The sequence below is a fragment of the Hakea prostrata genome, chromosome 1, assembly GCF_041222555.1.
Source record: "Hakea prostrata isolate BN-2017 chromosome 1, UWA_Hpros_2, whole genome shotgun sequence".
In the NCBI taxonomy this organism is placed as follows: domain Eukaryota; kingdom Viridiplantae; phylum Streptophyta; class Magnoliopsida; order Proteales; family Proteaceae; genus Hakea; species Hakea prostrata.
Genome location: NC_142600.1, coordinates 66,001,401 through 66,145,579, shown reverse-complemented (window position 1 = coordinate 66,145,579; position 144,179 = coordinate 66,001,401). Strand labels below are relative to the sequence as shown.

The following is a 144,179-nucleotide window of genomic DNA, read 5'->3' as shown; positions in this document are numbered from 1 at the left end:
ATCACCTCTACCAGTCCTGCTATCTTAGCTTTGTTACCAATCTGGATAGGAAATCTAAATATGTTTGTCGTGCCAATTGCAAGGGGAAATTTGCAGCAATTGTAATATGTAATGGATAAGGTGCTCTCATGATGTTGGGTTAGGCTATATTGGATGCTGACCCCTTACTTTCCTATTTCTCAGGGAGTCATCAGTTAATGAATGCCTATTTGACCACTCATCTTGAAGCTTCCCCATTTTAATTAAGTTGCATCGGGTGGTCTACAGAAACAAGAAATAACTAGAAGCTTTTCTTTTTCGTCAAGGTGCTCTCTCTCTCTCTCCTATTAGTTTAGCTTCCAGAGAATTCAGAGAAGTCAAGTTGGCTTTGCTGTCTATACTCTATAGGCGGTTTTATCCATATTGATCATTGAATTGTCTATATTGATTTCGTTAATTGAGTATAGATCTAATTAGACTACTAATCATTTGTTTACTTCTTGGTTTGTATGCAATACTAATGGATTCACTTGCTCTTTAATCAGATGCCTTGTGTATAATCAGTCAAGGATTACTTTGTTAGAAGAAATGCTTACACCTTAACTAGTGCACATCATTCATACTTCTTCAAAGAAATATAAATACAAGGAAAGCTTCTTAAGTTAATCAGGTTAACCAAGTTTGGCCAATGATTTAAATTTTCTACTAATGACTTCTGAACCATGCTTTGGTCAATTGGCTTATGGAAACTATAATAACCCGGTTCAAGAGCTTGAATCATTTAGCAAAACACTTTAGGAGAATTAAGAATTTTTTCTTAGTATGTATTTTTATGCAAATATAAGATGTATTCTTATACAAATGAATTTTATATTTGCAGATATTAACAATGGAAGAAAATACCAACTCAAGTGCAGCAAATAAGCTAAGTGGTTCTACCCATGAAAATGTTGCTTCAATTAAGGTATCTTCTGGAACTAAAATTGTAGGACCAAGTAGTGTTTGGAATCATTTTACCAAAATTGTACCTCCTAGTGGTTCAAAAATCACAAAATGCAAATGCAACTATTGCAATGGAGAACTTTCATGTCTTAGTTCAAGTGAGACTAGTGGATTAAAAAGACATTTAGAAAGATGTTACAAATATCCTGCTAGTCAAAAAGATAAGAAGCAAAAGTTGTTATATTTTTCAATGGAGGAGAGTGATGGTAAGAACGTTGCTAATTTGTCAAGTTGGAAATTTGACCAAGAAATTTGTAGAAAGGACCTTGCCACTATGGTCATTATGGATGAGCTACCTTTTACATTTGTTGAACGGGAAGGTTTTAGAAGATTCCTTAGGGCATTACAACCTAGGTTTAATCTTTTGTCACGTACCACTGTGACAAAAGATTGTTTTGCATTATACTTGGAAGAAAAAAAGAAATTGAAGGATGTGTTCAAGAAAAATGGTTATCGGGTGTGTGTTATTATAGATATGTGGACTTCAATCCAAAACCTTAGTTACATGTGTGTAACAGCACATTATATTGATTTGGATTGGAATTTACAAAAAAGGATTATTAATTTTTCCATTGTCCCATCACCACACACCGGTGAAATGATTAGTAATGTTCTTGAGTCATGCTTATTGGATTGGGGTATAGAGAAATTGTGTACCATTACTGTAGATAATGCATCTAACAATGATGTGGCTGTTCGAAATTTGAAGAGGAGGTTGATAAAAAAAAAATGGATTGTTGTTGAATGATGAATATTTTCATGTCAGATGTTGTGCTCATATTTTGAATTTGATTGTTAAAAGTGGTCTTGAAGTTTGTGGGAACTCAATTGCAAAAATTAGTGCCGTGGTGAGATATGTAAGAAGCTCACCTGCAAGGTCCCAACAATTCAAGCTATGTTGTGAACAAGAAAAAATTCAATGTAAAAAGACTTTGTGTCTTGATGTTGCCACGCGTTGGAATTCTACATATCTCATGTTAAGAACAGTTTTAGAATTCCAAAAAGCTTTTGAATGCTTAGAAGATAGGGACTTGAGCTTTGCAATGGATTGTAAGGATATGGTCCCGAATGAACAGGATTGGGAAAAGGCAAAAATATTATGTAATTTTTTGGAAGTGTTTTACAATGCCACAACAAGATTATCAGGATCACTTTACATCACTTCAAATTCTTATTTTTCTGAAGTATATGGAATTAAATCACTTTTGATAGAATGGTCAAGAAGTGAAGATCCTATATGTCATGATATGGCATTAGTAATGATGGACAAATTTAAGAGGTATTGGGATAGTGCAGAAAAAGTTAATATGTTTTTGATTCTTGCTATGGTTCTTGATCCCCGCTTCAAATTAGCATATGTGAAGGCTAGCTATTTGGAAAGGTATTCTCAATGTGATGTAGAAATCAAGATTGGAGAAATTAAGAATGTCATGAATCAGCTTTATAATTTCTACCAATCACTTGAATTACCTCCTAATGCAATTGAAGCTGCTTCAACTTCTAAATCTAGTGGTCTTCCAAAGAATTCTGCAATGGATATTCAACACAGGATTCTTCAGAAAATGAAAAATAAAGTGAATTTGCAAGTGGGAAATGAGTTGGATCATTATTTATTGGAGACTATTGTAGATACTGGGGATAATGGAGATAATTTTGACATCTTGAACTGGTGGAAGATTAATAGTTCAAGATTTCCCATTCTTAGTAAAATGGTTCGAGACATTTTACCAATTCCTATTAACACTGTAGCTTCAGAATCAGCTTTTAGCACTGGCGGTCGAATTCTAGACCAATTCCGAAGCTCATTAACACCACGGCTTATAGAAGCTTTGGTGTGCACACAAGATTGGTTACGACAAACACCATTATCTTGCAATATTGAAGAAAACTTAGATGATCTTGAGAAGATTATACCAGGTAATGAATTTTTAATTTATTGAATTACTCTACTTATATGTACTATGCATTTTAAATTGAATTACTTACTTATTAACATTTTTACATTGTTAATATCTTTAGACTTCAATGAAGACAATGTAGCTGCAAGTTTGAATTGAAGCATGATATTACATAGTTTGCTATTTTTCATTGAAGGTAAGGATTATAGTAAGGATGCAATAAATTTTTTCTTCATTTTAATAGTAACACAAATATTTTTTAATGATTTCTTTTATTTGTCATTGACTGAAAATTTCAAACTTTGTGTAGGATTTTCAATTTCCATCATTAAACAATGGGGGCACTGGGCAGGTTTTCAATTTTCATCACCAAAGCAATTGGAAACTTTCAGAGCTCAACATAGACTTTCAATTGGAGACTTTCAATGCAATTGGAGACTTTCAACTTTCAAGTTTACTTGTGATACTTTTATGTATTTTGTTTTGTTTTTGTTTTTGTTTTTGTTTTTGTTTTTGTTTTTTTATTTATTTTTTATATGAATTTACAATCTTGGATCAGAACGGGGGGGAGGGGAGGCCGGAGGAAAGACGGACCAATGAAGAAGAGAGGCAAAGAATACAGTAATGCCCAAGCGATTGAACGCACGCGACGCCAGCATGCCGTCCGAGAAGGGTGGGTACCCCGGAATCTTTTTACATCATGGAACTTCGCATGGGACCAAAGCAGCCAAACCAGCACAAGAGAAACAGTATCAGCAGCGGAAAAAAGTGTAGATTCCTCCACGCAAAGGTCATGCATGTTCGATGATTGGCTATTCCATGCGTGTCAAATCAGGATATCATTGTCCATGTCGAAGGAAAATTCAAAGATGTGTATATTGTATTGTGTATATGAGCTTGGATACTGATCTTCATCAAATAATAAGGTCAACCAGCCATTGACTGATGATCACTGCCAGGTGAGTGAGATTGAAATTTCAAAATATAATTGCATCTTGACCTGAACCTTGTATAAGTTCAAGCTTTTCAGTAGGCTATGGATAATGAAGCCTGCAAGGTTTTGAATGATAAGACCTATATCTAGAGTATGCCTTTAGAACTTATCCAGTAGGATTAAATACATATTTAACAAATTCCATGTCAGGGTCTAAGAAGGCCGTGCCAATATCACTTGGGTCTGATTTTCTTTGTCTACAGTGTTTTCTTCCTTCTTTTTTATGTATGATTTCTGCATTTTTAATTTTTAGTGTAGTGGTTAACTACATCTCAAGTAATTCAGTAATACCTCAGGCAAGCTTGAGGAGTTATATATCCATTTACGTTGTTTATTTTATTATTACTTTTGTGAGTCAACAGGAAAGTTAGGTTAGTTGGATTTCTATTTTGTACTTTTTTTTTTTTCTGTTTTATAAACAAATGTATAACATCATAATTCATGCATTATTTAGAATTATAGAATGGTGTTGTTTTAGTTTCTGAAAAGTGATTTGTCTGCTCTCTCTCTCTCTCTCTTTCACACTTCCCCCCACCCCCTTCCCATGTTTTTCCCCATGATTTCTTGATCATTGTATTGCTACTTGTCTTACATTTGATATTTACGACCAAAGATATGGCCAATTAAAGCTAGGGACAAGGCCAATTAGGGCTAATCAGGGCCAATAAGGGCTAATCAGGGCCAATCAAGGCCAATTAAGGCCAATTAGGGCCAATCAGGGCCAATCAGGGCCAACCCGGCCCAATTAGGGCCAATTAGGGCCAATTAGGGCGGGAATGGGCTTGGCTTGGCCTTGTAGGGCTTAGGGCCAGGGACAATAATCATTGGCCCTGAACTAGGGCCAGGGCGGGAATGGGCTCAAATTGTACCATATAGGGCTAGGCTTGGGATTGCAAAAGCCCGGCCCAGCCCGGCCCAATTGCAGCCCTACCTCCTATGTCAAAGGGGTGGACATTAGTCTCACCATCCCCTCATTTTATTCCATCTATATGATCTCTACTGAGGGCAATCTTCGCTTCCGGACTTACAAGCAAGGAGACGGCGGACGCGGAGGGATTAGAGACGCACCGACGAGTATGTATCGCGACAAGTATAGGACAAGGAGAGACGTCGAAAGATCGATCGGTTGGGCAATATGGATCGCGACAGTTCGTTGGTATCGTGGGATACTTTAAACCTTGCTTACAAGGATACCCCACCTGAGGATATTCAGATTGATGATGTTTATCAGAGTCTCCTTCCACCTGGACCCCATCCTAGCTACTACAAGGACATTAAAGAAACAATGTTTACTGAACAAGCTAAAGCCGTCAGCAAAATCACTCAACGGAACCTAGTTCCTAAAAAGGGGCATCGGTCTAATATTACATCCTTTCAGACCTATGTCACCTACTGCATTCTTCATCATCAGCCCCTCTATCTTCTGTATGTCATTCTCTCATACATGATTCAGTCTACTGTGATTGGGAACAAATGTCTACCCTATAGCAGTCTCCTCACAAAGTCTTCATACACTTTAAAGTTAGCTTGAAAAATGAAGACTCTACAAAACCCCCCACCAAAAGTGGACGCCAAAGGCATTGTTTCCTCCCGCAAGCGAACAGCAGCCCAAGCCCACCAAAAGAGTGCACCTCAGGCCATGGACACAGAATGTACATTAGCTGGGCCACAGCCATCTTCCTACTCCTCTTCTACTGCCTCAAGATTTCAAGCTCTTGATTCTCGCCTCAACAACATGCAACAACATTTTGATGCCCGTTTTGACTCAATGGGTAATCGCATGGATACTGTTGAAGGCATGATCGCTCATCAAACAATTATGTTGCACCATATGATGACTCATCTTAAGATCCCTCCTATGCCAGCTCCAGAAGTTGGAGAAGCGGAAGGCGATGAAGAAGAAGATGAGGATGCGGTCGGAGATGAAGAAGATGTTGAGGCCAGTGGCGGTGGCAGTGGTAGTGAGGATGGCAGTGGAGATGAAGAAGGTGGCAGTGGCCTTTTCTCCCTCTTTATCTTTATTTTCACAAATACGGGTAGCTTTCCCCTTTTATTCAAATCAACCACACCCCCTTATTTATAGTTGAGGATAAGAAATATTATATTATTTTATCATTAGTATATCTATATTTTTCTCCTCTTGTTTTTTATTCCTCTTTCTCTCTCTCTCCTCTCCACGCAATCTTTCAATTCTCTTATTCTCTCTCCTTTATCTTTCTTCTCTTCTCTCTCTCTCTCTTCTTTTCTTTTCACTTTGAAGCCACGTGATGTTTTGCCAAATATCCCCCACCCTTTTTTTTAGAGTAACAAAAATTACATTATTAAATATTTAATTAATTTTACTAACTAAAATAAAGACACCTCATCCATTACTTTCCTTGTTCCACACTACTCATATAGGTGCCACCCCTTATATAGTATCTTTAATTAAATAATATATCAATGGGTATGGGCTTGTGGGTCCACTTTAATTTTTTACATGGGTCTCAGTGTCTCACTTAGGGATCCAATTATTAATACCTCCGGATTTAGAAAATTGCACTAATTCTTTCCTTGTCATCGGTTCAGTCTAATTTTGCCATATGAGGGAGAATAATAGACGAAAATGCATATCGACCCAGCTATGGATCAAGAGTTGTTACTAATTATCTAAGTCTAGTAGATCGGGAGCATATCAATACAACATTAAAATAATAATATAAGGAGATGTGGGGCATCACATTAAGCCTATTCCCTTAGATATAGTTTGAATAACCTTAGTAATTCGTGGCTTTTGTAAACATCTGCCACATTCTCCTCTGGCTTAGCATTGTCAAGAGCAATGATACCATTTTTTTATATCTCATAGTACTAGGTTATGCCTCTTTTGAGCAATTGGATCTCCGTCATTCTTTCGTAGAAAACTACTCAACATTAATGGAGTTGTTAGGAACTTTTCATTAATACCAATATACCTTTTTAGTAAGTTCTCTACATAATGGGCTTGAGACGGAAGTGTTTCATCTTCTCTTCACAATTACGATGAAACTTGCTATATACATACCTATCAGCAATGACACCATGAAACCCATTTGATAACAAAACACAATCAAATATTTGATGCCATTGTTTAGGGGTTTGTCTTAGTTTATACAAACATGATCAATTTATAAATTTTATGATTTTGCCCTTGAACAATGCAGCCTTCCGCCTTCCGGTTGTTTGATATGTATATTTCTTCTTAAGTAATTTTTCTCACTTGGTTCCTCTTCACTAGATCTTGAGGGGTCTTTCTTAGTCTTTTGTGAATAATTAATATTATATTCTTCATCAAAGGAAAGGAAATACATGCTCAAAGAATATAACATCTCTAAATTCAGCAATGGTATTAGCATAAAAAATCACCATTAGATTTTAAAACTAAAAATAAGCTGCACTATTTTGAGCATAATCACTTATGGTCATGGGAACTTACTTGAAGATTCCCCAAAATTCATCATATATATCTTTCTGGTGGCTTTAGATCTGACATTCTTATAGAGCCATAATAATAATTCATAGGATTCACTCTATCAACACATTTTTCCACATATTACCATTTCAAGTGATGTGACTATGATACAAAACATTTTAACAAAACATGTAAATTTTACTCATAATAAAACCCCCCACAATTTGAGTTTACTAAACAACAACATATTGCTATTTTGTCCATCAAGAACAACCCATAGCAACCATGTAGTCATATATCTCTAATTGCCAATTGGAATGGCTACCCATGGACTTAAAACTTTCAATTAAACCTTCCAAATTTCCATTTATGCATAGAACAGTCACCCTCCTGTGGATGAAATTTGGAACTAAATATGTAATTTAAGTCAAATATGCATTGACATCTTTAAACATGGCTACTTATAAACATATATAAGAACCTTGATACATATGAACCATGCAATATTTGACTTAATACATAAGTATTAAAATTCGTGTCAATATAATGAGAATGTGATACTTAAGTCATTTCCTAATAACAAACGTCCCAAGCAAATTAGGGAAAATTGACCAGTACGGATTGTTTAATGACCATATGTCAATTACTTGGAAAAATATAAATAGCTATGTTAAAATTTCACAACAATACATATTCTTGCATGACTTTATATGTAAACCATGTTCACCAAATTGTAGATATAATTAGGGGAATAAATAACTAATAGAAAATTGGAAAGACATGTAAATGGAACCTGAATCGATAGGAGAAGAATAAAGGAAAATTGTTGAGGCGCGTCAGATGCTTTCTTTACAACAAATTCGTCCATTTCGGAGTGTGCTTAAGGATTCAAGGATGTCTGTTTCCCAAGATACAATGACAAACAACTGTTTACCAACACAATGTAAACCGCTACAGGAACTTGATTGTGTCTTCCTTCTATCACTGGAATACCAAAGATAGCAAGACTCTCAAAGTATTAACCTGATTCTCAAAAGAACTTTAACATGACTCTTAAACTGAAAGCGAGAATAGTCCAAAACACTTCTACTAGTCAAGGGGGGAAACTCCAATTTATAGTGGAGATCTTTGGTAGATACAATAAACGTACCAAATAACCATGAATAACTCATTAAAGAGCTTGGAAAAATGAAAAGCTTTGGCCATTTATGGAACAAGCTAGGCAAATGAGAGGCTCCTAGGGATATGAAAAGTTCCACAACATGCATTTGTGAACCTTACTTGGGAAATGTAAAACCCAAATGTTTATGAACATTTTGTGCATGAATTTGGGGGACATCTGAATTTTTTCATCGGCCGTCGGTGTTTGGTATTCTTGAACTTTTGTGACATATGGATCTGCAACAAATTCTAAAGCAACAAATTCCCCGAAGGGTGAGTTCAAAAGAACTCAGCGAGTAGTTCACAAACAAATAACCAATGTCACCGTCCAAATCAATACATCACATGGTGCAATATGACATGAGGCAAAATGCAAGTATGCAACCATATTCTAACAGATGCTGGTCTCTAATGGTGGACACACATTAAGATAGAACACCAGCCTCCTCTGGGTATGTGTTGTCACTTTGATCTCTCACAGGTTGGTTACCAGACTTGAGATCCTGGGTAAGGGGTCAAAGCATCATTCTCGGACTCTCTCTATGTTGGGTTTAGGTCACCGCTCTCTCACACACGAATTATATGAGTACTGGCACGTGTCAGGTTTATACCCAGGCCAGTGCAAGTCAACTACTCAGTCATATCAACTTAGGTTAAGATACCCAAGGTTTAAAGTATCCCACGATATGGTGCGATACTAGTTGATATATACCAATAATGGATACAATCGATATGATACATATCGACACGTATCTCCATTGAAATGCACTAAAATACATTGACCAATACGTTATAATGCTTAATACGGGACGATACGTCTCTTAAAATCACCAAACCGATATGATACTCATTACCGATACTTTAAACTTTGAAGATACCTTCCCTCATACATATCACACTCTTGGTTCAATATCCTCCCCTTCTAGAGTCAACGTATCCTATGGCACCGATCAACTCGCACTATGCCATCTTTTAACTTTATTGGTCATCCACATATAATGGACGGGAAGCTCTTATGTCCTTTAACGGGTTGGCTACTGGTCTTGAGTGCCCGTGTGTCACACCCCACTCGCCGGTCTCGGTTACCAGCCCGACAACCCGTGGGTGTGATCCGTCACAAGATCCACGGTCTTGCCTACTAATAATAATAAATGTGAGTAATAGAAAATCAAGAACAAGAGCAAGTTCATATAATTAATCAAAGGGATTACAAGAGTCCAAATACTCCAATAAAATAATCAAAGAAAGAATCAATGTTCAAAAGTAATATTAGGTTCAGCGGAAGCAATCAAAATAAACTAAATAATCTTCTTTCCAGTTTCTTTCTCTAAAGCTATATAGTGCTCTTCATGAATAGCAAGAAAGGGGGTTCTCTAGTTCTTCTCCATACGATCCTCAAAATGTTTGTCAATCTACCTCCTTCGGCCATCAATGGGTGATATAAGCGAATTCTAAGCTTCCGCAAGAGGCTTCATGGAAGCTATCTCCATCTCCCACTGACGATGCCACATCTTCTTCATACGAATTTTCTCCAATTTTCGAGGTCATGTAACCATCTGTACAATTAGTATAACATACAAAGAAAGGAATGAGTTCTTACAAACTCAGTAAGGATAACACAATTCTCATCCATATGTCAACACAATCAGCAATGCATATATGATATGAATGATATGCAATAGTATGAATGCTACTAAGATCTAACTATGCAAGTCTCTAGATAGTTGATATGCTTTAAGATATAACACCTGCCCTCCTCTGGGTAGGTCTAGTACCTCTAATCCCTCACGGACTATTTACCTCTATTGGAATCTCAGGCAAAGGGGTCAAGTCCTCATCAGGCATCCATGGTTGGGGATTATGTCGGGGTTTCTAATCCAATGCAAGGTCACATTGGTAACATACTATATGAAGTCCAGATACTTCCCCTATGGCACCAACCAACTCGGTTCTGTATCCTTCGCAACCTAGGAATGAGAACCCTCACGGACTGGATACCATTGTTGGACTCCACTCCCTAACCCTATGGTCATCCACATATTATTGGGGCGGAAAACTCTCATGACTCCTCATGACACACGGCCTGCTCCTTGGATGTCCATGAGCCCAACCCTAACATATGCAACCCTACCATTGCATGAACAACAGTGGACCATTAAGTCTACGCACGGACTGGTTACCGCTGTAGGATGAAATAGAGTCACGTCACCATATTCACGGGTCATTTGGCTTCAATTCCCCTACCAAAAGGGTAATAGCATGTAGGTTACCTAGCCATGCAATTCTAGACTCCCTAGGTATGTCATCCAACAGTCATGATAGTGCTGGAGGCATCAACGAGCATGTGTCCCATACCACAACCCTCTGATATCTCAAGCAAAGATACCCAATTGGATACCCTTTCCATCACAACTACACTACATCAATCAAGATCATATCATAATCATTCATTCAATATCATGAAGTAATTCAATATATAAATATAACACAAACATCAAGTATATAATAGTATTAGAGCGAATTAAACAACTACTGCAATGTACATGATTAATGAATAATATAGGAAACAACTGATTCATCATAAACATGTCATTGCATATAAACAAGATAGTGTGTCCTTACCTGTGATTAGGTAAAAGCTCAACAGGATGCAATCAAACCACAATTACAAAACCTTCAGTAGACTCAGAAGACACCTAAACATAGGGTTATAAGAATATAAAAGAGTCATGAGTCAAAGCAAAGCAAAAACCAAACTCACATAGCTACTATGACCCAGCCAGTTGCTTGGGTCAAGTGACCGCCTTAAGCAACATCCCCTGTTACATAAAGTTTCTAGCTCCAAAATTTAGACTTTTGATCATCCAATTTCAATCCAGTTTTGGGATGATCTTAATCCGATTTTCAATCTTAACAAGTCTATAACAAATGAGCAAATCAAAAACCTAAATTTAGCAGAGATCTAACACCCAATTCATCACCCTTGATTAGATCCATCTTTTATTCGAATGCAGGGATTTGTTTTGGGACAGGATCCTCTTAAACACATTGATTAGGGTATACAACCAATCACAATTAGGTCACCTCAACATGAAGGATATGGATCTACACCATTCCAAAGTTGAAAGAAGAGAATTGAGTGAAGGGGATTCAGTTATCTCAACCAGATTTGCAAACAGACGAGGGAAATAGATCTAGATTACAAACCACGCTTTCCTCACCTTCCAGCACGTGTCTTCTACCTCCTAACCGTCCAAAATACCAATCCCAAATATAATAATGCGTTAATAGGGCGGGGTTTGCTATTTATAGAGGACAGGGGGCAAATTAGGGCAAAATCCCACAAGCATAATCAACCGCCCTAAGCGATCGCCCCCTAGTACTTTGCTCAAGGGGTTGACTCCCAACCTCAACCTAACCCTAAACAACACATGGGGGAGGTCTTACCTTCAATCTGGACACCTTCAACCATCACATTGACTCTTACTTGGGATCCAACTTCCCAGCAAGGCAAGTTCTTCATCAAGAGAATCCAGATCCATGGGTTCTGGGGATGGATCATGGACTTCTATTCGGATACTCCACAACTTAATTCGACTTGACTTTCGGGTTATCAGACCTGCAATATGGATTTCGGGTTAGAAATATGGGGGTTGTTACACCATGAGCCCAAGTTTATTATATGCAACCCTACCAATGAATGGCCCCCTATAATGTGGTTGTGTCCTCTCACGGATTGGTTACTGGTCTTAAGCGCCCACTACCCCACATTGTTACCTCGGGTCACTAGGCAATACACACGTCGATAGAGTGTGATATGACGGAGTTTCTAACCAAACTCCACTAGATTTCCTAGTCATGGCATCCAATAATCGTGGAAAATGCCGAGGGGCATCATAGGATTGTGTCCCACCACCTCCACTAATGTCCCAAGATAGAAACATCCAAATAGGTATTCCCCAATTCACAATCACGACTTACATTCACATAACAAGAGGATTCAATCACATTCTTAATTCACAAGTCACTCTAAGTCTATACAGTCACATGTTGATCCATATATCAAAAGCATTAGTAATCACTTATATACTGAAATTTCAAAGTTATAATAATCATTCCTAAACCCTAAAACAATAACATGTAAACATATAAACAAGTTTCAAAACAATCAAGAATGTAACAATGGTTATGAGCAAGTGAATTTCCTCACCTTGCTATTGATTTGTAACCTTATAAAATAGGTCAAAGAGTATGTTCACACTTTCCAAAAAGTTCTATTAATATGTTGGTTCAAAGTTAGAAATAACTCTAGAGGTATGAAATTGAAAAGAGAAACAAACAACCAACACAGTAGGGTGTGGTTGGTTGCCTAGTGCAACCAGGGCAATCAAGTTGGACATGCAATCAGCTAGAGCATGGGTTGGTCGCTTGGGTGGGTCATACGGGGCAACCAGACCATTCAACCAGCCTTTGTGTACAGATAGATTTGGCTCAGATCAACATAATGATTCCTGTTTGGGTTCTAAACTACCTTGAAAATACTTAGAAAATTATGAAATCATACTAGAACATGATCTATCATAGTTTAGAGATAAAACAAAGTAAAAAGAATGAAAATCTAGCGAATCTTATATTAGGTCTTCTCTGAATCTATTCGTAAGATTCACGGATGAGCTAGAGTGAATGGGGATTCATTTTAGAGTAAAGAAGAATTGGGTTGATACAACAACTTGAAGTCTTCAACTAGGTCTTCGTCGTAGGAGGAACCAATCATAGAAGAGAACTAGAATGAAGAAAATGAATACTAACCTTTAAGAAAGTAAATTGCTCATCAAAAACCTTGATGGATGCTCTTCACACTTTCTTTCACCTTGGGGGAGTGTTCTTTGAGAAGCTTTGACATTTTTTAATGGCTTTAGAACATAACGACACATTTTATAATGAAAGCACATTAAATAGGGCTTTAAAAATCACTTTTTCCAAAATTGCAATTTTTCCCGAAACAGGGGTGGGTCGTGTTGCTACTTGGCGACATTATCAGAGACATTTTGAACCATTATTAGACCGTAGGTTTGGTTGGGTCAACAATATGAAACGGTTATCGAATTGGTAATTTAACCCGGAGAACCTTTAGTTTTACTTTTTGTCGTTAACAAGCTGATCCTACCCGGAAACCCGAACGGGATAAATGCGAGCAAAAGAAGAGACTTCGTCCCGAGCCCGACTATAACGTCGACGTCCCAACTCCCAAGGTCATTTCGTTGTGTTTCTCCTGGTTGGTTTGACTAGGCGCCAAGCATTTCTGCAAGGGGAAGGCCGAGGTTAGGTTCTTTCATCTCGATGGATTACTTTCGTTCCGCTGTCAGTCTCGTTAGTTTTGGTTCTCTAAACATCTGGTAGTATCTGTTGTGCATGGTCATAATTGTTTGAAAGAAGAAATTATAGGTTTTGATTTGTTTAATTGGACTTTTGGTCGTTGGTTTTAGTTTTTTTCTCAAAATGAATTTCCCAATTTGTAGTGTTAAGAATTTTGTATGAATCTCTGTCTCTATTAGCTATCCAAAATTGTGCTTCTTGGTTATGAGTTAATCCAACGTGTGGATCGATACCCTAGTTATTTGTTGATTTTGATATTGGTTTTCACCAGACCTTATATATGAAGGTAGAATATTGTTTGGTTTCGTGTGGTTTCTCAAGTTATTTGTCTATTGTAGTTCTCTCATGGCAATGCTTGAGATAAATATCCGGGTTCTTACTTTATTGATTGAAAGAGCTAAGGGTGTTTGTAGTCCAGATTTTGACCAAAAGAATCTGAAGCACCGACTTGAAAAATTTTTGTAGCTCTGATTAGAGAATGACGATGGAGGTCGATCTTAACTGATATACTAAAGTTGTCGAACATGGGAATTAGTTGAAGGTCCATCCATTTGGAAACTGAGATTTCTGTCTCACAATTCCCTATTGGATTTGCATGGAAAATGTGTCTTTTTTCTTTTTTCCTCTTTTTTTTGCCAGTTAATTTTTTGGTTTCTTTCTTTTGGTATTATTTTATGTATTCAAGAGTTATTTTGAGTATTATACGTTATTTTTGTGGTTTCTTTCTTTTAGTATTATATTCTGTATCTAAAAGTTACTTTTGAGTACTCAATGGGAATCCTACCTTGTTCAAGAGGTTGTAGTTTGCATGAGTTCTTGTCTTCCTATGCAGTGATATTGATTTCTTATTGTGATTCAGTTCTCGTCTTCATTCTAGTTGATTCCTCACTTTCCTTTTCTAGTATCACTTGACTGATCTGTCACTTGATCCTTAAGTAAGGTCCTCAGTTTTGATTGATGGTAATTGCTTGCATATCTAGATTGATATTTGTCATCATGTATTATCATGTTTTTGAGTTTAAGTTTGCAGCTAAATCATCATATTCTACATATTGTTGGATAGTAAGCAGGCTTCTCCCTCCCTAATGTAGAAGAAATTCAGCTAAGAAGTATTTTACTGTAGGATTGATGATATGTTGTAGCATAATGTTGAACTAGAAAAAAAATTTCAGAGTTGGTAATTTAGGTGGTGTAGCCTCAATTGAATGAGGGCTAGTCTTCCAAGATGTTTAAGAGAACCAACTCATATGGGACCAAGAAAAGTTTCTTGATCTTAGAGATATGGGGGTGAATATTTTAAAGATGGGGAACTGGAGCCTATAAATGGCCGAGTGGGGTTAAAACTAGGATCTATGATCACTGGAGCTGGGGGAATAATATACTTGAAGTGTGGGGTACATCTGATGGCTAGATTGGTATAGATCTAACCTTGAATTGTGGGTGTCTTTGGAAATCAGAAAATTCTAGAAAATTCAAGAAAAATAGAAAAAGAAGGTGATAGGAGAAGGGGGATGGGTTAGGCTGCCAATATCTAGATGGGGGGCCTTGTAGATTCTTGGAATGGAATGGCTTCTTGGAGGCTGTCTATTCAACTATAGCAAGGATTTAGCTTGACTTCACCAAGAACCTTGACACAATACTCCTGCTCTTGAGCTTCTCTGATGAAGGTGGACACAAACCAATAGTTGCAAACTTGCAATAGCAACACACACACGAAAGCACTCAAGGCTTGAAGGGAAAATGATCTATTAATCAATTATCTATTCTAATTGATAGGGGGCTATTTTAGCCTTACATAAGAAGTCTTGGTAAGATTAGGACATAGAAACTATTGTAAACTAAAAATATAGAAATTAAGTGATGTAGACTCTTAAAACTGAAATATATATAACATTAGAAAAGACTATTCTGCTCTTGTAACCTGAGTTGAGCAGAATTTACATAATTAGACCAATTAAACTAATTAACTAATATTTTTTCGTACTTGGCCTAGACACTAAATTTTTGGGCTCATCTAATAGACCCATGACCAGATAAACAAATTAAACCGCTCGATAATCCATATCCATCAACCTAGGATGATTTCAAAGGAAAATAAGATAATTTTGGGCTGGATCTGCATCATTAGGAAATAAGAACCAAACCAAACCAAACCAAACCAGCGGGCAGGATGGCTCCCAAACCTGATTAAGTGTAGCTTGTATGGTGGAAAAGATACGTTGAAAGTTTCTCCTAATTCTTATGGTTCAATTGAGAGATATGACAATGGCTTTCAAGTTAGAATCTATGGGGTTGTAGGCCAAACTAACCAATGGAACGCAACCAAAATTGGATTTAATGGATGATTGGTGGTGGTGGTGAGGTGATGCTTAAAGTCTGATATGAACATGGAATGAAATATGGAAGGTTTAGGCTTATACAAGAAATGAACTAATGGTTGGTGGAATGATGTGTTCAAAGTCAAGCCAGGTTTGTGTGTAGAGGACGGAGATGGGAGGATCTGATGTGAGGACAGAGATGGGAGGATATGATGTTGCAGCAAGCAGCCAAATTGCAGATTGGCAGCAGGCCTCTTCAAATGACAGTGGCTGTGCCAGCAACACAATAGTTTTGATGTAAGAGATGGTAAGACTGTAAGAGCAGTCTATGATTGCTCCTCTCAGTGATCGTGGCAGTCACAGACTCACAATACCTCAGCATAAGTAGGACACGATTGGAAGGTGAAGAAATAGAGAATACAAAAATGGAATGTAAAAGGGGTAGGTGGATCAGGCTTTCTCAGCCAGACTCCTCCAGCCCTGGGGATTTTGCTCTCTCCAGGCTGGGTTTCTCAACCCTTCATTGTTGCTCAACTTTGACAAAGAAAATAACAGCACTCAAAGGAATTTTATTCAACTCAATAAATTGTGGGGAGCCTCTATTACAAATATATTGAGGGCTATACTTGCTTGTCAAGTTACATTAAAAATAAAACTAACCTTGCAATGTTTTTGTGTGTGTGGTGGGTATGAAACCATGCAATGTCTTACAGATAGAAAGTTAGAAACTAACTATTAGAAAGTTCCTTATAAGGCTGAGACTTGGATTACAGGTAATGAAACTAAAGTAGAAACTATAGAATAAAAGTTAAGTCTAATTAAAAATAGAAACTTAGGTCAACTTTCTAAATCTGAAACCAGAAAATAAAATAGATAATTTCATTTGTACCCCTGAGGTTTTACCCAAGTGATTTTTATCCTTGAAAAGTCACATTTTGCATTTGCCTCCCTTGTGGTATCTAAAAATACCAACTAAAGGACACTCCGTTAATGACCAGACAACTTTTGTTAGTTTAGTCATTTTTATGACCAAGATGCCCTTATGCCCTTTAGATTTCCTTTCTTCAACTTACCAAAGTAAATATTTCCAAATCTGTTGCATAGACAAATTTGACCTTCTGAAGAGTCTCATTCTATTTGATCTTGGGCCCCACATGATCTTCTAATAGTATTCCACCGATGCAAAAACGAGGGGCTGTTACATGTGACCAGTGTTTTGGCCTCTTTTTCTCCATGTGTTGTCCTATATCATTCTCCCTTCTCTTATAAGAAAGAGAATACTGTCTTGAAGTCTGGTGCATACTGCATGTTTTTTTATTGTTTTTATTTGCTAGTCCTAACAATTTCTTTGGCTGGTCATTCAGTCCTAGCTTATGGTAGTATACTACTGTATTGTGTTTAAAACTTTAGTAGTTCATTGTCATACATCACAGTAGGAATCAGAGAACACAGCATTAAAGGTTCACTGTTTTGTGAAATGATTGATGTTTAATATAGATGTTTCTTATGCAAGCCTGCCTTTTGAAGTTTGGGTCGGGAGTAGATGGATGGTTCCCAAGAACCTGTTCTGCCTGATATGACTGGGAATATGAAAGAAAGGAGTGTTTTGCTTCAAATGGTTCTTTGTGGTTGAGACTTTTGGACCAGATGCTCTGTTGTGGTGGGCTTTACTGCATCCTACATATTTTTTCAATGGAAATGAATTTATCTTGATTTCTATCTTATGTAAATATACCATTTTTTTTCCTTCTGAAAATCAGGCTGCTTTTAGGGTTCCATATTTCAGTGAACTCCAGTGATGTTGGTCTTAGTAATAGATAACCCTTACTTTTTATTACTGGGACTTTGATGGGCAGTTTTTCAACTATCTGTGGCTTTTTCTAGCTCTGGCACCATGTCGCATATTTTCTCTATACTTCTATTAGGCATCATGTTGTTATTTTGAATCTTAACTGTTTTCTTCATGCAGTGTTGATTTTCAGGTTTTATGTCTAAGTTCCAACTTGCTGATTTCCAACAAGAAAGCTAAATGCTTTTTTGCATGAGGGTTTATGTATAGATAGAGTTCTTCTGGATTTTGATACCTTTGAGCATGGATGATGTCCTGTTGAATACCAACTGGGAAGATGTGAATTGCCCTATATGCTTAGACTATCCCCATAATGCTGTCCTTCTTCAATGCTCATCTTATGAGAAAGGATGTCGTCCATTCATGTGCGACACAGACCACATACACTCAAATTGTCTTGATCGTTTCAAAAGTGCAAATGAGATCTTAGGAACTATGAAAGACCCTTCAACATCTAATCTAGTTTGCACAGAAAACAATCCACCAGTTACATTGCATGGTGACTGCCTTCCAGCTTGTCCACTGTGTAGAGGCGAAGTAAAAGGATGGGCTATCCTGGAAGAAGCACGTTTGCAGTTGAACGAGAAGAAACGATGCTGTGAAGAGGAACGCTGTTCATTTGTTGGCAATTACTCAGAGCTTCAGAAGCATGCAGAGCTTAGCCATCCACATGCTCGTCCATCAAAGATAGATCCTGCTCGGCAACTTGATTGGGAAAATTTCCAGCAGTCCTCTGAGATAATAGATGTTTTGAGCACTATCCATTCAGAAGTACCTCGTGGGGTGGTGTTGGGGGACTATGTGATCGAGTATGGTGAAGAAACAGGAGATGAGTTTGAGGACTTCCCTGGGGATGAAGGCAACTGGTGGACCTCATGTATCTTGTATCAGGTCTTTGATAACTTCAGAAGTTCAAGAAACAGAAGACGGTCAAGAATTGGTGATGCAAGGAGTGGACGAAATAGGTCAGGTTATGATGCTTCAACTTCTGATGAGGGTTCAGTGACATCTGTAGATTTTGCAGACTATAGGGTTGATGAGACCGATGAGGACAATGTCACTGCAAGTGGATCCTCTACCTCTAGGCAGAGCTCTAGCCAACGCAGGTTAGTGTGTACTACCCATTCAACACTCAAAATAATACACTTCGGTCCATTCTTTATCCAGTTTGATAGCCTGCTTTAATATTTCCGTCCTTGTTCTGTAGAACATCATCAGACCCTTTATAGTCTTATAGTTTTACTGCCTCTCTCTCATTTTTTCTTAACCTGGCTATGGGTAATCTTCACATGGTGGCTTGTTATCATCATTCATCAAACTAAAATTTGGAAGGGTTCTGCACCTTTTGGATTAGCCACATGTTCAATTTGGACTCCTATCTCTACCATTTGGTCCATTGGTATATTGAACCTTAATCGTTGCATTTCCAACAGTTAAATTTGGAACTGCTAAACCCCATTGCTATAGTTTCATATTTTTATTTGGCAGAGTTGAATTACATTGAAACTAACCACATCGATAAATGATGCTGTCACCAAAAAGCTACAGCACCATGCCACCAACATAGCTGCTACCTGATAATTATTGGGTCCGTCCAAACATGCCTCTCTTGGTAGGAAACCCTAGATCTGGTTGTCATTGGATTTTTTGGGTTAAGCTGACAACTACCAATGCTATTAGGTTCCTGGATATACTTTCTAAGTTAAATTGGTTGAGATTGTGACTGAAAATTCTTTGTAAGGACATTTTTATATCCAGAAATGTGCTGTGACAGACGCCCAATTTTGTCTTTCAGATACTATTCTGTTCTTGTGAGTCAACATAAAATTTCACAGCAGTTGCATCCGGTACACTGATCTTTGTTGAAGCTGATATTTATTTTCATGTCCTTCTCTGCCTATCTAAAATTTAACAATTTTCTTTTCTTCTGTTGTCTGTAAACTGTTATCAGAAGTCCTTTTCTTCTATACACTTATTGGACATGATACATATAGTGTAGTGATAATATGATGCATGAGTAGCAAAATGCCCCTGCCTGCACCGGGGAAGGAGGCGGGGCATGATTGATGCAGTAAATTCTCATGGTTGGATGTGACCAGAACAAGGAGAACCCAAAACACGAAGCTTCTGGTCTAGTAAGGGTTGATAGGAGTTTATGTAGTTATGGGTAAGAGAATGCTGTCTGGACCTTAGAGCCTGCATAGGCATGTTAGCATGGTAACTTAGATATGGACCTCTGTCAAATCTTTTTTTGTAAAATTAGTCCATGCATTTTGGACAAAGCCTCTATATGTTATTTAACCTTCTAAACTTAATGCATGAACTATTTTTGCGGAAAAGAAAACAGTCAGAATGGTACTTGTGGTTTTGACTGAAGTTTGATGGTGTATATTGTTCTTGGACATTGGCTGGATTCTAAGACATACACTTATTTATGCCTAATTTCAAGCAAACGAAGACATTTCTTTATGATATTATTCATTGTAATTACTAAGCAAATACCCTTGTATTTGGATCCAATAGAAATAGTTAAAAAGAAAATCAAATATCAAAAGGAGTCAGCCCCCCAGTAATGCAGGACCCAGGCCCCACCCTAAATGGAAAGTTCAGGCTAGGAAAATCCCCTAGGTTTGCTGCCAGCCGCACAATTATAAATGGATAGCATTCTGCACTTGGTTTTTTTTTTAACAGCTTTGTACTTTTCGGTTGGGCAGGGGCAGTTCAGTGAGCCCAAGCATAAGGGCAGTATAGTTCTTGTTAGATTAGGTTACATTGAAGTAAGTCTTTTGGTTCAATAAGCAGCCCTGGATTTGGGTTTTGTCCGTATGGAGGTCAGGCTATTAGATGTAGGTAGTTGCTGTTTCTAATCCTAATTTAAGTCTGTTTTAAAGTCCTAATCCAACTAGGACTCCTTCCATATTATTATAAATTGACACCAATTGATGGAATCCTTTACAGTTCAGGTTATAAATTAATTTTCTCAGGTTTTGATTGCTTCTTATGTGTGTTTGCTGCTGCAACTATTGGTTTTCTTCAATTTGGTTTGAGAAGGTCCAAGATGAAGGAACTCTTAGGTTTTAAGGTGAGATCAAGCCATGAGCCTTGCTCTGGCTGAATTCGCAGCCTTCACGCTCCAATTTCATTCGAATCCAAAATTCTACGGGGCTTCCCATCCAGGTATCTGGCAGCCCACCCTTCTTCGAATCCCCGTTAATTTCTCTGTTATTCCCCAGTCCCCTCATTTGATCCCCTGATGTGACCAAGGTTGACCCCCCAACATAATTGGGCCCAACACCTGGGCCCGAATAGGCCCAATCCAGAGCTGGCTGAATCATTTTTCCAACCCTTGAGGTTGAATGTGGATCTAGTTGGAATCCCCTCAATCCAAGGTCTATGGATCTGCTTTTATTTTTTATTTTTATTATTTGGGTTGGTAACTTGTGAGTTATAGTCCATTTTAAAGTCCTATTTGAGTTGTGAATAAGATAAAATTATTTCCTATCTTTTAGGAGGGTTCTTATCTTTTAAGAGTTTCTTTTGTTTAGACTTGGTCTTTGGGTTTTTGTCTTTTATTGGGATTCTAATCTGATTTGAGAGTCCCAATTTAAGTGTTTGGTGGTTTCTTATCTAGATAGAGTTAGTTAGATAAGGGACCTCAGTTGAAGTCAGTTAGGAGTAGAGTTTGATTTGGTTTCAAAGAATGCAAAGGCTAAAAATAGCCAGGTAGTCTATGTAAATATTTAATTTTGGATTGAACGAAAAGTTATTGAGTAAGGAGTGGGGTTCCTGTTTCCATCAACTACAACCACCAAATGACAGCGCAATCCCACGTTAGTCCACTCCCCTCCCAACCCCATTGCAGCTTCCTAACCCCCTCCCTATTCTTCTAGACCACCCGCAAGCTTCTCCTCACCGTACCATATATACTTTGTATTTTCCAGATATTTTCTGGAATTTTCGGACTTATTCTTGGACCTAAAATTGAAGGTCAGATCTACAGAAATTTAGCCATTAGATCTGAACCAAACTTTAGGAACATCATCCCCCTAACCCAGGAAAGAGAGGGGGGGAGCCCCAAAGGAAAGCGAGAAAGGAGGGGCCGGCCCGCACGGAGACCAAAAGCCCGCGGAGAAGAAACCAAGAAGGAACGAAGAGCAGGACCAGAACCGGAGAAGGGAGAAGGAGGCGGCCGACGCATGGCCCGGGAGGGCAGCCGGCGACCCCATAGTGGGACAGGCTTTGTTGTTGTTGTTGTTGTTGTATCCCCTAACCCTAGTGACCCTCTCTCCATCCTAATTTCAACCCAATCGGACCAAGCCCTAACCCTGAAGCCAAGTAAGAAACCTAGTTTGAACCATAGCCTTAAGGATTATTAATTCTAAAAAATTGTAAAACAACAAAAATCAGAGTTAGTTCTAGCCTAACCGAACCCTTGAATCATTCCATGCTCAACCCAACAAGCCTTAAAAGCCCCCAAAACCTAGTTTTTTGTTTTCTATTAAAATTTCACGTCTGAGTTCACATTACTGTAGGGTTTCGAAGTCCTAGAATACCCTATACACCCTAGGAAACCCATTCTCTTTGCTGGAATTCTTGGGCGGCCCTTAGATTTAGGGATATTAGCGTACTACCCTTGACACTAAATCTGGGTTTACATCATCCCCTCTTTTCATCCATAATAAAGAACCTCCATATCTTCCAAACCTGATGGCAAGATCCACTCAAATTAAGCCACAATACCACCATCACGGCTCCTACCTTTGATCCAATTTGCAACCTTTACTGCCCAGCCAATTTCCAGTTCATGGAAATTTTGATTTGTAACCCACTTTTCATTCTTGAAAATCAAGAAAACCCATAACTTCATGATGTGAACCAGGATCTAGGGTTTGGTTGATTGGAATAATACCCTAGATCGAGGCTCACACCAAGATCTTGTGTGTCATAGAAGAGGCACATCGCCTAGGTGGATGCCTTGATAACAATATCTGAAACTTTGTGAGAATTTTCTATCTATTACCCTCTAGGTTTGATCCAAGTTGCATGAAGATTTGATACCTAGAGGGTCTCCAATCTAAGCTCCTCTGAGATATTCCCCGTTTTACCTCATTTTAGGAAATCAGCTATTCTGCTTTGAAGGTGAGCCTAACAATCCCATTTGAGTTTGCCAAGCTTAATACATTAAGCATCCCCATCCTTAGAAGCAGAATCATCCCTCCACAGCCCAAACCTTGAGACTCTATCCATAACTAAGGCCATAATGGGACCTACCCTAGCCCTTAATTTTTTGGAACTTGGAGTCAATTCTTACCTAGATCTGATGCTGGCCCTTCAGCCCACATACATGAGATGGCCCAGAGTAAGAAGGTGATGTAACCCCCAAATTGGGGACCAGTCTTCAGGATCAATCCGAGTAAACCAGCAGTAAAATTAGGGTTTTATTACCTTGTGGTTGTAGTATTAGGGCTGAATATAGGGTTCTAGGGTTGGGAACTGAGTAGGACTAGATTCGGTGATGTCTAGGAACTAGGGTTGGTTAAAATTCGATCCTAAACTGTGCTGTAAGTTTAATTTCAGAATTGAATCTTCAAGTCTAGGGTTTAGGGAGTTTAGGGTTTAATAGAAATTAGGGTTTCTGGTGGTGGCTAGGGTTAGGGTAAAGGTTGAAGGTAGAGGAGGGGTTGGCGGTGATGATTCTAAAAGGAAATAGGTTTTGGAGGAAGGGTTTGAAAGATCTAAGTGAAAAGGAAGTTTAGGATTTCTAGAGTTTTGGAAATCTAGGGCTGCAAAGGAAATAGGGTTAGACTAGGGTTAGGGTTGGTCCGATTGGGCTGAATTTGGGAGGGAAGGTCACTAGGGTTAGAGGAATGATGCTTCTAAAGTTTTGGACAGACCTAACGGTTAGATTGCTGTAGATCTGACCTTGAAATTTGGTCCTTGAAAAGGCCAAAAATTCAAGAAAGTAAAAAAAATAAAAAGAAAAAAAAGGGGAAAAAAAGGAAGAAGAAGAAGATAAAAAAGAAGGGTTCGATGCAAAAGGGGAAGAATAGGGAAGGCTAGGGATTTTTGCTTACTAGCAATGGGAGAAGAAGAATGCAGAATTTGCTGATGAATAAGACACCAATCCAATGCTACCGCAGGCTTTGAAAGAGGGAGAATCTAGTGAATTGCAGAAAACAGCAAATAGTAGCACAAAACAGCCACATGCCTCCCACCTTGGGAATCCACTACTCCTCTCAAGTCACATTCAAGTCGTCAAATTCTATTAATCATCAAGTCTGTCTCTTTACAAGCTTTGGGGCTGTACTTTATAGCCTTACATGAATAGACTCACTCTAGGACTCAACATTAGAATGTGATTCAAATTAGGACTTCTACTTGGACTCTATTTGGAAAACAAAACAGACAAGGACTTTTTTAAATAAAGTGCAAACTTATAAGGACTTCTAATTAAGAAGGAATCCTTTTATGATTGGACTCCAACTTAGAAACCAAAATAAAAAGGACTTTTACTTGACTTGGGACTCCCACTTTACTAAGGAATCTCACATAACTCATCCTAGGATGATTCATATTACAAAGCAAGAGTAGATCCGGACTCCTTGTAGAAAGTGGAGTGCAACCAAGGAGATCCCTCTTTAGTTGGGACTCCTAACTTGACTCGGACTCTTCCATAACTATTCAAAGACTACCTCAAATTCAAAAATAGAAGTAGATATGGGTTCTTAACAGTACTCTACTTTCAATAAGATTCATTAGGACCCCAAAAGAGAGGACAAAATGACCAATTTGCCCCTGCTCAGATTCGGCCTTCTTGGAGGGCTGCAGGAAAAAAGGGCAGGGTCCTTCCTGGTTACATCAGGCCAATAAATCCTCTCCTAGGTAGGCCCTATACTTTCTAAGCTGTATTAAGTTTCAGTGTGAACTATGGTTCACTTGGTTGAGTTTGGTCTAACTTAGATCCAATTTAAGTTATGGGTAGAATAGTATTTTAAGTTTCTTATTTCTGGTATACTTAGGTTGAGAGGAAGGCTTAATATATGGAAGCCTAATCCGGCTAATCTTCCCTCCCGTCCCACCTCTGCTTTTTTCTCGTCTTATCAGACCGTGGATATGATGTTTAGCAGAGACCTTAGATGACAGGTTGAAGGAAAACAGAAATATCCAGAAAATCTGTGAAGTAAATAACCAGAGTTCAGGAAAAAAATTATAGCATTCCAACAAAATTCTGTTCTTGACTAAAACTGGCTGAAGATCACCCACCCCAATGGGTAGAATTAACTCAAAATCTGACTCTGATCTGGAGTTATGGGATTCTATTCCATTGACAAGATTCTTGAATTCAGGGGGTCCAACACAGCAATAAAATCAGTTCAGAGATCTATGCCTTGAAACTGTACAAAGGATCAAACAGAAATCATATAGAAATAACTGGAGCAGAATATTAAGCTGAAACAGTAAACGAAATCTGATCTTCCCGTAGGCTGAAACTGATACTTAAACCTGAAATAGGAATTTAGATATCAGAAATCAAATAGAAATTTGAAACCAACTTAAAGCATATGAGGTATGGTTACTGTGTATGATCAGGTTTGATGGCTGTGAGTATTGATGGAGAAAATCTCAGATCTGGAATAAAATAGAATGGGAAGGACAGAACAGAAGAGAAAATTTTTTTTATTACTGATCTGATCAGTTTACAAGAGTCTAGTGCGGAATTTTAAATCTGGAGCTCACCCAATTGCCTGTTGAATCCAGCAAGGAGTTTGTCTGAATCCACCAATGTTACACTTCTGTTGAGTCTGCTTGAATTCCATAGTCCAAGTGAGTTCTTGGTTCAAATTCTTGCATAGGACTGTAGCTGGTTACAAACTTATATGAAAGACTTAAAAAAACAGACTGGGAACTCCATCCAGCAAACGCCTAAACCAATGCTGAACTGGTAACATAAACTAATTAGGAAAATGAAGTAACGAAGGAAACTTAGTCACATAAAGGTTCTAACTGAAATCGTAAAGTAATACTTATATTTCTACCTCATACCCATGTTTTAGCTCTATTAGAAAGGACTATAGTTCTTACCAAAGTGGAAAAGGACTATTGCAATGAATACCTGTTGGACCAATGGCCAACATCAGTCATGCCCATCCAAGGCCTATTTCATCTTCTTTGCCTTTATCTACATCAGCATTGGTGCAATTTTATTGGCTTCTCTCTTTTAATTTGCCTTCACATTGTGGTTTTGCATAATATCATTTTCTGGTTTTAGTCATTTTCAGTTATTTATTGTCTCCCTCTATTTTTTGATTGTCACAGATCTAGGAGGCGTCGTTCTCGCTTTAATGGCACTTAGGTATGTACTACCTATGTCTCATACAACTTTTTTCTTACTGCGATGAAAAGAAAATCCTGTCATCGTCATTCTGCAACTATAATATAGTTGTTTTAGAAGCTCATCCATTATATATGGAGATCATGTTACTAATTAAACAGTAGAACAAAATCACCTCCCCTTGGTAAAGTGGTAAAGTTTGTATCTCCCTTTTACCATTCTCTAGATGCAATGAATCTAAATTTTCTGCCTGAAAGTAAAAGTTCCAACAAATAATCATGCAAGTAGAAGATGATTTTTTTGAGCCAAATGCAATCATTGCGCCCAATGTGGTGTGAAACCTAAATTTTGTGCCTGAAAAATAAAATCTTCAACAAAATCATGTACGTTGAAGATGGCTTTCTTGAGCCCACAAAGTCATTGCCCAGTGTGTGGTGTTTGATTTTATAACTAGTATCAGCTCTCAATTTAACTGTTAAAGAAAGCGTGGAGTTAAATATAAACAAAAGGTTACCTTTCACTCTTGCGGAGTAAAAATTCCCTTCAGAAGCCTACCATGCAAGTGTCATTGAGCGTACACTTATGGCTAAAGCTCAGCTTCTTGTCTGAGACAGTATGGAATAAAAATGTAGATCTGTTTTGGCACAATACCCCTAAACATATTTGTGTATATTTATTTTATGGAGGCCTCATTTCCTTTTTGTTAGTAATGTTTTTCTGATTTGCTGTAATCAACATATACTTCTTAAATGGTCTTTTCTTAGGAAGTCAATTATTCTTCAATTCCTCCACCAAGCCTTAGAACCTTTTCACTTAAGGTTGTACACATGACCAGGAAGCACACTATTTACTCTTACCAGTTGTTGGTTTGTGACACTTGTTTCAATGTTCCAACTGTTTTCAGGTCCTAGACCAGGATTCAGATCTGGGTTGTATCCCTGTCCTTGATACCAATATGTTTGTCATGTATTTATTGTTTCTATAAGTGTCTAATTAAATTACTTAATGTCAGCAGTGTAATTTCACTTTTGTGTCACAATAGTATGTGCTTTTTTGCCACCTAGTAAACCAAGTGTTTTAGTTTCTAGGGTGTAGCAATCATATATTGATTTACATTCATCATGTGTCTTCATTGTTTTCTGTGAGCACCCAACCAGCAGAAATTATGAATCATTGCTCCCTCCCACAGGTTTAACTAATGACATGATCTGTTAGAGCACGCTGCATTTTTTTTTGGGTAAATATTAGAGCATGCTTGTTGAAAAATGTAGAATCTGCATTTGACTTCATTGTTTTCTGTGAGCACCCAACCAGAAGTATAAACCATTGCTCCGTCCCACTGGTTTAACTAATAACTTGATCTATTAGAGCACACTGCTTCTTCTTCTTCCTTCCTTTTTTTTTTTTTTTTTTTGGGGGGGGGGGGGGGGGGGGGTGTGTTAAATATTAGAGCATGGTTGTTTGAAAATGTAGAATCTGCATTTGTCTTCCCATATTGTTATTTCTTGGCTATGTGCAAATTCACTAGTCAGTTCTTTCTAGAGGGGGGGGGAAGCTCGTGAGCATTAGTTCTCTATAAGAAATGATTCATAGTCAATGGTTGTAAATCTGAGCAGGGGAATACAGATGAATTGACGTTGCACTCCCTTCGTGGGCATGATTTTGTAGTGAAGACATCCGGGTAGTTGGTGTCTTGTGAGCATCAACCTTCTCTTCAAAGAGGTGGCTGCTGTGTTGATCATGTCAAAGAAGCTTCTTCCAGGGTGACCTAGGCTGTGGGTTCTTTGCTCAAGTGCCCTGAACATGTTGAACATAAATCTTTTGAACTCACATTGACATTTCACAATTAGCATGTTAGAAATCATTACTTACTGAATAGCTTAGATTGATTTGGAACCAAATGGACAATTTGAAAAGGAAAAGAAAAAAAAATTAATCATTTCTTTTCTTATCTTTGATGACGTGTGATGGTGGTTGTTAACACCCAAGTCTATTAGCAGTTTGTTTTGTTTTTTTTTTCGTTTGTGTTTTGGGATGGGGTTATTAAATAATATAAGGTGGGGGCAAAGACAACTATAATTGGAGGTGGTGGTTTTTTACGAGTTGAGCTACTTCCTGGGGCCAGGAGATCTAATTTTTTTGATGAATGAGAATTTTATCCAAAGATATGCGTGATCACAAGAAGCGAATTCACTTTCGCAAAGTTGATGAACCATGCAATGGAATTAGGCCAAAAAGCTTGGAACTGCATGGACAAGCCTTTGCTGACTAGGGTGCCAGCTAGGCCAATAATAATCTATGTGTAGGCAGCACACGGTAGGAGAGCGGAAAGCGGAGAGCCTGTGAGTATCTTCTATCATGGGAGCAATGCCTGGGGGACCATTTTATGCTCTAAAATATAAATGCTAAACTGATCCTGATAAGATACTATCCAGGAAACTGAGTCGTCCTCATCAAGCAAATTCTATGGCAATGTACCCTTGCTGGAATTTGCAGCGGCGAAGGTATGCAACTTGGAATTTGGTGCTTGGACAATCTTCGGCAGTAGTTCATGTCGCCCATCTGTGATGGACCTTGATTGGCTCTAGCAAATATGCATGATTCCATTGTTGGGGGACAACCGTAGAATATTGCTCCCGGAAAGAATCCATATGCTTGTGGCAGACCTGGCACAGGAGAAGAATCCGGCACCGGCTGAACCAGGAAATTTTCATGTAATCCTGACGTCGTCTCAGGCGCCGACACCAGGTGTGCCCTAAGTGACACTTCACTGATGAATCAGATGCCAAGTATGTCCGATGAGAGCTCATCTCGTATTGCTGATGGTATAGATGATATGGGCCTTCATCTTAGCCCAGCCCACTCTTCTACTGGGCCAACTTTTGATTTTGGTCATGGACTGAATACGAACGGTGGATATGGATGATGTTATCCCCATGTAGTAAAGATGTTCTAAAGTCCATTCTTGAAACCCAACCCAAAACCTCCTCTCAAGCCCGTTCGACTTACAATTCTGAGGAAAATGGGAAGTGACCCAAACTCGGCTGTGGGCCAAGGGAGGGTTTTGTCGGGTAATGTTTAGATCTAAACGGACCGTAATCCAGTCCATTTCTGTTTCCTTGTAGATGTGTGATATGTGTCCTAACATTACATCAAAAGGTTGAGGTTTATTTATAAGTCACATCACTTTTTTTTTTTAAAATTTAATCTCAACTATTTGATGTGACTTATAAATGGATTTCAACCATTTGATGTGATGTTGTGATACATGTCACACCTACAAAGAAATGGATGGTCCATATCTGACAAGGAAATGGACTGGATAGAATTGATTTAGTTTCAAATTTTAAAGAAACTTCTGTCCCATCTCTATTAAAATGTTACCAGGAACGAATATAAACAGTTCCAACTTGGAGGATCTAGGTCCGCAAAATGTCCCAAAATCTGATCTAGAGATGGTTACTGTTAATGGACAGAATGATATTTTTTCACAAAACCTGAGTGCTGAGACCTCCATTGCTGTAGCTCACACGATAGTAATTCTTACTGTTGAGGAACCTACCCTTGCTATACCTGTATCTTCGGTTACCATAGAGGAAATACCACCATCTGACCAAATTGAAGGGGAAGGAAACTGCATAAACAATAAAATCTTGTTCTAACAATAAAATCGAAGAACACAATAGTAACCAGCTCTTGTTCTAACAATAAAAAGTTCATGGATAAGAAATCTTGTTCTAGCAATAAAATCATGAAATCCAAAATTTCAGAAAATCCTCAAAGCAATTACCCTAAGCTTCACCCATATGGAGTTGCTTATCCAAATAATCTTAGAATACAAGTACCTAGATTTGCTAAACTACTTACTTTATAGAGAAGGAAGATTGCCATCCCTACTGGGAATATGAAAATATATAAGCATGGGAATATGAAAGAATTGTTATACCTAGGTTAGCTTGTTGGCTGCCTCAACTAATTGGTGGTTGTGAAGATTGTCCTTGTTGCATGTTTGAGCTTGCCTTCCACTTCGCACGTTTTTTTCTTCCTTGCCATACGTTTGCTCTTTTGTATGATTTTATCTTGAACACTAAGTGGAGCAGTTGATGGATGTGCTTGGGACCTTGTCATGTGCTGCATACCCTGGCTCCCATTGTGTGGGCTCATTGTTCACCTTCATTCCCCCCCCCCCCCCCCCAAAAAAAAAAAAAAAAAAGGACAAAATTACATTATGAATTGAAATACAGTAAGGAGGTGGATGCAAGCAAATAAGAGTTGATTATAGATATGCCATTGAGCTGACAGGTGCTCTTGGCACATCCTCCTAGTGCGGCCTGATTGATTACAGATGCTACATGTTTTATACCTTCGTTGTTTCTCACCCTTGCTAGGAATTCTTCTTTCTTGGGTCTCCCAAGCACCCTATGAAATCGAGGTGGTTGTAATGCTTCTAATGGAGGAAGTGGAATTGTGGAGACATCAGGTAGAGGGTAGACTTGCATCATAGGTGTAAATGTACTTTTCCACCGTATAATAATCATCACAGAACATCTCTATGTTTTCCTCCCTTAACAAGATAATTGCTACCACATGCTTACAAGGTAGCCAGTTAGCAACCAAACTCTACAATCACAATATTTTCCCCCTAGCTTTACCACAAACCTTTTTGAAGTCATGTCAATTACCTCGTAGGCTCCTTGACTATAGGGATGGACAATACATTCTCTTTGACTGTAGGGATGGACAATACATTCTCTACTTGAATGTTGAATTATGTCTAAAGTGGTTCATATGTATGGTGTCACATGCCCAACAACACTATACTTTATGCGTTCTCTATACTTGCTGGCAATTTTGTCATTTAATCTTTCTTTAAAACCATCTATGAAGGAGAGGATGGGAGCATACTTAAGGTCACCCAACCAGTTGTTGAATGTCTCCACATTTTTGCTTGTGACGTGGCCACTCTTGGATGTCACATCAAATGCATGCTAGGCCCATAGATGTATGGTGTCTTCACCAACCGCTCATAAGCATCGTGGCTTATGCCTTTAATATGCCCCATCTCTATATCAAAGTAGGCTCTTGTATAAGACTTGTTGGCACCCCAGAAATGTAACCATAATAGAGAGGGCCTTTGAAATAACTTTTGAAAATTCTATGTGCATATGGGAAGATCATATGGACTACATCTGCTAGGCCCTACATCACAAATATGAATAATACCACAAAATCCTACATCACAAATATTAATAAGGTTTGTATTACATAAAGGAAATACCACAAAATAAGGAGAGGTTAATATAGAAATTCCAAGATGTAACAATACGATTGATACCTTTTGTCTATCAGAAATGAAGGTGAGGCTTGTGTGTTCCATCAGATCCAACTAAAGGCCACAACATAAGCCGTCAAGGAAGTAAAGCCAACTATCTTCATCCTTAGACTCTACCACCCGAATCGCTACTGGAAGTACACCGTTGTTCCCATCATTTGATATGGTTGAAGACAAATTCCCCTGTACTTGCCCTTTAAGTGGCAACCATCAATGAATCGAAGAGGGTGGCATCCTTTCTTAAACCCCTCCTTACATGCTCAAAAACAAACAAATACTCACTTAAACAAAGGTGGGATTACTCTTTTCTCATATTGCAGAAACATGTAACTTCCACTAACATGCTCATCTAGTAGCTTTGCATATCCAGGTAGTAGTTTGTATGACTTCTTTTGTGACCTTAACACCTAGTGCATCACCACCTCTTTTGCCCTTCATACCGTCATGTATTTTACATTGTATACCCCAATGCCCTTATGTATCGACATGAGGGTTTTGCACAGAGACATCTAGATTATCCTATACATATGGGACAATCTTATCTACAACCCATGTTGAACTAACAAATCTTTTTACCCCGGTCCTAATGCATGAATGACAATTGTTGTAATCCCTAATTGTGATACTCTTATCACTACTACTGATAGGTCTAGTTCTAGTTGCAATAATTCTCCACAAACAATTAGTTGAGTTGCAACCCGCAAAAATCCTATTGGATTTTTCCTCTCATATAGTCTCTCAAAACCTTGTTGGATCACATAATTTTGTATAGCTTCTCTAAGGGCCTGTTTGGTTACATGAATCTAGATATTTGAAATCTCTGGATTCACATATGGGAGATTTATACCCGTTTGGTTGTGTGAATCTCTGGATTCATGAAATCTAGGGATTCACCTTTTTACACTAAAAACGTGAATCTGTGGATTTATGGTTATGAAGTGAAATCTCTAGATTTCACCCCTACTATAAAAGCTTGGCGGGACAGGCGAAATTTCAAACAGAGATCAATCTATAGATTTAAATCTATGGAGTTATAATTTATAAAATTAGATGTTTGGTTGTGAAATGAAATGGAATCATCCTAAAAATATTTGATTGACGGATTTTTGTGAAGTGTAAATGTATAGCTTTGAAACTTGACCCCCCAACCGTTCACGTTTAGTGTAAAGGTGAATCTTTGATTCTGAATCTGGACTTTCAACCACGGTACGTTCATGAATCCAGAGATTTGAAATCTCTAGATTCATGTAACCAAACAGGACCTTAAACATTTGAACTATGACTCCAAAGATATTTTTTCATGATGAATCTATAGATTTCATTCCAAAGATTTAGGCTTACCAAACAATTAATTTTAGGAACCATGATTCCATAAATTTGAAATCTATAGATTTGAACTTTCTAAAATTTTTGAAATTTCCCGACTCAAGTAACCAAACAAGCCCTAAATGTAGTTGCATTATCTCCTTGTGTGAATTCGAATCTCCTCATATCTATTGGTGCATCATCCAGGCTATCATCTAAACTACCAACAAGATTATCCACATATGGATATGGGAGTACAACACCCTCATTTTCTTCCTCATCATCAATTGAAGTAGAATCATCTGAACAAGTTTCATGATGACCATGATCAGTATATTCATCATCTTCACCATTCTCCTCCTCAAAGTAAGAACTATGTACCAGCTCTAGCCTTTGATCAGTATCAACTTGTGAGGAGGATTCTCGATTGTGTTGTGGCTGTGGTGGCAGTGTTCTCAACATCCCAAAGCCAGTGGATATTGGTATGGTGTTGCTCCATTGTATACCATTACTCTATAGTCCATTTATGGTGTGATTTCGATGTCGAGATTGGCTACATTGAAGATCACTCACTTGTATCCTTACTATGTTCAACCCGGACAACAAGAGGATGTTGGTTAACGAAGCACCATCAGTCACCGTTATTGATTCCCCAAATGCAACTTCAGCTATTGTTGTAAATGACACTGTTTGTCCAACTTGAACATATTTGAGTATAAAATTCACATCCATTTCCATACAATTACAAAAACAACATTAATACAGCAGTAGCAACGACAAGTATAGATTGGTATACATTAATTATACTAACCCAAACAGTATTCATGAGCCATAGTAACAAGTACAATATCATCTATTATACAATATTCATAGTAACAATAACAACTACAACCCATTGTTCATTATACATGGTAACATCACCTGATTTCACTTTCCTCCAATGAGTATTCAGAGATTGGGCATTACAGCTGAATATTATTAATTGGTCAGATTGGTGAAAAAATTGTATGCTTAAATCACTAGTGGAAATGGTAATTCAAGTATAATAACCCCTGCAATTCTAATCCGGAATATGTATTGTAGGTCCAACTACCCGAAGTTCCAATCGGAAGAAGTTAGAGGGTTATCCGGATTGAAGCCCATGATCCATATTTTAAGCCCATGGATCTAGATTCTAGCCATACTAGGAACCTAAAGGAGATCTAGTGGTAACCTTGATGGACTGGGAAGGTGGACTTTTAGCTTGAGACAAGTCGAGTTTGAAGATGTCCAAGATCAAGGTAAGGACCCCCACGTGTTGGTTTAATTTAGATTGGTGTCGGGGATCAACCGATTGAGCAAAACACCCAAGTACTGAAAAGTACTAGGTGGCAATTGCTTAAGGCGGTTGATTAACCCAAGCAACCGCCCCAAGCAACCGGTCAATCTATTTGCGGTTTCAAACCCTATTTTTCCCTCGACCCTCCATAAATAGTCATCCATGACCTAATTTCATATTATTTTATTGGTGGAGGCTGCTATGGACGGTTGGGAGACAGAGTACACGTGTTTGGTGGTGAAGAACACTCGAATCACAGAGAAGGTTTGATTCTCGTTTGGTCTTTCGAATTTTTTGGAGGTTAGTTAATCACACACTCTTCCTACATGTTTTTTATTTTTTATTAGAGTGTTTCTCTTCCCTTTATGATTCTGTAGATAATGATTGGGGTGGTTAGAATCTTTCCCATTGATGATGGTGACTAGATCACGCCTGAAGATGGATTTCTATATTTTGATCAAGGGTTGGTTTAGTTGAATGAGATGATAGGGATTGTAAATCTTCCTCTTTTGTATTTCTAGAATGAGATGAACTCTCTGGAATATTAAGGACAAAATTTGGATTTGAATAATCCCAAAATCAGATCGAGGATGGGTGATCAAAATCTGAATTTTGGACTTGACATATGCCCTAGAAGGAGGCTTTTGATTAGGGCGGTCGATTGGCCCAACTAACTGCCCTAAGCGACCGGATGGGTCACAGTAACCATATCAGCTTGAGTTTTGCTCTATTTTGACTTCAGACTTTAATGAAACTTCTTAACCCTAATCTAGGTGATCTCCGAGGTTTACTAGACTTGTTGCTTATGAAGTTTAATTATACTTTTTAGTAGATCACTTTGACAGGTAAGGTTACATTTTCTTATATATGAATTGACATGTAATGTCATAAACTATTTATTGCTTTGAATGCATAAGTAGTCTTATAACTTGCCGTTATAGTAGTTTAAATGATTTCTTGATAATAATATATTGTGAATGATGATTAGATGTACTTGATTCATTATGTGACATTGATTGATGAGTTGTTGCAACTATGATTAAGGGTATCCTTAGCTTGGGATATTAGAGATTGTGGTATGGGACACTATTCTTTGATGCCCTTAGCACTATTATGGTTGTTGGATTACATACATAGGAGGTCTAGATTGCATGGTTAGATACCCATACATGCTACTACCCTTTCGATAAGGGGATTGAAGTCGAATGACTCATGATAACAATGACGTGACTCTGTTTCATCCTACAATGGTAGTCAGTCTATGCAAAGACTCATTAGTCCATTGTTGATCATGCATTAGTAGGGTTGCATATGTTAGGGTTGGGCTCATGGATGTCCAATAAGCAACTTGGGAGTCGTGAGGGGACATGAGAGAATCCACCCCCAACAATATTTGGATGACCATAGGGTTAGGGAATGGAGTCCAACAAAGGTAACCAATCCATGAGGATTCTTATTCCTAGGTGGAGAAGGATACTGAACCGAGTTGGTTGGTGCCATAGGGGAAGTATCTAGATTCTAGACCATATGTAGTATGTTACTGTAGGACCTTGCATTGGGTCAGAATCCATGACATGTGCCGTACTCATGCCAGTGATCATGGTGAGAGAGTGTGGACTTAAGCCCTAGCCATGGTTGATTGACGAGGACTGCACCCCTTGCTTGGGATCCCAACAGAGGTAATCAGTTAGTGAGGGATTAAAGTGATGAGACCTACCCAGAGGAGGGTTGGTGTTGTATCTTAAAGTATGTCTGCAATATTAAAGACTTGCATGGTCAGCTACTAGGTGCATCCATAGTAATGCATATCTTCTTTCCTTTATGTTATTTACCATGTTATGATGCTGACATGTATATGAGATGTGTTGCCTTACTGGATTCGTCAGAACTCACCTTTTTGTGGATTACTTTTATATTATTCAGATGGCTCTATTGAAGCGGGAGAAGTTAACCCCCATGAAAAGACTCTGGAGGTGTCAATGGGATGTAATGCTGTAAAACACAAAGCCACATGTGGGTACATGGAGTGCGCTTATAACACCTATTGATGGCAAAAGGATCTAGGTGGTTCACCATTTTTATAGGTCGATGAAGGAGCATTTCCTTTCATCAAGAAACTAGAAGAGAAGAGTGCCAACCTTGAGAAATAAGAAAATAACAATTAAACTTTGATTTCTTTTTGCTTCCGCTGAGATACCCTTTTTGGATATGTTTATTTTATTCATTCCTTATATTATAATCTTTCTTTATTGGACTTTGGACACTTGTATATCCTTTTATTTAATTATTAAATTGTTCTTTGCTCTTGATTTAATATTATGTGCATTTATTATCACTGATGGCTAAACCGTGGATTTTGTGATTGTGGATCACACCCATGTGTTGTATGGTGGGACCGATACTGGTGGGTGGGATGTGACAACTGGAACCCTTTATTAACCCTAAAACCATTTGTTTGGGTGGTAAAAAACCCTTATGGGTTAAGGAGTGTTAAAGTATATCACTTAGGAAACATGAAAACAACACACCATTAGCTCTACAATCAAATGTAACTTCATTAAGCTTTTGAACAACCAAATATAATACAATTACAATAATAGCAACAATAATATGTGTAGCATTTAAAATTGAAACCCTAAGTTACCATGAAAGTGGAAACATAGTAGAATGGGAAGTAGATGGATCTGTGAACTAAGGTTTGGGTTGGAGGGGGGGGGGCATGTTGGGGGTGTGTGTCTGTAGTGCGTGCATGGTGTGGTGTAGTGCACAAAGCTCTGTGTGTGTGAGTGTGTGAATCAATGAGTCATGAATGAACACGAAAATTCAATCGCATTTGTACTTCGACTGTTGAATCGATTTGGTTTAATCAGATATTACCAACCTTGTTTTGTTTGTAGAGGTTGCTAATTTATTCAAGTTCAATTGCTGTCCCACTTGCAGAAGTAGAGTTACTGCTTCAATGACGTTAGGTGAAGGTGAAGATTCCCAGCTGAGATTCACGTTTTAACTCCATGTCCCTATTAAACCTGTTGTAATGTGAGGAATTGCTCCTCTAAAAGTATATTATTCACAAGACCCCAATAGGGTATTTATAGTTACAACCTAGTTAAGTCATATACTAAGTAGGAAAAGGAAATATAGAAATAAAACTCTAGACTTATGAGGAAACATAATCCTATTCTAATTAGGAAACCTCAGTCCATGTTTTCAACACTCCCCCTCAAGTTTGAGCATAGATATTTATTATGCCTAACTTGCTCATAATGTAATTGAATATCTTCGTGCTCAAGCTCTTTGTGAGCACGTCAGCCCGTTGCTCGTTTGAAGTAACAAAGGTGATATGGATCAGCCCAGCCTCAAGCTTCTCTTTGATGAAATGTCTGTCAATCTCCACATGCTTAGTCCTATCATGTTGTACTGGGTTATGAGCTATGCTGATTGTTGACTTACTATCTGAGTATAACTATATAGGAACTTCCAAATCTGTCCCAACCTCTTGAAGCAACCCTTTAAGCCATAGTACCTCACAAATGCCTTGAGCAATCGCCCTAAACTCAGCCTTGGCACTGGACTGCGCAACTACAGCCTGTTTCTTGCTTCTCCAAGTCACAAGGATACCTCCCACATATACACAATACCCAGAGGTAGACCTCCTATCATCTGGACATCCTTCCCAATCTGCATTTGTATATGCCTCAATCTTCAAATGTCCATGAGCTGAAATTAAAATTCCTTTTCTTGGAGTAGTCTTCAAGTATCTCAAGATCCGATATACTAAATCCAAATGTAAGGAATAGGGATCATGCATATATTGGCTAACAAGACTAACTGCAAATGTGATATCAGGTCTAGTGTGAGATAAATAGATCAACTTTCCCACTAATTTTTGATACCTTATCTTGTCAACTGGTTATCCTTCCTTTGCCTTCAAGTGTAGGTTAGGCTCAATAGGAGTCTCAGCAGGCTTACATCCTAGCATTCCAGTTTCCTCAAGAAGATCCAATGTATACTTCCTCTGGGATAGAGATACACCACTAGTAGAATATGCCAACTCTAAACCTAGGAAATATCTTCTTTGATCTCAAATTCAGTTCCCAAAAAAGTCTTTAATGCTGAAATCTCAACCTCACTACTGCCTGTGATCACAATATGATCCACATATACTAAAAGTATAGTAGTGTGGCAACCATCTCTTTTAATAAACAAAGTGTGGTCTGCATTGCTCTGCTTATAGCCATTAAATATCATTGCCTTATGGAACCTTCCAAACCACACTCTTAGAGATTGCTTCAGCCCATATAAAGCCCTCTTTAACTTGCACACTTTCCTATAAGCCTCTGTAGTAGAATACCCGGGTGGTATATCCATATATACTTCTTCTTGGAGTTCTCCATGCAAAAATGCATTCTTCACATCTAATTGTTGTAAACTCCACCTTTTATTAATTGCACATGAAATAATAGTATGAACTGTGTTCATCTTGGCAATAGGGGCAAATGTCTCCTGGTAGTCAATGCCATAAGTCTGAGTGAAACCTTTAGCCACCAATCTTGCCTTGTACCTTTCAACAGTCCCATCTACCTTGTACTTGATCATAAACACCCATTTGCACTCAAGTCCTATGGGCAAAGTCACCAAGTCCCACGTTTTGTTTTTTTTTTCTTTCCAGAGCTTGCATTTCCTCATCCATAGCTTCTTTCCAGTTTGAGTGAGATAATGCCTCCTGCCAAGTGTTAGGAATAGAAGTAGAGGACAAAGAGGAAATAAAACTTTTGAAATTCTGGAGATAGAGACTGATATGAAACATAATTGGAAATAGGATGTTTGGTGCAAGTTCGAGGTTGATTTCTTAATGCAATTGGTAAGTCTAAAGTAGAATTAGAAGAATGGTCAAAGAGAGACTCACCTGGAGGAACGGATTGTTCAAGGCCAGGAACCAAAGCTTTTGACTGGCTTGGTTCAGAAGGGGTCACTTGTTGCTTTTTTTGATAGGTCATTCAGAGGTCTAGTCTCCCCCTGTATATCATCCACCAGCTGTTCCTGTCCGGTCATTCCATCTTCCATAGGAGGATCATCTGTAGGAATCTCAGGAGAAATATCGAAAGGAGGAATCAACTTTGGGACCTCTTCACTAAAACTCTCCCCCTGAAGAGGTGTAGGGGAGAAAAAGGGAATTTGTTCATGGAACACAACATCCATAGAGACGAAAAAACGATGAGAACTAGGATGATAGCACTTATACCCCTTCTGTGTAGGAGGATAACCCAAGAAAATGCACTTTAACCCATGAGGATCTAACTTTCCATGAACATGGTGGTTCCGGACAAAGGCAACACATCCAAAAACCTTAGGTGAGAATGTAAAGACTGTTGTACCTAAAAGAACCTCAAGGGGACAGCGTTGGTCTAAGACTCGGGAAGGCATTCGGTTAATTAGATATGCCACAGTAAGAATGGCTTCACCCCAAAACTGAAGAGGCACATGCATAGAAAACATGAGGGAACGTGCTACCTCAAGTAGATGTCTATTCTTGCGTTCGGCATCCCCATTTTTAGGTGGAGTGTTGACACAACTAGTTTGGTGTATGATGCCATGGTTTGCTAAGTAGGAAGGGAATGCGCCACCCAAGTACTCAGTTCCGTTATCCGTACAAAGGATTTTCACTGTCGCCCTAAACTGAGTCCTATTCATATTATGAAAATTTTGAAAGCATGAGAAAATGTCACTTTTTTGGTGAAGTAAGTAAACCCATGTGGTCCTAGTACAACAGTCGATAAAGGTAACAAACCATCTATGACCAGATACAGACATAGTTCGAGAAGGACCCCACACATTAGAGTGAATGACTGAAAAAGGAATTTTACTACGATTATCTGAAATAGGGTAAACATGCCTGGTTTGTTTGGCCAAAATACATGCCTCACAATAAAAATCATTTAAATGTTGACCAAAAAAAAAAATCCTTTAAACACTTTTAATTAGATCAAGAAATAATTTGGACAAAATAGGTAAAGGAACGTGGCCAAGACGACTATGCCACTGTAATAAGGTAAAAAGTGCAGGGGAGGTGGAACTAGAGACCGTAGAAAGAGCTAATGGAGACCCATCCATTAAGTAGAGCCCCCCTTTCTGTCTACCACTGCCAATCGTAAGCCCTGTTTCCAGGTCCTGAAACACATAATGAGAAGGAAAGAAAGTTATTTTGCAGTTCATATCACGAGTAAGGCTACTAATAGATAAAAGATTAGCCGAAAACTTAGGAACATGCATGACATTAGATAAGGTAAGAGAAGGCGAACAGATAATAGATCCTTTCCCAGAGATAGGGGAGAGAGACCCATCAGCCTGTTCGAACATCCTAAGCAATAGGGACAGATGAATAAGTATGAAACAAAGTAGATGAGCCTGTCATATGGTCGGTTGCCCTAGAGTCAATTACCCAGGAGGGATAAGTCAAATTGACATTGTGACAACCAAAAATACCTGTGGGGATTTGTGGATCAACAGAGGGATCAATGACAGAGGTTATACTCGTACTGGAAGTCTGTACTAGAGAAGATGAGTCAAGTCGGAACATCAATTGGCGAAGGTGTTGGAGCTCATCTGAGGAAAGAGGTGTTGGAGTACTCAGGGTTTCAGAACTGGCTTGATTTGCATAATGTTTGATTGCTCCCCTTGATTCCATTTCTACCTCCTCCACGGGAATTTGTTGGATGTCCATGCAACTTCCAACACTTGTCCTTTGTATGACGCTCTTTTCCACAATACTAGCACTTTACTGGAGGGCAAAAATTACCAGAACTAGATTTACTATTGCCATAACCAACCACCAATGCAGATCTATCAGATGTTTGAGTGTGTACCACAGCTGTCCTTCGACTGTCCTCGGTATCTACCATGGCATAGGCTTGAGCCAGAGAAGGGAAAGTCTCTCTCAAAAGGATCTGTGCGCAAATTTGATCAAATTCTATATTCAATCCTGCCAAAAAATCATAAACTCTCTGTTTATCTTCCCATTGTTGATAGACAATAGCATCTTCAGCATTCTTCGATGTAAACTTCCCATAGAAATCTAAATTCTAGTAATATCCTCGAAGAGTGTTATAGTACTGAGAAGAGGAAGGTCCTTCTACTGTAACTGATTGATTTTTCGTCTAATTTCAAAGCACTATGCATCATTGCCAACTCTGGAGTATGTATCTTTAGTAACTTTCCAAATAGTTGCCGCATCAGGAAGGAGGAGATAACTCTCTGCTATGCTAGATTCAATGGAGTTGATGAGAAAACCCATGACCAAGCATTCATTTGTATACCATTTGGAAAGTTGCAGACCAAGTGTGGAAGGTTTTGTAGAAGTCCCATCAAGATGGCCAGTAAGACCACGAGCACCAACAGCTAGGGAAACTGAACGAGACCATCTAAGATAATTTGTCCCATTAAGTTTCATAGTGGTTATCTGAAGGGGAGAAACTCACGATCCTTATGAATGGAAGACATGGGAGACTCTTCAGATGTACCAGATAAAGGAAACATGGGATCAGCCATAATTGCAAGGAGAAATTAAAAAAGTCCCTAAACTTTTTCAAAATTTACGAAAAAGTCCCCTAAAATTGTTGCAAATTGCAAAAAAAATCCCTAAACTTTTTCAAAATTACAAAAAAGTCCCTGAAATATTTCAAAATTACTCCCACTAATTCACGTGAAAAGTATCTCCTCAGGAAATTTCTAAGAAAGACTGGAGGGACACAATCGGTCCACTTAAATATCAGACTCCTTAGACAAAATTTTTCTAGACATGCACTTAATCACCCAATATACAATTCCAGGATACCCGAAAAGAAAACAAACACGTGAATAACTACTTCAAAAAAAAAAATTCTACAGCACCTCTGTAGGATGAAAACAAAACCTTACTCTAATACCATGTTGTAATGTGAGGAATTGCTCATCTAAAAGTATATCATTCAGAAGACCCCAATAGGGTATTTATAGTTACAACCTAGTTAAGTCATATACTAAGTAGGAAAAAGAAATATAGAAATAAAACTCTAGACTTATGAGGAAACATAATCCTATTCTAATTAGGAAACCTCAGTCCATGTTTTCAACAAAACCTAATGTACCTTTTTAACCAAATGTCTCTTTTAACGTAGGTGAAGTCTATTGCCCACTTTTTAACTCAACACAGATAATTTAAGTGGAATTTACAAGTATACCCTTACACATTACAAAGATACCCTTACGCATTCTATTGCATCTTCCTAACTAAACCATACTAGCAAGGTATTTGACAAAATTCCTGTGAGAACTATAGTAGATATAATGAAGCCTTTTGTGGGAGTAGCAGCCTTTAGGCTTATCATTGTTCATTCGAGCACATTTAGTTTTAGCATTTGATTTGAAAATGTTAATTTCAGCAGTTTCAACCTTTTGTGAATCATTGAGTCTTGAATAGTTTACTTTCAGCAGTTTCAGCCTTTTGTGAATCAGTGAGTGATTTGAACAGATCAATTTCAGCATTTTGTGATCAGTGAGTCTTATTGTGATTTGAACATATTAATTTGCCACATTTTCCCAACAATTTACAATATTATGCAGATTATGTATTTCTTTTTTGGTCTTGAAAACTCTCTTAGTCCCTATATCTATAATAATGTGTCAAAGCTCTTGGTTCTTTGTATCTCCAAGAATATGTGTCAAAGCCAATTTACATCATAAGCATCTTTTGAAAATGTAGTCACATATTATCATAAAGTTGTTATAATAGAAAGGCATTAATGAAGCTAATTTACCTCATGAGCATCTTCTAAAATATAGTTAGATATTATCATCAATGTCTATACAAGTCTTGGCTTATGTTGTTGTGTCTCAAAATTTGAATCTATATTAGCAATCTAAGTCTATGTTGCTGAATTGCTCACAAGTATCTGGTTAGTTCATGACAAGCCATCACATCATCTACCGTAGAAGTCATCTATCATATCTAAATTGCTTGTTGCATCAATCATTCTCTTCTTTGCCTCTTCTTTGTTGTCTTCCTTGCCTCTTTACCCTATTTTGTGCTCTCATCTTTGCTTGAACTCTTTCTTGAATAGACTGTGTGGCAGCCATCCTCCTCCTCTATAAGCCGCCCTACGATAATTGAAAATGATTCCCTTTAGCTTGTTAAATAATTTAAATGACTCACTTTAAACCTAAGAAGAATGCATTATACTTACAGAATTTTGATCTCCTTGCCTAACACAGGCATGCACTCTATTGTACGACATCACTCGCATTGTGTAGTCAGTCTTACTATTTCTATTGATTTGAATTAGATAAATCTTCCAAGTACAACCATTCACTTTGCAATTTGCAACCATCCTTGTTCTCTCATTATGCACCATCAACCTCTCAAATCCTTCTCGGTTGACATACTGTTCAAATGTGGTCCTAAATTGATACACATCATGAAATATGTCACCCACACTGAACTCAAGTCTACTTGGTTGTCTTTGTACAGGAAGCCTCTTCTTCTCTCGTGTCTTCCTAGATCTAACTTTCTTAATCAAATTTTCTCTTCCAAACCGCTTCTCATGCTCCTGGTCATCATCTGCTTACCTCCCACTTGAATTCCCTACATAAAAATACACATAGGTTGGGTGAGTTAACATTATTATATAAAGGAGTTTAATGTAACCAAACAAATGTAACAAATGTAACCTTTACATACCACAATTTGAACCCCCTTCCTACATCTATGGAGTGGGTAATATGTTTTCACTGCAAAGCTTTGACTTTTAGTGCTGCACCTCGATGCATACAGTCTCCAATTACAACAGAAGGCCTTACAAACAACAAGCACCTTCCCCTTGTCATCCTTCAGGAAGCGTCTTTTGAATCCTTCTTGCTGGACATACTTCGCTAGTGCATCTTGAAACCATATACTTCAAAAAAGTCACCAACCTTAAACTCATATCTACCAAATATGGGTGACTTGTTGATAGCTGAGGTGGGTAAGTTGAAGCATCCTCCTCTATATCTGTAGATGAATGGCTTGAGTTTCTAGGGGCATTTAACGGTGTCCGGCTAGTCCCAACTTTGGCCTGCACCTTTTCTATTGCTATTGACATGAAACCAAAGGAAACTATGTCCACAACGAATTACAACATTTGACACATTGCTTATCATACAAGTTGGGGTTGTTGAAGGGTCATGGTTTACATCACTTATATGTAATGTAATAATGCCCCCTTCATGCTTTCTTAACATCTTTAGTAGTGTGTCATCACCATCCAAATTATGAACTTCACCAGACTAAAACTCACCTCTAATTTTGAAGATGATGTTGTGACCGACAAGGATATCCTATAATACACTATTCCATGTGTCAGTGATCATATCTATGTGGCTATATTTATCAGGTTCAACAAATATTTTGAACACTTTCCCCACATAATTGAAACTCGATGGCAGTAGAATATCCATATCCAATTTCCCACTTCGAAAACACATTATATATAGTAGAAACTGAATTCATATCAGAAAATAGCAAAATAAATATGTTTATAAACTAAACAACAAAAAAATCATATATATATATATATATATATGCGCATTATGTTCTATTGTTAATGACAACACTAAACCTATTATGTACCATATCATATTATATACATCAATAATTCAGTATTTCATGATCTAACAAAAGCTATACAATATATGCCATTTCTTTCGACTACAAGATGCAAATCAGGTAAGCTGTCCAAACCATTTTGGATTGATTATTTTCAATGCAAAGAAAGAGGCTTGTAATTAAATTTATTTCTTTATTGATCATGCCATCAAATTCCTAATACTAAAATATAAACCTAAATCATGGTTTGAGATCACTTATATGATGTCAGTTACTTCATCCCCAATATATCTCATCTTAGATGAATGAAAACGATGCACAATTGTCATGTCTAGATAATATATTTTCTACGTGTATTAAGCCCTAATTGACAATATAAGGAGGGTGTGGAGGGGAGAATATGTCTATTTTTTTCTTTCTCTTGATAGCATTAACTCTAACATGAGTTGTTGTTTCATTCTTGTAAATTAGTTGATGGCCATTTATAAATTGTCTAAGGCTGCTATCAGTAATGTTTTTAATGTTGTAATAAGATTGTCCAAGGTTGTTATCAGTAATTTAGATTGTTACAATTCTCACTAATTGATAGGACCCCCACTTACATGATAAACAGTGTGTCAAATGCTGTAAGAAGAGAACACAGATCACTGAACATTCCCTATTATTTCTCTATAGCCTAATAGAAAGTTCAGACTAATTTAATTCATCATCTAATAAATCCAATTACCAGGACAACAATTCATCCATCAAACAAATACTACAGTAAGGGATTTGTCATTCCAAATAGAAAACTTAGTTAATAGTGAAGTATATATTTCAAATAGGAAACTCAATTAATAGAACACATCATTGAAGTAAGATGAGAGATATACATTCACAATGGTGTGGGGGTTGGGGTGGGGTTGAGGGTATGGGAGAGGGGTGGGGGTGAGGGTGAGGGTGGGGCTAAGGGTGTGGGAGTGGGGGTGAGGGTGGCGGTATGTGCGTTGGGTGGGTGCATCGCATGGTGCTCACAAAGACATTTCGTCGAGTACCATGCATGCAACAGGTGAGGGGCGCTAGGTTGCCTGATAATGGCCCAATGTGATCAACAATGGTGGTCGCAAAAGCTCACATCAGGAGATGGATATTGCGAATCATCTGTGTGTGTGATTTGGTGTAAGAAGAAAAAACCCTAATCTTTCCTTACACTTTGACAATGTAGTGATGGCGAGTGTTGCAGAGTTGAGATGAGGTGTAAGAAGAAAAAAATCTAATTGGGTGACGTGATTCCTTCATTGAGTTGCTTTAATAGAGTCGACAGAATCAAGGTCAAGGCGAGTTGCACAGGCTACATTAATGGAGTCAATAGAATCACTCCGACTTTGGTCAGTGTTGCAAGACTTGCAGTGCTCAGTGCTGTGGCCAGAGAATATGGGTTGCGTGGTGGTTGGAGAAGATGGGTTGCGGAGAGAAAGAGACATGTCACTATAAGGGCCCTGTTGAGTTACCTTGAGGTATTTTGGTAATTTCACTTACCGAAGGGCATATAGATAATTTGACTTCAGATTTTGAATCACTAAAATGACAGCAAGGGTATTAGTGTCATTTGCTTAATCAAAATCGAGGCATTATTGTAATTTCCCTACCTAGAGGGCATTTAGGTAATTTGAGATTCAAATTTTAAATGATTTAAATAAAAGTAGGGGCATTTGGGTAATTTTGTAACCTATTTTAATAGCAAATTTAACTGTGGGTAACTTGTAATTATGCATGTGGGTGCCATGTAATTTTTGAGACAATAGTGGATGGTCATTAGTTTTACCCCAAATATAGTGGGTGCTGTGTAATTTTCTCTTATGTTTATTATGCTCATCCTAGGTGGAGGATGTAGTTCATGCTCTCTTTCATTGTAACCATGCTAAGAGTTGTCGGAGAACCTCCCTGTTAAGGATTGATTCTTATGAATTCTCGGGTAACTCGTATCATGATTGGCTTGATTTTCTTGACAATTTGTTTACATGTTCAAATCAAAGGGATCTTAAATATACAACGAATAGTATATTGTGTTGTTTATTTGGTATGCACGAAATAATTTTCTGCTCAAAGGCATTGTTCCTTCTCTTACTTTATAATGTTTTTTGGCAGGTTTCTTTATGATATATTCATTTGCCATCAAGCTTCAATTCCCACTACTATTTCAGATCTAAATTCTGCTCAAATAGAGGATCTTACATCTCTTCCAATCAGTTAATGATCTTTCTTTTGACAAAAAAAATAAAAAATAAAATGCTAACATTAAGGATCTCTTTAGTATAGTGTAAATTTATGATTATTCGACATATAAACATAAATAGATGTGTTTTGTATGACTTATGGCTCCTATTTCTCATTAAATTAAATTGATTTAAACATAAACACATAAATAAATCAAGTGCTTGTTTATGATTTATTATCATTAACTGTTTATTTTTGTTTAGGCAAGTACCATTAATGAACATGTGTAGAAGTACTATATGAGCAGGGTTAAAATAGTAAAATTACAAAAATTAGAACAAAATATAATTTTTCTCTATTTCCATCCTCTGCATTGCTTACATCTCCCCGTAAGAACATTTCAGGGATATCAAAACTAATTTAAACTAATAAAAACAAACCAAAATCAAAATCAAAGTCAATATCATACTACTATTATAAAAAAGAGTACATAATATATTAATTGCAACCTCATTTTCAACACTATATATTACTTGATATTTGAATACTTAAAAAAAAAAAAAAAAAAAAAAAAAAACGAAGAAGATGAAGAAGAAGAATAAGAAATTACTTTTTATTCATTTTCTTTTTTTTTTCTATTTTTTTTTCATGTTGTTTAATTTAACTAATTAGTCATTCTCTCCCCTCCTCTCAATTATAGAAGACAAGATAAGTTATTTGCACACTATATCAAAGAGAAAAATAAATACCTAACTTTTTTCAACCAAAATTAAATATCAATAAACACTGAAAAATCCTCTTATCTACAAATACCACAATAATTTTGATACAATTTTACTTCACAATTGCAAAATTGTTAACTTTATTAAGTTAATTCTAATATACTAAATACTTATAGTTCATAATAAAAAGAACATATAAAAAACCATCTAATGTATATATTGAAATATATGAAATCTTGTAATTGAATGATTTGAATGATTATTTAACTCATTAAAATAAATAATCTAATTTAGTTCTTAATGTTATGAAATTAGAAATAAAAATTTACTTGAGATTTTCTTCTTATAGGTTAATAGTATTTCACTTGCCTCTAGTATACCAAACTTATTCTTCCAAAAAAATAAAAAAAAATGAAAATCATAGTGTAAAATATAATTAAATACATAAAATAACAAGATACTATAGCCACAAACATTCTGATTATCCATGCGGATTTTGTATGATTATTTATTGTCTAAAATCATGCATAATGTATTTCTCAATAAAAAAAGAAATTCTTTAAAGATATAAAAAAATAATTGGAAAAAAGTACAGACACTCCAAAAATATATCAAATTGGCATTGACACCCTAAAATGTCTCTTATATTTTTACAATGGTACATTCCGTTAGCAAATTCCGTTAACTCATGTTAGATAATTTCACAATTCATATATTATCCGTATTTTTTTGAATTTACAATATTGCCCCTAAAATATTAGATATTAAATTTCATCTTATTTCTTTTTCCACGAATTCCTTCTCTTTCCTTAATTCGCTATTTTATATTATAAGATATGGAATAATAAAACTAAAGGTATATTCGTAATTTTCTTTAACTAATTAATATTTCAAATGGAAAAGGGGTGATTGCCAATTTGGCATAGTTTTAGGGTATTTATGATTTTCACTAATTATATTAGGGTGTCCTTAAAAGTTTTCCAAAAAAAAACATGCATAGTGAATAAAGTAGTTCTACATCACCAGGAAAAAAATAAAAAAGAAATGAAGTACTCTTAAAATGTCTTATGCGATTAGCATTTTTAATAAGGGACCCCCTAATTTTACAATTAATTACATCTACTATCTGAAAAGAAATCAATTACAAGTATCCCCTTACTGTTAATATCACCATTAGCTTTACTACTTAATAGTAAGAGGGTATTTGTAATTGATTCATGGGTATTAGATGTAATTGATCGTAGATCCAGGGGGTCTATATATAATTTGCCCTTTTAATAAACATCACAATTTTAAACATTTCTTTGTTTTATTTTAAAACACATGTGTATTTTTTCCCCTTAATATCAATTCACTTGTACTCACTACTTCACATTATATAGATCGAAATATTATATGCTTTCATAATACATGCAAGTATGCAACAACCCCATAACTAATAGTCACTTATGAGTATTACTTGTCATCATTTTTTTTTGTAGAAACTAGTTACCATGCCATACATGTGAGATATATTACTCGCCTCTTCTATCTGATACTTTTTTTTCTTCTTATATATGGTTACTTGTGCATTTGCTTATTAGTTAAACTCATTTCTTGTCGTATAACATATTACAACTAGTAGTAGCCAAATGATTATTATTTATTATACATAACCTATTACCATAATTATTTATTCATAAATAACTCTGATGCGTCCAAAAATTGTTAAGCCTCTGGATTTCCTGGCGATGGCCTGCAAAACAAAGTTAGACGTGGCCTGACCGCTGGGGTCGAGAGGCCACCTCCGAAGCTTAAGTCAGTTGCTGAACTAATCACAAAAGGCTCTGGCTAATTGCAGAGCATAAACTCGAATGATAATAGTAGATTAGTAGGGAAACGATTCAGATATCTCTTGCGTGAACCAATCACCTGTTTATATAGGATTTACCCTTGATTCTCGATCGTCGGATGAATTTGTGACCTTTGCGGGGTACCGTTCGATTGTAGGGTTTTTTCCCTGAATATTTGGGGGTGATAGCAGTTACCGAACTTCTCACGATTCCCTCACCGTCCTGACGATAGTTGCTTTCTATTAGGAAGCTTCATCTACTGCAAGATTCAGGAGGGAGTTCATGGCTAGTAACTTATAAAGCGGCATCCTCTTGATTGTTTAGATTAGATTAGAATGGGCCTCGATTATGGTCTAATCAGGACGAAAGATGTGAACCCGGTCCAGATGGGTTCGGTGCAATTTTCCTCATATCATTTGCCCCGCAGATCGAGCGTTTTCGAGCAACGCTATGGAATGCTTGGTCTAGCTTTGCATTCTTCCCGAATATGAGTGAAGACAAGAAGTCTTTTCATATTAAGATATCCTCGCATTTAATGTTTCTGACATTTACTTCCAACAAGGTGCCGTCGAACAGTTCCAACGCCTTGCTCTCTGTGTATAGTGTGCCACGTGGCGATCGGGGAGGCGCGAACATTACGCCTTGTCGTTCGAACTGTCGTGTCTCAGGCTTTTATCATCATTGCTAATATTTTCGAACCGCCGATTTTTCATCTGAGTTGTTTGTACATTTTGCTTGATCCAAAGCACGATCCTGCCCGTCAGTCAAATTTGATCTCATGCGTCCATTTAAATTTTGAATTTATAAAAGGCTTTTCTTGCCCCATTTCCTCTTTTCACTTCTCTGCTCTCCTGCGTCAGAAAACACTCTTGCTTTCAAGTTCTCCAACTTGTGCTTTTGCAAGCCTTCGTTTTGGCCTTGTGCGATTCAAGCTCTGTTCCTCTAATTTTCTCAAGATCACAAGTAAGTCTACTTTCCTTACTTTTGTTATATCTTTATGTTTTCTTTTTTGCCTTCGTATAGTCTATTATGACTCTGCTATTCTGTCAAAAAATGGGTAGTGGTAAGACTTCAGAGGAGGGCGATTCTGTAGACCGCTTGATAGAGGGTGAGGAATCTGCCGAACAAGGAACTCCTACAGCTTCTGTTGAACTCTCTGGTGATCGGGACCATAGGGTGACCGAACATTGGTTGCAATTAGCCTTGACTAGCCCTAGAGACCCACCTGGGAATGCCCCTATCATTAAAAAGACTTCCTTAAAGAAGAGGAAAGCTCCTAAGAAAACGACGGCGAAAATTTCTCGCCCATCAAAAAGACCTTCCATCAGTCCCTCAGACATCATTTCTGAGGTTCGTCCTGCAGACCTCAAAAGTCTTTATTTCGATTATTCAATTCTTTGTTCCTACGTTCTTTGTGCCCCGAACTCGGATTAAAGGGTCAACTCCAATCCTCTAGGGGAATTCTCTCTTTACCTTGATTCTTTCAAGAGTGGGGTTCGACTTCCTTTCTTCTCTCCCGTAATTGCCGAAATTCTTGACCACTGGAATATTTGCCCTAGTATGCTCCTCCCGAACAGCTGGAGGCATATAATTGGTTACTTGGGGCTTTGCCATAAGCTCGGGTTAACCCCCTTTTTAAGTGTTTTTTGTCATTTTTATACCCTGAGTAAGTCGAATCCTTTCGGGTGGCTATTCCTTTCCAAGCGCCTGAAGACCGACTTAAACTGGCAAGGGGGAATCCTCGCCTAAGGTACCTGCCCCCCGAAGGTACCGCCCTTCCAATAATAAAGGATGATGGGAAAAGTTTGTTTTCTACAGGGTTCCGGAATCCACTCTAAAATTCCTGATGAGATGGAGCACCCCGAGCTCCTTCACTCAGATCAATCGTCCTTCTTTCCTTTTTGACCTAAAAAAAGAAGCGGTTTGGGTTATTAAAGCCATTTCTTGGCGATCGGAAATCCATGGGTATGCCATGGAGTATGAAGCGATTCTCCGCTACTGGGGCCTGAGCCATGGTGAGCACCCGAAGCTTTAACTTTCTTTATTGCGTATTTCCTTATTGTACTTGTGATAATTCTGGTCTTCTTATATCAAAACTGATCGAATATAGATCATTAAGAAAAATATTTCTTCCAATGCTTCACGTTCCACGATCGGTCGAGTTTGCTTTCGGTTGCTAAGTCCTTTAGCTTGTATGCTCCCGAACCTATTTGCTTGGTGATCATATATGGTCCTTCCCATGTTGGGTCCAGTTTGCGTTGATGACACGGGTCCGATGCCAGGGTGTTCCTTAGAACCAAATCAACCGCTTGAAATTGGTGATGCTTTACTCGAGCGTTGTAGTGAGATGCTATATTCCTGTGGTATTGTTGGATTCGGACGATTGCTTTGTCCCGAATCTCGTCTAATAATGCAAGGTTATCTAACAAACCTTGTTTGTTTGCCTTTTCATCGAATTCTCTTTCTTGGAGAGTTCCTGTCATTATCTCTACTGGAGCTAACGCTTTTGAGCTGTAAGTTAATTTGAATCGCGTCTCTCCAGTGGGTGTTCGTATGGTAGTTCGATACGCCCAAAGGATATTCGGCAGTTCTTCTACCCATAGGGTCTTGTTGTTCTCGAGCCTTTTCTTTATTCCTTTAAGCAATTTAAGGTTAGTGACTTCTACTTGGCCGTTGCTCTGAGGATAGGCTACTGATGACATCCGATGCTCGATCATATAAGTATTGCAGAATAGTTCAAACTGGGGGTTGTCAAACTGTGTTCCATGATCGGTTACGAGTATTTTTGGAATCCCGAACCGGTGGATGATTGACTCCAGTATGAACTTTTCCATCTTTTTCTTTGTAATTGAGGCCAAAGGAATTGCTTCTACCCATTTGGTAAAATAGTCGATTGCTACGACTAGGTATTCCCTTCCTCCTGATGCTTTAGGAAATTTGCCCATTAGGTCAATTCCCCACATTGCGAACGGAATTGGGCTAAGGATCGACGTTAAGATCATGGTGGGTAGCTTCAGCACGTTCGAATGTACCTGACATTGACTGCATGACCGAACGTATCTCATAGCATCGCCTTGTATTTTGGGCCAATACAAGCTGCTTCAAAGGATCTTATGTGCTAACGCTTGACCTATCATATGTGCCTCACAAATCCCTTTGTGAACCTCTGCTAGTGCAATTTCAGCTCCTTCTGGTCCGATACATCTAAGTAATGGTCCAGCGAAGGACCTTCGTAAAGCCTCCCATTCTGAATGGTGTATCTGGCCGCCCGAATTCTCAGAGATTGAGCTTCTTTTGAATCTTTGGGAGCTTGTTATCTCTGATGTATTCCATAATTGGATCCATCCAGCATCTTTTACTTTCTATGTAGGATACCTCGTTCGCCTGAGCACTTGGGGAATCCAATTCCTCGATGTAAACCGATGGTCCTAAAGTCTTTTCTTTTGCCTTAGCCAACCTTGAGAGTTATTTGCTACTGAGTTTCCTTTCTGGGTATTTGACATACCTTAACATCCCGAAACTCTTTTCGGAGAGTCTGAATTAGCTCTTGGTATCTCTGTAACCGAGGCTCTTTTATCCCAAACTCTCCTTCCACTTGATTGACGATGAGCTGGGAATCGCTATAAATAGTCATTTCGTTATTGCCTAATGCTTTAGCGAGTCAAAGTCCTGTAATGAAAGCTTCGTACTTTGCTTCGTTGTTGCTTGCCTCGAATCCGAACCTTAGAGCGTATCGAATAAGAAATCCCCCTGGACTCTTTAATAAGACGCCTACTCCAGATCCGCATTTGTTGCTAGAGCCATCAACATATATATGCCACATACTTGGAAGAGTAAATTTGTTTTCTTCCTCGATTGGGGTTGTTGATTCGACTATGAAATCTGCCAAGGCCTGCGCTTTTATAGCGGTCCAAGGTTTGAAGTCTATTTGAAATTCCCCCAACTCTATTGACCAAGCCACCATTCTTCCAGATAAATCAGGTTTTTTTTTAAATAAAACCTTTTTGAGAGGAAAATTGGTTAATACCTCGATCGGATGCGCCTGGAAATATGGTCTTAGCTTTCTAGCTGCCATTAGAAGTGCTAGAGCTTGTTTTTCAATCATCGAATACCTTGTTTCTGCATCCAAAAGTACATGACTGATGTAATATATAGGCCGTTGCTGCTTTTCTTTTTCCCGAATAAGAACCACGCTTACGGTGGATTGTGAAGTAGCCAAATATAGTTGTAAAGTCTCTCCCTTCTCAGGTCTGGAGAGCAAAGGTGGCTGTCCAAGCCTGATTTTTAGTTCGTCGAACGCCTTCTAACATTCGTCCATCCATCGAGCCTCCTTACTTCCTCTTAAGTCCTTTAGGGCTTTGAAGAAAGGCAAACATTTTTTTCCTGATTGAGAATTGAATCGAGTCAACGCGGCTATGCATCTTGTTAGGCATTGTACATCTTGAACAGTCTTCGGAGGCTCCATGCAGATCAAGGCTTGTATCTTGACAGGGTTAGCCTTGATTCCTCTTTGAGAGACCATGAACCCTAGGAACTTTCCCGAAGACACTCCAAAAGCGCACTTCTTTGGGTTTAGCTTCATCTGGTACTTTCTTAAAACAGAAAATACTTCTCTGAGATCCGCAATGTGCCTTGTCTGCTGGAGACTTTTTACTAACGCATCATCTACATATACTTCCATGTTTTTCCTGATCAGATCACTAAAGATCTTATTTACTGCCCTTTGGTATGTAGCCCCCACATTCTTCAATCCAAATGGCATGACTTTGTAAAAGTAACTTTCCCGATCAGTCATGAAGGCTGTGAATTTCTCATCTTCCTTATTCATCAAGATTTGATTATATCCCGAGTAGGCATCCATGAAACTTAACGTTTCATAACCCGCAGTTGCGTCAATCAGGAGATCTATTCGGGGAAGAGGGTAGCAGTCCTTCGGGCATGCCTTGTTGAGATCTATGTAATCTGTGCACATTCTCCACTTTCCGTTCGACTTCTTTACCATCACGACGTTAGCCAACCATATCGGGCATTCGATTTCTTCGATAAATCCTGTGCTTTTCAGTTTCTCGACCTCTCCTCTGATTGCCTCGTGTTTTTCAATTGAGAAGTTTCGTCTTCTCTGAATCACTGGTTTGACGCTCGGGTTGATCCAAAGTTTGTGTTCGGCTATCGCTCGATCAATACCTGGCATATCATCGGCTGACCAAGCAAACACATCTAGGTTTTCCCGAAGGAAAGCTTTTAATTCCCCCTTGAAAACTTCTGGCTGCTCAAACCCAATATGAGTTGCTTTTTCTTCATCCTCTGGGCGTAACAGAATTCGCTCTAGCTTCTCAATAGGTTCGAGTCTTTGCATGATCTCCTCACCCTAATCATCTCTTACCTCTATTGGTAGGGCCGTGGCCTTTTCAGGTCCAATTTTATCCCTAAGGTATGCAACATAACACTGTCGGGAGAGTCTTTGATCCGAAGCCACCAAACCAATTCCCTTTTCGGTAGGGAACTTCATTTTCATGTGTCTTGGAGAGACTATGGCGCCCAACTTTGTTAGGGAAGGTCTGCCAAGAATAACATTATAAGCGGGAAGGTCCCGAACGACTAGGAAATTTACCCGAATTGTTGTTTCCTTGATTTCCCACCGAAAGGTCTAGCTAGATCGATCCTTCGGCCACGACTGATGACCTAGCAAAGCCGTAAAGATGTGTTGACGGTGGATTTAACAAATCTTCCGCGACTTTTAGTTTTTGATAAGCTTCGTAAGACAGAAGGTCGACTGAGGATCCTGTATCTACCTGGACTCTATGTACTTCTCGCCGTCCAATCTCCACTTTTATTACCATGGCATCATCGTGAGGTATGCATACGTCTCGTTCATCCTCCTCACTAAATTTGATAGGATTTTCTTCCACTTTTTTGCGCTTCTGGGATTCTCCCGAACCCACAAACTTAGATCTTGCCTTCAGCTTTCTTAACGACTTGGGTTCAATTCCCCCGAATATCGTAAGAATTGGGGATCGACTAGGCCCTGCTACTTCCTTGCCCTTTTTCAACCTTGGAACTTCCGCCCGATGTTTGTGAAATTTAAAAGTAACCGCAAGCGCACGGTATCGTGTAGCTAACGGGTCGATCTCAAGGAGATATGCCACTTATAATTCAACTTCTTAATAGTAATGCGAGAGTGGAATGATTCAATCTTTGTTAACTAATTAACTAAACTAAACGATCCTAATCTATACATCTAATGCAATCGAATTGAAACGAAAAATAAATTAAACACAATCAATGCATAAATAAAAGACAAAAAAAAAATTGCAAACAATTAAAATAAAAAGGAAAAGGGAAGTGATCCGAGTGTCAGCTCTGAATCGAGGGAAGTGAAGTATAATAATAATGACTTTGACCGTTGACCCTTTGCCGTAGCTTATAGTCCACCGATTGGGGGAATGGATATTAAAGAAAGAAAGAAAAAACAGTGCAAAAAGTAAATAACAGAAAGTAAATAACAAAGCAATAAACAAAGCAATAAAAGGAAAATGAAGCCTTAACCAAAGAGAGGCACGACTGTATGCATATCTGATCAAGGATCCGGGGGAAGGGAGAACAATAAATAAATGCTGAAAGTAAATTGCAGAAAGTAAAATGGAAACCTTAACCAAAGAGAGGCACGACTGTAGGCATTTTTAATTAAGGATCTAGGGGATGGGAGAACAATAAATAAATGCTGAAAGTAAATCCTAAACTAAGAATACAGAGGGGTAGATAGAAGCGGGAATGGAGGGAGGAGAGAAGATTAATAAAGAAGGTTACTTACTTGCGAATTGAACAAACGATTCTAATCTCAACCAACTAACAACCAGATCTAGATCTAGAATGATCTAAATCTGCAATTGCTAGACCCAGAGAAAAACGAATCTAAAAACTTGAAACTTGAATTGCATTACATAAAAAGAAATTAAACCTAAACATTCAATCTAGAAATTAAAATCTCACAAATGCAAGCAAGGAAAACTAGAGAAAACCTAAATGAACTGAAGAGAGAAGAAAGAATGCTTCTACTAAGCTCTAAAACATGTTCTCATTTGATGGAGTATGCTCTCCTTTTATAGAGTTTACATGAGATATGAAGCATAGTTGAATTTGAATAAAACTCAGGGTTTCTATCTGACTCAGCCAATTAGGGTTTTGATGTACTAATCGCGCCGACTTAGAGAGATCAGATGCATAATTCCACCTTTGGAGTTGAGGTTTAAGTAGTCATGAAGCTCTCCTCCAAAAATCAGCAAGATCGGACATCAGATGACCATTCGATGAAAGGTTTGATCGAAACTGGACAGAGGCATTCAAAAACGGGATTTTTCCTCTTTTTCTTTCTGAATATAATTCTTTTTCCTCTTTTTCTTTCTTAAATTAAATCCAAGATAGGAAATAAGATATTGAGGTATGCAAGGACTCTTTTCCATTTGGACTCTCTCAATAATATCTCTGTAGATTTGATTTAAAATCTCAGCCGTAGATCAAATTTGCCTTCTTTATCTCTTCAATATTTCGGAGTTGGCCCCTAATCACACATCTCTAGCCCATCATGATCCAGATCAGGCCCATTTTCGCATTTGAGAATTTGAATGGACTTCTTGAAGTGTAAAATAGCATGATTCAAGCCCAAAACTCCAAATATTTGCTTAAATCTTGAAAAGTCCTAAAATCTGCAAAAACAACATAAAACCCAAGGTAACTCCACTCTAAGTGTATAAAATGCATACTTTATGCCCTAAGATTTCACACATAAATGTGCTCATCACCCGACGCTCTCTACTTCCCGAACGATCTCTCTTCTCGGCGACCGTTCTCTGTTCATTTTCTTGACCCTTGACAAAGCTAACTAGGTGACCTTGATTTATTAGCCTCTCGATATCAGCCTTCAAGTGTCTACATTCATGTGTAGTGTCCGTAATCCTTGTGAAAACGGCAATATTTCTCCATGTTCTTTTCTCCCGTCTTTGTTATTATTTTACGGCCATTTCAAAATATCTTGATTCTTGATTTGCATAAAGATTTCTGATCGTGGAGTGTTCAAGGGTGTGTATTCATCTTGATCAGGAGAGCGTTGTCTCCAAGACGATCATGGCTTTCGGAGGCCGAAAAGGACCGGACGGCCGGATACACCAGACGAACCGAACCGATAGCAAACCGCACCGAATCCGAATCCGGCAAAAATTAGAGAAGGCACCGAACCGAACAAACTTATCGGATATCCGAAATAACCGATCCGATAAAATACCGAATGATTGATAATTGTCACTTTTACACTTTATATAAATCAATTCCGAACGAAGGATCCGAACCGACCGATCCGAATCCGATTATTATATATTTTTAAAGAAAAATGTTAAACTTACCTATCCGGATAAAATTATCCGGATATTACCGACCGAAAGCATTATCCGAACGAACCGGGAGCGGCGGAACGGATATTCAAGAAATTTTCGGATACGGATACCCAACGAATACGATGCGAATCGAGGCGGAGTTATCCATTCGGTCTACTTTCCGCCCGATCGAACAGTCTGCTTCTATTTTTGGCTACGTTCGGGTGCCTTCTGCTTTCTGCTGAGCGTTTTTGGCTCTCCTTGACGCGCATTGAGTATTTTCTGTTACTTCGCTTGTTTTTGACACCGTTGCACCAATTCTGAGTTAGTGGTAGGCATGTCTTGAAGCAATAATTCCAGTAACTTTCTATCTGTGAGTCCAGTAAACATAGCAGTTTTGGCCACCTGTTCGTCCAAGTTTTCGATCTCCATAGTGACTTTATTGAATCTCTTCAGATATTCCCGAATTGATTCAATCTTCCCTTGCTTGATCGTGAACAAGGTTTCCTCCGTCTTTTTAATTTGAATACCGCTTTGGAATCGACCAATAAATTTTCTTGCCAATTCCTCAAAATTGACAATTCTTCAGAAGGGAGCTTCGAGAACCACTTATGGGTTGCCCCAGTCAGGGAGGAACCAAATACTCTATAGAGAATTTCATCGGAATTTCCCGTCACAGCCATTGTTTGTTGATAGTACCTAGTATGGGCGATGGGATCTCCCGATCCGTTGAACGACGTAAAAGTTGGGAGTTGGAAATTATATGGAAACTCGAACCCGGCAATAGCCTCCACAAATGGAGTTTTTCTGATAACCGAATAGATGTCATCGATTCTTCGACCTCAGGAAAGTTGTCCCAATCTTTGATTAATATTAGCCAGCTCTCGATCAATATGCAATGGTCGTCCATCGTCTAGCCAAATTGTTCCTCGATCCGAACGTCTGGAGGTTGGGGAATGCGTGCGAGCCCCTCTCGACAATCTTGTTGTTCCGGTTCGGCTACCTCGCGGCTTATCGTACCGGTCATCTCTCCTCGGTAGTTCCCCAATTTTCAATCCTTGGGCTCGTCTTTGGGCATTCTGGCCAAAATTTGGCCTACGGCTGGTTGTCTATCCCTTTCGATGGAAAGCGCTCGAATGAGAGGTATTCGCTCATCGGCTTCTCCCGCACGTCTTCTGGCCTCCACTTGATCAGGAGCCTGAGGAGTGACTACCTGTCTAACCAATGTGCGGAGCATATCCTGCATCTCTAGGAATCGGACCTGCATTTGATCTATTTGCTATTGAAGAGGATTCGGATGGTTTTCCTGTTCATTACCATCAACTCCTCCATCTCCACGAATTTCTGGGGGTTGGCTTCCTTCAGGAATATCCAACGGATTATTCCCTCCGGGAGGCTGGATGTTTGCTAATCGTTGAGCCGCCACAGTTGCTGCCGATCTAGTTACCATGACTTCCTATAGCGTTTCCCACAGACGGCGCCAAATGATGCGTCCAGAAATTGTTAAGCCTCCGGATCTCTCGGCAATGGCCTGCAAAACAGAGTTAGACGTGGCCCGACCGCTGGGGTCGAGAGGCCACCTCCAAAGCTTAAGTTAGTTGCTAAACTGATCACAAAGGCTTTGGCTAATTGCAGAGCATAAACTTGAATGATAATAGTAGGGAAACGATTCAGATACCTCTTGCGTGAACCAATAACCTGTTTATATGGGATTTACCCTTGATTCTCGATCGTCGGATGGATTTGTGACCTTTGCGGTTTACCGTCAGATTGTAAGGTTTTTTCCTTGAATATTCGGGGGTGATATTACCGAACTTCTCACGATTCCCTCATCGTCCTAACGATAGTTGCTTCCTATTAGGAAGCTTCATCTACCACAAGATTCGGGAGGGAGTTCATGGCCAGTAACTTATAAAGCGGCGTCCTCCTGATTGTTTAGATTAGGTTAGAATGGGCCCCGATTATGGTCTAACCAGGACGAAAGATGTGACCCGGTCCAAATGGGTTCAGTGCAATTTTCCTCATATCAAAGTCATAAATAAAAATTATGCCAAAGCGAGCCCAACTAAAACTGCAGGACTAGTTTAAGTTCTTTTTTTTTTTATTGTCAAACCAGTTTAAGTTGTCAAATATAAATTCTAACACTAATTAAAAGACCACAAGAATCTCATGAGTATCCTTTACGTGTCTCCTTACATTTAGGAAGAAAGTTCACACTTTAGCTAAGAGAGTAAGAGGTGTGAACCCTACCAGAGTGAGGTTTTCACATATAAGTAAATAGCATCAAAGATTTCTACCAAAAAAAATAAAATAAATAGCATCATGGATAACCACAGTTTCATGAACAAAAGATACAGGGATTTTGCTTGAGTCTTGCGCATTTAATGCGCAGGACGGTCAAGTGAGCCGTCCGATCTTGTTTAACAAGATTGTGGCCATTGCTCAATTTTTAAGGTTACAAACTACTTTTACAGCTTGAGTCGACAGTTTGTCTTACGAATCAACCAAACCGCTGGACCTTTTATATGTTTTCAAAATATATGTTTTTTCAAATATACCTATTTTTCGTACATACGTTTTCAAAATCGATCGACCACGAAGGCGCGAACTTTGTTTGCAACAAAACTCCAAACACATGCGGTAAATCCAGTTCTCCAACGTCTCTTCTTCTTCTTTTTTTTGGCCAAAACAAAAAAATTGCGATTATATTAAATGAAAGAGTTAAGGTCATAAGACCTATACAAACGGGAGGGATCCACAATAAACAAAGGTGGTATACCCCACCAAGATCTATCTAGAGATAACCTGCAAGCCCCCTTAGCAAGAAAATCCGCATAGCCATTGCCAATTCTAGGAATATAACTAAAAGAAACCCTAGAGAAGAAAGAACGACGCTTCAAAAGAACAACGTCTCTTCTTCTTCATTCTCTCACGATTCTCCCTCAAGAACGATTGTGCAAGTGAACGTTTATAATTTGAACCCGTAAATGTTGATTGAAATCTTCCATTTGAGCTTAGAATACAAATTATTGAAGATCCTCAAAATTGATTTGGATGAAATACGAAAGCGTGCAAATGAGTTTGTAAAAAAACTCCAAACCCAGACGCAAAGAACTCTCTGATCTCTCTTCTTTTTTGTGCTCCTGCATTTCCCCCTCATGATTGTTCAAGTGAACCCCTCCATTTGGATTTCTTGTTCCATTCAAGCTTCAGAATTGAACCAGCATAGGAATGAAGCAATAATGGATTTTGTGTGCCTTTCTTCTGCTATAAAATCACTTAGTTGATTAGCAAAAAAGACCATCCAATGGTGCATTTGGTGAGCTCCAATCCTTTATTTTCCGTTTTTTCCTCTAAGGAGTAGCTGTAGTTGTGAAAACAGACTTATTATTTTTTTAATCGATTCTGTGTATTAGTTTATCAGAGTTTGTTTTCTTGATTTCTTCCCTCTTTGTTTTCTTTTTCTTTAATATTTGGTATTTGGTTGATTTGCATTGCCTCTTCCTTTTATTTTAGCTTGTAATGTTGTTCTAATAAGTAGGCTTGATATGTTCAAAAGGAATTTATTCTTTGCATAGAGTTATATATATATATATATATATATATAATCAATATCTCAAGGCTAGGTAGTTCAAGATGGTGACAAAAAAGTAAATTTTAGAATCATTTCCTAAATATATGCATTTGAGTATCCTTACATGTTAGTCCTTTATTTGAACTTAAATGTTTCAGGATGGTGACCACAAAAAATATAGAAGTAGGACAAGTGTGAAAAAACACATTGAAGAAGTAATGTCAAATGAGCATCAGCACCCAAAGCACACTAATGGAAATGATACCATGCAACAGACTCAATTTGATTCAAATAACAGAAGCAACCTGGGCAAGAACCACAAGTAGTCAACAATGTATTGCAGTTGACCCAATCATATGCACATCCATATGTTTCTAGAGCTTCTACAATCCTAAAGAGGAGCTATCTTCAAACAAAATCAAGCTAGCTTCAGTTTTTGTTTTTTCATAAAGTTTCTTTCAATTTCTGTCACAATTAGAGCATGGGTCAAAATAGAATTGCAGAATAAACATACAAATACCTAAATTTGGTAATATTTTGTTGTTGTTAACAAATTACATGTGAACTCCCCAAGAATTCTAACCCCTTTGTTCTAACTGATCTTTTACCTTGTCCATTTGGCTAAAAAAACATCAATGGCACTGTTGTATTTCATTGTAAATGAATATAACTGCAGGGGTGGGGTGGGGAGGAGAAAGAGAGTTGTTTCGTTTTACTGATTCTAACCTCACCCCTTGTCAATATTACTTATACCATAATGCAAGATATTAGGAAGAACTATGCCCAAATCTATCTTTCCATCTCCCCCATCATGATCAATTCAATAAATGAAGTCCGCTATTGATACCAAACACTCTGATGAATCGGGCGCCCTGTTTCAAAAGTGGGGGGGCGGCGAAGAATAAAATTTGATAACCTTCAGATGGGAGGGACTAATGCTTATTTTGTTGGGCCCATTATTGATAATAATTTTTTTTGACAAATATAGATCAATTAAAGCCCCCCCCCAAAAAAAAAAAAAAAAAAAAACATGAATTCAACCCTAGAAAGTCATACGCAAACCAAAATTTTCTTTGTTAGTAGATGCAAACCAATGGTAGTTTTACCTTACTAACTATAGACATTTTATTCACAAGATAAAATCAAATAACAAAAATTGTAGAAGAAATAAAGAAACAAATAGTATAAAATCAAATAAAATAATAAAAAATAGAAAAGATAAATAAATTGAGAAAGAGAAAGAATACCTAATTGTGGAGAAGATTTTTTTCCAATTTTTTCTTAACCCATACTTATAGAAAGGGAAGAGAATAAATATAAAGAGAATATGAGAGAGGAGAGAATAAATACGGATTGAGGAGTTAATTTTTAATTAAGAATGAAATTTTGATTATCTAATAAGATTTTTTTTCAAAAATTTTCCTTAACCCACGTTTATAAAAAGATAAGAGAATAAATAGGAAGAAAACATGAGAGAAAACATGAGAGAGAAGAAAGGGGAGAATAAATAGGGATTGAGGAACTAGTTTTTAACTTGGAATGACATTTATATCCATTATATTACCTTTAAAAATGGTTCTCAATATTTGGGGGGCCAAATAGTGACATTTCACATGTAGAAAGAGAAAAAGCTGAAGAAAAATAAAGGAATTAGCATAAAGGAACTTATAATAAAATTTTAAAAATCCGAGGGCCATGGCCGCCCCAATGCAGGTCCGCCCGTGTTGAATGAAAGAAATGATGCCAAAAAAGAAAAATAACATAACAAATGGAATTTAAAGTTGTACTCAGAATACATCTACTTTGCATTTTGCTGGGGAAGCTTCAATATAGAAATTCAACGAGTGGAGTGGATATAGAGAAACAGAAATATAGTAGAAATAAACTAGTGCTGGTGTCAAGCTATAATCCTTGGAATGCCCAGTATTGGAGGGCCATGAAAGTGATAAAGAATCCTTATAACTCTGAACTTCTTATTGTAGACTTTCCATGAAAATCTTTATTGACTTGTTTATGTATGTGACAGTTATGTGACAATCTCAAAACCTAGAAGAGAAGAGACTAAATTTGTATTTAGAAATGAAGAACAAATATTAATGAACCCAGAAAATAAAATGACAATCAACACCAGTGGATGGAGTTCTCAAACCTCCATGGGGATGATCAGGGAATCTAGCAGGAGGAGAAACTGCAAAACTGATACCATAATAAGATTTTGTCTTTTTTTAACTAACTGAACTATTACAAAAACCAACCGAAAACACAAAACCTGCCAGTGAAATTATCCAACAAGAGGAATGGATCAAAAGGATTCAATTGCATACTGAAACCAATAATTCACACAAACAATTGTCATTAGTTAGCAACCAGAGTATGAGAAATGAATAACTGAAAAGACCCAAAACCTAAAAGTGCAAGAAAACAGACAGAACAAAATGAAAAAGGAATTAAAACCTTCCAATGCTTCTTCTAACAACAACCCCAGAAAGAATGAAAAGGTTATTGCACAACAAACAAACCAGAACATAACCAGTAAGCAAGGTTCGTTGTCTTGGAGGTCTCAGATTCGATTTTTGAAGACATCTTCTAATTGTTGCATAATGGAAATTCTTCAAAGAATCATCAATGTAAATTGAACATAAGCAAACACTTGCATTACACCACATAAACTGAACAAACACTAAAAAAATGCAGTTGTTACACAAAATAGGTTCTTTTGAAGGAATCCTTTAACTTTCAGCCAAAAGTTAAAAAAGAAAAATCAAGAGAAACAAACACCATTGAAAAGATCATCTTCTAACGATCAAATGCTTCATCGATACAAATCAAACAGAAGCCCAGAGCAAATGGTAAATAGCTGTAAGAATGCGCCTACTAAATGAGAGCTCTCCAAACGGCAAATATCTATCCAACGAGCTATTCTAATCTCCAGAAAAAGACAGTAAGAATCATCTCAGCAATATTCCCAACTATTCTCAACATTAGGGGATAAAAAAACTCACAAGGGAAACCAATTGAAATTAATTTAACATAATCCAACAGCTCAGGCAACAATGATTTCATCACTCTCTTTTTAAAAAGTCTGGAGCTGATAATCCAATGGCAAAAAGATAAGGATCTGGAGCTCTTCAACTCTAAAGTGCTCCTCCCAATGGCTAAAGGCTCTTAAAGATTCCCTTGCCTTGATATTCAAAGAAACAAATCAACGCTTCTTTTGCTTCAGAGCTTCTTCTTTAGGTTCTCGATTTTGCTTCAGAATAGAAGTGATCAAAATGATACCCTGCATTTGATTTTGTATTTTTGAAAATGTATAAACAGTCCAACGGTTCATAGCCACTGGACCGCTCGGTTTGGTCAGTTCTTAGGATAAACCGTCGACTCAACCTATAAAAGTAGTTTTTTAACCTTGAAAATTGAGCAACGGCTACGATCTTGTTCAACAAGATCGGACAGCTTGTAGGACTCAAGCAAAATCCAGGATAGGTATCATTGTGTACTTGAAGCAAAACATTCTATAGTACTCTGGTAATGTGCCCCTACCTCCTCTTGATTCTGACTTTATGAAGGACGTATTCGGGTTGAGTTTGATTATACCTATAGAGTGGGGGAGTGAGAGAATAACCTAGCTGGGAAGCTGTTGGTTGAGGAGCTCAACCTGCAAGAGAGCATAAACCTGCGATTATAATAGAAGAAAAATAAGCAGGAGGTGGCGATTAAAGACTAGGATTGGGTCTGGTGAGGTTTTTGCTGGATTTGCAATTTTTTTCCCATTCAAGGTGGCATCGCTTATTGAAGCCACACATCGACCGTGAGCAGGAAAAAAGGGAAAAAGAAAAGGAAAACAAACAGAGAAGAGAAAATATGACCCAAAGAAACGGAAAGGATAGCATTTTGGTCGGCTTAGAAGTAGAAGGGACTTAGTGAAAGATGTGCTTTTTTTCCGTTCTACTTATCAACCATCTCTATTTGATCTGAGGGAGATGCAATATCAAAGACCCTCTCCTTTTAGACCGAAAGGGTCCCCAGCTTCTCTCGAAAATATCATAAAACTTCTGAAAATTTATGCTGATGGAAGAAAATTGAAATCAGGTGCAATATTTCATGGTCAACTGATCAAAACACCACGAGCCCATGAAGAAAACATAATTCAGACGAATTCCTTGATCAATTTTTACGCCAAGTGTGGCCAGATTTCAGTTGCCTATCAATTGTTCAGTAACATGACTGAGAGAAATGTAGTTTCTTGGAGTGCATTGATGGCGGGTTATCTCCATATTGGGCGTGCGTCTGAAGTTTTCTCATTGTTTAGAAGTATGAATTTGGCGGAATCGGTGGAATCTCTGCAACCGAATGAATATATATTTGCTACTGTTATCTCTGCATGTTCTGATGTTAGAGCGCTTGAACGGGGAAAGGAATGTCATGCTTATGTATTGAAGTCAGGACTGGTCTCTCACCCCTATGTGAGAAATGCACTTATATCTATGTACTCAAAATGTATGGACTTGGATTCGGCTACGGTAGTTTTTAAGACCTTGCCACAATCAGATACTCTCCCGTATAATTCAATGATTACTGGGCTTATGGAGAATGGCCATTGGAATGAAGCATTGGAGGTTTTGTGTAAGATGGTTACCGAATTTGTGGAGTGGGACAGTTTCACATATGTTACTGTTCTTGGCCTTTGTGCTCAATTAAAAGATTTGAAATTGGGTTTGCAAGTGCACAATCGGATTATGAGGACAGGTATAGAGTTTGATGAATTTCTTGAAAGTGCAATCATTGACATGTATGGGAAATGTGGCAAGATTTTGAGTGCAAGAAATGCTTTTATTGGTTTGTGCAATCCCAATGTGGTGTCATGGACAGCAATAATGGCTGCTTATGTCCAAAATGGTTGCTTTGAGGAATCACTGAAGTTGTTTCTGGATATGGAACTCGAAGATGTTACTCCAAATGAATATACATATGCTGTTGTATTGAATTCTTGTGCCGAGTTATCTTCTCTTGGCCTTGGGGATCTATTAAATGCTCGAACAACAAAGTCTGGATTGAATGACCATGTCATTGTCGGGAATGCCCTAATCAACATGTATGCAAAAAGTGGTAATATTAGTGCTGCCTATCAAGTGTTCTCAAGTATGGTTCGTCGTAATATTGTATCGTGGAACTCGATGATATCTGGGTACTCACACCATGGGCTTGGTAGGGAAGCTCTCTCAGTCTTTAGAGACATGTTAGCAGCAGAAGAGTTCCCGGACTATGTTACCTTTGTTGGAGTTCTATCTGCCTGTGGTCATTTATGCCTTGTGGATGAGGGTTTTTATTATATGAACCAAGTGATGAAAGAATTTGGAATCACACCAGGTGTGGAGCACTATACTTGCATTGTTGGTTTATTATGCAGGGCTGGACAACTGATTGAAGCTGAGAGATTCATATGGTCAACTCCAGCCCAATGGGATGTAGTTGCATGGCGTACCTTGCTTAGTGCTTGCCATGTCCATCATAATTTCAATCTTGGGAGGAGAGTTGCTGAGGTCATCCTTGAATTGGACCCTAGTGATGCTGGAACATATATCCTACTATCTAATATGTATGCAAAGGTCAGGAGATGGGATGGAGTTGTCAAGGTTCGGAAGTTGATGAGGGGAAGAGACATAAAAAAGGAACCAGGAGTGAGCTGGATTGAACTAAGAAATAAAACACTTGTCTTTGTTTCGGAAGACAAGAAACGCCCAGAGTCGATTCTGATCTACAAGAAGATTGAGGAGCTATTAGCACAAATAAAACAGTTGGGCTATGTCCCGAGCATTGATGCGGTGCTGCATGATGTGGAGGATGAACAGAAGGAGAAGTATCTCAGTTATCACAGTGAGAAACTTGCAGTAGCATATGGCCTCATGAACACCCCTGCAGGAGCTCCAATCCGTATAATTAAGAACCTTAGGATGTGTGATGATTGTCATACAGCTGTAAAACTCATATCATTGGTTTCAAAAAGGACAATAATAATTAGAGATGCTAATCGGTTTCATTGCTTTGAAAGTGGTAGCTGCTCTTGTTATGATTACTGGTGAGAAAACACTGTGTGTCTTCCCTGACTTGAGAGTGAAACTACATTGCAGTTGACCAAAATTGAACCAGCTGAACTATGAGCTCCGTTGAAGTCTTTCTTGCTTGCTGCCACATCTATTCCAAATTGGATTTGCTTTAACTGTTTACAGTTTCCTATCATTGACCAGTTACATTGAGACCTGAAGATATGTTAAAAGCCCAACTGCAACATAGGGGTGGTTCTGAAGAAAGCAAAAGAAGTTGAATTTGTTTTTAGATCTATCAGATCTTTCCTCTGTATTTTAGCTGGGACTGTCAGAAAAGTAAGCTTGGAGGAGGGTTTCCATTGAGTTCTAATGGTCTGAATCACATTGAAAATTTGGAAAACTAAGTGGCTCTTCAAGGTAGTCATCAATTTGGCATACACTTTTTAAGTTTGTTGCAGAGCTTCCTTGGTTTCCTTGTGACCTTATTCAGATATTTTGTTTCCATAGGATGGCAAGCCAAAAGCAAGCTCTTCCAAGGGATGCAGGATGCTACCAGCAAAAGGAAAAGGTGTTCGTTTGTTGGAGCTGGCTTTGGAAGGTCAGCATCATCTTGAAAAGATAGTAATGCTGCCATGGTAGTAATGCTGATGATAATGACTATGGTAAGTTATTTGAGTGTTATTCCTTATACCTATAGTTTGAACAGTGTTTTGCTTTCAGTCTTCAAAATACAGAATAGGGATAAAATCAGACCCCCCAAATGCATCAAGATTGGAATGAGTCGGAATAGGTCCCCAAAAACCACAGAATAACAGCCTTCATATCTATAGAACTCGTTGATTTTAGGATTTCACAGGATGAATTGGATGTATTCAAGTCAGTTGATCCATGCATCCAATCCTCGATTTTACATTAGAAATTTTACTGTTTCCAAAAGGATTTTTTTTTGGCAACTTTGTTGAGCTGGATAGAAGATGTCCCATGGATGTGCTTGTACCCCTTTGATCAGACTGGAAAGCATTTCTGCTGCTAGGTTAAAAATTAGGACTCTTTCTTACCACGGGGGCAGGACAAATTGACAATGCCAAAAGTAACAAAGTTATTTTGAAATTAAATTTGGTGTTACCTTTAATTGTGTGAATCTTCTTTCTCTTTCCTGTTTAGGGAGAGACTTGAGGATGGGGAGAATACAAGGCTAAAAAACAGATAACAACAACACACCCAGAATATCACAAGAAATTCCACTTGACATGAAGCGAACCATAGTATGAAGCCTTACTCAAACATCAGCTGTTGAGCTAGCTAACCTAACCATCAAACAAAAGCAAAATTGATGGTTGGAGTCGTTGGACCAAAGTGGTTGAGCTTTCATGATGAAATGCTTTGTCTATTAAGAACTAAACTATGCTTGAACCGATTCTTTCAATTATTAAGTTTGAATAATTTTCGGTAATCAAGTCCTGTCTCATAATGATGAATAGAAATATAAGCATTCGAAGTGACTCCTTTCAACTCTGCTGTATCAGAGACACAACATCCAATGGGACAACAGAGCTAAAACCAGTCATTCAAGTTCATTGATGTTTGTCTGACTTTCACCGATTTTTCCGTTTCAGGAGGTTCTCAGTGGGAAATGAATGAGGGAGCCAAGATGAGGTGGGGAAATGGAGCACTCAGATTTCTCCATTCCATTGGAAGCTCCTTAGGTATAATCTGATGTTGAGTGGAAACTAGAGGGATTGTTAAACCAATCCAGATAGTCCTTTGGGTCTTGCAATGAAGCACAGTTTAGAGCTTTCCTGCAGGGTCTGGAGGTGATCTCTATGGGGATTTACCACATCAGAGGTGTATGGGTGGTGGAGTAAATGGTTTATTATGATGCAACTTAAAGTTGGGTATTTGTTTTAATTTTTATTCTAACTTTCCATGTCTTGAAATCCCTACCATTATTTGGTCCTTCAACCGGGCGCCTGTGCATTTACATAAGTATTTCCAAAAGTCGAATTAAAATAAAAACAATGAAAATTTCTCCAAGGTTAGTTAAATCAAAGAGAACCATGCCTTTGCTTTAAGTAGAGACTGCTTTTCGTTAGTTAAAAAAATTTCCATGAAATCTATCTTTCCGTCTCTGTTTGTGTCAAATGTTTCTATCATTATTCTGCATTTCTCCTACTGTAATCCTCCTGGGAGAGCCAATCTGTGTAGAAATCTTTATAACTCCATTGCATCTACAAATCCATTTTTGTTCTGATCTAACACATTGAATGATGCAGTTATTTTTAGTACAGACAGAGAAGAACGAGACTTCACTTCCTCGAAGCCATCCATCCGTGCCTGTTACATAATTCCGACATGTTCTAGTAATTCCCTTGCCGTCTGTCTACAATCTGTTGACGGATCATTTACATAAGCACTAAACGGAATACAAGCAACCAAATTACAGATATAATCCTTTAAAAGGATGGTTTACTGTCTTCGTGTGGACGTCCCTGTGGTGGCACCTGAATATCTTCACTCAGCAATTGAGTTGTATCATTGAGCTTCCTTCACTTCCTCCAAGCTAGGCTCCTTGTCAAAAAGAGCTGAAAACTCATCAAAACATGATCTGTCCTGAAGTCTATCCTCAATATAGTTACAAAAGATTCCCAAGTTCTCCATAACCATCTCCACATTTTCTCTGTTTAGTTTCCCATCATCTCTTTCTTCATGTAAGGAGAAGTGCTGCTTAGTTTTTTTTTCTTTGTTTTTTTTGGGTAATCAGCAGATTGCATTGAGAGAAGGAGAAACCTCGAACAAGTTTACAACCTATATTATCTAAAAGTAAGGACTATACAGAAACTGGGGGGGGAGAGAGAGAGAGAAAATGCTCCTGTTCTAGTGCTGAATTTTTTGGAATTGAATCTGCGGCAAAGTTTCCTTTACAGTGAATGTGCTGAAAACTGGTGGCATGAAACAGCAGTTGCATTCTGCGGATGTCATCGACAATGTGAGTGAGTTTCCAAGGTGGTTGAGATGCTGTTGGAATTATAGTGATGAGGGACTGTCGCTCTCTAAGAGAAGATTTGAGATTTGCATGCTGGCTGCCTAGTGTAAAGCTTTACGGATTGCGAGAGCCTCTATCACTATAACCTCTTGACATCCACATCCTTCACATCCTTCACATCCTTCACCAAAGGCAAACTGAAACTTTCCCCCTAACCCGGCAACCCCAAACCAGGATGCGTTGTTGAAACCATCACATTACGATCCAGGTGGTGGCGGATTCCACTGGATGAATAGGAGTTGGTTCGTTTTTGGAAGATAAAATTGCAAATGTGATAAATACAGCGCCCAAGATTGTCGAATGTTAGAATCTACTTGTTCGAGTGAGGGAAATTGTGTATTGTCAATCAATGACGTATATAACTTCCATGGATGTTGCTATTTAATGATTATTGTAAATATGGGTTCAAGATCATTTACCTTTGAGATCTTGAATGCAATGGATCTAGACATAGGAGGTGCTTCGTTACATTCTTGTTCCTTTATATTTCCGCTCTGTTGATCTGCTTTCCTATAGGTTATTTCCACGCTTCCAAATTGGCAAACCACAATGATGGAGGTTTAGGATTAACTTCTTTATAGAAAGAAGTCATAGAGACAACAAAGGAGAATATTCAAAATTTTTAATCAATTTGTTTCATATTCCATCTCACTATTTATAATGTTCTTTCCATCAATTTTAATTCCTTAATTAGAGTTTCATTTAGACTCAACTAAGTGAGGGAAAGTAATATTAGAGTCATTCTCACATTCAACCAAATAGAGGACTAGTTATCTAGGAATACGTAACCACTTTGCCACCAACTTGGGGTGCAAAGTGTGGTGGGTCCCACCCACTACGATTAACATCTCCCACTCGCCACAAGGTGGCAAAGATATCCAAATGCTCTCATCAACTCTAATCCTTTCAATGCTGAAAAATGGAACATGTGACCTAAGAGATGTATTTAGGGCAGGAGTGCTATATCAAGTCTCCATCTGACCAACATAGCACATAACTCGGAATTATCTCATTATACCCTAAACAATTCAACTATACACAATTCCACACTCTCGATCCCTCCTAGTGAGCAGGGTGAAACAATCTCGTATGATGTACTCATGACTTTGTCAATATGATAAGTCACCCGGGCAATGAGTCACATCACTATAGGGTACAAAACAAAAAGTTTTCCCAAAGCACTCATCCATTTGGATTATCCCCAATTGCTTTCCCAATCTTGCCCTGCGAGACCGCATCGTCCCTGGTCCTAAGGAACAAGCTAAAGTAGCATCATTGTGTGTCCTCTTCATGGCATAGTCTAAGGTGAAGGGTACAAGTAGGATCATCTGAATGTGACCCTGATGGCTCACACAATGACAAAGCAAGGATCCATTCTATCACTCTCATCATTGGTTGACCACAACACATGCAACCAATCATGCATGCTATGGTGTAACTCCCACTGAAATGGGCATTGTCACAAAAGAAAAGTAACGCCATACGAATCTTAGTTCAATCGCTATTTAAAACATCTAACCTGATTCTTTTACAACTAGTTGTCCAAAAACCAATTTGTAAAAGATTCACATTAGGCTTCAACTCAAGTAACATGGAAATGTGGTGTCTCCATGTTCAATCGGAGATGTCTCATCTTAGTCCTTACTAAGGCGCCCCTCTTTGGTTTGAAAGCACCCTAAAGCCTTATAAAACCATAGGCTCATCTTGCTTGCTATTTTCAAGCGCCAAGGTGAATTACTTGTGTGAGTGGGTCAATTCTATACCTGGTGACATCTTTAATTGAATAAATGTGTACACACAATATCACTTTAAATATGTTCAATATAAGTGTCCAATTAAGAAGATACATATCTAATCCTCTTTAATCCCAAGTTCCTTATAGGAGTAGGAAAAATATCTCTAGCAATGAGCTTTATTAAGAGGTTTAGCCAACTTATTGTTAGAGGAGATATAAATTAGGACTACTTCATATTTGTGCAATCATATAGTGAATGTAGTGATATGAAACATGTTTGGCCGTCCTATAGAATTTTGGGATGTCATGTTAGTGCTGCTATACTTCCTTAATGCATGAGTTTAGCATCACTCATGTGATTATCTATTAAGTAAAATGGCATCATAAAGTGTTACTAATTAGCAACATACTCTGACTCAACCAAAGATAGGGCAATGTGGGTCCATTTCTTACCACATCAAGCGACAACCTTGTCTCTCAAAAGTAAATCCTAATGTGGACTTCCACCATCTCTTTTATTGACAAAAATACTTTGACCTCTCAGTCTCAAATTTGAACCACTGTAGGTGAGCCTGAGGTTATAGCCATTAAGATGTCAGAAGATTTTCTTTATTGCTCATTAATGACCTAGTCCAAGAATGCTTTGTAATGAATAATCATCCCAATTGCATAGCATATACTTGCATGTGTGCATATCATTAAGCGCATCGACTTGCATATTGCATTGAGTACCTTGGACATATGGTTTCTGTCTCTCTTCATTAATCTCAAAACATTGGTCTAAACTCAAAACACATGTCTTGTCCATTGGAGTGCCTATGGGTTATTCCTCCTTTATATACCACATAGAAGGCATAACTGGAATTCCTTTTAATGATGAACTCCTAGAAATGGTATGCGGCTGCATTTAAGTTTATCAATATATATGAGAGTTTTGTTCTTCCTTCCTTGTTGATTTGTTAGTGCTGATCCGGTTTTCCAGATCTGTTGTCTGGGAACGACCCGCCTAAATGCAGGCCTGAAGTAAATATTTGGGAAGATTGTTGGCAATCACTACTTGATGATGGAAAAAGGGACATGTTGATCATTCCTATTGCTGCTAGAAGGCTCATGTCCTTGGTTACTTGGTTCTTCCATCTGCAAAAATGAGTTGTGTTAGTAAGCCAAATCTGCAAATTCCCTTCTTTTTCTTATTTATTCTTCTTTATATTCTTCGATTTTATCTTGTAAATGATGCCTTGAGCTTTTCTATATACTGTCATGTATTCAAACCAACTAGCTTATCTACTGTTATATTGCTCCAATCGATATTCGAAATGGCTAATATTTCCTTCTAATATTGATATTTCATGTCTTAGATTATGAATAAGGTTTGTATTCATTGGAATTATCTTGGCCTTTTTATTTTCTATTAAGCATCTAGATAATATATTTGCTATTTCATTATCTTTTTCCCTTTATGTGTTCAAATTATATTTTATATCCTTTGTTTACAAAATACCCTCTAAGAACTACCCATTACCTTACATATTCGAGTTTGGAAATACAATTATCATCCAAGTGAGTGTGGGTTTACCTTAGTTAAAATAACAAAATGGTTCTTCGCTAGGTAATTGATGATTTTATATATATCGAGGATGGAGGCTATTACATATACTATTAGAGAGAATCAAATTCTGGCTTCTTCACTAAGAAGTGTTGCTCATTAATGACTCAACCCTTTGATGGTATTCTTAACCTCATTTTTTGCAGTAAATCCCACATATTTCTTCTCATCAACACCTAGATTTTCCCTTCCATATTTATACTCATTGAAGAACACTGGGTTAACCTCTTTGCTTTCTAGGTTTATATTGATCATAACCTTTGTTAGGATGGGATTACTTCTTATGGTCACTCATGCCATCCCAAGTTGGTATGAAATTTTTATTGCAACCTTCTTGTTGGGGGCACAAGTGAAATCCTGAAGGCTTCCGACTTCCAATCTCTTTTGATTTTGCCAAGTTAGAAGTTCTTTTAATTAAAAGAATATAAGATACTTCACACCATTCGTCGTGTATATTTGTCTGGGAAAAAAATAACCTACAGGTAGAACATATACACTAATAATTTTCCTTTTCTACAGAACTATCATATAAGTTTCCCACACCTCATTTCTGACCAACACCGAAGGCATCGGAAAGGAAACTGAGAGTATTAAATGGGTTAAAAGGTCCGTGACGGATTTTTGTTCACGCTTGCATGGGCATCCATCCGTTCAGGCATTAGATTTGGACATGTAGCTGTGGAGACAACCAATGATTCCGATTTACTTGATTGAATTTTATATTTAAAAAGTCTTAAATATTACAATTACCTACCCCTGAAAATTTTCAAATTTACAATATCAATCATTTTTTTAAACAAACAAAATCCTCAACTTTGGATAAACGGTGCCAAGATTGGCCATATGCATGAAAACCCAGATGTTTTCAAGCCCCATATATGGCGAGCTCTACCAAAGCTTCAAATCTTAACCAAATGTCCCACAAAATAGAGAATATGGAATGAAGAAGAAAATCAATATCAAACCCAAAACCCGATCGTGAATCTCAATAATATATTTTCTCTTTCAGCATATCACTAAATACCTGCACATTTTCTGCTTCAATTTGATGTTGATATGATATGGGTTCTGTGTAGATTTTTTTAATTAAAGTGGAAATAGAAGGTTATTAATGAACAAAATGGAGCAAGAACTGAAATATCCAAATTTTAAGTTGTTTCGGTGACCATGAATGAACCGAAATTTGCATCTGCAGCTTCTTTTTCTTTATCTATCATTTTTATTTCCTTAGGTCTCAACCACTGTCTCTGATTTTTAGTATTATCGTCATTATTGACTCATTGTTAATCGAAATCCAAAATGGGAGTTTCAAAATGGCGATTACCCATAGGGTTTGAGCCTGATTTGTTGCAACAAAAGAAGTCGGGAACTCGTGTTGTTGGCTTGGAAACCCAAACTACATCAAACTCAGGAAGAACTCAAGAATCTATATCAATTAGCTTTTGCTAAATTTGCCACAAAAAAGGCTCAAGGCAGAGAGGTTCTTCAAGTTAGAACGAGTCACCAAAGTAGGTTAGAGCTTCACCTAACGGAAAAGATGGATTAGGTTATCCAGAGACGGAAGAGAGGAGGATAGTTGGGTTAGGGTTTGGTTAAATCTGAATCATTTTTTACCATCCCAAAACTTGCTTGGCTTTTTTTGTGAATTTTCTTTGCATGAAAGGTGCGTGTTTGTAAAAGTTTCGAACCTTAAACAAAAATGTAGTTAATTGAAGCCGTTAGATGAATACCTCAATAGATCGATGTCGAAAACCTGGGGCTGCGCGGACACTATCAGTGCAGCCGCCAACAAAAATCTGTCAGAACCGCATTATTTGGATTACCACATGCAGGTGATGGACCAAGGATTTAAAAAAGAAAAAATCTCTAGTAAAAGCTCTATGAACTACAAGGCAATCACCAAGGCAAGTGATCTTCCAAGTGATGGAGCAAATCAATAAATTTGCAATAATTAATGGTAAGCTGTCGATGAGAAACATGAAAAGTAAAGAGTTTAGGCAAAGCTTCAAAAGAGCGAACCTGGTACCAAAGACTTTCACATACAAGTCTGGAGAGATTTTCCTACATACCTTACCCCAAAACTTTGTGCTAAGAGACTGTTTCAATGCCTCTTCCTCAGGCTACAACCATGGCTTACCAACTATGATGCCAACGCCGGTCCCTATCTCTCAGTGCAAAGCTTTCACTGTTAATGAATAACGACCCAGATTTAAGATTGATAAGGCATCACACCTTTCAAATAACATACTGTTAAATCAGATATGTAAAGAGAATCCTTTACCAGACATGTACCGATCGTATCTTTCGTATTTTATAGTGCATTTCAATACAATCCAAGACATTCTATCTATCTCAGAAAAGGAAAAATCTGAAGGATGTACCAGTATGTATCGTAGTGGTATAGATTGATATTGATACATATCAACCAGAATGATTTGTACTGATACTTTAAACCCTGTGCCATACCAAGCATGCATGAAACGCCAACCATGTAACCAAACAAGCAAGAACTTCTCTCTTACTACACATGTATTACATAGGATGGTTTACCAAAAAAATAAACTAAGGGAATTCATATACAACTATCAAGCTCTTGACAGCATCACATGGTTCCCAAATTAATCTTTTCGAAAGAATGAAATTGTGAAAACAAACCACTTCTCATCCATTTCTCGGTGTCATCTCCACATGTTATCTTCACCTCACCAGTGGTATGAGCAAGTACTCCATATAAAAGAGCTGAAATTTTTTTCAGAAAGAAAATCAGTAGTGTGAAACAGCAAAAATCTATGGCTAATGCCGTATCCTTCTTTATGCACATACCTATGCTTAGCATTCGAAATCAGAGTAAAAAAAATGCAGCCTAATCCCCTACTTTAAAGGAGAAGTTCTTTCCAAGATTTGAATCCACAATCAACAGGTTGCAACAGTGCAACTTAACCATAGAGCTAAGGCTTGCCAAGAGTGGGCAGCATTGAGAATCCATAAAAAAATGAAAAGATAGAACTAGATAAAAACCCTCCATACATTGTATTTGTGGGCTACAGAAGGAGCACCTATCTGGCATTAATGCCGTATAATCCAAGGTTTCAAGTTGATCACCCCTTCAAAAGAGATTATCCATGTCAACAAGATCTCCTTTTTGATATACTAATCAATATATCATTGTCATTAAATTGTTTATGATTATCTCTTGGAATTTCTAATTTAACAGGAAATTTCCCAGGTGATACACCACCTGAATAGAGATCTTCATTTCCTGCATGTATACTCTTTATTGTAGGAGTTCCCTTTAGACTAAGAAAATGAGTGGTAACATATCAACTTTGACACTTTCTCTTGAATTTCAATATTATAGATTTATAGTTCACCAGACTTCAGAGTTACCTTCCAGATAAACATATAAAAGGATGTTATTGCAGATTTGCTGTTAAGATCAAGAGAATTGGCTCGGACCCAAAGAATGGAAGCTAAAATGACATGACCTAGAACCTGTAACAGGGAAAAGAATGGTTCAGATGTCATATAAAAACCACTTGATCAAGCTGGCCTAAAAAGTCAGTCGAGTAATGTAAAAAATCATAGTTTTGTTACATATTACAATAAAAATGTAAAATCAAACTCTAAGGAAACAACTATGACGCCCCAAAAAAAAAAAAATGCGGGGAAATCATCTAGTGTACAGTAGTAGGGCAACAACCACCGTCATACACCCAGCAGAATAGGCAGTAGTTTACTCAGGTTCTCCAACTACAGGACAAGTACCAACCACCCTCCACACATACCCTGAATCCAAGTGGACCTTGGTTGCGAAAGAGCAAAAAGGTATTATCCAAAATTAAAGCTCCTGAAGATTGTTTCATGGCCAAAAATAAGAGGGGAAAATGCGTAGTTGGCTGAATGGCTGGAAAGAGCCACTGAATTTGACATAGGGATAGCATGGAAGGGAGTGTGCCATTTTTATCCAAGGATTAGGATTGGTCACATGGTCCACATCATCTCTCAATTTATCTGAAATCAGGGTACCTGTTGTGCTTCATGCAACCTCTAGCTAAGGCCGCTAAGGCCATCATCATGCTAAAGTTTTGCTTTCATCATCTATGCTTCTTTGTTTAAATGACATTTTGACTGTCAAGTCTAGAATGAATATACTTATTATACTGACTTGAAATTAGGTCTATCTGAATTGTTGATTTGAAGCCCCACAGAAGCAAATCATGCCAACCTGCAAACTTCAATATGAATTAAAGAATATTACTGTTAAGAATTTGCTCCAAAGGAAGGGTGATGCAGCTCCAACAAACACAGCCACCGCATAAGCCATCTGAAGGAGGTATATACAAATCCAAAATACCTATTCAACAAATGTTTGACACAGTTAAAAACCTAATAAAATGGGAGATCCTACCATAAGACTTGCATCATTTGGCCGTGGAACAAATAATAAGTGTGAAAGAAATAACTTATGGAAGACTAACCCGCTTTTGACCAAGACGGACACTAAAAGATTGAATTCCGAAAATCTTGTCCCCATCAATATCAGGTATATCCTACAGAAAAGTACCAGTAGAAGCTGAATACAATGAACAGAATATCACAGAAAATTGGGGAAATATATTTTCTTTTCCTTTTCAATGATAATGGAGTTGCTTGGTTACTGATTTTTCTTTCATTTCTGCAGACAGATATATAACAACCAAAACGATAAACTCAACCTCATCCCCATTTATGGGGTTGGCTAACAAAATGAATATATACAAAGTGAACCGTAAAACAAGCCGTCGTTAATATTCTGGATATATGGAGTCAGAACTCTGTTTAAATTAATGATAAGAAATGTATTGGGGTGTCTAAAGGAGAGATTAGTTTCTGGTAGTAAACTAATGTCTTCAAACTAGTTATATACAGCATTTTTTTTTAACATTTTTTTATTCTGTTCATACTTTGTGACTGGATATATCAGATCCATTATTATCTTCATGTACACCAAACTAATCTTCTTTTTCTCTAAGCAATTCTAGATTAGTATCTCAGATCTATTTACTTTGGGGATCTGAGAGTCAGATTTCAGAAATCTCTCTTCCCTCTTCAAGTAAGTGAAAGCAGCCAGTGAGGAACTGCTGCTATTTGGGTGCTATCCAGTTGATACAATGAAACAATATCTCTGATCATCACATCAGAGAGGTTCTTCTGTTGGATGCTTCAGTATGCTCATCTGTAGAGAACTAGAAACAACTTGATATCCTAATACACCAGCCCATGGATGCATCTACATGCCAGCAATCCATTAGAGAGGTTCTTCTGTTGGATGCTTCAGTATGCTCATCTGTAGAGAAGTAGGAACAACTTCATATCCTAACACACCAGCCTATGGATGCATCTACATGCCAGCAATCACATGAGAGGAAATTGAGGAAGAAAGAGGTGAGGCTGCCAAGGAGAAGCAGGATCGATAATCCACACAGGTCCCTCCACCAATATTATCTATAATATGCAAATACAATGTTAGAGACCAAGCCAATCCGGAGAGCTTGATGTTAATAACAAAAAATAATCAAAAAAAAAAATGTTGAGAACAAGAAAGAGTATACTAGACCAATTACAATTTGAGACGCCAACCTAGGATTGGAAAGAAATAACTAACCTCACTAGGAACTATTTAGAAAAGAATAAACCAATATGCCACCGCAAACTACAGTGACCATCCACAAATGGGAAACTCTTGCCTATCATGGAAGAGTTCATACCGCACCCCTATGCTTTATCTTATATGGAGAAGTCTCCAACTCTGGAAAAGCATCTCCATTGAGGAAGACTTGTCTTGATCAAATCTGTATTTCAGTCTTCCTACTGTTACTGGCGCAGGACCTTTGCCCTTCCAAAGTCCATCAAAGCTATGGTATCCATCTTCTGCAGCTTTCTTTGGAAAAGGAAGGAAACTTTTAAATTTCTTCATCCCATCAACTGGACAGCCATTTGTAGGCCTCAAGATAAAGGAGGGGTAGGTATCTGTCCTATCCGTTTCTAAATCTCTGTTCTCATGAGTTGCCTCCTTTCAATTCCTTCCACATTATCCAAACATTTCTGTGAACCTTTTTTTTTTTTTTTTTTTTATTTTATTAGATTTCATAACAATATCTCAAGGATCGTTCCCTTTTTTTTCTTATTATTTTTTATTTCCCACATTTACCATATATATATATATATTATTTTTTTTTTCATTTCTTTCCTTCCCTCTCTTTCCATTCTTACCTTCTCTCTATCCTTCCTTCCTCCCTGTCTCTTTTCCTACCACAAATCCAATTCCATATCTTTTATTTTTTTTTATTTAATTTCTTTCTCTTTCTTTATTTCCTCCTCTTTCCTTCCACTTCCTCTCTCTTTCCTTTCTTCTATTCACATATTCATGTTCTTAACCCCCCGGCCTTTGGTCCAATATTCTCTTCTTCTTCTTTTTTTTCCCTTCCATATTTTCTCTCTCTTCCATCTCTCTAAATACCCTTTCCCTCCTCTTAAGACACACTCTATCACTCAGACTTCTCTTTAGCAATTGAGGCCTTCTCTTTTTTGTTTTTTTACTGCTCTGTCATTTAGCTTCAGCCATGATGTTTAGGGTTGAATTTATTTGAATGTAATTTTAATTAATGCAATTAGTATTTTTTGTAGTTGTTTACACTCAAGCCAAGTTGCAATCTTTATATTTAGTTATGCAAGTCTTTGGCATTTCTTTCAAGTGCAGATTTTGTTTACCTGATTTGTTTTCCCCTGGGCCTAGCAACTTCGTATTTGTTATTATCTAGATCCGGTATTCAGGTCTGGTAAACTTTCAAATCAACCAAGTGTTTATCGTTCAAGATTAAAGTTTTAAGTAAGTAGGCTTCATAAGTAATCTCCCCCCCCCCTCTCTTTTCTCCAGTTCCAGCTTTTGACTATCCATCATTCTTAATTTTGGATTTTTAATTTCAGTTATAATATTAATGTTTTCCTTCCCCAATGGATCCTTGAAAAGAGAATGCCTACAATCATGCCTCTCTCTAGTTAAGGTCCATTTTATTTATTGCTTTAAGTTGTTTATTTTTGTTTTGTTTTTCGGATGGATCTTTAAGTTGTTCTATTTTCATTGCTTATTTATTACTTGTTAGATGATGAACTGTTAGGATTTTAGTTTTTGTCCCCACTTCCAATTTCATTAGATGTGTTAGTTACAGTTATCCTTTTTTTTTCTTCTTCCCTAAAATGAATGTGTGTTAGGAATGCTAGTTTAGTTTCATTAGTTAACATAATTCATCTCTCTCATGTTACGTAACTATAATAAAGTGGTATATCTCCCTGAGATCGATCCATTGGCTACACGATATTGTGCACTTATGGTTACTATAATTTTTCCTGAACACATAGCAGAAGGCACTTTTCAACATTCTATATACCTCTTTTTGAATATTATCATGACTAGATGTCAATTGTTCATAGAAACCCAAAACTTTTTTTTTGGGGTCAGGAATAATTTATATAGTAATATCTAAGCCTCTTGGTATTTTACATGTGAGATTATCAAAAGAAAGGCTCAAGAAAGGAAGGGGGGAGGGGAATTAACACAAAAGAACCTATCCTATGATTTAATGGCCATTTTAGCAAGGACATCAGCAGCGAAATTAGCTTCACGAAGGATATGATGAAACTGGTAGTTAAAGAAGGTGTGGGCAAGATGAAAAATATCTCGTACAAGAGCCGTGACCTTCCAAGAAAGGTAAGTTCGTGAAGTTAAAAATGTTGTCAGAGCTTGATTATCCATTTCCAAAATGATGTTTGAGAGTTGAAGTTGTTGTGCACATTGGAGAGTCGTGCAACCTGCAAGTGCTTCAAATACCTAGAGAATCCTACGGCACTGTGACCTTGCCCAAAAGAAAAAAGAATCTGATGGTCCTGATTTTGAGCTAAACCACCTATGCCAAAGAGGCATCGATCAGCATAAGAAGAACCATCTACATTGATCTTCACCTATCCCGCTCAATGTGAGGGGTGGAGAAAGAAACTCGAACAATGTTCTTTGTACTGAGTAGCATCATGTAATGAGAATGGTTGGGAACTACCAATCTGGGAAGTATGGAGTTTCCAGACGAAAGAGAAATGAGAATTTGATAATGCTGAGCATTTTGTTGTCTGCCGGAATAGAGTTTGACCAACATCTGTCTTAACTGAATGTGCATGGGTTGGGTGGTATTCCACTTTGGTAATTGCAGTTAATCCCAGATGCAAGCAATGATAAGACAAAGAATGAAGAGATGTTGCACTGATGAAGAATTTTATGCGCATAATAGATAGCTATTTGGTATGTGACAACCGCGATCAGCAAGAAGATCGGCAATTACCAATTTATCATGGAGGGCTTTCCAAAGAAAATGCAATGTATGCGAAGGGCAAGGAAGAAGCCAAAACTTTAGCCAATTAAAGCCAGGCATTGGTAGAAGGATGTGTATGGGAGTGACAACTAGCTTGTAGGCCAAGCTTAATGTGAAAATCCTTGTAGATGTGAGTTTCCAAATGTACTTGTCATCACAAGAGTGAAGAGGGATGGGGGTGCTAAGGATTTTGTAAGCAATATCCAAGGGCCACCAGTTAAGTACTTTCTCATGATCCCATTCGGCTGAATTATGATTTATGAATTCGGCTACGCAAACAGAAGAATGACCAGCTGGGTAACATCCATAATCCAAAGGTTAGTCGGGACCCAGTTGAGTACCCATGGGCTGGTTTGCTTGCCATTTTCGATTTGAAGGAAAAGTCCTTAGATCACGTGCCTGTAGGATTGAATTCCATCCCCACGAAGATGTAGGGGAAGTTGTGGCCTCGAGGAAAGAGCTATCGCGAAAATATATGTTCTTCATAATGCAACGCCCATAAAGTATCATCTGGAGAGAGGAGTTCCCATGCCTTTCGAGACAGAAGAGCGAGGTTAAACGCTTTAAGTTTTTTGAGATTGAGGTCTCCTTGTCTAACAGGCCAAGTTAGCGTTTCCCAGGAGAGTGTATGAATATGTGTCTCATCCCAGTGAACCAATTAAAGTCCCTAGTTAGCTTTTCCAAAGTTTGAATAACTGAGGCAAGAAGCTTGAAACAAGACATAAAGTGCATTGCCACAGCTATTACGGTGGACTGGATAAGTATAGTTTTCCTTGCAGAAGACAAAAGTTTTGCTTGACAAGATTGTAGTCGATTACGACGCATGAAAGAAGCATTTCACAGTTATCTTTTTTCAATTTCCCATGGAAAAGAGGGATGCCCAAATAGATGTCCAATGCAGAAGTGGAAGTGATATTAAAGTGTGTAGATAGTTCTCTTTTCATACTAGCTGACACTAATGTATTGGGGCTATAATAAGCTATACTTTTGTATGTATTCAACTGCTGGCCCGAGAAGTGGCAATATTGAGCTATAAGGGCATGAAATGTCCATGCCTCTGAGAGAGTGGTCTGGCCAAAGAGTATTAAATCGTTCGCAAAAGTCAAATGAGAAAGGGTTTCCCCTCCTCAAGATAGTGTAATACCTTTTAGCTTGCGATTCACAAAGCTATCTCCATATGCGATGTAAGGATTTCGGCGCACAAGACAAACAGAAACGAAGATAGAGGATCACCTTGTCTCAATCCTCGAGAAGGTGTAAAGTATGGAAGCGGGGCTCCATTGAATAGAATTGAGAACTGTGGGTTGTAACACATTGCATCAATGTCGTAGAGCCAAGGCAATGAAGGACCACTCCAATCTACCATAAGCTTTGCTCATATCGAGTTTAACTGCTGATGAGCACATTTATGTGTGAAATCATAGGGCATAAAGCATGCATTTTACACACTTAGAGTGGAGCTACCTTGGGTTTTATGTTGTTTTTGCAGATTTTAGGACTTTTCAAGATTTAAGCAAATATTTGGAGTTTTGGGTATGAATCATGCAATGTTACACGTCAAGAGGTCTGTTCAAATTCTCAAATGCGAAAATAGGCTTGATCTGGAGCATGATGGGCTAGAGATGTGATTATGGGCCAACTCCGAAATACTTAAGAGATAAAGAAGGCAAATTTGATCTACGGCTGAGATTATAAATTATCAATCAAATCTACAGAGATATTATTGAGAGAGTCCAAATGGAGAAAAGAGTCCTTGCATACTTCAATATCTTATTTCATATTTGGGATTTGATTAAAGAAAGAAAAAGAGGAAAAAGAATTATATTTAGATAAGGAAGAAGGAAAAATCCCGTTTTTGAATGTCTCTGTTCAATTTCGATCAAGCCCTTCATCGAACGGTCATTCGGTGTCCGATCGAGCTGATTTTTGGAGGAGAGCTTCATGACTTCTTGATCCTCAAATCCAACGGTGGAATTGTGCATTTGATCTCTCTAAGTCAGTCCGATTAGTATGCCAAAACCGTAATTGGTTAAGTTAGATAGGAACTCCGAGTTTGATTGTTCTGTCAATTCATATCCCATGTAAACTCTATAAAAGGAGAGCATACTCCATCAAGGGACAATGTGTTTTAGAGCTTAGGAGAAGCACTCTTTCTTTTCTCTTTAGTTTATTTAGGTTTTCTCTAGTTTTCTTTGCTTGCTTTTGTGAGATTTTAATTTCTAGATTGAATGTTTAAGTTTAATTTTTCTATGTAACGTAATGCAATTTCAAGTTCAAGATCAAGTTCAAGTTTCAAGTTTCAAGATTCGTTTTTCTCTGGGTCTAGCAATTGCAGATCTAGATCATTCTAGATCTAGATCTGGTTGTTAGGGTTGGTTGAGATTCGAATCGTTTGTTCATTTTTTTTTTGTTTGAAGTTCAAAGATGCAAGTAAGTAACATTCTTCAATAATCTTCTCTCCCCCCCTCCATTCCCGCTTCTATTTACCTCTAAATATTCTTAATTTAAGATTTACTTTCAGCATTTATTTATTGTTTTCCCTTCCCATGGGTCCTTGATCAGAGATGCCTACAGTCGTGCCTCTCTTTGGTTAAGGTTTCCCTTTCCTTTTATTACTCTGTTATTTACTTTCTGCAATTTACTTTCAGCATTTATTTATTGTTCTCCCTTCCCCTAGGTCCTTAATCAGAAATGTCTATAGTAGTGCCTCTCTTTGGTTAAGGTTTCCCTTTCCTTTTATTGCTTTGATTATTTCTTTTCTGTAATTTATTTTTCTCTAATATCCGTTCCCCCGATCGGTGGATTGTAAGCTATGGTAAAGGGTCCACGGTCAAAGTCATTATAATTATACTCCCTTCCCTACATCCAGAGCTGACACTCGGATCACTTCCTTTTTATTTTTATTTATTTATTATTCGCATTTTTTCTGCCTTTATTAATTATGCGTTGGTTATGTTTGCTTTATTTTTCGTCTTAATTCGATCGCATTAGATGTATGGATTAGGACCGTTCGTTTAGTTTAATTAAGTAATTAACAAATTTGAATCATTGCACTCTCGCATTATCATTAAGAAGTTAATTCTAAAGTGGCATATCTCCTTGAGATCGACCCGTTAGCTACACGATACCGTGCACTTGCGGTTACTTTTAATTTCACAAACAACTGGCTATAATACCTTTTTTGCGCTTCTTATGTGAATGGATTTTGTGCGATTAGGATTGATATGGAGAAAATATGATCGAACCGGGTTCATACTTGGTTTGATCCTCGACTCCGATCGAGACAGAAGGAATCGACTCACTCCCGAGCGAACCGAATCCGTATGATGGTTTGCTGAGGAAGAAAACTTATTCAGCTACAAGCACGCCCTAATCCAACTTCTGGATTAGGTTAATTACCCTAATGATGGCAGACTCAAATTGACGGCTGCGGCTAATCATTATCGAAGGTATAATCATCGCATAACCTAAAGGTTATCTCAGGAGTCCTATACTAGTCCAAACTAGTAGAAGTCTATCACTCAACGGATCTAACTGTTAAGATCCAACGACTACCCGAGGAAGGCTCAAGTGCATCCAACGAAGGAGATTCGAAGGTACACTCTATATAAACCTCACTGCCATACGAGGTGAGGGACTCATATTCAAATACACACTGGTAGACGTAAACTATCAGAGGCTTACGATCTAGATCACCTTTCCCAGTTCTTTATTCCTTAGCTCTGTGCTTCTAGCAGATTTGTGATTAAGTTCATCAATTGACTTAGCCTTCGGAGGTGGACTCCCGACCCCCGCGGTCGGGCCACATCTGACGCTTTCGTTTTGCAGGTCATCACGAGGAGATCTAAGGGCTGAGAAGATTTTGGACGCATCATTTGGCGCCATCTGTGGGAAAGACTTGTAAAGCCATGGTGACTTGATCGGCAACAGCAGCAGCAGCCGCTGCACAGCGCGATTCCGGTGTTCAGATTCCTGGAGTGAACAATCCAGACGTTCCCCAGGGAAGCCAACATCCTATTGAGGTAGATGGTGGTCGGGGAGGACATAATCCTCCGGATACATTCCAAGATCAATTGAATCGGTGAAGATTCAACCTCTGGAGGTGAGCCAAGCACTCCGCGTACTCACCAGACGAGTGGTTTTACCACAAGAACCTGATCATCGCGATTCGGGGAGGCGTGCGCTGCCACGTGATCAAAGATTGGCTGAAGACCGGAATATCGGTCAGAACTTTCGTGAAGGTGACCGAGGACCTAGGAGAATTGACGATCAACCTAGGCGAGACGATCGGTTCGACAGACCGCAGGAAAGTACAACCGATTCAAATACAAGGTTGGATACAGGGGTGAGAACTCACTCACCAACTGTCAGAAGAACCGTTCGTGATGATCGAGCAGTTCACGATGAGCGGAATGTTCGTGAGGAACGGGCCATTCGTGATGATTGAATAGCTCGTGAAGATCGTGTTAATCGAGGTCGTGATCATATTACTGAAGATCACCCGACCCAGATTGGTCAGGAATTGGCCAACATCAATCGGGTTAGGGCAGTTGGCTAAGGGAAGGATAACTGAGGATATTTACTCGGTCATTCGGAAGACCCCCTTTGCTGAGCCAATTGCGGGATATCAGTTTCCCCATAACTTCCGTTTGCCTACATTTTCTACATTCGATGGCTCCAGAGATCCAACGGCCCACATTGGCTATTATCGCAGACTATGGAGCTTTCGGTAATTCGATGAAATTTTATGTGGTTTTTGGTTCATCTTTAACCGGAGCAAAGACAAAAGTGGTTTTCGAACCTCCCATCTAGAAGGATCGTAAACTTTGATGAATTGGCGCGCAAATTCATAGGGCGATTCCAGAGTGGAATACAGGTCAAGAAAACGGAAGAAACCTTGTTCACTGTTAGACAAGGAAAAAGCGAATCGATCAGAGAGTTTCTGAAAAGATTCAACAAAGTAACGATGGAGATAGAAAATTTGGATGAGCAAGTAGCCAAAACTGCTCTATTCACTGGACTCACTAACCGAAAGCTCCTGGAGTTATTACTACAGGATATGCCTGCAACTTATGCTGAGTTGGTACAGAGATGCCAGAAGCAGGCCGAAGTCATGGAGATCCTAGATGCGTGCCAAGGAGCTAACAAAGTCTCCAATAAGGAACAGAAGGCTCCTGAGCAGAAGCATAAGCCAAAGAAAAATGTCCGCGATCGGGTTGGAAAATCTCAGGCTTGGCGCCAGAGGTCTCCCGGTAAAAGTGAATATACTCCATTGAATGTTCCTCGGGCTGATATTCTAAATATCATCAAAAGAAAAAATATTTTGAAGTGGCCACCTAAAATTCTTTTGAAACTTGGAGAGCAGCAGGATCGAGAAAAGTATTGCCGATTCCACAAGGACTATGGTCATTATACAAATGACTGTCGTCATCTGAAAGCAGATATTGAGAGATTAATATCTTAGGGACACTTGTCCAATTTTGTTAGCAGGAGAAGGGAGGAGCCACGTGAGCCACGCGCGGTTGCCCCTAAAAGGGATCGATCGGTTAGTTCAGAACGATCAAGGGAGGCTCCGAAGTCTAAAAAGGGCAAGGAGGTGATTGAAGCTACTCGGTCACCGATCCTTACCATTTATGGAGGACCAGAGTCCGAATCACTCCGAAGTTTGAAAACAAAATCCAAATTTGTCGGAACCTAAGAGACGCAGAAGTGAAAGAAGCCGAATGGTGAAGATTCTATCACCTTTGGCGAGGATGATGAAAGAGGCGTTTGTTTACCTCATGATGATGCCATAGTCATCAAGGTAGAGATTGCACGCCGGGAAGTGCATAGAGTTTTGGTTGATACGGGGTCTGCAGCTGACCTAATTTCTTATGAAGTGTATCAAAAGCTGAAGGTGGATGAGGACTTGATGGAGCCTTCATCCACGCATCTATATGGTTTTGCAGGATCATCTGCGGTGGCGGAAGGATCTGTCCAGTTGGACTTATCTATTGGAAGTTTTCCTAAGGAAACAACCGTCTCAATCAATTTTTTGGTGGTTCGGGAACTACCAGCTTATAATGTTATCCTCGGGCGACCATCTTTATCCAAGATAGGTGCTATTGTTTCGACAAAACACCTGAAGATAAAACTCCCGACTGATTTGGGAATCGGTCAAGTTTCCTCTGACCAGAGGATCTCTCGGCAATGTTACGTTGCCTATTTAAAGACAAGGAGGGCCCGAGGAAGGTGACTGCCCTACCTATAGAAGTTCGAGACGATCGGGAAGAAGCAGAAATGCAAAGGCTCGAACTAGTGGAGAAGTTGGAGCAAATCCAACTGTGTACCTAAGATTAGAAGATTACTTATATCGGGTCTGAACAGATGGAGGAATTCAAAGATGAGTTGAAGTTATTTCTTCAACAGAATAATGACATATTTGCATGGTCTGCTGAAGACATGCCGGGAATCGATCGGGCTGTCGCAGAGCATAAACTCTGGATAGATCCGAAGGTGAAACCAGTGATACAAAAAAGGAGAAATTTCTCCATTGAAAAGTATGAAGCCGTTTGGGGTGAAGTTGAAAAACTGAAGAACCAATTGAATGCCCAACTTGATTAGCTAACGTGGTAATGGTAAAAAAGGCGAATGGGAAGTGGAGGATGTGTACAGACTACACAGATCTCAACAAGGCTTGCCCTAAAGATTGCTATCCGTTACCTCGGATTGACCTCTTGATAGATGCGACTGCAGGATATGAAACTTTAAGTTTCATGGATGCCTACTCAGGGTATAATCAGATCCTTATGAATAAGGAAGATGAGAAGTTCACGGCTTTCATGACTGATCGTGAAAGCTACTATTATAAAATCATGCCATTTGGCCTGAAGAATGCAGGAGCTACATATTAGAGAGCCGTCAACAAGATTTTTAAAGATTTGATAGGGAAGAATGTCGAAGCTTATGTGACGACATGCTTGTGAAGAGCTTTACAAAAGCGAATCATATTGCAAATTTGACTGAGGTATTCTCAGTGCTGCGAAAATATCAAATGAAGCTGAATCCAGAAAAGTGCGCCTTTGGAGTTTCTTCAGGCAAATTTTTGGGCTTCATGGTGTCACAGAGAGGTATTGAGGCTAATCCTGCCAAAATACAGGCTCTGGTTGACATGGAGGCTCCCAAAACTGTTCGTGATGTGCAGTGTTTAACAGGGAGAGTTGCCGCTTTGAATCGTTTCATCTCCAAATCTGGAGAAAAGTGTTTGTCATTCTTCAAGGCACTCAAAGATTTGAGGGGCAGCAAGGAAGCAAAATGGACTGAAGAATGCCAGAAAGCTTTCGAGGAATTAAAAGAAGCACTCGGACAACCGCCGATCTTGTCCCGACCAGAGAAGGGGGAAATATTACAGCTATATCTAGCGAGTCCCTTTCAGCGGTTAGTGCAGTGCTTGTTCGTGAGAAAGATAAAAAAAAATGGCCGATTTATTATGTGAGCCACGTATTGCTAGATGCGGAGACACGATATTCGCAGATTGAGAAGCAGGCTCTGGCTTTCATGATGGCCGCCAGGAAGCTAAGGCCATATTTCTAGGCTCATCCAATTGAGGTATTTACAACTTTTCCTCTCAGTAAAGTTCTTAATAAACCTGATTTATCTGGAAGGATGGTGTCCTGGTCGGTTGAACTCAGTGAGTTCCAAGTGAGCTTTAAGCCTAGAACCGCAATCAAAGCTCAGGCACTAGCTGACTTTGTAGTAGAAACTACTGCACCAGTGGAGTCCACCATTGAAGATCCCATTATACCAACCAATTGGGAAGTATATGTGGATGGTTCGAGTAATAAAGATGGAGCAGGAGCTGGAATTCTATTGAAAAGTCCAGCGGGATTTATTATTCGCTATGCTTTGAGATTTGCATTCGAAGCAAGTAATAACGAAGCAGAATATGAGGCCCTGATAGCTGGACTTCGGTTGTTAAAAGCATTGTCTATTGCAAATGTTACTATTTATAGTGACTCTCAACTTATAGTCAACCAAGTCCAGGGGGAGTATGGTATTAAAGAACTGCGCTTTCAGAAATATCAAGAGATAATGCAAGCATTTCAAAAGCAATTTCGGAATTTGAAGATATCTCAGATTCCGAGGACTGAAAATACAGTGGCAGATGAACTATCTCGACTAGCCAATGCCAAAGAAAAGAATCTAGACCCTTCGGTCTACATTGAAGAGATAACATTTCCAAGTTATTATGAGAAAGAAATTTCTTATATTGAAGCAGAGCGTTGCTGGATGGATCTGATAATCGAGTATCTGAGAGATGACAAATTACCTGAGGATCCGAAAAAGGCAAGATTGATCAAAATACGATCGGTGAGATTTGTCATTCAGAATGGGAGACTATACAAAAGATCTTATTCTGGACCCCTTATGAGATGTATAGGTCCCGAAGGAGCAAAATCAGCCTTGGCTGAGGTTCATGAAGGAATTTGTGGGGCTCACATGGGTGGACGAGCCCTGGCCCACAAAATTCTAAGACTTGGGTTATATTGGCCTAAGATCCAAGAGGCTGCTATGGAGTATGTTCGTCGATGTGGCAACTGTCAAATTCATGCTACAGTATCGAAGCGCCCAGCGGAAACCATGACTTCAATTCTAGATCCCATTCCCTTTGCGATGTGGGGAATTGATATCATGGGCAAATTCATCAAAGCGTCAGGCGGACGGGAATATCTGATAGTAGCAATTGATTACTTCACGAAATGGGTTGAAGCCAGTGCACTGGCAACAATTCTTGAGAAAAAGTGGAGAAATTCGTGCTTGAGTCAATCATATATCATTTTGGGATTCCAAAGATTATCGTCACTAACCATGGTACTCAGTTCGACTGTCCGCAATTTGAGCAATTTTGCGGAACGTATATGATCGAGCATCATATGTCCTCATTGGCATACCCCCAGAGCAATGGACAAGTAGAGGTTACTAACCGAACGCTATTGGAGGGGATAAAGAGAAGACTCGAAGCTGACAAGGCTTTTTGGGTTTAAGAACTTCATAATGTACTGTGGGCCTATAGAACTACGGTTCGAACACCCACAAGAGAAACTCCATTCAGGTTAGCATATGGGTCCGAAGCATTGGCACCGGTGGAGATAATGGCGAGGACATTACGGGATCGAGAGTTCGAGGAAAAAGCAAACAAGCAAGGACTGCTTGATAGTCTTGATCTGTTGGACGAAGTCGGGCAAAGGCAATAGCACGAACTCAACATTATCAAAGAAGGATAGCGTCTCATTATAATACTCGAGTGAAGAATCGTCGGTACTTAGCCGGAGATTTGGTGTTGAGAAACACCTTAGCTTCCGACCCACGTCACCAAAGAAAATTGGACCCTTCCTGGGAAGGACCTTATATGGTTGTAAAACCAGTCGGTTCAGGAGCTTACAGGCTGAAGAACATCAACACCCAGAAAGAGTTGGATCGTTCGTGGAATGCCAGGCATCTCAAAATTTTTTATCCTTGATGATGATTTCAATTTTGTTCGTGATGTAAACATTTTCAACTCAATCAATGCAATTATTGGCTTTCAACAAATTATCTTTTGATTGGGGGGCATCATACACCACATTCAAGAATAAGATCCAACTATAAGGCATCAGATGAAAATCCGTGTGGGTCCTTCAACACTTATGGAATTTTTTTCGGAATTTCTTAAGTCAAGGCATCGGATGAAAATCCGAGTGAGTTCCTTCCGCAAGGCGTCGGTTTGAAACCCGAGTAAGTTCCTTCAAGACTTATTGAATTTTCGAATTATCCTTAAGGCATCTGTTTAAAACCCGAGTAAGTTCCTTCTACAAGGCATCGGTTTAAAACCCGAGTGAGTTCCTTCTCAGACTTATTGTATTTCTCCGGAAATCCTTAAGTAAAGGCATCAGTTTAAAACCCGAGTGAGTTCCTTCTCAGACTTATTGTATTTCTCCGGAAATCCTTAAGTAAAGGCATCGGTTTAAAACCCGAGTGAGTTCCTTTTCAGACTTATTGTATTTCTCCGGAAATCCTTAAGTAAAGGCATCGGTTTAAAACTCGAGTGAGTTCCTTCTCAGACTATTGTATTTCTCCGGAAATCTTTAAGTAAAGGCATTGTTCTAAACAACTAAGACCTAGTACAATAGCGATTCAAGTGGCTAGCAAAGTTCAAGATGAAGTTAATTTCTTATTCCTTCAAAGGACCAGAAGAGGCCGGTCTCAACGTCAAACATAAGATTACAAGAGCTGGATACAATCTTCGGTCCAAAAAGAAAATCATCATCGATGATCATTAAGAAGTCATACAAGATCGGCACAACTTTGCTAGAACAAACACATAAGTCAATCATTGGTATGGATTCAAGGAGAAGAAGAGGAGAAATGAGGATTACAAAAAACATTTCAATATGTATAAAATCCTCCGCAATTTCATACTCTTTGTCCAGCTTGTCCAGGAGAAGTATGGTCCTCGACCAAACTTGCATTCAAGGCGAGCTCTTCATAATTGACTCATTCCAAAGGAGAATAAACAGGAGAATCTTCTAGATAATGCATAATATCTAGATCGGAAGGCGGAGGATCAGTCTTATTTTTGGTCTAGTCAGGAGGAGGAAGGCCCAGGTTGGTAAATACTTCAGGATGACAAACAACACTGTAGGGAGCCATATCAAAATAAGGATCCTTCCTTAGTATTGATTCCCATACTTCGTTCTCACCATCCCGGTACGCCTACAAGTTATAAGCATTCAGCATATCAACAAAGGGCTTACTGTGTAAATACTTGAAGACGCAGGCTCTGCGAACATCAGTTGGAAGGGATTCGGGCAAAGGAACGACAGCTTGCCTTTGAGGTAACGTTTCAGATTCTTTGGCTCCTGACTTTCCAACTCCTCGCTCCAGGTGCCGAATCTTCTCCCTGGCATCATCCAGATCTGACCGAAGACGATCGATCACCGAATTCTTTTCTCCTGCAACCTCCCAAGCTAGTTTCCTAAGGCGAGCAATCTCAGCATCTTTAACTTATCAGAGTCCTCTTTAGCAGCAGCTTGTGACTCGGCTTGTGACTTTTCCTCTGGAAGTGCCGGCTCGTCAGCTAGATATGCCTCATATTGTGGGTCAGCTGGAAAAGGATCATCTTCTTCCCGAGCCCGGTCACGGGAGATCCATGCCTAATTTCCCGAAGACCTCTTTATGGCACACCTCACGAAAGGGAGCAGTATCGAAGGAAGGGATTGATGCGAGAATTCGCTCCCAAACGTCATTCTGCCCCAAGCGATAAGCTTGGATGTTGTAGCCACCCAATAGTTGGGAGAAAGGTACGCTGTTCAGGTACTTCCGAACACAATCCTTCTGAAGCTCTGGCTTGATGTGCTCGGGCTTGTTGGGAATCACCAACTTCAAGTATTCTTCGTTCTCTATACATTTAAATTCAAGTCTGTCACCGAACAACGTGGCAGCTTCTTTTTGCTTCTTGGCCTCGCGCTCAGCAGCAATAGCACGAGCATTTGAAGAATTAAGGGCCTCCTTGAGGGAGTTCACTTCTTCCTCGTGCTTTTTTTGTAGCTCCTTGGCAGCTGCAGTAAGCCGGTCTATCTCAGAATTGGCTTTGGCCAAATTCTCTTCACGAGTTTGCAAAGAAGGAGCGCATTGCGGCCAACCCGGCTCAATGCTTCCATGTGTTGATAAAAGCTCAACACAGCATTCCTGAGAAGGCAGAAATTATGAAAAAATAAGTAAGCAAGAAGACCGGTACCTTGTGGATTGACTAACAAGGGCAACGTCGTCTAGGGTTTCAAATTCCTGGCGATCAGAAGGAATAAGACTGAGGGAGCTCCACTCTGCAACTTTCTCAGGATCCTGTGTCACCCTGTCGGTCAACTTCAGGGTCCACTGGGGGTGAAGACCTCCTCACAATCTGCAGAATTCTTGGATTTTTTATGGGAGGAAGCATCAACTGTATCATGCCTCCTTTTGGTTCTGGCGGAGGAGGAGACATTAGACCTCTCCACCATCGGCTTCTTCCCTTTACCCGAAGCATCAGCCACAGGCTTGATATTCCTGATACCCCTGTAAGAGGGGTCGGGAGAGGGAACAGAAGCCTCTTGCTCAACAGTCAAGGCCCTAGGCGATCGTTGCTCGGCTGTCACAACGGCCCTAGCGGCCTTCACTCGCAGGTTCTAAGGGTTCATTCTTGGAGGCACTGCAAAGAAGAGCAAGAGTCAGAATTAAAGACGTATCACTTCAGTAAAATTAAAGGATGATGGTTAGAAGCTCATAATGAGCCAAGCCCCAGTACTGAAGAATGGAGTTATACTCCACCTCAAGTCCATGTATCTCTTGATACCATGGAATGGATTTGATCTTCCTGATGGCCGCCTCGTCTTCTTTGGATAAGGGGAGGCCTCGGTTATTCTCAGAAGAAGAAGTACACCGCCTCCAGACGGTCGGGAAGTTAAGATCTGATGGAGGCGCTCGATAGAAAAAGTATCGTTCGCGCCATCTTTTATGGTTAGAAGGGCAAGTTCCTTTGACAAGGATGTTGCCCCTCCAATCAAGTTCAGCTTTATTGTGTTTGGACAGAAAAACCCAGCCGGGAGGATGGGAGATAGAAAGAACATGAAAATGCATACAGAGAGAAAGAGATGGCGTAATGCCAAGTTCAAAACACAAACCCAAGAAGCCGACGATGAGACACCAGCTATTGGGAAGGAGCATTCCAGGGCAAATGTCCCAATGATTCAAAATGGCTAAGAACAAAGGATTAAAAAAGGGAAGGCGAACCCCGCTTTCCAGTGCATCTATTTACAGAGAAAACTCACCCGAAAGGGTTGAATCAACCCTCTCATCAGGATGGGGAGCCCTAACCTGATAAGAGGAAGGAAAATCAAAATCTTGGATTGCTGAAAGAAGGGTTTCCTCCTTGAAAACGGAGGGAACAGAGCCAGGTCCGCCATCGGACCTGGAAGTTTGAGACTGCCTAGAAGACTCGACAGTTACCCTAGAAGTCTTGGAAGATCCAGACTCAGGAAGGACGGAAGGAGTTTCGGTTTTTCTCTCTAAACTTTTTTGAGAAACTTCAGCAAACTCGCGCCAGAGGACAGTTAGGGTTTTGTTATCACTATCCGACTATTCGGAAGGAGGAGAAGCAAAAGCTTCATTACCACTACTATTACTAACACTGGGTACCAGAGAAACCCTATTATCTGCCATTACTTGTTTCAGTAAGGTACAAAAAGAAAAAGACCAGTAAACTTACTGATTCAGTGAGGCAAAAGCTTGAGAGCAGGAAGGCGTTTTAAAAGTTTGAACTCACGAATCCGAAACAGGCGTTCGGAAACCGTCGCTTGGGTTATGTGAGCCACGACAGATTGACTGCAAGGAGACACGTGGCATTACCCTCACAACGCTCGAGGAAAAGTGACCACCACATTAAATGTGATATGACATTTAGTGGAACACGCAGAGACTATTGCCTGATGAAGAACCCAGTTAAAAACCAAGCCCTCGAGATCAACCGAACGCTTGGTCTGGGGGGCTCGTGATATGGAGAAAATATGATCGAACCGGGTTCATACTTGGTTTGATCCTCGACTCCGATCGAGACAGAAGGAATCGACTCACTCCCGAGCGAACCGAATCCGTAAGATGGTTTGCTGAGGATGAAAACTTATTCAGCTACAAGCACGCCCTAATCCAACTTCCGGATTAGGTTAATTACCCTAATGATGGCAGACTCAAATTGACGGCTGCGGCTAATCATTATCGAATGTATAATCATCGCATAACCTAAAGGTTATCTCAGGAGTCCTCTACTAGTCCAAACTAGTAGAAGTCTATCACTCAACGGATCTAACTGTTAAGATCCAACGACTACCCGAGGAAGGCTCAAGTGCATCCAATGAAGGAGATTCGAAGGTACACTCTATATAAACCTCACTGCCATACGAGGTGAGGGACTCATATTCAAATACACACTGGTAGACGTAAACTATCAGAGGCTTACGATCTAGATCACCTTTCCCAGTTCTTCATTCCTTAGCTCTGTGCTTCTAGCAGAGCCGTTTGTGACTAAGTTCATCAACTGACTTAGCCTTCGGAGGTGGATTCCCGACCCCCGCGGTCGGGTCACATCTGACGCTTTCGTTTTGCAGGTCATCACGAGTAGATCTAAGGGCTGAGCAGATTTTGGACGCATCAAGGATATTGTCCTGAATGTGTCTCCCTTGACGAACAAACCCATTTTGTTGAAAGGAGATTAAGTGTGGGAGGATAGGTGTCACCGAGTGACCGGTATTTTTGAAATAATCTTATAAGTCATATTGCATAAACTAATTAGGAAATAGTCATTTACTGTATGAGGAGAGTCCACTTTAGGAATAAGTGAAATGAAAGTATGATTAACAAAGGGATTAAAAGTACCTCTATCAAAGAATTCTCGAACCATATTAAAGATGTCCTATCGAATAGCATGCCAAGAATGCTGATAGAAAATCCCTAAAAACACATCAGAACTTGAGGACTTGAGACCATTAGAACCAAAAACTGCCCTTTTGATTTCCTCCTTGGTCACTAGCTGAAGTAGAAGAAAATGATCTTCCTCTATTACACGGCCATCGACAGCTGAAAAGTAATGAGCATCAAAAGGGGTCGGGTTAGAAGTATAGGTATACCGAAAGTGGTCTAGAAAGCTAAGAAATTTGATCCTGATTTGTCAAGGTTAATCCTTGATGCTGCAACGATCCTATGCAATTTCTGGATTGTCTTTTGAGAGTAGAAATGTGGATAAATTTGGTGTTACGATCACCACATATGATTTCCAGAGAATCCGAGACTTCTAGACCCACATTAGGTGTTGTTGATGTAATACCTTTTGAAGTGATGCAATTAAGCGTTTTTCTTCAGTGAACCAATTCACATCACAAAGAGTGGTTGACCTTGGAGTGTTGTAGCAATGTATGTCGCAATTTTTTCTCAGCTGTGTCCAAGTGCTTGACCATATGGCGATTCCATTCTTTGAGAGTGGGTAATAACGAATTTAAATTGTGAACCACAACATCAAAAGTTGATGCATGGCAATGGGGGAACCAAGTGGAAGCTACGAGATCAGGATAAAATGCCTCTTGAATCCAAAAGTGTTCCAACCGGAAAGGTTTAGAGAGAGGTTGTGGAGATTGTGTGATAAGTACCAATAAGGCATGATCAGAGAGAGTGAAACTTACATGTTGTACACTAGACTCCGGAAAAAGGTTTAACCAATTTGGGTTGCATAGAATCGGTCTAGGATGCTCTCAATTCTCTTAATGCCTAGTTGCTTATTAGACCATGTGAAATGATGTTCGTGAGTAGGGAGGGTGGATAGTAGTGTTGTGAAATAAAGTAATGAAACGGCTGAAAATCTTGCCATCTAAGAGGCACACCCCCTTTGTGGTCAAGTACAGAGAGAGAACTTCCAGTTGCCACAAAGGGACCATGCACCATTTACGAAGGATCCAAGTTGTGACAGAGTATCCCATTGTAAAGGTTGTTTAGAAAGTGTAGAGTGCAAATACACAAAAGTTTGCTGCCATGTCATTGATGAGGTAGTTACTACTACATGGATACACCAAGATGATTGCCATACCATATTCACATACACTGAGACATCCAAAAACAAAAAAGACCTCCCGATTGCTAGAAGGAGGTGAAGATAGGACACTAGAAAAGCTCCATTTTTGACATAACATGTGGGGCTGTACTTTAGATGAACGGACTTCGCACAAAAATATCAAAGAAGGCCTATACTTGAGGATTATCACATGAAGCTCCTTCTATGTCGAGGGAGGCGTAGCCCTCAACAATTAAGGCAAAGTGCATCATGTTTGGACTGGATGGCTGCATCTGCCCAGCCATCACAGCCTCAGAGAAGTTGGATCCGTATTGATAGATTCTAATTCTCTTACCCCCATAATCATCACCATTTGCTAACTCGGTGCCACTCAAATCTATGTCTGCAAAGTCAGTGTCAGTGAGTTTTCTCTTGAATGGAAGCATTTGTTTAGTAGCTAACCCTTCCATTTCCTGCTCAGGAACACTGGGAGGACAGATCATCACCATGCCTGGATGTGCATGTGGGGATCCATAGTGACTGTAAAGTGCCTCCATCTCTCTAGGAATGGGCGTGTGGTAAATGTTCGAGAGCAGGAAAAAACTTTTAATTAACTCCAAATCCCTGCATTGTGAGGAGGTGGATGAGGTAGCAGCATTCTCAGGATCAAGACAGCTCACAAAGACATCCTTATACAACCTTGCCACATCATGAAGGGCTCCTTGGCGTTTGTTGGGAGTTGCGAGCCTTAGAAGATAGGCAGGATCAGTGGTTTCTCGATATGCATGAGATGAAATATACTCCATAAATACCTGATTTTCTTGAAGAGAGCAATCCATAACTGTGTCCAATACGAAAACAATATGGGCAGACGATGCAGGATGATATTCATAAACATATTGTACTGTTATGATCTGATTAGGTTCCACTTCCACGTTAGCTGTTGTCGGCAGATCTTGACGCAGATCCAAGAGTATTCAGGCTGCTGGTGTGTAACTAGTATTAGATCCAGAAGGGCATTCAAGTTCAAGGACTTAACCCACTGGAGAGAAAATACTCGATAAAACCTCGGGATCATAGAACATCCAATCAAATATTGAGAACCTGGGCCCACATAATGCCATAGTTGAAAGGTATAGATGCAGCTTTAGATGGAAGGGTTCCATTGTTGCATAAAGGTTAAGTGATCTTTATAATACCAAGTAAAAGTGTATAGGCATGGTTATCTGTCCATGGTTGATATCATGACCCTTGACAACATCCAATGGATGGAATTTCCCAAAGGACAGAACACATCATGTCTTCCTGTTCAGAAGTAAATGTAATAGATTGTCCATGACCCAGGTGTTCTTTTTTTTGCCCAAACCTAGTTGCATTTTATTTGTCTGCAATATCCTTTTTGGAACTCAGACACTGTCCCAACTCAGCCTTATCCAAATTAAATGCGATCAGCAACATGGATCCTTTTTCTCCAATGAAAATATTCAAATATATATTATTAGTCCTAAACCATGTGTATCCTTCCCCACCAGTTCTCCCATCACATGCCTCCATTGCCTATGTCCATGCCAACTCAAATGACTCTCAAAACCATCCTTAGTGTTATTCATGGCTCAAATTTGTCAATTATAACTTGGCAATGGGGTGATTATAAGGCATGTAACCTAAACTATGTGAGTTGACCAAGAAAATCAAAGTTTCTGTCAGAAAGAGAAGAATTTCTATCCAGTTGTCGTATTTGGCCTAACCAGCAGAGTGAGGGATGCATACATTGATATGTTACCACCCAACCCCACCCCCACAACCCATCCCCATACCACACAAAAAATAATAAAACAAATAAATTAGAATAAGAATCATGCATAAGAATATTGACAACTCTAGTCAGAGCAGAATCTTGGCCCATCTGGGAAGTATCCTCTACCAGAACAAGAAAAGGGAAGTACCCAGAAATTCAAATTATTTAAAATTCCATGATTAACAGCTTATATTAGTCCCCAGTTGCTAATAGCTTCCTAATATATGGAAAGCATTAAAGCTTTTACCTTGAACAATGCTATAACAAGTGAGAAGAAACTCATGAATGCTGTTGCAAATATCAAAGGCCTTGTAAAGATGGCTGGTCTCCTGAAAACAAAGGTCTGGAAAGATTTTATTGTCTAAAACATTAATGCCCAAAAATATTAGTTTAAAAGGATATATAAGAATACATACAAGGAATATAAAGCTAATGAATCAGGAATGAGAACTAAAATATACATACTTCCATGTGCAGAAAAAATGCAAGTTGAACAATTACAGCACGAACAGCCAGGATGCACATTGCTGCAACAAAAGCAAACCTCTTCCATCTCAATAGTGGAATCTGCAACAAGGTTTCAAAGATCACTAGGTCAGTACCAGAAAAAATGTGGCTGTATTTTTCAGTATGGGAAGGTTGCAACGTTTGATCCATTTTACGTGGCTGCTATATTGACTGATAACTCAGATTCTGAATACTGAATAGGAAGATTTCTTAAAGAATGCCTGCTTCACATGCAGAGTAAGGCTGGAATTGTATTTTCACCGAACTGCGATCAAGAAACATGTACTCATACTTTTGCTCCCAGATTTTTTAGTGCAACTCAATTAAACATGTACTGTAATCACCGTACACGTAGCCAGCACTATTTAATTGGGAAAAGGCATTGAGTTGTTGTTGTGGTTATAACTGTACACATTTTCTGTGCCAAATCTTATGAGTATTTTTATAATGTCCAGGTCTTTTTGGTACCCATATCATATGTATGTTTAACCTCTCATTTTCCACACCCAAACTATAGTTAAGATACAAATCTGATGAAATTTCTGAGCCCAATAAAAATTTGACCTACTCTTAAGCCAGCCAACCACTGACCTCAACCTAATCTAGAATGTGATGAAGTCTACTGGAGAATAAGAGGGAACTTTGATGGTCTAGACAAAACCATCCCCCCCCCCCGGTGGCTTGGTTTCCAGCAGCTCTGTAAATTGTAGATGTAAATCATTTACTTTGACTTGGCTCATGTTTTTGAGAACCTCTGAATCATTTATTCAATATAGTTTAATTTTTTTTCTTCTATTTCAATGATTAATTGGTTTTTCTTGTATGCCCTTAATGTTGTAGATCTAATTTTGGGAGAGGTAACCCAAACATGATGAGATCTCGGAGGAGTGGTTTGCTGTAGACCTGTAAATGGATAGCCGAAATCCGCCTCTGAATTCGCATTCGTTTAAGGGTATCTGTATCCGGAATTTTTCTTACCGGAAAATATTCATATCTGTCCGCTAAGCAACCGGATTCGGATATTGCTTGTCGGATTGGATAATATCCGGATAGAGTAAAGTATTCAACATTTTTTTCTCTGAAAATGGATGACAATCGGATTCGGATACCGGATAATCGGAAATCAGAAATTATCCGGTCAAAGTATTTAACACTTTTCTCTAAAAAGGAGCAAATAATCGGATTTGGAAACCGGTAATCGGTAATCGGAAATTAAAAAATATGACAATCACCAATCATAATCTGATAACGTTTCGGATTCGAATTTAGATGCCTTCTCTAAATTTCTACCGGATTTAGATTCGGATTCAGATATTGGTGAATCCGAGCCAAATCTTATCCCTTTACAGGTCTAGTTTGCCAATATGCATACCTGTCATGCCTAGAATCACTGGTTCGAGTGGAGTGTGAAAATTGGAATTGAGAAAGGCCCATATTTGGAATCCAAGAGCCTTGGCAACTATGGCTACCTTGAACACCTAGCTGGGAACTTTAGTCACCATGGCGGTGCATTGCGTTGATAGCCGCTTCCAACACCTTGGGCAGCATAGGACCATGGTATGAAAAATCGTTGATGTGTCACTACTCGGCAGCATGAAACACAAGGCCACAACAATATATCGCTGAAATAGGGACAATATATCGTGAGTAGTTCATTTTCTCAGTGATATTTTGCCAAAATATCGCCTATTTAGGTGAGTTCAAACCGAACCTTCACCTCATTTGGTGAAGGTTCGGTTTTCCTCTCTAGAGCATCTCCATCCATTTTCTTGATTCTTACTATTTTTCCGTCAACCTTTGACATCTGAGGGTGGTCCTTGCTTGCATGGCGGGAGATCTCACGAGATATCTCGCTAAATTGAGAGGGTGAGACAAGAGAAGAATCAAGATGGGAGAGATGGGAGATCTCACCAAATCTGGTCCAACCACATGCTTTAGGGGGTTTTCAAATCCCCTATCTTGCGCAAGAGAGTCAAATCTCGCCTCTCTCTCATTGCAACTCTCAAAAGTTGTCGGAAAATTAATTTTTGGCTGGAATTTTTTGGGGATTCAACTAAACTTCAACTTCTAAACATCCTTAACACATCTACAACATCAGATTATCATCATTCAACGGCTATTTCAACTAGATCTTCAACAAATGTAAGATTTCCCCCCAAATTTGAATTTTTTCAAATAGAATGTTCTATAATGGGTGTGCGAGTCTAGCATAAATATATGTTGATCTACTAGCTTTGATCTACACTTTCATGAAAACAAATTTAATTTTCTGCTATTAATTTATTTTTTGAATTTTTGTATTTAAAAAATATAATATCTAAAAATTAAATTAAAAAAATATAAAAAAATACTTATGATATGAATTAAACTACATTGAGAGGGCTACAACCCCATGTAGTCATATTTTGATTATCATGCTTGCTGTATTTATTTTTATTTAAATAATTATGAAAATTGATATTTTATTGAAAAATTATCTTCTTTTTTTGCAAATTGCACTGAGCACCCCAAAATGGAGGCCTTAAAGCATTGACACCCCACTTTATGTTTGAAAAACACAAAGACCCAAAATTGGATTTTTATTGGATATATTTGTCCAATTTTATCATTGAAAATAGTTAAATCAGTGTTTATTTTGTTTCAATTCCAAAAATATCCCTATAATAAACAGTATCTGGACTGTTTACAGTGGTAAATTGGACAAATATATCCAATGAAAATCTAATTTTGGGGTCTTTGTGTTTTTTAAACATAAAGTGGGGTGTCAGTGCTTTAAGGCCTCCATTTTGGGGTGTCAGTGCAATTTGTTCTTTTTATTTTTTAAATGATGCTCATATGATGTAGTTTTTTTTTAAATACAAACATGTCTATTTGAGTATTGTATAGATGTTATCTTAGAGCAAAGTATGTGTTTTGTTGTTTTATAAATTTTTTTTACATGTTTTTAATTATTTAAAAATTATTCTAATGATTATTTGGGATAATTGATGTATGTAATGCAGTGTTGTAGACTTGTAGCTTAAATGGCAACTAGTGGGAGTGGCGGACCGGCAAGTGGGACTCAGGACATTGCTTGGCAACATGGGATCCACTGACTTCCGACAAGAAAATATTTTGATGCAAGTATTGCCTCAAGACTTTAAATTCTGGTGGTTCAATCAGATTAAAGCAACATTTGGCTGGTGGCTACAAAGATGTTGCCAAGTGTCTCAAGGTTCCTTACTAAGTGCAAAAAGAAATTGCAACAACTTTAAAGGGAGGGATGGCACAAAAGCAAAGGGAATTTGGGGATATAGTGTTGTGTAGACCGTTTGTTGACGTTGATGAGGAGTCAGACGACGATGAGGAGAGGGGCTATGGGAATTGAGTCACAAGCCGAGTGGAGACAGATAAAGGCTATAATGGAAGCTAGCAGACGGTCCTTACATTTTGAGAATGTGAGGCAATATGAACAAACAAGAGGAGCAAGAGGTTTGGGGTCAGGGGCATCCATGCCACCTAGACATAGTTTTCATGGAAGTGAGAGGACTGAAAGGCGGAGGAAGACTGTACATTATAATGCCACATTTGACCAAGACCCCTCTCTCTTTAGGCATCAAGACACCTATCAAATAGGCATTACATATATGTTTGTTGGAAGTGGATAAGGCATTAGGAGAGAAAGTTAGGTTGGCGATTAGTAAATTCATACTCTACAACAATATTGCAACCAATGTAGCCAAAACACCTTACTATTAGGGGATGATCAATGCAATTGTTAGGGCAAGTGCAGGGGTAAAAGGCCTAATAGTTTAGGAAGTAATGAATAAATATTTACCAAAGGTGAAGCAGGAGGTGGAGGAATACATTGGTTCATTAAAGGAAAGATGAACAACATATGGTGTTACTGTGATGGTTGATGGATGGACTGGTCCTACTAGACAGTACATCATTAATTTCATGCTGAGCTGCAATGGAAAGACATCCTCTTAAGTTAGTGGATGCTTCAGATAAAATCAAAGATGCTGACTACCTTTACAAGATTCTTAGGCAGGTGGTCCTCCAGGTAGGGCCAAGCAATTTTGTCCAAATTGTCACTGATAATAGTGCTAACTTTAAGAAAGCTGGTGAAATGTTAATAAAGAAGAAGAGCAGCAGGATCCACCTCTTTTGGACACCATGTGCAACACACTCGATTGATCTTATGTTGAAGGACTCGGGGAAGAGAAAGCCAATTAATGATGTGGTTGAAAAGGCTAGAAGGGTTAGTAAATTTTATTTATAACCATGGTTATGTGCTGAAGATGATGAGGAACTACTATAAGGGTGATCTAGTCAAACCTGGATTGACTAGATTCACCCCGAACTATGTAGCTCTGAAAAGCCTCCAGAAGAAAGTGGTGGGTCTACAACACATGTTTGCAAGTGAGGAGTGGTTTAATTGATGTGGATCTAGCCATCTTGATGCAGTAGTAGTCCAATAAACCACTGCTGATGATTCCTTTGAAGGCAGCTGAATAGCACAATGGACATTTAAGAGCCTATTGTGTTGATGGATTCGGAGAAGAAGCCCACAATGCCCCACATATATGCTGCCCTCCAGTAAATGAAAGAGTTGGTTAGAGCTGCTGCCTCTAGCTCCTTCAAATCCTAAAAGAGGATCATCGATGATAGATGGGAGATGCACTTGATGTATCCTTTGCACTTGGCTGGTGAGTCACTTTTAAGTCTTTTAAGTTTTTGTTGTATACTTTAATTTACATTGTTAATTTGTTATAAGTTATAACTTATAATTTATAAACAAGTAAACAACCAAATCACTAACCAAATTTTTTTATTTCCACAATACAAGCTTACTACATCAACCAAAGTACCATTACAAGAATGATCTGGAGCTTAATGTAAGGTTAATGAATGTGGTGCAAGACGTGATGGAAAAGCTTGTGCCAAATCCCATAATGCAGGGGACAATTAATGGAGAGGTGAGAACTTATTCAATTGTTTCTTCAACTTCTTGCATTAGTGCATATACAATAATAAAAGTACAATAATTGAACAATTGGTGTACAGATCAGGGAGTTCAAGGATGCCTCAGGGAGTTTTGTAAAGCCTTCTGCGGTTGCAACTAGGCAAAAAAAAAAAAAAAAAAAAAATGATCCTGGTAAATAGTCCACTACTATAAGTCTATAACTCTATAAGTGATAATTGATAAGTCCATAAGACTATAACCTATAAGTTATATAAGCATTAAAATTTACTTTGCCTAATGTATTCTTATATTTGGTTATGCAGCTGATTGGTGGGTGTTATATGGAACTAGTTCATCAAATCTCAAGGACATAGCAATTGAAGTACTCTCACAAACTTGCTCATCCTCTGGTTGCGAGAAGAACAGAGCACCTTCTCACTCATCCATAGTAAAGTATATAATAGATTAGGGAGTAAGAGGCTTGAGGACTTAGTGTATGTGCATTACAACATGAGATTAAGAGTAGGGCACATACAAGATGATATGGATGACAAAAATTGGGACCGATTGAGTTGACTGATATATTCCACGAGCCCCCCAAAAGATGAGGAAGATGATGTTATATATCAGTAGGTTAGGGAGCGAGGTGGCCCAGTGCTGGATGGGCCAAGAGGGCAGCCGGATCCTACCATTGCTGCTACCATGGGCCTAGATGTTGTGGCTGACCACATGTCTTCTGATGAGGGATTGCCATAGTAGGACCAAGTGTACCATTTGTGGAGCCACCTGGTCGACTTGAAACAGCTGTAGTGATGTCTAGTAGCGGGAGTTTAGACGATGCCGATGATACCATCCTTCTAAGTCATCCATCGAATCATGGAGGCAATCAAGTTGGTGGTGTTGTTGGTGATAGTTAGGGTCAACAAAGGGAGTCACCTCCACTAGGTTCGAGTCATCCGACACATGCAAGCCACAGTTCCCCTGTATCCTGGACTTATACTAGGAGTAAGAAGAGCATATCAAACCAAGTACAAACGAATGATGATGCGAGCATGCAAGATATTTAATTGAACATGGGAAGCATGAGCCTAAATCATGGTCACAATGGTTCACAACAATAGAGTTTGGCCAGTTGGCAGCATCGGAGTACCTATATGGGGATCACAACATCGGATCAGATTACACTGGGTATTCTTCTTATGGAGATCATATTATTCCTCAAGACCCTGCACCTGGAGAGTACATATATGGGAGTGAAGGTGGGTTGTTAACTGACTTGTTTAGAAACCCCTATCCATATATTCAACAGCAACACGAATAGCAAGCGCAACAATAGCTCTTTTACCCACCCATGATTGACGGTTACCCCAGAGTGCTTTTCCTTTAGTATTCTGACATGGAGACATATCGGTCCCACATAAACCGATGTGACATACTAAAAGGATGAGATGAGTTGGAAGTCATATGTGGCCACTTGTTCAAAATCGTTGATGCAGAATGCTAAGTGATACTCTTGTTGTCTTGTAGTCTTGTAGTCTTGTACTCTTGTGACTTATAGATTATGATTTATGACTTACTAAGGGCCTATTTGATTACATGAATCTATGAATGCGAGATTTATACCCGTTTGGTTGTAAAAATTCCTGGATTCATGAAATCTAGAGATTCATCTTTTTACACTAAAAATGTGAATCTATAGATTTATGGGTATAGATTTCACCCCCACTTTAAAAGATCTAAACATTTGCGCATCCACAAAAATCATGTCGACTAAACAATTTTTTAGGATGAATCCACAAATTTCATTCCACAAATTCAGGTTAACCAAACAGTTAATTTTATGAATTATGACTCCATAGATTTGAAATCTTTAGATTTTGAAATCTCCTGCTCATGTAACCAAATAGGCCCTATAAGTCTAAAACTTTTTATGGTTGTAAAATTTTGAAGACATTTAAGTTCTTTGATAGTTTGATGTGTAAGTTTATTTGATATTTGATGGTTGATAACTTGAATTACTTGATATCTTTAAATTACATGTTGTCTAATCTTGCATTTCACAACATTTTGGTTTTACACATAAGGTCAACTTAGAAAACATACTTAGGGTTATTTTCTCACAAATCCAAGGCCACCAGTGTGTTCATAGACCTTAAATAGGCTAAATACCAAGTTTCAGCCCAACCAAAGTCCTAAAACTCAACTGAGATGGGCCACCGAGTTTACGCCAGAAAATTGGTATATCTCGACCGAGATCTCACCATCTCGTTTGAGATCTCCACGTGCTTTGCATCAATCAAGTGGCGTTTCACTCGATTCTTAAAAATCTTAATCTCGGAGGTAACCACTATTCTCCAAAGTCATTTTTCACAAAATGAATGCTATAATGGTGTTGGATGGGTATGAATTTAAAGCATGTTGAACACCGTGCGCCAATCTACGATCTCATGGTGTCGGATTTTTTTTTTTTTGCAAAGTAACTTATTCATTGATTTTTGGGCGTCAAAAATTGTATTTTCTTATACTAAAAATGCATCAAATATACACGATATGTCTTGTACGGAGATGGAATAAACATATGTCGAACTCCATGGCCCGATCTACGGTTCATTGAGTCAAATCCACATGATAAATAAATTATTTATTTTTTTAAAATTATTAAAATATTTATAAAAATATAAATAATTATGAAAAATAGGAAAAAAATTGTTGTGAAATTTATAGAAAACTATGGAATAGCTATGTATGTGTTTCTAAAATGTTGCCTATATAGTTTCATCGAAGGTTTTTGTATGTGCAACCTATTTCCATGCCAAAAAAAGTTAAAAATTTATTTTATAAATAAAAAAAGGGCAAGGGAAAAATTGCTAGCTAGATACATGATTGTTTGGGTAATTTTCATCTGGACCCCCTGAGGTTTGGTCTATGTCATTTTTAGTCCAAAAAAATTGAGACTTTGGATCGCCCTCCCCTGAACTATAAAAAAAGTCAATTGAAGGACAAATTATCACTTCTATGACGAATTTGCCCTTTTTTTAATTTAATTTTTTTTATTTTTACATTTTAAGGGGTTAAAGTTTATTAATTTACAAAATCAGACCCTCTTTCATTACCCGATTTGAGTGTAATCTCCAACTAGGGTTTGCATCCCTTTTAGAAAAACAAATTGAGATTTATATACAAGTATCAGGTGAAGATGCACAATTTAGCCTTTCTTAGCGTTACAACTCGCTAGTTAAGGCGAAAAACTGAAGCAACGATGCAGAGAGAACCATAGAGAAAGATAGTTGGACATGGTTGAAGCTGCACAGCTTATCGGTGCAAGGAGGAGAGCAAGGAAAGATAGCGACCCAAGAAGCGAATCACTTCCAATTGCATTGCAAGTTCTAGTTTTTTCATCTGGGTTTTCTGGTTTGGGCATTAAATGTGGCTTTCGTCGAAACCCATCTCGAGCCCAAGTTGTGCAGACAAGTTTCCGCCTCCATTAACAAGGTTTCTGAGAAGCAATGTTGGGAGTAGAAGCAGGGGAAGGTCTCCTTCAAGCCTTATGTTTGTGCGAAAGAAGAATGCTTCAGCAGGAGTTGAAACCCAGGAACCCTCTTCTCCTAAGGTCACTTGTATTGGGCAAGTTCGAGTTCAAAGATCCAAGCAAGCTGAGGTTAAGCCCAGTCGTAGCAGAACCACCGCCCCTAAACGGCGATTCCGGTGGATCCATTAGGGTTTGCATCCCTTTCTCCAAGAACTTACAATTACGTTTAATCGTAGAAGCAGATATTCTCTAGAGTGATGGATAATCCTCTGTTTAATCACTATTCTTAGGATAGAAACCTGCGTCTCAGATTCTGTAGGCTTAAAGCTAACAAATTAGATTGTAAATGAGGGTCTTGGGTCTTTAATGAAATTTCAAATAGGTGGAAGAACTGAAGAGCATTTAGGTTTGAATGAATACCTGAAATAGAGGACTTGTGAAGAGCAAACAACATCAGCAGCAGTAGAAATCGTAAGTACCTTAATTCCATCTTTTGGGCTCTCTTCTCTCTCTGACCCCAAAACACAAAAACCTCTTGCTCACGAGTTGGAGATTACGTTTCACCCATTAATTTTCATTTCCTAAGATTTGGGAATTTGATAATGAAGGAGGATCTGATTTTGTAAATTAATAAACTTTAATCCTTTAAATTGTAAAAATAAAAAAAATTAAATAAAAAAAAAGGGCAAATTCGTCATAGAAGTGATAATTTGTCCTTAAATTGACTTTTTCTATATTGTACAGGGGAGATAGATGCAAAAGTCTCAATTTTTTTGGACTAAAAATGACATAGAGCAAACCTCAAGGGGTCCAGATGAAAATTACCCTTGTTTCTTTGTTTAGAAAAAAATTATTTTGGAATTGTTCAGTTACTTGTGCAATCATTTTGGATGCAATAGTTATTATGTCTGCTGGTGGGAACTCTCAATTTTTACCTTTTTTGTGGATTCTTGGCTGAATTTTCACTTGGGACAACTCTTAGCACATCTACAACAAGGAAGATCAATCACGGCACTTGTCTTATGAATTTATGAATTATTTTGACTTGATGGCATAGAAGAACTAATGGTCGCATAATTATTTTATTCTTGAAAGTTGAGATTCAGGTGGCATCAGCAAGTTGATGGCATTTCACATCACCTAAGTGTTGAAGGATTTGATGGCCACCGTTATATACCTTAAAGGTCTATATTACATGTTGTATAACATTGCATTCCCTAATCCTACACATTATCGGTTTCACACTATGGGTAGACTTAGAGAATCAGACGGAGGAGTTGTTTCGGACAAATCACTGATGAGGCCACCAACGTGGGGACCAATAGGCCTTTGAACATATGGTTGATTCAAATTTTCAACCCAATGAGGACCGTAAACCCCATTGATGATGGGCGCACCAACTAGAGGAGAGATTTGAGGTGGACATATGGCCGAGATCTCACCGAGATGGTCGAGATCACTCGAGAGCGAGAAGAGTGCACGGTGCATAGCCACAACAACTGGTCCCGGTAATAGGAGGGTTGGTTAACCCCACGTGGCATTTATGGCATGTTTAGTGGCCATCTGATGGCGAGGATCACCCAGAACAAAACACAACACCATGTGATTATCCACGCCGTCAGGACCTAACCTAGAACAGGATATTGCTGTTTTGAAGAAGGGGGCCAAGCAGCCCAAGATAACAGATGCATGGAAGAGTGTGAGTAAAAAGGTTAAATGTGCACATCACCAAAGTCAGAGGCTGTCGGCCCATCCAACAAACACAGCTCAGGGTCCATACTACAAGCATACGGAGATAGAGACAAGCGGAGGTGATGACCACCTACAACAACAACAACAACAATAAGGCCTTGTCCTTTAGCTAAATATGGTTGATTCAAATTTTAATGAGGATGTTGACCCCTCGAATGATGAGGGCGACAACTAGAGCTCGAGATTTGAGGTGGCCGATGGCAGAAAGCAAGGCCTACGCTATACATATCCTTGCTCACCTCTTCGCCACAAAAGGTCATCTTAGGGTCTACCCGGAGCATTTGGAGTTCCTTCAATATGGATTATATCACTTCTGGCACGTTTAGTAGATCACAAAGTCGAGGATCACTCCGTGAACGTGGTCGTGCACACCCCAAACGACTTTCTGTGATTATCCACCTTATGGGAGCAACTCCAGGATATTGCTGTTTTGAAGCGGGGCCAAGCAGCCCAAGGGTAACAGGAGGAGGGGGTAAAATGGTTAAAAGTGCAATCCCAAAGTAGATGCTCCGGTTCCATCCAACAAAAAATCTAGCCAAACCTTTTTTCATGGATTCGACCTTATATGATACTATAGCAAAGGTGATGACCACCTATCTTACACAAAAGAAGGAGGAGCTGCAGCAATAATATAGGGTATGAGAACATTGTGAGATACTTATGGATGCACCATTATGTCTTATGGATGGACCGGTTCAACGAGAAAGTCCAGCATCAACTTCACGATGTATTCTGATAGCAGGGCAGTCTTCTTGAGATCTATGGATGCTACTAGTCATGTGAAAGACCAAAGATATATCATTGGTCTCCTACAGGATGTGGTGGATGAGGTGGGTAAGAAGAATGTTGTCCAAATTGTCACAGACAATGGCTTCCAACTTTAAGAAGGCAGGTGAGGTGTTTATGAGTTAACCCGAGTATCATCTTTTTGGACACCCTGTATAGCCCATTTTATTGACCTCAGGTTGAAGGACATTGGAAAGATAACATTGTTCAGAGTGTAGTGGAGAGGGCTAAACAAGTAATAAATTTCATTTACAATCATAACACCACTCTGGACATGATAATGCAATCATGTATAGGTGAGTTGGTGAGACCCGGTCTGATGAGATCCACGATGAATTTCGTCGTCCTCAGTAGCTTATAGGAGAAGAAGTTGTGCCTAAGATCCATAATTGCATCCCCAGAGTGGTTTGATTGGGTTGGATCTAGGTTAGATAAGTCAACTCGATACAATTATTTCATCTTACAAATTATTACATTATCTATTAAGTACTAATTAGTGTGTTTCTCATAATTCACGACCTCGACTAGGCGCGAGGCACAGGCCACCATTTCATTTAATGATTTATGGAGATCTGTTGGAATTGTGTTGCAAAACTTGGAACCCATCATAAAGGTCTTGCCTATAGTGGACTCCTCCTTGAGGGAGCCCATTATGCCCCATCTATGTGCAGCCATTAAGTGTATGAAGGTTGCCATACACAGAGCAAACCCCAAAAGGCAGCTAGGGTTACCTGAGGATTGTTGATAAACGATGGACCGATCATCTTCTGCATCCATTGCATCAAGCAAGTAATTATCATGGATGGTTGCCTTGTATGTATTCATAATTCATTCAATCCTAACTCTAACTATGACTTTGTGAATTGTGCAACCTACTATCTCAACCCCAAATTTTAGTATGGCAAACATTTGGGGTTGGACTCAAACCTGCTGAATGCCATGATGTAAGTGATTACAAAGTTGGAGCTGGACCTAATGCTCCAATCATTTTGCAACAAAGAAGTGAGATAGCAGGGATTTCAAACTTAAGACTTGCATTGATTTATGAAAGAATTTAGCTAACCATCATTACAAATGATTGTATATAAAGCTGTTTACATACACATTTGGGTCCTTCAATTCAAATGTTGGTATTAAGTATAAACTATTAACTTAATGTTTTTGTCATAATGCAACTGAGTGGTGGGTTCTTTATGGCAAGAGTGCAGCGAACCTCGGGAAACTGACGATCAGTATCCTCTCCCAGACTTGCTCAGCCTCTAGGTGTGAGAGGTCTAGAGTACATTTAGCATGATCCATTTTAAGAGGAGAAACAGGTTAGGCAAGTAACGCCTCAATGATCTAATGTTTTGCCACAACAACATAAGGATGAAGATACAACATACCAAGGAATAGGCTGGGGGTAGGGTGCAAGACATCAACCTCGATAACATCTTCAAGGTGGATGCAGAGGATCTGAATCCCCTCACTCAGTTGTTGATGGATAGGGGTGAGCCAATGTTGGATCAGCCTGAAGCAAGCTCTAACCCAGAGCTTTATCAAGCTATAGTGGTTCGTGTGGATGATTTCATGGCATCATGAAATGGGCAAGCATATACATATGAGGAAGCTGATATAGTGGATGAGGATTGGATGACGGCACCCAGCACACGTGATGACGATCCATATGACACACTTGATCCCAGTCTGACTCAAAAGGCATTCTGATGATGATGATGATAATGGTGGTCGTGATGAGGATCATGAGACTGGAGGTGATGGGGATGATGATGATGGTTATAGTGGTGGAGGACTTTAGGAGGGTTTACCTATTCCATTACTAGAGGTACAAATGTCCCCCCAGTGATACACTTGGAAGTCTTAGTTCACATATGCCACCCAGGATCAAGATCATGGTGGTGAGGGGCATCGTGATCGTACTACAACCTACAGCCAAAAGGGAAGGGCCAAGGGAAGCTGCACAGGCATGGTTATCATGATGGCACTTGATCATACGGATCTTTTGTAAATTCTAAAGATCCGGTGGCCAGCTTAGCAGGAGCGATGGGATCCATGAGCTTGGATGAGTCCATAAGCTCTATCTACTTATGGAGGTTTTGATCCTTATGGTGTCCCCCCACTCATCGACGTGATGGTATGGGCATGTCTTCTTGCAGTTCATACTATGGGTACAGTGATGGATATTATGAGTGTAGTCTCTCAGGGCCAGACTCATTTGCAGAGTCTATATTCAGATGGCAACTAGTTCCATCATATACACAGGCACCAACAGTACCACCACAACCACAAAAGCAGATTCCTTAGTGCTACTCCTATTCTTAGTTCCCTCGAACTGGAACACTCGAGGCATTGGATGACGACCACTACAGAGCTGCAATTTAAGACTATATGAATGGACATCAACAGGGACTGACATGCTAGCATATGTACATTGGTTGGGGGAGAGGATGATATATGCTAAGATGGACCATCAGGAGAAGATGGATCCACCTAAGCACAGTACTTGGTATTAAAATGATGGGATGATTAATATGTACTTGCCTACACTTGTATACTTGTACCTGTACACTTGACTAGTTGTATAATGAATTTTAGTTGTTCTCTTCTTTCTTTATATTTAACGAAGATATCTGTGTTCTCTTGCATCATTTGCACAATTCATGTTCCCGACTTCCAGTTTAACTCACAAACAGCCGGGCATATGTAGATTAAAAACACAACTTAGGTTAGGTTTTAAGCCAAAATAACACTCCCAGTGTGTTTATTGGCCTCAAAATTAAGCTAAGCACCAAGAAATAGCCCAAAAGTATATCAAATACCCCCCGAAACTAGGGGACGAAACATCCACCGAAACATTCCCAAATTTTCCCAAAATGTTGGCAAAATTTCAGGGTTTCGATGGTATTGTCAAAATTTCGCACCATGCCTAGGACCCATAACAAGTATGGTAGGCACCAATGAGAGACAAAATACAGAAGAAATTAAAAAACCAAAGAAGACTAGAGTTCTAGTAGGGGAAGAGGGAGGAGAACACTCATAAGAAAAACATAAGAGGAGAGAGAGAAGGTGGAGCTGCAAGTGTACAAAACTCAAGCTTTAATTCACTTTTTATTTCATCCTCAGTAAGCTGATTACAAGTGTTTAAATAATAAATACATACTTCAGTAGGAAAACAACTATAGTAAGACTCTTGGAAATTTAAAACTAAAAAACTAATCCTACTACAACCCTTAGCAATTTAAACTAACTAATGTTGATCCTAAATGTCCTACCCAAATTAAAATATGATTACATGATTATCCCAATAAATAAATAATAAAATTCTATGTTATCTTTAAGACTCCAACACAAACCAGCATCTCCTATTTTATCTCCTTGCAAGCTGGACTTGGAGCCCACCAAATAGGAAGAATAATCTTCCAGGTTACTGTAGCATGAACAGCAACCATTTGTGCTGCATCAATTTGTCCCTTTATTAAAAACATAATAAAAAATAAAAATCACTCTCAAGTTTCATTTGAAAAAAAATCCACCTCACTTGATTGGCACCACAAATATAGGATTTGATGGGCTGCTGCAGCATTGTTCAGTCACAATCACTGAGGAAAGAAATTAAAGGAATAAATTAGGAAGGATATCACAAATAGAATGATCTCAGGGAGAGGCAAGAAGGTGAAGATTCCACAAGAGAGAGTGAGAGAGAGAGAGAGAGAGATAGGAGATTTACCAAGGTTAGGGCTTAGATACCAATTAATAGGAAACAGAATAGAGAACACTCACAAGAAAAAGAGAAGAGAAGAGAAGAGAGAGAAAGGGGGGTTGCAAAGGTACAAAGCTCAAGCTTTAATCCATATTTTCTATTCCATCCTCAATAAGCTGACTACAAGTGTTGAAATAATAAAAGAGACATACTTTAATAAAAGAACAACTATAGTAAGACTCATGGTAATTTAAGGCAAACTAAAACTGATCCCAAATATCCTATCCAAATTGTTGAGAAACTAGATTTTGGTAGAATGGCTTAATTGATCAATGTGATTCAAGCCCTTTATTTATAATAAAGTGGAAAGAACACTATTACATAAATATCCTTATAGGAAATAGAAATTTATATGAACAAAAACTCTAATAGAGAACTCCTAGTAGAACTCAACCAACACTCCCCCTCAAGTTGAGACACAAATATTAGTCATGCCCAACTTGCCTATAATAGGAAGGAAATCTCCTTCCTTCAAACCCTTAGTAAAAACATCTACCACTTGGTCTCCAGACCTCACAAAAAGGCATGCAAATGAGCCCTTATTCCAGCTTTCCTTTGACAAAAAAACCTGTCAATTTCAATATGCTTAGTTCGATCATGTTGCACTGGATTATTAATAATACTAATAGCAGTCTTATTGTCACAATATAGCATCATAAGGTTTGGAACTTGGACTCCAATATCTTCTAGCAAGCCTTTCAACCATAGTAGTTCACAAACTCCATGAACCATAGCTCTATATTCAGCTTTGGTACTGGATAAAGCTACCACATTCTATTTCTTACTTCTCCAAGAAACTAAATTCCTCCAACAAAGGTATAGTAACCTGAAATTGACTTCCTGTCAAGAGCATGGAAAAAAATTCGATCAAAATGGTCAAAATTTCAACCGAAATGCTTGCAAAATTTCAATTTGAAACGAAATACAGGTACAAGCACGAAATGTGTCTTGTATCGTATATATCGGTTGATACGAGTCGAAATTTTGGCCCGATACCATATTGGGCTGAAATGATACTTGCGCAAGTTATAAAATGTAGTTTTTTTAGTCATTTTTGACCTACCAAGCCATTTCGACTGTTTTGACCCATATAGCCAGCGAGATTTCAAGCCCTTTTTGAGTTTTTTTTTTTTTTTTTTTTTTTTTCTTTTTTTTTTTTTTTTTTTTTTTTTTTTTTTTTTTTTTTTTATTTCTCTTGCTTTCATCCCTCTTTTCACCTAATTTCTACAACTCCATTTCCTTCAAACACTAGATTTGCTCCTCCATTTGTGCATTTTCTCAAATCTTGCAAGGTGAGTAACCAACTTCCTCATTTTTATTTTTATTTTAATTTCATTTGTGTCTTAAACCATCTTAGATTGCTTCCAAATTTATGTATGTTTACTTTAGAGTGTTGATCTATGAATTTGTAGTGTCAAAATTAAATTTTGATTCTTCCTACAATTTTTTTATTTTTCTGTTATTAAAAATTATTTAGTAAATTATGTGTATTGCTAAAAATGTATATTTATAGTACATGTATGAGCTTCAAATTAATGTATGTGAGGGTTGAGACACCATATTGCTGTGATGGTGTTGAATTAATTTTTTTCTGTTAACTATGTATTTTACTATATTTAATATATATTTAAATAATTAAAAAAATATTTAAATATTAAAAAAAACTAATTAATTTTTGCTTTAAATTTAAAAATAGTAGAGTATTAGTGGAAGCATGTATGCAATTTTTGGAGCATGTATGCAATCCTCAGGATCTGGAAGGTCATCTAAGCATGCATCCTCAAACTCATCCCTTTGTGTTCTCTTCTCTTTCTTCTTTTGCTTTCCACCACTAATATATGAGGCCATTGCCCTCTTGACCTCTACGGGCACCTTTGGGCACCCTACTACATCCATGTTTCCACTAGCTAGATGCACCTTCAATTTAGTGGCCCCACCTCCTCCTATTTGTTTCTTACAATAATTACACTCGCTCTTCCTTCTATCAGCTGTCAGTGGCTTCCCGTGTTGCCAAGCTATGTCTGACATCTTTGAAACTTGAAAGAGAGTGCCTGATACAAGAAATACACACTAAGTATCTTGAAAAACTCTACAATATGCTCCAAACAGAGAAAGTTGAAGCACTTATGGGGGAGTGTGAAGGAAAAAGTGGGGATGGCTTTCTCCAAATGGGCTTATTACCATAGTATTCTAGCACATACAGCCCATGGGCCCTACTATAGAGATATGATTGAGGAGATAGGCAGGGCTGGGAATGGTGTACAGGGCCCCACTCCATATAAGATATATAATGTCTATTTGCCTAAGCATAAAGAGGACATAAATGAGTATATTAAGGGATTAAAGCCCACGTGGGCTCATTATGGAGTGACTGTGATGGCTAATGGTTGGACTGGTCCCACTAGACAATCCATCAATTTCATGTTGAATTGTGATGGGAGGATAGTGTTCCTCAAGTCAGTAGATGCATCCGGTGAGAAGAAGGATGCAAAATACATTTACAAATTATTGAAGCAAGTGGTGAAGGAGGTTGGAGTGGAAAATGTTATTCAAATTGTGACAAATAATGGCTCCAACTACAAGAAAGCTAGGTTGAAGATGCAAGAGAACTTCAGGTATCTAAACATATAGTATTAATTTTCATTTGTAAATAACTAAATACATATATTTGCATTACATGTACACTTTATAACTTTGTATTGATGCCTTGATGGATGGACAGATATAAGGTCTTTTGGACTCCATGTGCTGCTCACTACATTGACTTAATGTTGAAGGACATTGGAAAGGTCATGCTTGTGAAGATGACCGTGGAGCAAGCCCGACAAGTTAGCACCTTCATCTATAACCACACTTATACATTAAGGATGATGAGGGACAAGTGTCAGGGTGAGTTAGTGAGGCCAGGCATAACCAGATTTGCTACTAATTGGATAGCACTGCAGAGCTTTGAGCCTTAGGAGCATGTTTGCATCAGAGGAGTGGTTTAACTGGGAGGGCTCTTCATCAATGGGAGGAAGGAGAGCACAGTTGACCATACTCGATGAGACTTTTTGGCACAATGGGAGAATAGTGGTGAAGATGCTTGAGCCTGTGGTGCATGTGTTGAGGATGGTAGATCAGCAAAGAAAACCTACTCTACCACGCATATTTGCTGCAATAGAGAAGATGATGCAGCAAGTTGCTCAGGTCCACCCACACGGCACAAGAAAGTCCTCCAATTCATCAAACTTAGATGGCAGTCTATGTTGCAGCATCCACTGCATAAGGCTAGTGAGTTGTTAAGTCTAGTATTTAATTTTCATTATGTTATCACACTATTAAGCATTAACTATTCCCTTTTATGACATACTTTTTCTTACACAACATACTATTTAAAACCTAAGTACCATTACAAGGACAATCTTAGGATGAGGCAAGATTTGATGGATGCCGTCCAGACTATAGTGGAGAAGTTTAAACCGGATTCATCTAAACAAGCAATCATCCTTATGGAGGTGAGATAGTGATTTGAATCATTTGATATTCACAATTCATAGTTTTATACTAAGTCATTAACCTAGTAACTAGTTATTATTTTTTCTCTTTATATATTAGATAAAGGCATTTAAGGATGCCACTGGGAGCTTCGGTCGTGTTGTGGCCATATCAGGACAGGAATCCGCCCCTGCGGGTAAGTTCATTCATTTATTTCATTATATAATGTATATTTAATTATTATATTCTATCTTTAATTTAGTTATTTAAGTATTAAAATGACTTGGAGTCTATGCTTGTTGCAGCTGAGTGGTGGTTGCAATTTGGACGTGACTCACACCACTTAAGTGTGATTGCAAGCAAAGTGCTCTCCCACACATTTTCTGCCACTAGTTGTGAGCGAAACTGGAGCACCTTCAGCCTCATTCACTCGAAGAGGCACAATCGATTGAGTGTGAAGCATCTAGAGGACCTTGTCTACATACACTATAATATGAGACTGAGAGAGGATCATATTAAACAGGGGATGGACAGAGAGAGTACCAATATCAAGTTGGCCAACATATTTAAGATGGATGATGATGATAACCCAGTAGTTGACTGGATCACGGACAGCGGAGAGCCATTGCTGAGTTGAGGAGGGAGGTCGTCCTAGTAAACAGATTGCAGAGGAGACGGGGGCTGATGTGGAGGACTTCATGGCCCAGGAGGGGAGGGCACATGCAGAGCCCGCCTGTCCCTTCGTGCCACACCCCTAGTGCATCCACCCAAAGTAAGGATTTGATTGTCTAGTCCAACACTGAGGATGAGGTGACTCAGGCCTCCGGCGATGACGACGATGGTGGTGATGATGACAATGGCGATGATGATGACGATGGCGGTGATGATGGAGGGGATGAGGAGGGTGTTGGACCTCGTGATCAAGATTCAGCTGATCCTAGGGACATACCACCACCACCACCACCACGTGAGAGTCAAGGGTGGGGAGGACAACCACCGAGATTCACAAGCAAGAGTGAGTTCACCCACGAGACTCAGGATTTAGACCATACTGGAACTGCATCTCGAGGCCAAAATGTTTCCTCTACATATTCGAGGAAGGGGAAGGGGAGACAGCACGGTTGTAGCACAACGGACACACCATCATATAGGTCCTACCATCCACCCAACACCGAGAGCTTGATGGGATCTATGAGATCGATGAACATTGATGATGCTAGAGACTCCTCCACCTCCAGAGGATCCGGATGGCATAGGCCTGCAAAGTCCTCATATGATACTGCTATCGAGAGTATTGGTTCTACCGAGTTGACTTATGGTTATGGACCATCTAGTGTCACTATCCCTCCTAGCTATCAGATTTAGAGTCAGGCCAGTCAGCTACTAGTGGAGCCTTATGGTTATGGAGCAGCCTATGGAGCTTGTGGTGTCCCTCCCACTGTCACCTATTAGAGTCGGCCACTAGGACCTTATAAATATAGACCTTATCCTTCTCCTAACAGCCAAGGTGCTCTTTCATTTGTTGAGCAGATCTTCCACACTATTCCACAGCCACAAGGCCCACCACCACGAGTTCCTTGTTTGGAGATTCACAACTTCCCACCGTCAGGAAATCTTATGCATGTGGATGAGGCCACGTACAGAGATGCAGTTGTTGACTACTTCCAAAACTATATGGGGCAAACATCATGGGAGTTGTATTGTCATTTGTATGGGGTGCAGACGGAAGAGGGAGACATTGAATAGAATAGACTTGTAAGTTGTAACATTCTCGCTTCCTCTTATGTACTATATACTTGGAAAGTTGGATGTTACATTTTTAGTGGTTTTTTTAGTAAACTAGTAGTTCTATAGTGTTTATTATGCTTAAAATAGGTAGTATGCAAGAATCCAAATCAATTTTAGTGCATATGAGGCCCTAAATTGAGGTTCCAAGAGTCGGATAAAAATGTCTAGTTTTAGTCAAAATTTTGACCGAAACCTGGAAATTTCGACCTTTTGCAAGGTCAAAATTTCCATTTCGACCGAAATTTCTTCCTTGGTTAGGAGATCCAACCCAGTCTAAATCAATGTATGCTTATACTCTTAGATTATCAGTGGGTGACAAAAGTATTCCTTTTCCAGGAGTTCCCTTCAAATACTGCAGTATCCTGGTAACAGCCTTTATATGAGCTAAATATGGATTATGCGCTTCCCTACCAGCCTTTGATATCTTCCTTTGTCCACTGGTTCTCTCTTTTTTTTCTTTAAGTTTAGCTCCAACTTCAATAGGGGTATCAACTGCTTTACACCCCAACATTCCCACTTATGATAATAAATCTAGGACATACTTTCTTTGGGATAGGAATATACCCTTCTTTAATCGAGCCACCTCAATCCCTAAGAAGTACTGTAACTTCCTTAGATCTTTAATCTCAAACTCTCTACCAAAAAAAATCCTTCAACCTTTGAATTTCTTTAGCATCATTCCCTGTGATGATAATATCGTCCACATAAACAATAAGAAATGTAATGTTAGTATCTGACTTCTTGACAAATAGTGTATGATTAGCATTGCTTTGCTTGTACCCAATAGAAGTCATTGCCTTCAAGAGGCATCCAAACCAACATCTAGGAGACTGTTTTAACCCATAAATTGACCTCTTCAACCAAAAAACTTTCCCTGTAGTATTGCCATCGGAGAAACCGTGTGGGATTTCCATATAGACTTCTTCCTCTAACTCCCCATGTAAGAAAGCATTCTTTACATCTAGTTGGTGCAAGTTCCATTCTTTGTTCACAACTACAGGTAACAGAACTCTAACAGTGTTCAGTTTCACAACATGGGCAAAAGTCGCCTAAGAATCAATCCCGTAGCTCTGGGTAAACCCCCTTTGCAACTATTCTAGCCTTCAACCTGTTGACTAATCCATCCATATTTTGTTTAACTACAAACACCCATTTGCAGCCCATGGGTTTTTTTCCTGGAGGAAGTGTAACCAGCTCCCAAGTATCATTTTTCTTCATTGCATGCATTTCCTCTACCATAGCTGCCTTTCATCTCTTATTAGTATATGCTTCCTGCTAGCTTTTAGGAACAAATATAGACGATAAAGATGATATAAAAACACGGTAAGAGTGAGACAAAGAGTCATAAGAAACATATTTAGCTATGGGATGTTGAGTACAAGATCTGACTCCTTTTCTAACAGCAATAAGAAGATCAGAAGAAGATACATCAACGGGAACAGTAGAATCTGAATCTGGAGCAGGAGACTGAAGTGGTAATTTCTCTACCTGCTTTGGCCGGTTATAATTCTTCCTTTGATAAGCCTGCACCTCCTTATTCTGGTCAATCTTGTTTTGAGAGACCTCAATAGTGTGCCTCACAAGGGTGGTCTCCCCTTATTAGGTTCTTCACATGGTTCAGAAAACGAGAGGGAGAATTAGAGTGTTCAGGCATACGGCCGAAGTCTCCCCACTAGTCAGGAAACACTTTTTGAACTCCTAAGTTGTGTTGTGGTGGTGTGATATAAAGGTCTAGAGTTGGAAAGAACACATTCTCCTTTAGGACTCTTCCCCTGGAGAGGTGTATGATAAGGGCAAGACTCATTAAAAATTACATCCATGGAGACAATGGTTTTCTTGGAAGGAGGATGATATTTTACCCTTTCTGAGTAGAAATATACCCCAGAAAAATGCAGCGTAGGCTACGGGGAGCCAGCTTACTTTGATGGGTTGTGATTCTGGCATATCATACACATCCATAAACCTTTGGGGGAATAACAAAAGAAGAGGCTCCCTGGAGAAGCTCAATAGGACATTTAAAACCAAATATCCTATTAGGCATCCTATTCATAAGGTAAGAGGTAGTGAATATAGCATCACTCCAGTATTGGTCAGGGTCATTCATAACAATCATAAGTGAACAGGCTATCTCTAAAAGATGCCGATTCTTCCGTTCGGCAACCCCATTTTGGACAGTTGTATCAACACAATTGGTCTAATGTAAAATGCCAAGTAAAAGAGATATCTATAAAATTCACCATCAAGATACTTTGTGCCATTGTCACTGCAAAGGATCTTCACAATGGCATTGAATTGAGTTTTAATCATATTATGAAAATCACGAAAACATTGAAAAACCTCATTTTTATGTTTTAAAAGATAAATCCATGTAGAATGAGAGTAACAATCAACAAAAGTGACAAAGTACTTATGACTAGTAATAGACACACATCGACAAGGGCCCCACACATCAGTATAAATTAGTCCAAAAGGAATAGAGTTTTTATTATGAAAAGAAGATAAATAAGTAAAACGACTCTGCTTCGCAAAAATGCAAGCTTCACAAAAAAATTCATCCTTTTTACAAGAATAATCTAAATCAGGAAATATTTTCTTAAGAGTTCCTGGAGGGGGGTGACCTAGCCTATGGTGCCACTAATGAAGGTCTGATATTACCGAATGGACATGATTGGAAGAAGTAGTCAAAGCATAAGTAGATCTTTCAATCGGCTCCAATAGATAAAGTCCATTGTCTAGTTTACCATGTCCAATCTCCTTCCCCGTGACCAGATCCTAGAAGACACAGTAAGATGGGAAAAATGTCACTTTACAATTCAAGTCATGTTTAAGACTACTGATAGAGAGCAAGTTAGTAGAGAAAGAGGGAACATGTAAAAGTTTACACAAAGAAAGTGATAGAGAAAGTTGAATGGTCCCTTTTCTAGCAATGGAAGAATAGGAACCATCAGCAATTTGAACTTTATCTTCTCCGAAAGTTGGAGCATAATGTAAGAAAAAAGAAGATGAACTTGTCATATGATTTGTGGCTCCTGTATCAATAATCCAGGGAGCATAAACTAAAAAAATATGGAAGCCTGTAAAAGTTTTACTTGAAATAGCAAGTAGGAGTTGGTATGGGTAGTGGAAGAAGTGGTAGAGGTTGTACCGGCAAGTAGAAGTTTGAGAATACGTCGCAAAGTAGCTAACTCCTCTTGTGAAAAACCAATGTCTGGAGAGGGTGTTGTGGAAACCGTATTAGAAAAATTAGCCTTCGGTTTTCCCTTTCTTTGTGCCCTTTTTTGTTCAAAATCAGCAGGTTTCCCATGGAGCTTCCAACAATTGGCCTTTGTATAATATGGTTTGTGATAGTGCTCACACTTGACAATCTCCTTAGTCGAATAAGATTTTGTGCTAATAGACTGTAAAGTTGATTTCTCCACAATAAAAGCATGAAGCATAGCTAATCGATGACTTTGCTCACACTGAAGAAGAGCATAAGATTGTTCTAGTGTAAGAAAAGGAAAACGACTTAATACTTGCACTCTGATCTGATCATATTCTACATTCAAACCTGTCAAGAAATCATATACCCGAATCTTATCAACATGCTTCCTATAGTAGCCACATCATCCAGATTAATGGGGTGATAGTCCCCATAATGATCCAATTCCTGCCAAAGAGATTGCAATTCAGCATAATATTAGGCCACAGTCAATTCCTTTTGCATGGTCTCATGAAGCTTCTTCCGTAACTTATAAACATGTGCATCATTCCCCAATTGTCCAAATGTTTCAATAGTAGCCTTCCAGACTTTGGGCTGCAATATTAGGTAATAAGTATCCAAAAGCAATATTTGGATTCATGGAATTTAAAAGAAATGACATAATAAGAGAATCAATCGAGATCCATTTATCATGTAAAACACCTGTGGTGGTAGGTTTGATAGTGGCGCCCATAATGTGTCCGACAAGTCCTCTTTCGGCAATAGTTCAGTAAGCAGATCGAGACTATATCAAATAATTTGTTCCATCAAACCTTACCAAAAGAGGATGAAAAGTGGAGTAATGTTCGGAGCCAGTGGAGATACTATTGGTAGTTGCCATACCTAACAAATTGTCTACAGTTCTTGAGTCTTCACCCTTTCAAAATAACTAAAACGTCACAGAATGCAATAGCCAAACCGCCCAAACAAATCTAGGGAATGATAAAATTCAAAATGTGCATATAAGGAACACCATGTTCATCTTCTTCTTCTTTTCTTTTCTCTTTTCTTCCCCCCCCCCCCTCAAAAGAGGCCCTCGGAATTATGGGAAATTACAAATAAACCCTTGAAAAAGTGTGAATTTGTAAAGAGGTCCCTAAAAATATGCAAATTTATAAATAAGTCCCTAAATTATGTAAATTTTCAACTAGATCCCTAAGAATATGCAAATTTACCAAAAAAGGCCCTAAAAATATATAAATTTACAAACAAAGACCCTGAAACAACATTATTTTTTCTTCCTATTTTTGGGCCAATAGAACCACAGGTTAGGGAGGAACTAACCAAAATATGGTTCAGTTAGAGTTGGGCTGGTCTGGTCCATGTTGGTTCAAGGGCTGAATAGCTTTTAAGGCGCTTTCAGCAGCAGAAGAAAAAAATTAAAAGGCGGAAGTAAGAGAAAGGTTAGTTCCAATGACCTGTGATAGGTTTTAGAAGAAGGTTCAAGCGATGGCTTCTGCGCAGAGATGATCTGAAATAGGTCTTGTTTCTGCGATAGGTTTCTGCAATAGGTTTCAGCGATGGCTTATAGGACTGGGGTTGCAGCGAGAGTTTCAGATGATGTTGGATGATAAGTTGATTTCATGCATATTATTTTATACGATTAATTTACTATATTTCCATGTATTTACAATTGTTTTATATCAATTTATCCTAATATGATATAAAAATGAATATGTTGCACCCTTTCCTTTAATTTCTATAATTTTGGTGATTTTATATATTTCCTAATAAATTCTAATTAAGATTTATTACTTTTACATGTAGGAAATTATCAATAAATCTGGGTATTATTGCAAGAGTCCTACCTCAAGTCAAAAACATAAAGAAAATGAGTCCTTGGATGATTCTATATTTTATTTCCTAATTAGGATTTGATCAAAGAAGGGAAAAGAGGAAAAAGAATCCAATTCAAATAAGGAAAACTCAAAAATCCCGTTTTTGAGTGTCTCTGTCCAGTTTTGATCAAGCCCTTCATCGGATGGTCATCCGGTGTCCGATTGAGCCGATTTTTGGAGGAGAGCTTCATGACTTCTTGATCTTCAAATCCAACGGTTGGATTGTTCATTGGAGATCTCTAAGTTAGTTCGATTCATACGTCAAAACACTCCTTGGTTAAGTCAGATAGGAACTCTGAGTTTAATTCAAACTCTGAGTTAAATTATCTAAAAAAGGAGAGCAAACTCCAGCAAGGGAGAGGACGTTTTTGGGAGCTTTGGAAGAGCATAAAGAACCTTCTTGGAGCTTTGGAGGAGCGGAGAGGTCGAACCAAGAGACATTGGTTGGCTTTGGAGATCTAAAGTTTGGGAATAAGTTTTTCTTCATCTTCTTTCAATGTTCACGAACTCTTCTGTTATTTTTTTTAATTTCTAGTATGAACTAATTTAATTTTTCTAGGGATCAGATGTAGCCTATCTTTGAATTCCCACCTTTGAATTCATCAATATAATTTTGAATATTGTTTCCTTTGATAGGTCTTTGTGATGGCTTCTAGGACGGGTTGCAGCGGATGATGATGTTGGTTGCAGCAGAACTTTTGCGATGGAGTAGTCGCAGCGGCGGTGGAGGTAGGTCTTCCTCAGTGAGAGAGATAGAGATTTTTCTTTTCTCTTTTTTCCTTTTCTTCTTCCTCTTCCCCTAATCGAACTTAGGCTCTGATGCCATGTTGAGAAACTAGATTTTGGTAAAATGGCTTAATTGATCAGTGTGATCTCAAGCCCTCTATTTATAATAAAGTGGAAAGAACACTTACATAAATACCCTTACAAGAAATAGAAATTTATATGAACAAAAACTCTAATAGAGAACTCCTAGTAGAACTCAACCAACACAGATTAAATATCTGATGCATAATTAGAAGTTTATAACAACAAGCCTTGTCCAGCTAAATGGGGTAAGGTACATGGATCCTTACCTTCTAATTTGCTATATTTGAGGCTAGACTAGATACAAAGCCTATTCTTTCTCACCACCTTTCCAAAGGTTACCTTAGGTTTACCCCTCGTTCTTCCAATTCCTCGATCTTGGAATAAATAGCTTCTCCATACAGGGGGCATTTAAAGGCCTCTGTTGAATGTGGTCATACCACCTCAATCGACTTTCTCAGAGCTTAAAATTTATCGGAGCTACTCCTAGACCAGTTCCAATATGATCATTCCTAGCCTCATCCTTCCAAGTTTTGCAACTCATCTATCTTAGCATCCTCATTTTAGCTATACTGAGTTTATCTAAAAGAAAATCTTACTATATAAATCCCAATTAACAAACTATAAAATTCTACATTATCTTTAAAGTTCAGACATAGAATAGTATCTCCTATTTTATCTCCTTACAAGCTAGACTTGGGGTCCATCAAATAGGAAGAATAATATCCCTAGGTTACTGTTGATGTTACTGTAGCATGACTAGTAACTGGTTATGCTACATCAGGGACACTGTTTAATCTTCTTTTTATCTTTTCCTACCATTTAATTTTATATTTTTGTCTTTTTTACTTTTAGTGATGTCACTCATAGAGCACTAAAATCATTTCAGTGTCTAATAAAATGTGCTTTGGTTAGAGTGACCAATTAATTTGGTACTACAGCGAAAATATTTTTCTTACTGAAATTTCTGGTCTCTTTCTACTCATCTGCATTTTATAGCACCATTTTAAGATGATTTTTCCCCCCATTGCATGAAAGTGTAATCTTTTTCTTCATATAGCATGGTGATCTATTCATCTTAGCATCAAATAAAAATTTGTTTTAAACCAGATGAGATACACTGACTATTAAAAATTCCAAAATTCTACATCCATTTTATGATTTTCATCCACCCTAAACTTATACATGGAAGCATATCTTCAATCTCCCCCTCTTCTTGATATGTCCAAAATGATAACCATCAGAAAAAATTGATCAGCAGAAAAAATGCTTTTTCTTGCCATCGGCAAACTTTGATAGGCATATGCGGGTGCATCTTATAAAAGATCGCAGATTGATCTCACTGATCGAATTTCATCCAAGAAGTGCTTAAAAGTGAGTCAAGATCTTGTAAGACTACCATGGTTGTCAAGGCAACAAGTCGACCAAAGCAGTTGCTAATGGTACCTGATTTAGGTAGTATGTTGTGTAACAAAAGCAAAAGAGGGATAGCCAAAGGGCAATATAATGAAAATTAAATTGAACAAATACAACCACCGGCCATGTGTGGATGTGGCCCCCATTTATTTTGAGGAGGATGTTGTGCTTAACTTGTTGGGCTTGGCCCCCCCTCCATCCAACACCGGGGGCCCGGTCTCCTTGAGTGTCAAGGCTCTCCTTCCTCCGACGGGTGGACTCTTCCCGCATGATCCTATTAGCATCTAGTCAATGCGCCAAGTCACGCACCACCGGCGGTTGGTTATAGATGAAATATGGAGTTCAAAATGAGCTTCCATATCCAGATATGAGTTCAAGGCTTGAGATAAGAATGTCCAAATTAGTAATAATTTACTGAACCGTCAAGTCATCAACATAAATCCATAAAGTATATAATGTAATTGAAATTAGTACTAGAAGTAGAAGCATGTTTTGATACCTAGGGTTCTCCATCATCTTCAACCTAGCTTTCTTGTAGTTAGAGCCATTATCAGTCACAATTTGGACCACATTCTCCACTCTAACCTCCTTCACCACTTGCTTCAACAATTTGTAGATGTATTTTGCATCCTTATTCTCATTAGATGCATCTACTGACTTGAGGAACATTATCCTCCCATCACAATTCAGCATGAAATTGATGATTGACTGTTTAGTGGGCCTAGTCCAACCATAGTCAATGTACTCATTCAAGTCCTATTTATGCTTAGGCAAATACACAGTATATATCTCATGTGGGGTGGACCACTATACACCCCTCCCAACCTTGACTATCTCCTCAATAATATCCCTGCAGTAGGATCTTTCGGCTGCATGTGTTGGAATACTATAGTACATAGACCATTTGGAGAAAGCCTTCCCACTTTCTACTTCACACTCCTTGAAAAGTGCTTTAACTTCCTTTTCTTTTGCTCTGGCCTCCTAAATAAGGCAGGATCATTATGAAGAATCTCAAGATCTAGATCTATAATAAGTGCTAATGAAGTGAACCCCATGTTGGGGCCCGTGGGATAGAAATCTCCTCCCTCACACTCTTGACTCCTCCTTATAGGGACTTTGGGAGCTGTTTGTGCCTCCCATGCCTGCTAACTCTCTAGATGACCCACAACCCAAAACCCCTTATTATCTCCTTATCTCATCAATCCTCATCTTCTTCTTACTCATTATCATTGCCCTCCTCAAGTGCGGAATTTGAATCAGGCTCAAATCCATACTCTCCTAGCTCTGGAAAGTCATCTAGGCATAGATCCTTGAACTCCCCCCTTTGTATTCTTAGCCAAGTATGAATCCATTGCCTTCTTGATCTCTGAAGGAACCTTTTCACATCCTATTTACATCCTTACTTCCCCCAACTAGATGCAGCGTCAATCTAGTGGCTCCACCTCCCTTATTTGTTTCTTGTAAATAATTGCACTCACTCTTCTTTTTATCGGCTTTCAGTGGCCTCCCGTGTTGCTAGGCTTTGTTTGACATTTTTCAAAGAGTTTCTGATACAAGAAATACACACCAAGTACCTTAAAAAAAAGCACTCCAATAAGCTCAAAAAATTACATACATGCTTCTATAAATAATCTCCTATTTTTAAATGTATAATAGAAATGAATTAGTTTTTTAATGTTTAAATAAATTTTAAAAATATTTTAATATTTTTCAAACAACTAAAATTAATAATAAACAACAAAAAAATCTGATTCAACACCATCAGAGCATAGATCAAGTGATGGTGTCTTATATTCATCAATTTGAGGCTCACACATGAGTGTATACATACATATTTTAGAAACAATTTTTAAAAAAAAAAAAAATAGTAGCAATATCCAAAAATTAATTTTAACTTCACATAATCATAGATCAACAACACTCTAGACTAAACATACTTTAATTTGAAAACAACCTAAGTTGATTTGAGGCATAAACAAAACAAAAATAAAAAATGGGGAATTTGTTAACTCAACTTGTTTGATTCTCAAAAACCCAACAATGGAGGAGCAAGAGTGGAGTTGGAATGAAAAGGAGTTGTTAAAATCAGCTCAAATGAGGGTAGAAACCAAACGAAATCAGAGAAAATGCTGGGAAGGACCTGAAATTCCAGTGGCGGAACGAGTGGAACTTCGCAGGTTCCACTCGAAAAGAGTAACTTCTATAACCATTCAGATATCGTTTCAGCCGGTACTGAAATTTCGTGTTGTATAAACCATAAACAAAATTCAGTCGAAACTTGCGAAATTTCAACCAAAATTTTCCATTTTGGGAACCTCAAAACAAAAAACTAGGGGACCGAAGAAAAACCGAAGTTTTGATCGAAACCATCGAAATTTTGTCGAAAATGGGAAATTTGGTGGAAACCTGAGAAATTTCGTGGTGGAAACTTGAGAAATTTGGTGGTGAAAACCTGAGAAATTTTGTGGAAACCTGAGACTTTTTCCCACAAGTTTCATAACTTTCACAAATTTTCCATTTTTTTGTTTCTTTCATGTTTCCCAAAATACCACGACAAATACCCCCTTCATTAAAACTTCCCTATCTAAATTGCGTATTCCCTCATACTGGTAATCTTAGGCATGTTGATGACTAGACTTACAAAGTTGCAATTGTCAATTATCTTGACAACCATAGGCATAAAATGTCATGGGATGTCTATGTTTGTTGGTTGGAGGAGAGAATGTTACGGTATAGTACTACTCAACTCACAGGATGGATCCACCGAGGCACTCCTCTTGGCACTGAATTGTACTTTCCTTTTATTGTTAGTTACTTTGTATTTGATGTTTTGATATTAGAAATTATATATTGAATGTTATGTACTTAAGTAGTTAAGTTTATAGTGTACTTCTCAAACAACTCTACATTGATGTTATGTACATTGAATGACATATCTACATTGACATTTTTAGCAAAATGCATGTGCCAATGTGTTATTTGCACTCTAATTAGCTCAAATGCAAAGTTCCACCTAAAATACTCCCTAAAACCTATCGAAACTTCACAAAAAAATCCTAAGTTTCCTCGAAATTTTTCAGTTTCCCATCTAGGTTTCCCATTTTCCTCCGGTCAAAACTTGAGTTTCCCTTGAATTTTTTTTTTATGTTATAGACCGAAATTTCAGTCAAAACCATTAAGACCATTAACTTCAACAGAATCTTGGAGTTTTGTCTCATTTTCTGAAAATGTAGGCATTTCGACCAAAATTTCAACTGTTTCAATTGAAATTTATTCCATAGATCGCATTATTCCAAATAATTCTCTATCAAATGCTTCTCAAATCCAAAATAAATAATTATTACATTCATATATGGTTTTGTAGAATAAAGTTTGAAGTTTTAAAAAAAAATCCGAAATAAAAGGTTTAGGTACAAAATGTCAAAAGAGTATCCGCTTTAGCACCTGGTAGCAATACAACACACAACGCGACAAAATGGCAGTGCCTAGGTGATAAAGCGGCTGACATCTTGCATGTGAAAAATGCGGCTCAATGCCTAGGTAGACACCTTGACAACAAGGAAGATTACAAGAATGCCATTTTACTAAAGTGGAACCTCTAGCATGCCTTCTAATTTTCTATGATTTTGAACTCGCTTCTAATGCAATCCTTCTTTTTCACTAGACCAGTCAGATCAATGCAAATTCCTTTACCGTGATGACACCCCAATAACTGTTATGTAGCTTAATCAAGATAGACTGTACAATGCATTCAATACAGAGGAATTACATGCACAATAATTAGATATCCAATGATTCCATCCTTTTGTTAGGAATTCTGCCCCATAGGAGGGTGTAACATCACATAATCAAACTAGAGAACAGCTGAGCAAAAGTGGAGTAAAGGAAAACCCCAAAAAAAGGGGGGGGGACAGGTTGGGGAAGGAACACATAATTATGCAGGGATTTAAGAGTTACCAAGTTTACATGTGAGGCCCTGCATACAAAGTGGTTAATTTCTTCAACCTAATAGAAGTATATTTCTACCCAGGTGTTTCTTGACTACCACAGATAAACCACATGGCTTCTATTTGTTTTAGGTGAAAAAAAAAAAAAGAGATTTATTCCCAAATGCTTGTAGAGAAATTGTTTAGATTATCCTTGGGGAAAAGCAGGGAGGGGAATAAACTCACATTGATTGAATATGCAGTGCCAAGCAAAAAGCTGATGAATAAGGCCCAAAATAATGGCCAAGAACCAACAACATATCCAACCAAAAAACTCTGCAAGAAAAGGGAACAGATTTGTCATACACAAACCACATTGCACCTTGGATGGTAACCCAAGAAAAATAAATATGCTCTGAGGTCTACAATGTGCATACATGAAGAAAGCCTAGTTGACACAGATCAGCACCAAAGGAAGGTACTCTACAAAGTATCAAAGAAGGTCGAAGAGAAACATGACTAAGTCATTACTCAGTGCCATTATTCTGTCAATGAGTCAACTCAATCTTATGATTCTTCAATTAACTAATACATTTGGCTCAAACCAAGCCCATGCATGGGTGGTTACTGGTTCTTACTAAAAATCAGCAGTAACTGTAGCTAATTTAGGGTCCCCCCCCCCCTTTGTTCTATCTTTTTTTGGGTGGTAATCATTTAATAGAATTGGGAAAAAAAGGGGGGGGGGGGGATCTGAACACTCCCAAGATATGTTGAATCACTTGATTGCTAGAGAAATTCTAGTCCCTTTTTGCTCATGCCATTTGTGGACATGGTAGTAGGATAGACTTAGAGTTTCACTTTTCCCCCTTCTTTTTTGGTGAAAACCCTTTTCACTCTTTCACAGTTTTACCTTTAGGTTTTTAATATCATTATAGGTAAAGAAGAACTATGTCAATTAATGACAAGTCACATCATTCTCACTCCTTGAACTTGGCAACACAAACTGAAACCCTAGAAAACTTATTTGTTTTCACAGTGTTCTTTTCTACCACCATCCATTGGAGGCCATACCCTCGTTGTTGAGCATTTTAGATGACAACAATCACTATGCCACATGACCTGCACCTCCTCAGTCTGTGGCCCACTATCATTGCTGTTTCACCTTTGTCTGCCAGCCTCTCCAACCACTGGAACTATGCTGCTGCTCCCTCTTTAGTGCAACCAAGTTCATTTCCCACTACCTCAACCCTTGGTTGCTCATGTTCCCACCACAACCAACCGAAAGTTACCCCCCAATTCCACCAGCGCTGCCAATGCTCGTCACACCATGGTCCACAGGTCACCCCGCCTCTCCTGCTGGCTCTGACCACCAGCACAGCCTCTGTTTGCCGCTGGCTTCTCTACAACCAGATGCTGTGCATTTACCACTGGCCCATCTAGCCCCTGGTGCTGCGTTTCATCATCCCCATGAATCATCTAGGTTGTTGCACCAACTGCTGGTCTCTACTGCCTCTGCCTTCTTCTGTTGTCAGGTGTTCCTTTCTCTAGACACCATGGCTTAGAAAATGCTATTGACACCACCATAATTTGGTTGTTCAAGTACTCATGGGCATTCAAATACTCTTCAACCTTGTCCCATCAAGCTGAATGGCCAGAACAACCTCACTTGGTCCTGTAGTTGTCTTCTAACTCTCCCAGGACATAAATACTGGGGTCTCTTTACAAGGGAAACTCCCAAGCCTACAGCATCTGCTGCAGCTACTACATGGTTGTCTAACAATGCATTGGTGATGTCATTCCTAATAAATTCTATTGAGTTATGCCATTACAAACTTTGTTCTCTTATTCTGACAAGGAACTATGGGATGTCGTCCACCAGACCTATACGAGAGTGCACAACACAAAGACATATGAGTTACACCAACAGGTTCAAACATTTCTCTAGAGGAGTCCTCTCACTGCCTTTTATACTGCCCTGACCACTCTCTACCAACTATTAGACTTCTATTATCATGCTCCCATGGTTCATCCTGATGATGCTGGTACATTTCAGAAGGAGAGAGATATCAAACTTGTGTGATACATACCTCAATACACCAACTGCACTTATCACTGCAGATTCCTCCAAGGCTCCTACTCCCCATGAAGTGTCATTATTGCGACCACCTTGGAAGCTTCATGGCCATTCTAGGGAGCACACAATCCTTAACAGGGTAGCACTCATTCCCAAGATAATCTACCCAAAGCACCTGATTCTTGCTATACTTCTACTATGGCACCCTTCCCTTCAGATTAGATAGCTGTCATCCAAAAATTGGTGATGACTGAACAATAGCTCCTTCTCTTTCCCTGTCCTTTACCTTGCTCAGTCAAGTAATTTCCAAGCTTCTTCTGTGAGTTGTTTACGGTTGGTCGACTCTGAAGCCACTGACCACATAAGAAGTAACTTAGCAGGCTTCCGTACCTATGACTCTTGAGGCTACTCACCACGTGACTAGTAACTCAGCAGTCTTCCACACCCACTCTTCTTAAACTAGTATGGGAAAGGTTTCTGTTGCCAATGGGTCTGCGTCGGCATTGGTGAAGGCCCAGTTTCATGTTCTTCCTCATCTTTCTCTGATTGGTTTCTATGTCCCGAAGTTATGTGCCAATTTATTATGCACTTACCATTTAACTTGCAAATTTAACTGCTCGGTTTACCTTTCTCTCCACTCATTTCTTGTTTCAAGATCTAATGACAGGCACAACAATTGGGTGCCTCCAAGGAACAGGCATATTGTTGAAACCAGGGCCTCCTTTCTGCGCCCCTGTATGTTGCATTTTGCTCTGTTAATTTCAGATACTCTGTGTTTTTTTTTTTTTTTCTTCTTTCCCTTTTGAGGTCCTTTGTGCCCCTTCCTAGTGGTAATGAATTTTTTTATTTACATGGAAAAAAAAAAATTTGAATGAGAAGTTTTGTCATAATCAATAACTCTGTAATATCAAACTAAGCAACAGAGATGCAAGTCAGGCCATCTTCAGCCTCAGATTTGGACACATCACAGAAGCACTTTGAATTGGCCGCATTGGAGATACATCAATTACATAATGCAGACTGGCCAAGTTGTACTACCACACAAAGATATTATGTAGGTACAGGGCAGTTATATAGAAGAGAAGGATCAAAATGCATTATACCTAATGTGTTTAACAATTGTAGCAGTATAGGACCAAACAAAATTGAGTAGATACTTTGTAAAAGAAAGAAAGAGGGGCCAATAAAAAGAACAATGGAAGTTGAAAGAAGTAGAAAAATGAAAAAATCCTGACAAAAAGGCTACTTCCTAATTGGATTGGACTACATGCACTCTACTGAGCAAAATGAAATCAATACAGGAACATGAAAACTCATATGAACTTGTAAGAACTACTTTCAAAGTAGATTTGCTCAATCAGACAACTTTTGTTAAAAATACCATAATGGCGAAAGAAATAACGATTGTGGCACCCATGGAAACAGAATATTCTCCAGATGCAAGTGGAAGATATGGCTTGTTAACCTGGGGAAAAAAAGAAAGAAGAACTGAGCCCATTAGTTCTCAAAACAGTTTCCAATAAAATGTTATACACGTACACACAGAGAGCCACAGATCGTGTGCCCCCAAGCTAGATGGAGCCTAACATGGTTCATAAACCCATTCTTTCAGGATATCTAAAATATGCATCAGACAACCCACAAATGAATTGCAAATCCTTCCTTAATATGACTTAGATGTTCAAAAATGCTTCTTTAACTGAATAACAGTTAGTAAGTTGGATAAGTAACTTCAATTAGACATATGTACTAACGAACTACCTTGTCTATTGGTATGTCAAATAGTTGGTTTAAACCAACAATGTAGACATTCATGAAAAGAGCAGCAACTATTGCCTGCAAAAAGGAAAAATATGGGTAATGGTAAAGCATAAATTCATTAAATAATCCAGTAATAATTTCACTTTGATCAGTCTTTGGGACCATTACCTCCAGTAACCCAATGAAAAACAATGGAGAGAAATCTGACCAACTCTTGACAGCAAGTAGAGAAACTGAGATTATGCTCATTGCCTGGTTGTAAATAAGTTACATAAGTCTGCTATAAGTCTTCACAGATGTTTTAGGACACTAAAAACAGGTGTAACAAACAAATGAATCACCAATAGGAGAATAACAGAAAAGGACAGAAAGTAGCATTCCAGTAAGAATTGATTATATTTGAAGTAGACTTAACTGTGCCAATAACTGTGTGGGGCCGAGAAAACCGGTAAAAAACATTTAAGGCAGTTTTTATAGATTCCCAGACGTCCTTTGGATTATAAGCCTCAGGCTCGGATTCTATAGAGTGTCCTGAGGTGGCAAACATGGCATACTTCTTGTCATATTTCTGATAAGATGCTGACTTTAATCCAATGCTTCCATCTTTATGGTTCGCCATATATCCTTCCAGTTTTCCAAAGTTGTATGCTTTCAGGCTGGTCCATGATCTTTGATTTGAAACTTGAAGTGGTACAAGGCAACCTAGAACATCAGTGACTAGAAATCAATTAGATGATACCCAGACATCAAACTGCGTTCAGTGGAAATTTGGAACAAATACCAGGTAAAAGATGAAGATAGTTTAATATACAGAAGGTACATCTTCAAAGATTCATGGGGTCCAGAGGCAAACTCAATCTGTTCCACTTCGTCTTTCATCAAAACAGGACCCAGTAAAACAAATCTATAACAAGATATTCCATCACCTTTTAAATATAACCCAAAAACGAAATAAGCAAATAGATTACACTCTCATGACCATTCACAGTGAGGTTGTCATTTGGTGTGTAACACTAAAAGCTTGAGCCAGCATGAGGAGACAGGTTCAAGCCATTAGTGGCCACTTTGTGCAGAAATCCTTCCCAACAACACCTTGTGAAAAGCAGAGTTTGACCAGGTTACAGCCTTTTTGGTGTGATTATTATTTTCTTTCTTCTTCTTTTTTCCACCTTTTTTGAGGAGGTGGTGGGCATGATCATTTGATCCCTTTTCTTTCCATCCCCCAACCTACCCGCTCTTCTGAGGGGAGTGGGTATCATCAATCAATTTGTCAAACATTTTCTTAATAGATTTCCCAGATGAATCGCATCAAATGTTGAGTTGCGAACCCCTTGAGTCATGTGTGCTTATAAACTTTGGTAAACCATAATCATTAACCTTGCAAGGATCATCAAGAAAAATAGAAATCAGCATGTGTTATAGGAGGGGAAAACCCTTAATACTACAGTCTTTTGTTGTATAACCTTACAGATACTCTACCAGAAGGCATTTGACTTGAGTAGTTAGAGACATTCCCTAGTAACTAAAAGATCATAGACCTTACCTACTTTACAACTGGGCCAAGACCACCCGCTTTAAAGGATACATCCCCCACCAAGCCTTCACTGTCTGAGAACCTTCTCCCAGTGCCTCTCCACCCAGTCAATGCTCCTTCACCGTAACATGTGACCTAGTGGTAGTGGCTCAAACTAAGTGGAGGGAAAGAAGGCAATGGCCGAAGACAATGTTTAAAACATCCCCCCTGAGATCATCAATGGTAGTCCTTCAGAACCCACTAGACGCCACTGCATTTTCTGCTCTGAAGCCAAAACCATTCCCCATCTCTTCTTTGCTCACCATTTCTCCAAAACCATTTGGCTCCTAGTGCTTTCCTCCATTTGGCATAGATCCAGACATCCTAAACCCTCTGGTGCTGAGTCTGGTTGGATTGCCTCTTCCTTTGGAGGTACTACAATAGTTGACATCACAAGGAAGCTAATGTTCTGTGCTTGTATTTCACACATTTGGATGGAGCATAACTTAAAAGACACACCCTCAAATTCCACTCTATTGACCAGATTTGGAAGGCCATCTCGAAGGATGTTTCCTCCAAACTCCCTCTTTTGCCTGTTAAACCTCTAGTGGATACCCCAAGGAATAGGCATATCATTTTTACCTGAGGTTTAGATAGCTCTCTGTTGTTAGCCCCCTGTCTCTCTATGCTTGGGGCTCTCCCTCCCCCCATCTCTCCCTCCCCCCCCCCTTGTATTCTCTTCTTCTTCCCTTCAGGGTGTTTACAATATATCTTTATTCACCACAAAGAAAATGTACAAGACCAAAGACCTTATTCAAGGGGTTTTGTACTTCTCCAGTTGTTCATTAGTATTTTCATTTCATCAGAAAAAAAAGGGACCAAAAAGACCTGGTATTTTCAGCGCATAAATTGATATTAAGAGTTAAGCTGCACTTTGGTTCCTCTACCTAGCACTAGAAGGCTGTCTACACCATTTTAAACAAATCAAACTTTTTCATTTCTTTCCTGCCAACCAAAGAAATAATTCTATTGAAATGGGACACAATGAGTCTCATATATAAGGAACAAAAGATCTAGGCACCTGAATCAGATATTACTCGATGAACTTGTTTGCATGCCCCTAAAATGGCCCAGTATGAGATGCCACATAGGATCAGCTACAGCCTCAAAAAAGACAACAAACAGTTACCAGTAATGATCCAAGCTAAGTGAGCTAGACCATGGTTCAAAATTTAGGCAAAACATATTGGTTTAGATAGAACCAAACTAATAGAAACCAAAAGCAAAATGATATGCAACTTAAGAAAACTTTTCCAGATGATGATGAAACAATACAAACCAGCTAAAATTTGAACTATTGCGATTCATTTCTTCCAAACCTTTTCCACTATATGCCTGCAAGGTCTGGGAACCCAGATCTTTTGACAAAATCCTTCAGATAACAAATGGATAAGGCTGGGTCCTTGACATTGGAGCATCGGCTGCAATCTTTGGTGGTTTTGTGCAACATTAACGCAAATTCTGAATGTGCCACTTACTCTCCCACCAACATGGCCCAAATTTTGATACCAAAATTACCCAAATTCCAAAATATTCCAGCTTAGGTGAGGGTTGAAACCCCAGTGAAGTCCTAAAGTATTAACTAAATTCCAAAAATCATCTAGAAGGCAATGTAGAATTTGGGAGAACAAATTGCAAGAGATAAATAGCATTTTAAAAAATCCAAGTTGGTGGTACATCGTAGTTGTTTACACTATACTGAAATAAACCAACAACAGGACATGGATATCACTGAAGTAAGCATGATTGTATTGTTACTGTGAACATGGAAGCCTTAAAGGTTTACTACAATGGTTATAGACATGCATAAGTATCCATGGCATGCAGAACAACACTGAAATTGTCACCTAGGCACCCAACTGGACCCTAGTTTAGCATATTATCAGAAGAGTGGCAACATATGAAAAAAAAATAATCTTTAAATAATGTAAAAAATTTGAGATACATAAAACCATAATAAGAATTTTCTTTGCTACGGTTGAGAAGAAGCTTCACACTGAAGTTTAGTCATTCAAAGGTGAAAATTCTTTCCTCAGAAATTATCCGTTACACTGACAGTATAATGACACCTAATAACTGCCTTTCTTCTTCTAAGTGTAATAATTTTCCCAGCACTTATGCATTCGATATTACATCCCAAAAACACAATGCATACTTATTGTGAGTTTATACCCCCCCCCCCCCAAAAAAAAAAAAAAAAGGGTCGCATATACAACTCTGGGACACCACTCAGAAATCCACAGTTTTTACTAGAAATTGTAGAACTCTATCAAAGTAAGATGATTTTCATTTTATCCTCTATGTCCAGGAAATTGAAGAAGAATAAACCCTTTACACCACTTCATAAGCATTAATCAGGGAGAACGAGAGAGACACATCATGCTCAACTTAGGCATCTCCCATTTCCATCCCTTTTTCTGTATGAACTTGCAAAAGCTATTAAACAAAAAGATAACCAAAACCCAAGTGGAATAAAGTAGAAAAAAATTCAAGTCCAAAAAATTTAACAACCCAAAAGTAGAAATTTGAAATTTAGTAGCAGAAATTATAACTGAGCTAAGCTTTTTAAGGTCGTACCCTTTGTTACAGCAGATAATCCGCCAGGAGAACATTGAAGGCAGGAAGGCATGGTTAAAGAACCACGAAGTAGAGACTCCATAATTTTTCAAGCTAACGTAGAGCACTGCAAAACCACCATTCATTCAATCATAAACTTCATGATGAGTCTCCAACGCAACAAGAGCCGTATCGTAAGTACGACGGCAACTAAATCAGTCACGTTCTGGTCCTGGACGGGTAGAGGACTGTGCTCTGCTGTCACTCTCCCTCCACCACATATTCCAGAAGAAAACTCTTGATGTACCTTTTGAAATAAATCTTTCTAATCAGGGTAAAGGATCTGAAGCGATTTTCTAGCTCCATAACTGAAAATTCAGCTTACACTAATCTAGTTTTGTTGATAAATTTTCCTTGTTTTGCCGCCTCATGTGTTTAGAAGGCTTTATCAATTCTAGTAATTTTTTCATTTGAGCAAAAAATACATTGAAAATTCAGCTGTTGAAACATTTCGTTTTTGTCACTAGTGAAAAGTTAGGTAGTGGTGAGGGCCCATTTGATAATGTTCTTAGAGAATATTTTTGGTATTCTTCTATTTTTTTAGAAATGGAAAAATCAGTTAGAGGCCTTTGTTAAATCGGTTCATTCTTTTGTTCTTTAAGAATGGACCGGTCAAAAAAGCGGTCTGAAAAACATCTTTAACAGAACATCAAAAATATGTTTTTACTAAAGAACAAAAACAGAAATATGCATTTTGTAACATTTTCATTCTAAGAGACGAATTCTTATGCAAAACCATATTTTAGTATTTCTATGCTAAAATATTATTCTTTGCTTGGAAATGGGCGTTTGATAAATCCATTCTGAAAATATTCTCAAATCACTTTTAGAATAAGTTGGTTTTGATAACTCATTCTAAGGTTTCAATGGAGATCAATTTTATCACTTATATTTATGTTCTTTGGTAAAAACATATTTATAATGTTTTGCAAAAGGTGTTCTTCAAACCGCTTTTCTGACCATTCTGTTCTAAAGAACAGAATAACAAACAACTTTAACAAACGCATCTAACCCGTTCTTCCATTCTCACAAAATAGAAGAATGCCAAAAACGTTTTCTAAGAATGTTAACAAACGCTTTCTAACCACCACCTAACTTACATTAGTGACAAAAACGAATGTCTATTTCGATAGCTGAATTTTCAGTGTGTTTTTTGCCCAGATGAAAAACTATTAGATTTGATAAAATTAGTCCTCATTGAAACCTTAGAACGAGTTTATCAAACACCAACTTATTCTAACAGTGTTCTAAAAATATGTTCATAACTCATTTATCGAACGCCCATTTCCAAGCAACGAACGGTCTTTTAGCATAGAAATACTAAAAGATGGTTTTACATAAGGACTGGTCTCTTAGAACGGAAATGTTACCAAACACATAATGAGTAATCATTTTATCATTCTACTCAAGAAAAAGGAAAGGGACAAAAAGCAGGAAATTCCCAAACCAATTTCTGTAGGCATACACTTGGATACATATACTTTTTGATGAGTACCTTTGACTATAGCTAGGGAACACAAAACTCAACCCACAACAACAATTGCACCATGTACACCCAACCTCACTGGTTCCCTCTCAATTTATAAGAGAGGTAAGGGACTGGAGCATAGCAACACACCACCAACAAATAGAACCACTATTCAAATTTCTAGCTAAACCGAAATTTGGATTTCCCAAAAGCATCCCAATCCAATTCACAAGCCATCTATAGGGGCCAATGTTGATTCACCTCAAAGATTTCCATCTTTGCTGCCAACCGTACTAGATAGTCAGCAAGCAATTTGGTTTCCCTGTAATAGTGTGAAACCATCCAATGGATAGACCAAAGATATGCATTCAGCTCCCTCCATCTTTGTAATATCCACCATGGGATCTTCTTACCTTGAAGCAAAACCACCATTGCGGCCAAATCATTCTCAATCCAGAATGTCACACCCCACCTAGACAGTATTGGACTTACCTGAATACCCTTGGGGTGATGTACACTATAGGATTTAGTTTCACGACCAATCCATAACCATATACAATATAGCCTAATCCAAAGAGCAAAGGAATCAAAAGGTACCAATTCTCAAAATTATTGAAATGATAAACAAAGTTATAATCAGAATTAAAGGAAAAGTTAATGTTAAACAGTAGAAGTCTCAAAATTATCAAGAAAGGTTTAAGAGAATTTAGTTTAAATCTTTCAATTTCCCAAAAGAAAGTTATGCAATCCAAGTCAGGCTCTACCACGACTCTAAAATAATCGAATGGCAATCAAAAGGACTGAGCACCATATGAGCAGTCTAAGCATGTGCACGCGTCCCCATGGGTCTCCACATCTCCACCTTCGCCGAATGTCATACAGCTCGGTCAGCAACAAATACTCCAGAATGATGGAGTTCTCATAACCTGTTAAAGAGTCAAAGAAAATATATTTTCGACAAATAAGTTCCATAGAACTCAGTGAGGTCAACAAAATCATATATCATGCATCCAATATATATACCAAGTATTAAAAATATGAACGTAAATAAAATGGAGTAATGTATTTATGCAAGTATGACCCCTATACTCTAACAACTGCTAGTCTCTATAGCAGACATGCATTAAGTCGTAACACCAGCCTCCTCTAGGAAGTCTCGTCACTTTGATCCCTCAAGGATTGGCTAGCTTTGTTGGGATCCCGCAGTATAGGGTACAATCACATCACACCAAGGCTGGTTGATTAGGTCACCACTCTCTCACCACACCATGGGTACGAATACTAATGCGTGTCAAGGATAAGTGTAACAACCCCCGTATTTCTAACCCGAGATCCGTATTGCAGGTCCCAAAACCCGAAGGTCTAGTCAGGTAAGTTTGTGGAGTGTTCAGATAGAAGTCCATGATCCATACCCTAAACCCATGGATCTAGATCCTCTGTCTGAAGAGCCTGCCTTGCTTGGTAGTTGGATTTTTGGAAGGCAAGGGATGTTTGAAGATGTCCGGAATGAAGGTAAGATCTCCCCCATCTCTTCTTTAGGGCTAGGTTGTACTTGGATATCAACCCCCTAGCAAAAGCACCTTTGTTTGGCAAAATACATGGGGGCGGTTGCTAGTGGCGATCGATCAAACCAAGCAACCGCCTGGAGCAACCGCCCGTCTGGTTTTCGGGGTTTTGCCTTATTTTGCCCTTGACTTCTATAAAAGGTAACCCTCGTCCAATTTACGAATATTTTATTCGTGGTTACCGTTTTTGGAGGTTAGACGGCTGCGGAGAAGTGCCGAAAGAGGATTTGAAGTGCTGGTAGTGATCTGGAAATCAATCCTTCCCTGTTTCTGGTATTCTGAAGTGAGGTAATGGATTCACCCTTCATCCTTTATCTCCTTTGTCTTTCAATTTCGTGCTAACCCATCCCCTCATCATGGTGGTTAACCTTTTGATCAATTGTAACTCTCTTTTCAATCTTCTTGATGTAATTCATCCGAAAATGAAACCTTGCTTTCGTGAAAAGGATAGATCCAGTCAAGAGGAGAGTTCTGGGTAATCCAATGATGGTAATTGTTAGGTTTCCTTCACCCTTTGGCTATAGGAGTGATAGATTCGAGATTTAGGCCATGATCACTCGAAATCCGGATTGAAAACGGGTGATCAGAAGCCTGAGTTTCGGATTGAAACTCTCTGTTTTTGGGGCGGTCACTAGTGGCGGTCGCTCAACTTAAGCGACCGGCATGAGCAACCGGCTGGTAAACAGTGACCAAATGACTTTTGGTTTTGATCCACTTTGATTCAATTAACTTATACATTATTGTAACCCTGTGTTTAGGTGTTCTCTGTTTGAAGAGAAAGTCTTGTAATAGTTTAAGGATTCCATTTTATGGACAATTTACTTATATGCAGGTAAGGACATTCAATCCTATCTTTATGAATAGACTTGAACATGCTAGTCTAGTGTCTGTTAGCACTAGCCTTTCATTATATATATTGTTGTAGTCATGTTTTATATACTGATCTTGTTATATACTGTTGTTTGTCTTGTTTACATATATACTTTGTTGATTATGAATGTTATGTACTGATGATGGTTAGTATGTGGTTCTGATGGACAAGGTATTCCTTTGGGATATCTTAGCTTGGGATATCAAAAGGTTGTGGAATGGGACACATGCCTGCTGATGTCTCCAGCACTGTCATGACTATTTGATGACATTCTTAGGTAGAGTCTAGAATTTGCATGGCTAGGTACCCCATATGCTACTACCCTTTCGGTAGGGGAATTGAAACCGGATGACCCGTGATGACAGTGATGTGACGTTGGTCCACTGTTAGTCATATAAATGGTAGGGTTGCATATGTTAGGGTTGGGCTCATGGACGTCCAAGGAACAGACCGGGTGTCGTGAGGAGTCATGAGAGCATCCACCCCAATAATATGTGGATAACCATAGGGTTAAGGAGTGGAGTCCAACAGCGGTAGCCAGTCCGTGAGGATTCTCATTCCTAGGTTGCGAAGGATACTGAACCGAGTTGGTTGGTGCCATAGGGGATGTATCTGGACTTCATGTAGACATGTTACCAGTATGACCTTGCATTGGATTAGAAACCC

The 144,179-nt window shown here is 38.6% G+C and overlaps 3 protein-coding genes across 6 annotated transcripts; 2 read left to right on the top strand and 1 right to left on the bottom strand.

Annotated features, from left to right (window-relative positions):
* Positions 1-13,666: 13,666 nt before the first annotated feature.
* LOC149029461 (uncharacterized) lies at positions 13,667-29,137 on the top strand. 4 transcript variants are annotated; one of them, XM_089141882.1, is made up of 4 exons: positions 13,667-13,785; positions 18,128-19,113; positions 26,324-26,360; positions 28,008-29,137. In XM_089141882.1, exons 2-3 carry the CDS (start codon positions 18,251-18,253, stop codon positions 26,358-26,360), a joined length of 900 nt encoding a protein of 299 aa, XP_088998008.1. In that variant the 5' UTR covers positions 13,667-13,785; positions 18,128-18,250; the 3' UTR covers positions 28,008-29,137. The 4 variants fall into 4 exon arrangements, with proteins under 4 accessions (XP_088998008.1, XP_088998006.1, XP_088998009.1 ...); XM_089141880.1 differs by having other exon boundaries at positions 27,956-29,135; XM_089141883.1 differs by lacking the exon at positions 13,667-13,785 and adding an exon at positions 13,786-13,860 and having other exon boundaries at positions 27,956-29,135.
* Positions 29,138-65,210: 36,073 nt separating this feature from the next.
* Positions 65,211-69,565, top strand: EMB2744 (Pentatricopeptide repeat (PPR) superfamily protein). Its single transcript, XM_089150839.1, has 3 exons — positions 65,211-68,060; positions 68,151-68,305; positions 69,260-69,565. The coding sequence occupies exon 1, from the start codon at positions 65,580-65,582 to the stop codon at positions 67,677-67,679; it is 2,100 nt and encodes a 699-aa protein (XP_089006965.1). The 5' UTR covers positions 65,211-65,579; the 3' UTR covers positions 67,680-68,060; positions 68,151-68,305; positions 69,260-69,565.
* A 6,569-nt stretch (positions 69,566-76,134) lies between these two features.
* HPT1 (homogentisate phytyltransferase 1) lies at positions 76,135-139,973 on the bottom strand. Its single transcript, XM_089141879.1, has 12 exons — positions 139,571-139,973; positions 135,836-136,122; positions 135,589-135,672; positions 135,421-135,495; positions 135,041-135,124; positions 131,832-131,921; positions 100,276-100,377; positions 100,058-100,153; positions 78,506-78,577; positions 78,286-78,381; positions 77,415-77,519; positions 76,135-76,766 (listed from the first exon to the last, which is right to left on the bottom strand). Exons 1-12 carry the CDS (start codon positions 139,650-139,652, stop codon positions 76,725-76,727), a joined length of 1,215 nt encoding a protein of 404 aa, XP_088998005.1. The 5' UTR covers positions 139,653-139,973; the 3' UTR covers positions 76,135-76,724.
* Positions 139,974-144,179: the final 4,206 nt, after the last annotated feature.

Coding starts and splice junctions, on each gene's coding strand:
- EMB2744 (XM_089150839.1), top strand. CDS start 65,580: ATGCAATATCAAAGACCCTCTCCTTTTAGACCGAAAGGGTCCCCAGCT.
- HPT1 (XM_089141879.1), bottom strand. CDS start 139,652: ATGGAGTCTCTACTTCGTGGTTCTTTAACCATGCCTTCCTGCCTTCAA. Junction 136,123..139,570: donor ATTATCTGCTGTAACAAAGG/GTACGACCTTAA, acceptor CTGATGTTCTAG/GTTGCCTTGTACCACTTCAA. Junction 131,922..135,040: donor TTATTTCTTTCGCCATTATG/GTATTTTTAACA, acceptor CTTTTCTTGCAG/AGTTTTTTGGTTGGATATGT.
- LOC149029461 (XM_089141882.1), top strand. CDS start 18,251: ATGGATGATGTCCTGTTGAATACCAACTGGGAAGATGTGAATTGCCCT. Junction 19,114..26,323: donor CAGAGCTCTAGCCAACGCAG/GTTAGTGTGTAC, acceptor TGATTGTCACAG/ATCTAGGAGGCGTCGTTCTC.